This window comes from Globicephala melas, chromosome 3, assembly GCF_963455315.2.
Source record: "Globicephala melas chromosome 3, mGloMel1.2, whole genome shotgun sequence".
Taxonomy (NCBI): Eukaryota; Metazoa; Chordata; class Mammalia; order Artiodactyla; family Delphinidae; genus Globicephala; species Globicephala melas.
The window spans coordinates 47,254,475-47,398,653 of record NC_083316.1 but is presented as its reverse complement, the minus strand read 5'-3'; the positions used below and the strand labels follow the sequence as shown (position 1 = coordinate 47,398,653).

Below are 144,179 nucleotides of genomic sequence, written 5' to 3'. Positions count from 1 at the left end.
TTATTTATATTATTTATTGACTGTCTTTCTCATTAGAAAATAACCTCCTTGTGGGTAGACATTTTTGTCCGTTTTATTCACTGCAAGTGCCTAAAACAACGGCTGGCATATTCCAGGAACTCAAAAAATTGGTATTGAATGAATGCACGAAACACCAAATAGGTGTTTGCTATTGTTACAGGTTCTCTTCCTCTGCTCACTTTTTACTGACTTATTCATTCATTCAACAACAGGTTTTTTTTAAAATAAATTTATTTATTTAATTTTGACTGTGTTTGGTCTTCGTTGCCGCGTGCGGGCTTTCTCTAGCTGTGGCGAGCGGGGGCTACTCTTCGTTGTGGTGTGCGGGCTTCTCGTTGTGGTGGCGTCTCGTTGCAGAGCACGGGCTCTAGGCGTGAGGTTTTCAGTAGTTGTGGCATGTAGGCTCAGTAGTTGTGGCTCACGGGCTCTAGAGCACAGGCTCAGTAGTTGCGGCGCATGGGCTTAGTTGCTCCGCGGCATGTGGGATCTTCCCGGACCAGGGCTTGAACCCGTGTCCCCTGCATTGGCAGGCAGATTCTTAACCACCGCGCCACCAGGGAAGTCCCAACAGTTTGTTAAATACCTAGTATGTAACAGGTTTTGTGCTGGACACTGAACATAAAAAACAAGTCAAATAATAGCAATCCCCACAGAGGTTTACACTTGGCTAGAGGGAGACAAACATGTAAACAAGTCAAGTGATCCAGCTGCAAAAGTGGTGGTTTTTAATCTGCATAATGTAGGGACACAAAGGAGAGAGAGTTCTCCCTGGCTGACGGCAGGACTTCAGAAAAGGCTTGAAAGAAGTGGTAGTATCGTATGACTCATGAAAGGTGAAGGCCTGTTTGTTAGACAGAAAATGAAGACAAGAGTGTGCCCAAAAGATAATTCCAGGCAAGAAAGGGAAAGAAATGGCCTGCATGAACTCGGACGAAATGTGTAAGGTGAACCCAGTGTTTCAGCTTCAAGAGTGCAGGCCCAGGACCAGGATTGACTGGGATTCAGGAAGAAGGAACACATGGTGAGTTGTTTTGGCCATGTTGAGTTTGAGGGATATCCCTCCATCAAGTCTTCTCCTTTTCCTCAGGCGGTAGTGTGATGACTGTTCTTTCAAGGAGCTAGGATGAGGAGAGGATAAAGGGTAGTAGGTAAAGAAATGAGGGATTGAGGGAAATTTTCTTTAAAGAAGAAGATGCATAAACATGTTTATTTCCTCTAGGGATGGCTTGAGGAGAAGAGTGAAAAGTTGCATAAATACAGTGGGGAATGGATGTGCCTAGCCACAGCCAGAGATGTCAAATATTTCCCAGCCTCCAGTAGAGCCCTGCTGAGTCTGGAGACCATACATCTGTAGTGGTCTCAATGTGCATAACCGTGTTAGCCCACAATCGTGTGGGCACTGAGAAGACTTGCACTGACCAAGGTGGGGATTTGCAAGAAAGATGCAGCAGGACAAGGAAGGGAGGATGTTGAGAATGCCAGTAAGAGCAGACAAAGTGATGCATTATGGGAGCTGAAATCAAGATTCTCAAAGGACAGTGGTGCTTACGAAGCTCCTTATGTGTCTCATGCGGTGAAATCCTCACAATATCCCTATAAGATAGGTACAATAAGCAAGATACAGGTAAGGAAATTGATGCTGATAGCATTTAAGTAACTTGCCCAAGATCATGCAGTTATGAAGTGGTAGAGCTGGTGTGAAACCAAATCTGTTTGATTTCAGAGCTCTTACTCTGAACCATTGTGCTGTAGGGCAAGGAGGGGTTGATGGAATAAGGGAGTGAACTGATTTGTAAGTTCAACTAGGAACGATGAAAACCCAAAATAACAGTTACTTAAACAAGATAGAAATTCTTTCTCATGTAAAGTTCCAGAGATGTGCAGTCAGAGCTGAGCTGGTTACACTATCGTATCAAAGACCCAGGAACATCCTATCTGATGACTCTGCTGTATGTGGCTTCCACTCCATAGTTATCTCATGATCCAAAATGGGTGTTGGAACTCCAGCCGTTATATACACATTTCAGCCAGCATGAGAGAGGAAGAGGATAAGAGAAGAACTTGATCTCTCCATTTAAGGACAAATAACAAAAGTGGTAACTCGTTGGCCAGAATTTAGTCACATGGGTCACATGTAGCAGAAAGTAATCCGGGAAGTGTAGTTTTTATTTTAGGTGACTCTATGTCAAGCTAAAACCAGAGATTATAACTATGACTATGGAAGAAGAAGGTGAATGGGCGAGGGATGTAGGCTGTGGTCAGAAATTCAAAGTGTGGAGGGAACACTGTATGGCTCTGGAAGTGAGAGACTGACATAGAAACTGTATGCTGGTTATTGGAATTGAACAGATGAGGAAGTGGTAGGCATGGGCTGGATGGGTTGTCCATGTGAATGTTGAAGAGCCTCACGATGATGAAGAATCTTGGGAAACTTCCCTGGTAGACCAGTGGTGAAGAACCCGCCTTCCAATACAGGGGACGCAGGTTTGATCCCCCATCAGGGAACTAAGGTCCCACATGCCATGGGGCAATTAAGCCCGCGCCACAACTACTGAGCTTGTGCACCTCAACGAGAGAGCCCGAGTGCTGCAAACTACAGAGCTCATGCGCTCTGGACCCCGCACACCACAACTAGAGAGAAGGCCGTGTGCCACAATGAAAGATCCCGTGCGCCTCAAGGAAGACCCTGTGTGCCATGACTAAGACCTGATGCAGCCAAAAAAATAAAAGAAAAATAAATAAATTTTCAAAAAAAGATGATGAAGAATCTTGGAATAAAGATTAGCCAGGTGACAAAGTGCTCTGAATAGGGAGGGGTATATGGCCAAGAAGACAATAGATGACGGTAATGAGAAAAGCAAAGTGATAAAAGCCTCAAAATCTGGGATGTGCAGGACTTAGGTTCTTTTTTAAAATAAACTTCACAATAGTTTTAGATTTACAGAAAAATTACATGGTACAGAGAATCCCATAAATGCTTACCCAGTTTTCCCTATTATTAACATCCTATAGGGACTTCCCTGGCGGTCCAGTAGTTAAGACTTCGCCTTCCAATGCAGGGGGTGTTGGTGTGATCCCTGGTCAGGGAGCTAAGATCCCACATACCTTGCGGCCAAAAAACCAAAACATAAAATGAAGCAATATTGTAACAAATTCATTAAAGATTTTTAAAATGATCCACATCAAAAAAAAATCTTATGTAAGTACGGTACATTTGTTACAATTAATGAGCCGATACTGATACATTACTATTAACTAAAGTCCATACTTTATTTAGACAGATTTCTTTAGTTTTTAACCTAATGCTCTTTTCTGTTCCAGGATCCCATCCAAGATACCACTGCATTCAGTTGTCATGTCTCCTTAGGCTCCTCTTAGCTGTCATAGTTTCTCAGGCTTTCCTTGTTTTTGATGACATTGACAGTTTTGAGGAGTACTGGTCAGGTATTTTGTAGAATGTGCCTCTTTTGGAATTTGTCTAATGTTTTTCTCATGATTACATGTGTTGTTAGGTTTTAGGAGGAAGACAATAGAGGTAAAGTATCATTCTTATATCATATCAAGGGTACATACTATCACCATGACTTTTCACTGTTGATGTTAACCCTGATCACCTGGGTGAGGTAATGTTACTCTTTTTTTCTCCTTTTATACTTTATTCTTTGGAAGGGAGTGACTATGTAGTCATACATACATAAATTCCAAATAATTCATGCAGATACTTTGCCCTCCCCTTGAGGGCAAAGTATCTGCATGAATTATTTGGAATTCTTCTGCCTGAGTCATTTACCTATTCTGTCCCACTTATTCATTCTCTCATTTATTTACAGTAGTATGGACTCATGAATATCTACTTTATACTCTTGGTTATAATTCTAATACTGCCTCATTTATTTTGTTGCTCAAATTCTTCCAGCTTTCACCACTGGGAGCTCTTCCAGGTGGCTCCTGTATCACTTTGACATATCTCTACTTCCTTACTTTCTGGCACTACAAGATGCTCCAGACTTATCTTGCATATTTCCTGCCCCAGTCCTGGAATCAGCCAATTCTCCAAGGGGCCCTGGTTCCTTTGACTGGAGAATGGTATTAGAAACCAAGAGCTGGCACCGGGTGTACTCACTGCTACTGGGATGTCATTGCTTCTAGACCCTATCACCTGACAGAGCAAGGACGTATATGTGTGTATACTAACCAGTGCATATGCATATATCTATAAATGTTTCTATAGGTAACCATCTGTATCTACATTAAGATAAGCATAAGTTCATATTAATATCTTCAATTCTTTTTTTTTTTTTTTTTTTTTTTTGCGGTACGCAGGCCTCTCACTGTTGTGGCCTCTCCCGTTGCGGAGCACAGGCTCCGGACGCGCAGGCTCAGCGGCCATGGCTCACGGGCCCAGCCGCTCCGCGGCATGTGGGATCTTCCCGGACCGGGGCATGAACCCGTGTCCCCTGCTTCGGCAGGCAGACTCTCAACCACTGCGCCACCAGGGAAGCCCTAATATCTTCAATTCTAATCCATTACTAAATGGATCACTCTAGCCTTTGCTCCTTGCTTATCTGTAACTGCTTCTGAGAAACCTTGCCCCAACGTCTGCCATGTGTTTACTTAATAGTTCAATCCTAGTATACATGGATAGTGGTTTCAGAACTGTTAACCCATACCCCACTTGATCAACTAAAGTTTCTTTTGCCTTTCATTTACAGACTCCACTCATTTCCACAATGACTTACGTCAGCACCTTCCCCCCCATCCTCTTCAATGAGGTTGTTTCATATATTTGTAATAGATTATTTTGTCACGTTCTACCTTCTATCCTGGGAACCTCTCACCTTCTAAACAATTAAAAAAATTTTTTTGCCTCCTTTAAGGTTGACTCTTTGTGCTTTAAAGCTCTTTGAGTTTTGATAAATATGTGGTACCATGTATCCACCATCACAGTGTCACACAGGATAGTTTCACTGTCCTAAAAAATCCCTGTGTTTCGCCGGTTCAACCCTTCCCCACCCTGAACCCCTGACATCCACTAATCTATTTACCATCTCTCTAGTTTTGCCTTTTCCATAATGTCATATGAATGGAATCATGCAGTATGTAGCCTTTTTGGATTAGATAGCTTCACTCAGAAATATTCATTTAAGATACCTCCATGTCTTTGTGTAGTTTGATAGCTCATTCCTTTCTGTTGCTCAGTAATGATCCATTGTCCGGATGTACCACAGTTCTTTATGCATTCACCTGTTGAAGGACATCTTGGTTGCTTCCAGTGTGGGAGGATTATGACTAAAGCTGCTATAAACATTCACATGTGGTTTTTTGTGAGCACATAGGCTTTCAAATCGAATGGATAAATGCCTAGGAGCACAATTGTATGGTAAGACCATGTGTAGCTTTGTAAAAAAACTGCCAAAATGTCTTCCAAAGTGGCTGTACCATTTTACATTCCCACCAGCAATGAATGAGAGTTCCTGTTGCTCCACATTCTCATCGGAATTTGATATTTTCAGATTTTTGGATTTTAGACATTCTAGTAGGTATATAGTGTTATCTCAGTATTGTTTTAGTTTGCACTTTCCTCATGACAGATGATATTTAGTATAATCAAGTTCTTTCTATTCCTCACATGGGATGCTTTTTATTTTCTGATCTTTGCAAATTCCACACGTTATCCAGACTTTGTTCAAGTGCTTTCTCCTCCGTGATGTCTTTACAAACCTTATGAGCCCTTAACATCACCTTCCTTTTTTGACTTTCTATTGCACTGTAGCGGAGTTACATCAGACTCATATCTAACTTGCTCAAATTCAGTTACAGATCCACAATCTTTGTCTGTGATTATGAAACCCAAAGTTTTAAGTTTGCAGCACATGTATTTGGTGGCCAAATCTGACTTGGGCAAGGAGAGACCATCTTTTTATTCATCCACACAGAGTGAATATTCACATATTTTACTGCAGAAATATGGATGTGTTTGATTATGTAATGCTGCCCAAAGCTCTACTGTGATGTTAAATAATATACTGTACACGTACCACATATTCTTCTCAAAAACATCCTAGGTTACATTTAGTAATCCTCAAGGGAGTAATGGTATTTTAATTTTCTAGGAACGGGGAGGAAATGGATCTGAAGAGGCTGAGAGATACCCTTGGCTTCTGAGAGCAGAGGGGACCTTCACCTTCCTTTGATAGTATCTCTGGGGAGAAATGGCTGCAGGGGGCATCTGGTCAGACAGGTCCAGAAAGAGCCTAGTAAAGATTTCTGGACCTTGTGGCTGTAGAAAGGGGATGTTGAATCCATGGGGAGAGGGAGGGAAGGTCAGTGGGCATCGCGAGGGCCATGTCTAAGGTCAGATGACAAAAGTCATGCTCCCTCACCCCACCTTCCCATACCTTCAGAAAACCGTGGAAAGAACTGAGGGTAAATTTTTATCTGTTAAATAGGATCAAGCAAATAAGGATAAAGGTCAGGGTTAGAAATTAAGTTCGACTTATAAAAAACAGAAGCAGTTCTATTTCTTGGAGTCATGAGTTTTGGGGCTAAGAATCATACCTGACATATAGAGGTAAAATTACATCTAGTCCTCACAGAGAGGTTGATGCATGTCATTGGAATAAACTGCTCAGGGCCTCACATCTTGGATGTCTTTGAATCAGCCTTCCAGCCTGACTACTGATTCACAGATCAATGCAGTTTCCGATTTTCATTAGTAGATAGCCCTGCGGTGTCTTGTGAACTGATTGCTTACATTATGGTACTTTTCCATATATTTTCCTCACCTGTGTACTGTGTAACTCTCCAGCTTTCTTTGTACCATTTTGCAAAGTGAATCAAGATAAATGCTTTCTGAAATTGCCCTACCCATTGTAAGAATAATCACAGTTGCCAAGAGAGAAGCTTTAAGACTGCGATTTTTAACAATGTAAATCAATTTCATACCTACAGGCAAAGTAGCCTAGTAAGGCAATTCCTCATTTAAAGTACATTTCGTTTACCATTATTTCTTTCACTAGAGAGCACTTTTGCATAAAAGTGCAATGTATTTTGTCCTAGTTGAATCAGAGTTACTTCAAAGGAGTAGTATCTAATTTTGTGTCCCTGGCTATAGGAGGGAAGGGAGCACCTGTTGCTGCTGGCTGGTGGTGATGCTGATGATGATGATGGTGATGGTGCTGGTGGTGTGGTGTGTGATTTGTTTCCGTATCTAGTGGCCTCCTTCGGCACTTCAATAACTGTTCCAATTTTTTTCTTCTGGACTACTGTTGACCACTATGGACTAATTATGCAGATTCTTCTTGGTCTTTCCTCCTAGGGTCAAACACATGAATCCCCAAGCTGAATATCACAATTACTTTTTGAATATCTTATCTGTGATTCACAGTCACATTGTCATTTTTTTTTTTTTTTGCGGTACGCAGCCCTCTCACTGTTGTGGCCTCTCCCGTTGCAGAGCACAGGCTCCGGACGCCCAGGCTCAGTGGTCATGGCTCACGGGCACAGCCGCTCCGCGGCATGTGGGATCTTCCCAGACCGGGGCACGAACCCGTGTGCCCTGCGTCGGCAGGCGGACTCTCAACCACTGCGCCACCAGGGAAGCCCTCTTGTCATTTCTTAATAGGCTCTAACACTTAAGGAACGTGTGAGACCTGTACTACAATGAGTTTATCTTTGCCTAATTCATTGTTGTATGCATGCATATTTTTCTTTTCTTTTTTCCAGCTTTACTGAGGTATTATTGACAAATAGGAATTGTATATATTTAAGGTATGCAACTTGATGTTTTAAATACATTGTGAAATGATCACCACAATCAATCTAATTAACAAATTCATCACTTCACATAGTTACCATTTCCTTCCTTCCTTCCTTTCTTCCTTCTTTCCTTTCTTCTTGTTTTCTTGCTTTTTTTGTTGTAAGAACACTTAAGATCTACTCTTTTAGCAAATATCAGGTATATAACACAGTATTGTTAACTACAGTTACCACCCCGTACATTAGATATCCAGAACTTATTCATCTTGCATAACTGAAACTTTGTGCCCTTTGACCAATATCTCCCCATTTTCCCCTCCCACCCAGCCCCAGGCAACCACCGTTCTACTCTCTGCTTCTATGAGTTTGACTACTTTAGGTACCTCATATCTGCGAATCGTGCAGTATTTGTCTAAGTCTGGCTTATTTCACTTAGTGTGATGTCTTCCAGGCTCATTCATGTTGTCACTAATTTTTTCAAACGTGTCCTTGTAGGGGATATGTTTTTATGGCTGTACGTAACCAGCTGGCAAACATATGTATGACACAATTTTTAATAATCGAAGATAATGTGGGATAATATGGAAAAAGACATGGGCTGTATTGATAAATAACTTTCTACTCTGATACATGAGGTAAGAAAATGGGGCAGAGTATTACCGTGGCTTATAAGTAGCCAGATGGTGGGATTCTTCAATACTGTAAGAGCTACATTTCAAATCTTTACCCCTAATTATTTGGTAATTGAATAACATATTGATCCTTCAGTTTCTCCTTTCCTTGTTTTACAAATGGAAAAGGTTGTTAGAACAAGGCAGAAATGTGCGGTTTATGGGTTTAGAGGCAGTGGAGGAAAGACGGGCCAGTGCATCTGTCTAATTAGGGAAGCCTTCAAGAAGAAGGGCACCAAGACAAGCCCGTAATGATTTGGTTGTTAAGACATAACATTTTTTTTTTTTTTACAGCGTTTACAATGTGAAACTTTCAATGCTTAGTTGATTGTACCTTGCATGTACTGTGGAAAGTAAACAAGTTTATTCTAGTTTAAGTACAGAATTGGGAAGGAGAAACGACGTCATTATTTTCATTGTTTTTTTTTCCTTCTAATTCTTCTTTTCAAATATATTATTTTTCCAAGTCTAATTTAAAAGATAGTATAAGCTAAAAGTAGAAAATGTAGAAAATACAAAAAGTACAATTGGAAAATGAAAAATCTACTTATATCCCCTCCACCCAAAGAAGACCACTGTTAACATTTTGTTATAAATTTCAGGTAACTATCGACAAATAATACTACTTAACAAAACAACCTCAAAATCTCAGTGGTTTGCAACAACAAGTATTTATTTTTCCACTCATGGGTCTGTGGGTTGGTTGGGTTGATTTTGGCTGAACTCAGATTTGGCTCTAAGCAACAGGTCTGGGGTAAGTCCACGTCACGTGAGTTATTTGGGGCACCAGCTTAAGAAACAGTACTACAATTTTCCAGTGAAATGGTAATGAAGCAGGTATAAGCTGGGCTGGGAAAGAGTGGGTGGGGCTATAGATGAAGCAGCATTGGCCATAAGTTGCTAATTATTGAAATTGTGGGTTTGCTATACTATTCTCTCCACTCATTCATATGTTTAAAATTTTACATAATAAAGAGTTAAATTTGTATCCAAATACTGCTTTTACTATTAGAAAATTCTTTTGATAACAATCCCTTAATATTTGTATATATATTATTATTATTATTTTATTTGTCAGCAAATACTGTGGATTCAGTGTCTAACCTATGATCCTGTAATGGTCATGAGCTCGTCTTAAGATCCTTCCAAAGGCCCATCAATTTTTATTGAAGCTCCTGACTTGTTATATTTGTTTGATTCACTGTGTGTTCAATAATAGATGCAGACAAAACTGGAAACTGTTTTAATAATGGGTATACCAGGATCACCACTCCCTCCTCTGCCACTGCCCACACCCCCGCCCTAGCCAGAAATAATCACATCCAAAGTAATTCTACAGTTTGTTCATAGACCATCTGTCATCCTATGTATGTACTATAGATTCCCAGGGTTTATCAGCACTATAACCAGCCATTCCATTTTTCTGTTAAACCCCAAGAGGACTCCAAGGGACTGAACAGAAAGGCTCTCTACCTCGACCCCAGCCAGCTCTGTCCACCACTGCATTTAAGAAAGTAAGTCCTCAATGAGGGGCTAGCTCATCAGAGTCTCCTCTAGACTGAGGTCTAGGAAGCTCACAGCACCTAGGACAACATCTTTTTCCCACATGGGGAATCTTACAGGACATCCTCTTTGTCATCAAACATTATTGCAAAATCCCTACAGACATAGGGAATTTCCACTGATGCGAGACTCAGCCGTAAGATCAAGAGTGATCCATCTCCACAGCCCTAACAGGATTTTCACCCGTAAGAATAATCTATCTGTGGAATGAGGACAGCATTCCTAGAAAGTGACTGCTAGCTGAACAGTCCAAGTTCTTTGATTTTTAAGTACCTGTAACACCACTAACTCTTCTACTAGACACAGGTGAATTAATAGTCTTAACCAGTAGTTGAAATTTCTTTCTTTGTAGTGCTAGTAATTTAACTATTTGGTTTGGTTATCTACTGTTGCACAACAAATGATCCCAAAGACGTTGAAAGATAAACTACCACAGGTTCTGTGGATCAGGAACTCAGACAGGACCTAGTCATCTCTCTTCCATAACTGAGGCCTCTTGTTCTGAAGATTCAAAAGCCTGGGAATGCCTTGAAAGGCTGAGGGCTGCAATCATCTGGAGGCTTCTTTATTCACATGTGAGGCACCTGGGCTGAGATGACGCCAAGGCTGGGCTCAGCTGGGCTGTCAGCTGGTGCCAACACTTGGCCTCTCCCAAGCTTGGCTTTTCCCAGCATGGCGGCTGGGTTTCTAGAGTGAGGACCCAGTAAAGAAACTTCTGTAGAGTGAGTGGTCCAAGAAAACTGGGGGGAATCTGCATAGCCTTTCAGGACCCAACTCCAGAAATCACATGGCATCATTTCTGTCATACTCTATCAGCTGAAACAGTCATAAGCCCACTGGATTCATTCGGGAGACAGAGCGGCCGCCTCTTGACAGGAGGTGTTTCCAAGCATTTTGGGGCCTGTTTTAAAACCACCACATAGCTTCAGATTCCAGTGGGAGCTGCTGCGCCTCCAGAGTTCCCCAGGTGAGCTGCTTCGCTATCGGCATGATAACTGAATGAGTGCAGGGTAAACTATTGTCTGGCATTGCAGTCTGGACAAAGTGCTTTAATATTCTTGCTTTTCCAAAATTCTTTCCCAGCATTCTTTTTTTTTGTTTTTTTGTTTTTGTTTTTGTTTTTGTTTTTGCAGTACGCGGGCCTCTCACTGTTGTGGCCTCTTCTGTTGCGGAGCACAGGCTCCGGACGCGCAGGCTCAACGGCCATGGCTCACGGGCCCAGCCACTCTGCGGCATGTGGGATCTTCCCAGACCGGGGCACGAACCTGTGTCCCCTGCATCGGCAGGCGGACTCTCAACCACTTGAGCCATCAGGGAAGCCCCCAGCATTCTTATCTCTAAAACAAAATGTGTAGTTTGACCACCTCATTTGTGTTTTTAGAGCTTTTAAAGGGCTCGATTCTCTTCTGTATTTTCTGCGGAGCATTCCAAATATATCATTTGTTTTGGTGTTAGGGAAGGAAATGTTTCCTCTGGCTGTCTAGCCTCCGTTTTTTTGTATTCAGTGGATAAACCGGTTGGGGTTATAGTCTGTGCAGGGCAGAGCAGAGTGTTTTTGACACCCCTCCAGCTGTAGTAGCTGCAGGAGGCCCCTTCAACAGTGTCCTCACCAGGTGGAAGTAGCCAGTGAACTAGGCAGGTTCCTACCCTCGTCTCCCCAGTACCAGATACCAACCCTTTTACATAATATTGGCTACTTCTGTTTCATCCCTGGCAACCTTCCCGTGCCTGTCCTTTGCTCACTCTTCTATTAATTAATCTCTTTGCATTTCTTTAAACAAAGGTTCTTTTTATGTTTACATAGCAACCCTATGCTTTCTCGTTTTAAAATGGAACATTTAAAAACAGTTTTGTTTTTACTTTTTTCTTTCATTTATATTTTTCTGTATCTCTAATTTCCACAATAAACATGTGTACTTTAAAAATAAATGCACACTCATTAGGATGGCCAGTATGTAAAAAAAAACCCAAACAGGAACCAATAAAGATTGGTAAATTGGAGAAATTGAAATCCTTTTGCAGTTGCAATGGAGAAAAGTTTGGTATAATAGTTCCTCAAAAAATTAAAAATAGAATTACCATGTAATCCAGCAATTCCACCTTTGGGTATATATACAAAAGAACTGAAAGCAGGGACTCAAAGAGGTATTTGTACACCCATGCTCATAGCATTCTTTACATTAGCCAAAAGGTGGGAGCCACTCAAGTGTCCATCAATGGATAAATGGGTACAGAGTTTCAGTTTCACAAGATGAAAATAGTTCTGGAGGGCTTCCCTGGTGGCGCAGTGGTTGAGAGTCCGCCTGCCGATGCAGGGGACGCGGGTTCGTGCCCTGGTCCGGGAGGATCCCGCGTGCCGCGGAGCGGCTGGGCCCGTGAGCCATGGCCGCTGAGCCTGCGTGTCCGGAGCCTGTGCTCCGCAACGGGAGAGGCCGCAACGGTGAGAGGCCCGCTTACCGCAAAAAAAAAAAAAGAAAAAAAAGAAAAGAAAATAGTTCTGGAGATTGGTTCCACAACAACGTGAATGTACTTAACACTACTTGAACTGTACACTTGAAAATGGTTAAGATGGTAACTTTTATGTTACTCCTTTCTCTTTGCATTTACTATGTCAATCAGATTTGGTGTCAGTTCTGCTAGCATTGTAAAAGGAGTTGGAAAACTTAAAAAAAAATTTTTTTTAGAGCACTCCCACATGCCTCACAGATTGTATGTAGCTTTAAGGAATCATTCAGATTATTCTCTGGACTCCCTTCCTCCCAGCTATCACTGCTAAAATTTTCCACCTCTACAGGGCTGAGACAGACCAGGTTTTTTTTTTTTTTTTTTTGTGTGTGTGTGTGTGTGGTACGCGGGCCTCTCACTGTCGTGGCCTCTCCCATCGCGGGGCACAGGCTCCGGACGCGCAGGCCCAGTGGCCATGGCTCACGGGCCCAGCCACTCCGCGGCATGTGGGATCCTCCCGGACCAGGGCATGAACCCGTGTCCCCTGAATTGGAAGGCGTACTCTCAACCACTGCGCCACCAGGGAAGCCCGGGACCAGGTTTTCAGTGGTGCCACATCTTAGGAGAGCACAAGGGCAGATCCTTCAGAGTAAGGGAAGGGTGAAGGTCAGCCCTGTGCTCAGACTGTTCCCTCCCGTAACCTCTCACCTATCCCTTCCTCCTCCCTGCAGAAGATCCACACAAAATTCCAGCTCTTATCCATCTCTTTCTCTTCCTCCAGAGACCTCCACACTGCCTTTGAAGGCTCTTGGAGCATGCTTGTTTATTGGCTTTGTGTACCTATGTGTTCCTAAACTCTCAGCATTATCAACTCCAATCTCACTTCTGTGCCCTCAGGGTCCTATGGAGTGAGCATCTGCCCAGCCTGCCAGCTACCCCATAGTCCCTTACCCTAGCTTATGACAGTAAAGACCTCAGCATTTTTCTTGTTTCTCAGATATTCCAATTTCCTCTCTTTACCTCAGAACCTGCTAGACTCACTACTCCCATACCCTCTGCCACCAGCACCACTACCCCCAACACACACACACACACACACACACACACACGCCTTTTTCCCTTGAACTGAGTAACTCCTATCCACTTTTCAGATCCTAGATCTCAGTTCCTATTTATTTATTTATTTATCGGCCATGCCACGCAGCATGCGGGATCTTAGTTCCCCGACCAGGGATCGAACCTGTGTCCTCTGCAGTGGAAGTGCAGAGTCTTAACCACTGGACCGCCAGGGAAGTCCTTCTAAGTTCCTATTTTAAGGGAACCCTTCCCAACCCAGAATATGCCAGACTCCTTGATGTATGCCTAGAACTCAGTGTGCCTAGTTTTAGAGATTTACAGTGTTTGTAGTTAAATATTTATATGATCATTTGATTCATATTTGCCTTCTCCACTAGACTGTAAGCACAGGAAGGCCATGACTGTGTGTGTCTTGTTTCAAATTTTATCCCGGGTGCTTAGCACAGTGTAAGCATTCAAAAAATATTTGTTGAATCAATATAGTACTGTAAAGATAAGTTGTGAGCCTATTCTATATTACACTGGGTCAGGTATTGAAGGGTAAAGGGTTTAATACATAACACCTTATTTTTCACCTGCCCGAGTTTGGAACAAACTTGGAGATAGATGTAGGAGTCAGGCAGATAAAGATAAAAACAAAACAAAACAAAACTTTGTATCAAAGAGAAATGGCATAATAAATACCATTTCCAGTCAAAAGGAATGGGAACTTCTTGGAGAAACGGCTGCTTCCAGGTCTGGAGAAGGAAATATATTATATGAGCTTAAAATATCTTGTAGCAGAAATAAAGACACTATTTAAAAACTAACGGGGATATATGGAAACAACACAAGAGCTGGTTTCAAAAAGACAAATGACAGAAATGGATCATAATTTGATAAATAAACAAGGAATCCCTGAGTCCATAGTCATACTCAAAAAAGCAGGCAGTGAGGGGAAGGGAGGAAAGCTCTTTTTTATAAAAGAACTCCAGTTAAAAATGTGGAAGGAGGCCCGCCTCCCGCAGCGGAAGATGCGGCCGAGGAGGAGGTGGCGGCGGCGGCGGCGCGCTCCCACGGTTTGAAGCGGCGGCAGGCTGCCAGAGGCCGGCGGCGCGATGAGCTGGGCGGCCGCCTCCGGCTCGGGGCTGTGAGGGGCTCGGGGCCGGGGGTGGGCGGCGGCGGCGCGGCGGGCGGCCCACGCTTCTCCTCGGCGGCGGCGGCGGAGGCCATGCGCAGGACGGCGCGGCCGCTGGGCTGGGGCCGCCTCCCGTGGACCCACGGCCTGAGGGCCCTGCCGTCGCCCCTGCCCCGAGGCCGCCGGCGCTGCCTCCCGCGTACGCGGGGCCTGGCGTGAGCGTCTACCTGAGAGAGGACGAGGTGCGCCGGCTCATCGGTCTTGTTGCAGAACTTTATTATGTGAGAAATGATCTTATTAGTCACTACGCCCTATCCTTTAACCTGTTAGTACCCAGAGAGGCAAATTTCCTGCACTTCACTTGGCATGCAAAGTCCAAGGTTGAATATAAGCTGGGATTCCAAGTAGACAATTTCCTGGCTATGGACGTGCCCCAGGTCAACATTTCTGCTCAGGGGGAAGCTCCACGCACTTTATCAGTGCTTCGGGTCGAGCTTTCCTGTACTGGCAAAGTAGATTCTGAGGTTCTGATACTAATGCAGCTCAACTTGACAGTAAATTCTTCAAAAAACTTTACAGTCTTAAATTTTAAACGAAGGAAAATGTGCTACAAAAAACTTGAAGAAGTAAAAACGTCATCCTTGGACAAAAACACTAGCAGAACTATTTATGGTCCTGTACATGCAGCTCCAACCACTTCTACGCGTGTGTTTTATATCAGCGTAGGGGTTTGCTGTGCAGTAATATTTCTCGTAGCAATAATATTAGCTGTTTTGCACCTTCTTAGTATGAAAAGGATTGAACTGGATGACAGCATCAGTGCCAGCAGTAGTTCCCAAGGGCTGTCTCAGCCATCTAACCAGACGACTCAGTATCTGAGAACCGACACACCCAACAATGCAACTCCTATCACCAGCTCCTCAGGTTATCCCACCTTGCGGATAGAGAAGAATGACCTGAGAAGTGTCACTCTTTGGAAAGCCAAAGCTAGGGTGAAGGATATCGCAATATCCAGGGAGAGGATAACTCTAAAAGATGTACTCCAAGAAGGTACTTTTGGGCGTGTTTTCCATGGGATTTTAGTAGATGAAAAAGATCCAAATAAGGAAAAACAAGCATTTGTAAAAACAGTTAAAGATCAAGCTTCTGAAATTCAGGTGACAATGATGCTTACTGAAAGTTGTAAGCTACGAGGTCTTCATCACAGGAATCTTCTTCCTATTACTCATGTCTGTATAGAAGAAGGAGAAAAGCCCATGGTGATATTGCCTTACATGAATTGGGGGAATCTTAACTTGTTTTTACGGCAGTGCAGATTAGTAGAGGCTGAAAATCCACAAGCAATTTCTCAACGAGACCTGTCCGCATGGCTATTCAGATTGCTTGTGGAATGAGCTATCTGGCCAGAAGGGAAGTCATCCACCAAGACCTGGCTGCTAGGAACTGTGTCATGGATGACACACTTCAAGTTAAGATCACAGACAATACCTTCTCCAGAGACTTGTTCCCTATGGACTCTCATTGTCTGGGGGACAACGAAAACAGGCCAGTTCGGTGGATGGCTCTTGAAAGTCTGGTGAATAATGAGTTCTCCAGTGCTAGTGATGTGTGGGCCTTTGGAGTGACGCTGTGGGAGCTCATGACTCTGGGCCAAACGCCCTACGTGGACATCGACCCGTTGGAGATGGCCGCGTACCTGAAAGATGGTTACCGAATAGCCCAGCCGATCAACTGTCCTGCTGAACTATTTGATGTGATGGCTTGTTGCTGGGCCTTAGGTCCGGAGGCGAGGCCCAAGTTCCAGCAGCTGGTCCAGTGTCTCACAGAGTTCCATGCAGCCCTGGAGGCCTACGTCTGACTCCTCTCACAGTCCCCCAGCGTCAGGAGGAAGGAGCCTGCCAGGGCTCACTTGTAGCCAGTCACGGCTGCTGCATACGCCACGCAGCACCACAGAAGCACATTTGTCTTCCAGAACACCGTGCCTTGGGAATGCTTTAGAATCGGCACTATCTAAGGCAGACTTAATGATGTCAAATATTTTCTAGACATCACTTTCATTAGGTTGAACTGAAAATGTTTTTGTAAATTTTTTGGCCAAAAATTTTTTTAAACATAGTTAACTTTGGACTAGGGGTACATTCTTACAAAATAAATAAACAGTTTTTTTAAAAAAAAATGTAGAAGGAATGATAGAATTAGAAAATCACTATTTGCAAACACCACTACTGCAAATCACTATTTGCAATCAGTAATAACTGATTATCCATGGTTGCTAAAACCATGGGTATAAGTTTGTTGGGGAACAGGATATTCGTATGGGCTCACAGTATCACCCAACAGGTTACTTATTAAGTATAAAGGGAAAAGATACCTTTAAAATGAAGAGATCTGGTGGGCACCACGTTAACCAAAGTGATTAAATCCAGCATCGGAGATACTGGAACAAACTGACATTGTGTTCTTACTGATGTGATGCAATTGGAAGCATACGACATCACAAACCTGGTATTCATGCTAAATATTTAACATGAATTAATCATAAGGAAGCATCATTATGGTGTATTTTATGACACAGTCTGGCCTTTTCAAACTTGTCAGTGTCTTCTGAAAAGGAGGGAGATTATTCTATAGATTATAGATAGTAAAGAGACAAGACCAGTAAATGCAGTGTACGGTCTTTAAAACAGGTATAAAGGAACTTTTGAGGTAAACTAGGGTAATATAAATATGGAATGTATAATAGATAATAATGTATCAATGTTAAACTTCCTGAGGGTAAAAATTGTATCATGATTAAGTAGAAAAATGCCTTTGTTCTTAAGAGATACCTATTGAACTACCTACATTCAGCCAAAAAAGAAAAAAGGAAAAAAATAAGAGAGAGAAAGATGACAAATGGAACACAGTATTAACAACTGATGAATGTACTGAATGTATGTGGTGAGTATATATGCTTTGAACTTTTTCCAAATAAATGTTGGGGAGGTAAGGTTTTAGGAATAGATGGCTTTAAGTCTGATGACTAAGTGGACTTCCTTATATCTGAACTAGCTAGATTTACCTTGTCATAGTCAGTCACTCCTGGACAGCCATAGTCTTCTCCCACCTCCTGTTCCCTCTGCCCCTTGCCGTACAATTTACGGCTCAGAGTAGCAGAACAGAATCACTAAACTTTAAAGGCAGGCAGATCCCACATAAAATCCAGTAGAGCCTGAGCCATGCTTGCCCAGTTTCACCTCCTAAACTCACTGTTCACAGAGGTTACCAGGCCAGAAATATTCCTGTAGGGCAGTGGTTCTCAAGGTACATTGTACATCAGAATTGGGGATCCTACATCCAGGCCACACCTCAGTATAATTAAATCACAATCCGTGGAGGTGGAACCTGGGCAGCAGGAGTTTTCGAAGTTCCCCAAGTGATTCCAGTGTGCAGACAAGTTTGAGAGCCATGGCTCTCAGGAATTTCTCCTTGGAGAAATACGATTAAGTAAGGAATAAGTCTTCACTCTCAATATCAGTCAGGGAAGGCCCCCAGGTTGTGATAGGATGCAAGCTCAGGAGGAAAAAAAGCTCCTAGGGGCTTTAGAAAAATAAAGATAGAAAACCCTTCCCCACAGCCATCCAGCTCCTACCCAGCCTGTCTGTCTGTCCTTGCCACAGTATTGCAAAACCTTCTTCTTAGTTCTAGCAGCTGTTTTGTAGACCTCAAAGGATTTTCTGCATAGGCTATCATGCTGTCTGCAGATAAAGACGGTTTTACTTATTCTTTCCGATTTGGATGCTTTTTCTTTCTTTTTCTTGCCTCATTGTACTAGCTAACCAGTACAATGTTGAATAGAAATGATGAGAGCAGATATCCTTGTCTCGTTGCTGATCTTAGGGAGAAAGTATTCAGTCTTTTATCAGATACAATGTTACCTGAGGACTTTCATAGATTCTTTTCTTAAAAAAATTAATTAATATTTTTGGCTGCGTTGGGTCTTTGTTGCTGCGCATGGGCTTTCTCTAGTTGTGGCGAGCGGGGGCTACTCTTCGTTGTGGTGCGCGGGCTTCTCATTGCGGTGGCTGCTCTTGTTGCAGAGCATGGGTCCTAGGCGCACGGACTTCAGTAGTTGTGGCATGTGGGCTCAGTAGTTGTGGCTCGTGGGCTCTAGAGCGCAGGTTCAGTAGTTGTGGCACACGGGCTTAGTTGCTCCGTGGCATGTGGGATCTTCCCAGACCAGGGCTCGAATCTGTGTCCCCTGCATTGGCAGGCGGATTCTTAACCACTGCACCACCAGGGAAGCCCTTCATAGATTCTTATTAGGTTGAGGAAGCTCCCTTGTATTCTCTAGTTTGTTGAGAGATTTATTTAAAAAATCAGGAATTGGATATTGTCAAATGCTTTTTCTATTTTTTTCTCTTCCCTTATCTTAAAAAAACGTTTAAAATAGAAATTTCAAACATAACAAGAGTAGACAGAATAGGAATAAATAACCCGCATGTACCCATCATCCAGCTTGTTAAAAATGGAAATTTTCGGGCTCCAACAAAGTTCTACAGAATTAGAAAATCTTGGGGATGAGACACAGTAATCTGCATTTTAACAAGTTCTCCAGGTGATTCTGATGCATGTTAAAGTTCTAAAACCACAGCCCTTAAAGACTGAGTCTTTTAAAAGATAACTGCAATACAATTTTAAACTATAGTTCTTGATTATCTTCAAATACCTATTCAGTATTCCATCTTCCAATTGTCTCCCAATTGCTTTTTAAAATTTTTAGTTTTTATCATTTTTACAGTAGGTTGAATTATGATCTAAATAATTCCACATGCTGTGAATGGTTGATTTGTCTCAAACCTCTATGGGCTCTCCCTCCACCCCCCACACCCCACTTCCTTGTAGTTGCAAATACCCGGTCACTTATAGAATTCCCCACATTCCAGACGTTGCCAATTGCAATTCCCCGTATTTTTCCATCCTCTGCATTTCCTGTAAATCGGTAGTTGCCTCATAAAAATGAGGTATGGTCAGGTTTAGTTTCAGTTTTTTGGGCAAGAATCCTTAGTAGATGAAGCTGTGATCCTTGTCTCTTTAAAAGCTCCTGGCTAAAAGTTGATTCTAGCTATTTGCACTGCAGCTCTGTAGTTACTCTAGGTTCTGCCTCAAACCTCCTGTTCCCATCTCCTTGGGCTCTGTATTATTCCTGGCCTCGCTGGGAGGCCTGACTTGACTCTCCTCAAGGCCTTTATCTAACATTCCTTTAGGATGTTACTTCTGGAACTTCATCGTCATGCAAAGAGGAACAGGTAAGAGGCACTTTCTCCTAGAATGCTGCCCAGGTCCTCAGGACACTCCTGGCAGGGCCTGCAGAACCCCACCTCCAGCCCTCAGCTACTCTGAGGGAGAGGATCAGATAATAATGGCATATCTGTGGTCACGCCTCTGGTGCCCCTATGCCCTGAGGGAGCTACTTTCAGGAGACCTGGAGTCAGGCCTGGCATCTGTGTTTTAAATAAGAGTCTCCAGGGTTCTGGTATGTAGACAGGCTGGAGGTTACTTCATAGCTCTGAGGAGCTGCTCTCCCTCCTAATCCCACACTGGAGGTGGGATCAAAGCTCTGCCCTGTTAATTCCAGGAGCAACCCAATCACTGACTTTTTAAAATTTATTTATTTTTTGGCCGCGTTGAGTCTTCGTTGCTGCGCGCAGGCTTTCTCTAGTTGTGGTGAGCAGAGGCTACTCTTCGTTGTGGTGCGCAGGCTTCTCATTGCGGTGGCTTCTCTTGTTGCGGAGCGTGGCCTCTAGGCGCACAGGCTTCAGTAGTTGTGGCTCGTGGGCTCTAGAGCGCAGGCTCAGTAGTTGTGGTGCACGGGCTTGGTTGCTCCGCGGCACGTGGGATCTTCTCGGACCAGGGCTCGAACCGTGTCCCCTGCAATGGCAGGCGGATTCTCAACCACTGCGCCACCAGGGAAGTCCCCTATCATTGACTTTTCAGAGACAGCTGAATAAGGAAATGTAGTCAAGCCGGTTTGAATGTCTAGAAAGTCTCTCTTTAATTAAAAAAAATTTTTTTTATTTTGCCATATTACATACAGTAAGATGCATTTTTTTCAATCCTTTTCTTTTTTAAAAAAATTATTTTATCTATTTATTTTTGGTGGCACTGGGTCTTTGTTGCTGTGCACGGGCTTTCTGTAGTTGAGAGCGGGGGCTACTCTTCATTGCAGTGAGCAGGCTTCTCATTGCGGTGGCTTCTCTTGTTGCGGAGCACGGGCTCTAGAGCACAGGCTCAGTAGTTGTGGCGCTCAGGCTTAGTTGCTCTGCGGCATGTGGGATCTTCCTGGACCAGGGCTCAAATCCGTGTCCCCTGCATTGGCAGGTGGATTCTTAACCACTGTGCCACCAGGGAAGCCCCCGTCCACTTTTTATAGTTGGCTTTTGGGTTACAACTAGATGGACTAAATTCCTGGTAATTTGTGAGGTGGCTCTTGTTCCCTCTTTAGTCTGGGGTAAACTCTTTCTTGTTTCTTTTTTTCTCACATAGTAGAAGAGCCATACCAGTTATCTTTAGGCAGGTAGAGACTGGAGGTCTGCTCAGGTCCTGGTCATGTTTTGTTTCTTGATTGGGGTGCTGGTTACAAGGATGTGTTCAGTTAGTGAAAATTTCTCAAACCCTATACAGATAATGAGTGCTTTTCTCCATATGTTATAACCCAATAAAAAGTCGAAAGAAAGAAAAGAAAAGTATCTGTGTCAGAAATAAACAAAGAAAAATATAAAGTAATCATCAGTAAGGACAAAATGCTTAAAATAACTTTGTTTTTTATATCCAAGCCAGTTTCAGTTACTTGCCTCTGAAAGAAAATAAGAGTGGCAGTGTCGTAGGCGAACACAATAACCACTGTTGCCTTTGTTAGCCCTTCAAGATAGCCCAACACATAACAGACACCCTGCCCCAGCTCACAGACCTTCCTTGTTCCCCAACTGCTTTTACCTCACAATCGCATTTTCATCCTGCTCTGGCTTGGTGCTGCCACCCACTGTCCTACTTCTGACTCTCTGGGCTCTTGTGTTTGTTTGTGGTCCATGGGCCTTGGCTCCCAGGGTCCTCTGCTGCTGCTGCCAGGAGTAGGAGATTCCCTGTTAAGTATCTTACCTCTGCCCTGGGCACCTTACTACTTACAAGCACCTGGCTGGGAGACCAGGCAGCAGTGTTTTCTAAAAGTTCTGCACATTCTTCTCCTCCTCCACTTTTTTTTTTTTTGTAAATTGAATTCTTTGGGGGCTATCCTAAGTATATTTGCTATTTCAGGGACCACTTGTGATGAATCTTTTAAAAGTGCAGATAATTTTATCTTACCTTTAGATTTTTCTTAAAACTGAGCTTAGGGGCTATGGGTCAGACAGCTGATGTACTGATACCAGAATATATCATTTAACTATTGGTTTGCTACCCGAAGGTTCAATAACGTGTAATGATTTGTAATTCTGCTGAGGTGAAAACTTGAATCTTGAGCCTTTGACAGTGAAATAGAGGAGAAAGTCTTTGATGAATGCCCAGAGTTGAAGCCTCTAGGGAGGGAACCAAGAGAGTGGGATAATCTCCTAACTGAGCTATCCCTGGCCCAGGACAGGCTGAGGAATCACAAAGATGAAGTGCCCGGAGCGGGCAGATAAGCCTAGACTCAGAGGTGAAGCAGCAGGTTTTTTTTTTTTTTTTAAGAGCTAGAACAAACAGTTAATTCTCACTACTATCTTATTCTATTTAACTTTACACACATTTCTTTGTATGGAAACAAGAACTACACATCTAAGAAATATTCTAAACCCCGAAACAAAGTGGATATTGTGGAAGTTTATCAAAAAGTTAATGTTAATTTTAAGGTGACTTTAAAGATGTTTGGTGACAACAGGAGGATAGTTCAAAAATAAGTTAATTTGTTATACAACAAATGGCTTCTCTGTTAAAGTGTTTGGTCTTTATGAAGATAAATGAGACATATAATTTTTTAGGCTGTCATGGGGCAAGGCAAATTTAAATTTACCTGATAAGAACCAACAGAAGTTTTCTATTGAAGCAGCAGGTTTGAGGGCCAGAGAAACTTGTCAGTCAGGGTAGTAAGCTAAAGGGCTGAAATGGGACAGTGAAGGCCTCTGTTCTTCTCTCTATATTCTTCCTTCCTCAAAGTCCTCATTTATCTGTAGGTCTTCAACTTCCCCAACTCTACCCTGCCCTTTTCATCTAATATTTTCAACCATGAGTCACCTCTATTTGGATGTTTCACTGTCAGTCAAAGGCTGCATATCCAAATTCCAACTTCTTTTGGCTTTTAGCATTTATGAGGAATAAGTCCATTGACTTGGATAATTCTGAAATACAACTATAGCATAATATTGTCCCCATAAGATACATAAACACAAACAGTAGAGAATATCAAAGTCACATTGGACATGAGATCCTAGGGGTTGGCTAGGCTCATGTACAAGCTGGATGACATTCTCTTGCATACCAGCCTCCAAGGTGGGAGTTTTAAAATTTTGCCTCATCAAAATTAGAAACATGTACATGGATCTTTGGAGTTGCTGGTAAGGAGTCAAAACCATAAATCACCCATGGAATCTATGTACCTAGGATTTTAAACCAGCTACCTTGGTGATTCTTGTCTCTAGGATCTTCCTCTTCGAATCCTATGTTCCTTGGCCAGACAGATGTTCGTTTAAAAAATATTGTTTTTCTATCATATCACTTTCTTAGATCTAGAGAATTATACTTAGCCATAGCAAGACAGAGGCATGGCTGTGATATGCCAGAAACTGAACTTGTGTCCAAATATGAGAAACCATTCAGTTAGGTCCTTGCTAAAGATTTTCTTAATCTAACTTCAAACTATAATGGTGTGATTGTGAGGTGGCAGGAAGTCTGTGTGCGTGTGTGTGTGTGCACGTGTGTGTGTATGCGTGTGCACGATTATAACACAAGGCATGGGGTATGGATTGTATTGGGTTGGCCAAAAAGTTCGTTCGGCTTTTTCTGTAACATCTTATGGAAAAAACCCGAACAAACTTTTTGGCCAACCCAATATCTTCCCAGACTCAAAAGGGAGAAGCAAGAATGGATAATCCTTTAACAATAAGACCTACCAGAATAGTAGGTTCAACAGCAAATTGTATAGGTTAAATTGAAAATATAAAAGTTAGCTATTATATCGAAGAGTACATACCTATAAGAAATACACATAGATAAAATGAATTGAATCCATCTTTAGGAGATGAATAACTTTTTTTTTTGTTTTTGGTTGATCTGGGTCTTAGTTGCGGCAGGTGGGCTCCTTAGTTGTAGCATGAGGTCTCCCAGTTGTGACATGTGAACTCTTAGTTGAAGCATGCATGTGGGAGCTAGTTCCCGGACCAGGGATTGAACCCAGACCCCCTGCAGTGGGAGCATGGAGTCTTATCCACTGCACTGCTTAGTTTCACTTGCTCATTCATTTATTCATTCAACAAATATCTGTGGAATGTCACTATGTGCCAAGCACTGTACCAACCAAATTTATTTATTTTTCCTGCAAGTGTATTGCAACAGTATCCCTAACTGGTTTTCCTGCTTCCACTCCATACCGACACCCATTCCAATCCATTATCCACACAATGGCAAGAGTGCTGCTTAAAAAAACCTATTTAAGATCTTGACACACTCAAAACTTTTTAATACATTTGCAACAAATTCAGAGTAAAATCCAAATCCTGTGGCTCATAATGTGGCCTCAGAAGCCCCTTTCCACTCTGTATTCAACCCCATCTCCTCTTCTCTCCCTTTCATGCACCCCATTCCAGTAACGCTGGCCCCCTTCCCGTATTCCCTGGACGTGGCAAGTATGTGTCCACCTCAGGCTTTCACATGGGCTGTTGCTCCACTGGCGTGGAAGGTCCTGCCTTAGACAGCTATCCCTCTATTCCACTCAGATTGTCTCCCCAATGTCACTTCGTCAGACAGAACTTTCCCGACCACCTGAGCCAAAACAGCATCCACTCCCTCCACCCTCCTCTCTTTCTTCTTCTACTTTTCTTCCCAGCACCCAATTACCACCTGATATATTATATGTATTTTTATGTATTTTAGTTAGCTTGTCATCCCTTTCCCCACTAGGATGTCAGCTTCTGGAAATGAGAACTTTGTTTTATTTACTTCAGTATTTCAGTGATTGGAACAGTGCCTGCCACATAGTTGGTACTCATACATACTTGTTGAATAAATTAATGAATGAATATAAATTCTCTATTTCTTTGGCACATTTATTTTTTAAATACTGAAATAAAAATATTTTTCAACAGTTTCAATGAAATAGTATGGTTTTATGTTTTCCATCTATTTTTATCATTTCTTCTTCACCCATACCCCAAAGAATATGATGTCCCTATTAGTGAATAGGGTTAATACAATCTCTGGGGGAACATTTCCTAATAGAACAGTGACAGTACAGACCAAGAGCCATGGAAATCAAGTCACAGATATTACAACTTTTAAGAACCTTGGCAAATAGACAGTCTTGATGGCTTAAATGCCAACAAACACAACTGAATGTAGTTGTAGTACAATCTGAAAGGCTCAAGTTGAATGTAGGAACTGAGTGACTTGGGTTTCAGCAGAGGAGTTCTTTCAAAATGACCCATCCAACTGGCTGGGAGACCTTTCAGGCAGCAGCAGAACTGCATGTAGCAGTCAGGAGTCCCCTGGGGAGCGAGGGCACCACTCCCAACTCTTCCCTACTGGGCATGATTGAGAAACACAGCTTCCAACCCCACAATATACTTGAGGCCTATGTTGCTTTCTTGCACCATAGCTTGGAACTTCCTAATATCAGTGACAAGTCAGGTGGTGATGGTGAAACTGCCCATTCTCAATGTGCTAATACTCACTTTATAAAGATGTTCTGAGGCTGAGGCAAAGCTTCTACAGGATCTTGATGGCCTTACACTTATATATGCCAAGAAGAGTATGAACAGCACTTTATTAAAATTGCTTCCACTGTGAATGTGGAAATAATTTTTTTTTCTTTTTTTTGTGGTATGCGGGCCTCTCACTGTTGTGGCCTCTCTGGTTGCGGAGCACAGGCTCGGGACGCGCAGGCTCAGCGGCCATGGCTCACGGGCCTAGCCACTCCGCGGCATGTGGGATCTTCCCGGACTGGGGCATGAACCCGTGTCCCCTGCATCGGCAGGCAGACTCTCAACCACTGCGCCACCAGGGAAGCCCTTTCCTCAGGTTTTTATGAAACTCATTCCTAGGAATGATCATTTGGATAAACTTATGAAAGGTTTCTATCCTTCTCCCCCCTCCTGAAATGTGTCTTTGCATAAATATAAATGTGAAACTCTACTTTACATTTGGAAAGTATCCTTTTTGATTTGTGAAGGCATTAGTAAAAACCGACCAACTAAGCAATCAAACCAAAGCAAACCAAACTCCACAGGCTTTGGCAGCAGAAGGTATAGGTTCAGTTCCAAGTTCCGTCAATTACTGGCTGTGGGACACTAAACCTCTCTAGTTAAGCAAGTCACTTAGTCTCTGAAGTTTAGCTTCCTCAGCAGTAGGATGGGATTATCCATATTTGCATATCCATATGGTTCTGAGGATCAAATGAGATAATGTGACAAAGCTTTGCAAGCAGCTTTACAATGGTAAGGACTGTAATTTATTTCTTAGAAGTAGTGGGTAACTCTTTCCAAAAAGGAACTGAGTCAACTTACGATGTATTTATATAATACCATAGAATACATAGAAAATAAACGTAGAAAAATGAAATAATGCACCATTATATTCTTTATAGTTGTTAATCTATCAAACAAAAAAATAAACTAGCATTTTTTTGTGCTTATTCAACTGGGGTGCCCATGGATTTGGAAGGAAGATTGTGGTATGCTCAGGCATGGAGCTGTAGAATCCGCGTAGAATTGGAACTGTAGAATCCAACTGTAGAATCTCCCTCCTGCTTCAATTTTATTTGAGCAAGTTAAAACATTTTTACATTAAAACAAAGTTATATATTAATTTTGTTAATTGAGTGTTTACTATGTATCAGATACTGTTTTTGGAACTGGAGTACAGTGGGAAACAAGAGGTCCTTGATCTCATGGAGTTTATAGTCTAGACAGAGCAATCATTCACAACTGGATCAGGGTCAATACTCTTTATTCTGCTGAAATGCAATTCACAGGTAACCAACCTACACATAATTAAAATTAACATTTTTTTATATAATGATGAAATAAAAAGGAAGTAATTCATAATAAAGCAATATTCATTTCAAAATTTAAATAAATACCTAAGCATGATTATATCAGAAAGATATAATGAGATAGGCAAGTACTTGCATCTACTTATAAAAATTAATTTGGGGGACTTCCCTGGTGGCACAGTGGTTAAGAATCTGCCTGCCAATGCAGGGGACACGGGTTCGAGCCCTGGTCCAGGAAGATCCCACATGGCGCGGAGCAACTAAGCCCGTGCGCCACAACTACTGAGCCTGTGCTCTAGAGCCTGCGTGCCACAACTACTGAAGCCTGCGTGCCTGAAGCCCGTGTGCCTAGAGCCTGTGCTCCGCAACAAAAACCACCGCAATGAGAAGCCCGCACAATGCAACGAAGAGTAGCCCCCGCTTGCCACAACTAGAGAAAGACTGCATGCAGCAACGAAGCCCCAATGCAGCCAAAAATAAATAAATAAAAATTAATTTGGATTGAAGAGAAGTAAAGGTAAAGTCAACTGAATATTCTTGTCATTCTTCCTTTATATTTGACATTTGAAATAAGGACTAAATAAGTATACAGCACCTTTATGCATAATTCCCATGAATTCAAGAGTTGCAGATACAGGATGACACAGATACATGTCTCAAATACCATTAGCTGCATTGCCATTACTGATGCTCTTGTGACATGGTGAGCAAGTTTTGGTACAATCCCAAATGGGACCGGGTATGATATTCCTGGAAACTTCAGTGTGTACTCTAGCCGGCCAAAACTACTTTTTATTTTACATGTAAAACAGAGTTAGGTTCTAGGCTCAGATAATAACAAACAGGTTATTCACTTACCTGAATGTCCAGTGGACAATAAAAAGGCATGTAGAACATGGGCCAATTGTAGATTGTGTGGCCTGACTTAAGCACCAGAAGACATCTAGCTCCCCTGACCCCTGCCCACAAAAATACCAGTACTGGCCTTCCTACCTTTTAGAAGATCAGAAAACAACCTCAATGCCTAAATGCCCCAAATGCTCCCAGAAGCTGGAACCCCTTCATTTGACAACCATCATTGTAGAAGTAGAAAAGAAGAAAATAAGTAATTCTAGTTACAGGTAAGTGCTCAGAAGGAAATAAAACAGTACAAGAGTAGGGTGGGCGTGTCAGGCTTCTCTATACAGGAAGGTCAAGGAAGGCTTTTCTAAGGTTGGCAGCATTATGAACTGAGACCTGAATGGTGAGATGGAGACGGCCTTGCAAAGAGCTGAGGAAAGAACATTCCCAGCAGGGGAACCAAGCGGACTGTGAGGTTTGAATGGAAAGAGGACCACTGTGGCTGAAACATAGGTCAGAAAGGTAGAAAGCACTGGCATTTTAGGGCAGAGAGAAGGTGAGCAATTTCCCAGTTGATTTATGTGATGCTGAAAGACTGGTAGATGATCAGCTGTCTAATTTAAACTACATTTACAAAGACTGTCTTTGTGGCCTCTGATATGTAGATCATTGGGAGATACGCCTTTCCAGAAAAAGGAACTATCTTGTCTTTGGCTCATGACCAACTCTTGGGAAAATGCTCAGGAAGCAGGGCATGATGTCTTGTACCAGATCACAGTTCCACCACTGTGGCAGGCGCTGACAATCCCCAGATGGACAAGGCTCTGAAATTTCTCCTTCTGTCACTTGTGCCCCATGGGTGTCCCTTGCCAAGGACAAGCAATATTTCTTCCATGGAGTTTAGAGGTCCAAAAAAAAGAAAAAGTTCTGATAAGGATTGGAAGTAAAAAAATATCTTCATTGCTTTTTTCTGATGACAAAAGTAATACATATGTATCATCTCAGGAATTTTTGGGGCTTTCTAAAATGCAGCTAAATACATTTCTAAGGCAGCAAATGCAGCAAGAGTATTAACAAAGGGTGGGAATCTGATCCTTTCCTTATCTCTTACTTATGATATCTCATCCTGAATGGTTGCTGAGGTGATGACATATGAACTTTGAACTTGTAGGCATAGAGTGGTGACCTCATTTATCCCTTTGAATAATTGCAAATCACACCGTCAATTCCTAGGGGGAAAATTCTGAGCAGCAAAATGAACTCAGAGCCCTGTGGCATAGGACTGAAAATTTCAGTCAGATCCAAAAAACAAAGAACTCAAATTCCAGGGAAAGACCACTCTACCAGAAGAACAACACAGGAAGCTGAATGGGGCTCTTTTCCAGCTCTTTGTTGTTCTTACACGCTGTCGACACTCCCTGTGGCCAAGAGCTCTTATCTAGTTTTTACATGTCCCTCCACTTGAAGAGGCTGTCCCCTCGCTTCCTTTCACTACCCACTTCTCCCAATCTTCGCCGCACCACCAGGTTCACGGTGCACTTGGAAGGACGGACAGGGATTTGCCTCTCCAGTCCAACCGGCTTTCGGTCACTAATTACACACGTTCATCGACCCTTTTGCGGAGACTGCTTGCGTGTGCGCGGGGTGGGCGAGGGTGGGCCGCAGACTCCACCCCTGGCGGTTGTGAACCTACTGCCGCTCCGCAGCAGGTCTCGGAGGAGACGCCCACCGCCCCCTCCGTGGGGCCCCGGCGGCCCCGCCCCGCAGTTCCCGTCACGTGCCGCCGCACCGCCCAATCAGCGCCTGCAGTGCGTGGGCTCGGGATTCAAACTGCGGCGCCTAGGACTCTCCGGGATCTGCGTTGGTGTGGCCGCGGCCGCCGCTGCGTGCGGGCCATGGAGCACCGCATCGTGGGGCCCGGGCCATACCGGGCCACCAGGCTGGTGAGTGTGCATACCGGGATCTGGGCGAAGCGAGGCCCCGGCCTGAGTGCCGACTGCGTACTCGTCAGTCCTCGCTTCTCCAGGGCAGGCCGGGCCCGGGTCTGGAGGCGGGACATGTTTCGGGTCGGGCGGCGGTATTCTGGACGACGCTCAAAGAAAGGCTAACCGGGCCTGGGGTCCAGCCCGTCCAGGGTGGGCGCAGCTTCGACCCCGAGACGTTGGCTGGGTTCTCGCCAATCAACGGCGCCTCCCTGTTTAAAGCGTCCGGAAGACCAGGGTGACACCCCTCTCCCCTCTCCTGTCCTCCGGAATCCAACGCCCCAGTCCGTAACTTTAGGACCACCCGCCGCCTGGAGCGTGTCTCCGTCCCGAGTGTCACTTGTGGTGACACTTGAGGTTCTTTCTAACGGTGCCCAGAACAGAGGTGGATCTCCCTGGCCACGTTTCCGGCTCCTGACGTTTCTTTTTCTGTGAGCACCGACCTAAATGAGGAGGGTGGGCCCGGACTTAGGGTTTGAAAGAGCCTTTGCAGACCCTGGTCCAGGGTGCTGACTGTTTTCCTGGGAGAAGAGCTTTGGTAATCAGAGTTCTGAGGCGTACTTGATTTCTTTGTGACCTGGAGCAAGTGATTTTAGCGATTTCATAATGGAGTAAGTGGCGATAATTTGGTAATGTCTAGAGTAAGTTTTAGACAACTTTCTATGAAAGCTTAAAGGTGATTTGGGAGGAAAGGACTGCTCTCCTTGGTCTGTCAACACTTCTCTGGCCCCAGCTAACTTGGGAATTAGGCTCCTTGTTCTATGCACCCTAAGGGATATCCAGGAAAAGGTGAGAACAGGATGGAAGGAGTTATCGTAGTCATCTTTGCAAACAATGTACTACAGACACCCATAATGATTCATTCATTGAAAAAAAATTCAACACATATAAATTTAGGTTTTCCTTTGGACCTGCCTCTAAGAGGTATGGATGCTGGTAGCAGGGAACAAATAGGATTTTATAAAACCTCTTTTCATATCTGCTTCCACTTCACAGTTGCCTCTACCACTTGAAACCATCTGGGGTCAAGGCTATTGGTAGGTCCATCTTTTTTTTTTTTTTTTTTTAACATCTTTATTGGAGTATAATTGCTTTACAATGGTGTGTTGGTAGGTCCATCTTTAAGGATGAGATACAGGTTGTGCCTTATCAGGGACTTTCAAAACTTTACTATTCTTTGTGGAGGGAAAATAACACTCCCCTACTGCCAATTTATTCACAGCACTAATGCAGGGGAAATAGAGAGAGACTCTGGATCTTGGGGTAACCAGTTCTCATTCTTCCAGCTTTAGACTAAAAAAATAAATTACATGATAATTGGAACTGTTTTTTAATCTCATTCACAGAATTGTTTGAAGTACCACATTTTATAATGCAGAGTGCCTATGTGAAAGTCATTCTTGATTCTGAGTCACATTAAAATATTATCAAAGGAATTTACAAAGAAAAGTACCCTGTTCTTCAGAAGTCTTCAGTCCCCAAGAAGTGATATTTGAGTCAGATTTAGCCAAGACTGATCAAGTTAAGTAGGAAATTAAATATGTGAATAATTAATGAAAATACCTAAATATCACCAGAATTTCCTAGGTAGTCAATTCAGTTCTCAACTTTATTCTATTTGAGAATCTTGATCGTAAACTAAGATTTTTGAAAACACAGAAAACAATAGCCATTTTTTTAAGTGAATATTACAGATTTATCAGTGATCTCTGTAGTCATTACAGGTACTTTCCCCTCATTGTAAAATCTCTGTTTCCCTGAACATAATTCAGTTGTGCTTTACAGCTTTAATCAGTTAAATCATAAAGTTTGTGATTAGTCCTCTGTACTTATCTGCCCCAGCTTGCCTTTCCTCCCTGGCTCCCAGCTTAGCATTTCCATCTTCTCCCAACATCATCCTCAACCTAATCTTCAGGAAAAGCTTGGGAAAAACCTATTGGTACACAAAGAGCAGGCGTTTACTTCCTCCTTTCATGGCTCACTATACTTTCTCAAACCATGTACAGCTCCATTTTCTAAGACACCAAAGTCTTATCTGAAAATAGCATTTTATGAACTAGGTAAATTTCTATGCCCAAAATAAAATGACAGACACTGTAAGTCAATTCATGGTGAATATGGAAGCTAATTAGCAACTTATTCATCTTCACTGAAATAGCTTTCATTTTAACCCACATATGAAATAGTTCATTAGTTAAAAAGAAATAATGAGAGGGCTTCCCTGGTGGCAGAGTGGTTAAGAATCCACCTGCCAATGCAGGGGACACGGGTTCAAGCCCTGGTCCGGGAAGGTCCAACATGCCACGGAGCAACTAAGCCTGTGCGCCACAACTACTGAGCCTACGCTGTAGAGCCCACGAGCCACAACTACTGAGCCCACATGACACAACTACTGAAGCCTGTGCGCCTAGAACCCGTGCTCTGCAACAAGAGAAACCACGACAATGAGAAGCCCTTGCACCGCAACGAAGAGTAGCCCCCGCTCACCACAACTAGAGAAAGCCCGTGCGCAGCGATGAAGACCCAACACAGCCAAAAATAAATTTAAAAAAAAGAAAAGGAAAAAGAAATAATGAGAAAGACAATTGCTTTTTCTGAAACTGCTTAAATCTACTGATCCTTTCTTTGAACTTAGTTCTGAGTTGTCTGTATCTTCTGATGCAACTAGTAAACTTTAAAAGACTTACAGCCATCATTGAATCTGAGAGTTTGAATGGACTCTAAAGATTATGTAGTCCAATTCCCTCATTTTATTGAGGTGTAAAGGGGTGAACTGACTTGACCAAGTTCACACTGCCAGTATGTGGCAAGTACATCTAGATCTAGCGTTCGTTTGCCTCTGAAGTCCCTGGCCAGGTGCTATATCATAATACTTTTGATATTAAGAAGTAAAGAAATGGAATAAATATTCAAGAGAAAAGAATAGGAAGCACATTTCAACACTCAGTATTTGTCATGTTAAGCAAAAATAGTTGTATGATTTTTTTAATATAAATTTATTTATTTTTATTTTTATCTTTGGCTGTGTTTGGTCTTTGTTGCTGCATGCTGGCTTTCTCTAGTTGCGGCGAGTGGGGTCTCCTCTTCCTTGTGGTGCGTGGGCTTCTCATTCTCTTGTTGCGGAGCACTGACTCTAGGCGCATGGCCTTCAGTAGTTGTGGCACGGGGGCTCGGCAGTTGTGGCTTGCGGGCTTTAGAGCGCAGGCTCAGTAGTTGTGGAGCATGGGCTTAGTTGCTCCGCGGTATGTGGGATCTTCCTGGACCAGGGCTCGAACACCGTGTCCCCTGCATTGGCAGGTGGCTTCTTAACCACTGCGCCACCAGGGAAGCCCCAGTTGTATGATTCTTTATGCCTTAAACTAGGGGTTTGAAATAAACAAAAAATGTTTTTTAATCACAAAACAAATCTGTTTTGTCCCCTTTGCTATAAAGATTGTCTCGTAATACGTCGTTGAAACAATCACATTCTCAAGCTCTATCTAGTTCTTTGTTGACGTAGGATATTTTCTTTCTAAATGTTACTGAGGATAGTGAGTTATTTTAAAGGTAACTTTTTCTTTCTTGGCAGAGTAGCCAAATAATGACTGAATTATTTTTGGAAATACGTGGGAGCAGAGATCACGGTCCTTGCTAGGTTTTGAAAATCTAAAGTGTCTCATGGATTGAGTAAATATCCTAATGTTAAATGCTATTAAAAATCAAAATAAATAAATTAAAAATTCTTTTTATGAGTTTTTCTAAAAAAGAGATATGAGGCTTTGATAAGGATGTCTTCTTAGAAAATTTCTAGTGTAAAATGAAAACTAGCTATCACCAGAATAGCTAAAAAACCAATCAGAATCCTAATAGATTTTTTCCTCCCTGTGTGGGGATGCATTGAGTAGAAAGCTCATACAGAAGAGTAAAAGTGGAGGAATTAAAAGGTTTTAAAAAAGATGACTATAGGTGACTTTGACCTACCAGAAATTTAAATTTAGTATTAATAGACTGTAATCACACCAGTGTAGTATTGTTTAGGAATAGACAAACAGCTCAGTGGGATTAAAAAAAAAAGAGTTCAGAAACAGAATCAAGGACTTCCCTGGTGGTGCAGTGGTTAAGAATTTGCCTGCCAGTGCAGGCGAGCCCGGGTTCGAGCCCTGGTCCAGGAAGATACCACATGCCACAGAGCAGCTAAGCCCGTGCACCACAACTACTGAAGCCCGCGCACCTAGAGCCTGTGCTCCTCAACAAGAGAAGCCACCGCAATGAGAAGCCCACGCACTGCAACAAAGAGTAGCCCCCGCTCGCCACAACTAGAGAAAGCCTGTGTGCAACAATGAAGGCCCAATGCAGCCAAAATAAATAAATAAATAAAATTAATTAAAAAACAAACAAAAAACCAAAATAAAAAGTTAAAAAAAAATAATAAAGTAAAACATTAACAGTTTCAAAGTTCGTTCATAGCTAGCTATTAAAAAAAAAGAAAGAAACAGAATCAAGAAAGGTAGTATGTAAGGTAGCTTACTATTTCAGTTTAGTGAGAGAAGGGTAGCATAATTGACTCTCCATTTGGGAGAAAATAGAGTTGGAGATCTCCTCCCCACAACATAAAAAATTTCAGTTGAAGATTCAGATACTAAAATCCCTGTAAAATATTAAAAGAAAAATTTGATAAGTATTTTTAATATCTCAGGATAGGGAAACTTTCCCAATTGAGGGAGTAAACCCTGAAGCTATAAAGATAAGAAGATATATTTGTTTTCTTAAAACAATATAATCATCAGTGAAACCTTTATATAGCTAGAGACCAAATAAACAAATTGATAAGTCAGGGGAAAACATTTCTAATATATTTGAAAAAGGATTAATATTCCCTATTTATATTCATTCAATACGTATTTATTAAACACATGTACTGTATGTCAGGCACTGTCCTCAGTTGTGGGGATACTGAACTGAGCAAAATAGAGTAACTTTCCTGACTTCTGTGCACTTAGATTCAAATTCTAGATTTAAACAGTTCTTAAAATTAAGTAAAAGATAGAGAAAGACAACCCAGAAGAAAAATGGCAAGTCTCAAATGAAGAAATAAAAATGACTGAAGATAAAGGCAGGAAAATACAAACAAAATATAAAGATACCATTTCTTGTGTGTAGATTGGCAGACAAAAGAATGATAATATCTAGGAATGGCCAGAGGTAAGGCAGCAGGCTCATACAGCATTGCTGGGAGTGTGAATTGCTACAACTGGTTTAAATAAGCTGATACCCTTTAGAAATCTGTTCTCAAAAATAAATAAATAAAAGGATTGATACATTAGGTTATGTAAACAAGGATATACTTGTGAAACAACAAACTGGAAACAGCTGCATGCCCATTAGTTGGAAAATGGTTGAATAAATTATGGAACTCATTCATTCATAAAATGGGCTATATCTATAGGTACTGACACAAAAATATCCTGGTATGTTTAATGCAAAAGCAAGTTGTAGGATAATATGTACAATATGGTTGATCTCATTTCTTCAAAAAGGAAGCAAACAGGGACAGTGATAATAAACAAAATACATACATACAAAGGGAAGGATTCTATATATGTGTATGTATGATTAATAGATATGTGGGATTGGAGAGAGACAGGGCAGAGTCTTTTGTATATATTTCTGCATTTAATTTGTTACAGTGTGCATTATTCTGTAATTAAAGTGACAGTAGAGGAACTGCTAACCAGCTTGAGTCAAATAACAGGCATATTTACTTATATTTTGAAATATTGGGCCCCAGAGAGCCATATCTTCATTCTTTTATTAAGTAATGCATAAAGTACTATGCATTAAATTTATCAATCAACCTAAAATAAATAAAACTCTTTTTTTTATTAACTCTTCTTTCCTCCCCATCTCCCAACATATATTAATCAGGACTGAAATGCAAGGTTGGTGTCAGCAGAGAATTGAAAAAAAGACCCAAACAGCTAATGTTTAAAAATATGTGGAAATTGTTTAAAGCTATGTTGAAGTTTGTAGGTTCTTGTTATAATGAAATGACCACTCGAGAAGGAGAGCATAGAGTAGGTTTCCAGATCTTATTATGAGACTAAATACCTGAGTGACATGTGCCAACTTGCCTGTCCTCTTTGGATCTTAATTTTGCCCCAAAGTTTCCTTCTAGCTCCAGAATAGATTGAACCTGTAATTTGTTTCAAGAGATTATCCTGGGAATTTTATATATTCTCCTTATGCTTGAGGAATGCCTTATCTTTTACAGAGGGCTTTCGTAAGCATGATCTCACGAGAGATATCACAGTAACTTGGTGAGGGAGGTGGGTAGAGAGTGAACTTAAATCAACATTCATGGACTCTTCCTGGGCTCTCTTTCTGCTGTTCATTATTTCATTCTAGCCAGTTTGCCCTGCTTCTCCTCTGTTTACATTCAAGTCCCTCTTTCATCCACTCACTTTGTTTCTTCTTCGGCTACCCTCCTTAATCTCTTCCACATTCAGTTTACCAGCACAATCAGCTAGTTCATATTTATCAACTTTCAGGTTGGTAATTTAAAATTGTGGATTGCTCTCAAGGAAGATTTTAATATATGAGTGTGTGTGTGTGTGTGTATGTGTATGTGTGTTTTGTTTTTAGCCCTTTATTCTGCATAACATGTACAGAAAAGCACACAAATTATAGGCGTACAACTCAGTGCATTTTTACAATGTGAGCTTCCCATTTAACCAATGCCCACATCAAGAAATATGACATTACCAGCAGCCCAGATGTCCCTCCGCCCCTCCCAGTCTCTACCACTACTTTGATTTCTAATACCATGGATTAGCTTTTGTCTGCTTTTAAACTTTATGTAAATACAATCATATAGTACTTTTCACATCTGGCCTTCTTATATCAATTATATTTTATCTATGTTATTCATCTATGTTATTGCATGTAGCAATAGTTCATTCTCATTGCTGTGCAGCATTCCATTGCATGAATCAATTTATCTGTTCTTATGTTGGTGGATATTTGGGTTGTTTTTGTCTATTAAGATAGTGCTATTATGAGCAGGGTGGCTTTTGGTGAACATATTTCTGTGGCATATATACTTAAGAATGGAATTGCTGGGTTATACAGTGTGCATATAATTTCCAGTTGTTCCACGTTCCCTTGGTAACACTTAGTATATTGCCTTTTTCATTTTAGCCATTCTGTAGGCATGTAGTGGTATTGCATTATAGATTTCTTTTGCATTTCACTGCTAATTAATGAGATTGAATATCTGCATATGTTATGGTAAATTTGGAGGTTCTTTTATGTGAAGTGCCTGTTTGTTTTCCCATTTTTGTATGGAGTGTCTGTCCTTTCTTGATCTGAATTTTTTGTTTTGTTTTAGAAATTCTGGTTATAGGTTATCTTACTCTACAGCTTGTATTGTTTTTGTGTGTGTATGGTTTTTTTTTTTTTTTGCGGTACGCGGGCCTCTCACTGTTGTGGCCTCTCCCGTTGCGGAGCACAGTCTCCGGACGCGCAGGCTCAGCGGCCATGGCTCACGGGCTCAGCCTCTCCGTGGCATGTGGGATCTTCCCGGACCGGGGCACAAACCCATGTCCCCTGCATTGGCAGGCGGACTCTCAACCACTGCATCACCAGGGAAGCCCTGTGTGTGGTTTTAAGAAAGTTAAAAAGAAAAAGTTTAAATCTGGACCAACTTAATTTGGAGCATGGCTTATAGTAGTGTCAAATGAAGTAGAAAGATTGATATGCATAGGACAAAAAGATGTTTGAGTTTGGCCAGGAGAAAGACATGACTGGGAGTCAAAGTAGAATTAAGTTGAATAAGGTTAGGGGGTAGTTAAAAAAAAAAAAATAAGGAAAGTGAAAGACCAGTTAGGCGTTTGCTTGTTGAGTACCAACTGTGTGTTTGTTGTGTCTGGTGCTGTACATCCAGGGTGCCTGCTTGCACAGACCCTACCTGGGCCCTTGAAGCACCTGGTGTTGTATACTCAGGAATGATTACTGTGGCTGAGAAAGTTAGCCATCAAAGGGAGAAGAGAAATGGGACAACAGGTGCAGAGGTGATTGGGCAGTAGAGCATATGAAGAGAAACCTGGAAGAAGAGGCCTGGTTGGAAGAGAAGATAAGGAACCAGTGTTGGGCAAAATAAAAAGAATATGCTGAGGTCAGAACTATCACTGAAAGAAAAAGGTGAAATCAGAAGAGCTGATTTCAGTAGGAAGGTAGGTGAAAAATAAGGCTCAGAGTCTGTTAAGTGATAGACTTGCAAGAGGAGCATAAGAGGAGAGAGAATGGTTATGAGAGTAAGACTCTGAGTTTTCGGGACTTTTAGAAGGAATGGTGGGAAGACGAGGGTCCTAAGAAAATGTTGGAGTAATTATGCAGGAAGAACACCATATGTGAACATTTCATTTAATTTAGGGATGGCTGATGATGGCTTGGATGTCTAGATTTTATTTTTTTAATTAATTAATTTACTTATCTTTGGCTGTGTTGGGTCTTCGTTGCTGCACGCGGGCTTTCTCTGGTTGCGGCGAGCGGGGGCTACTCTTCTATTGTGGTGCGTGGGCTTCTCATTGCGGTGGCTTCTCTTGTTGTGGAGCATGGGCTCTAGGCACGCGGGCTTCAGTAGTTGTGGATCATGGGCTCTAGAGTGCAGGCTGAGTAGTTGTGGTGCACGGGCTTAGTTGCTCCACAGCATGTGGGATCTTCCCCGACCAGAGCTCGAACCTGTGTCCCCTGCATTGGCAGGCGGATTCTTAACCATTTGCACTACCAGGGAAGTCCCCTTAAGGCAGTCTTTTAAATGGAAAAACTGCATTCATTGTCTTAAATATTTGGGATGTAATAACCTTGTAAAAAACTCAATCGATCACTAAATACATTCCTCTCTTTTTGCCCCTAGTGGAATGAAACAGTTGAGCTTTTTCGCACCAAGATGCCGTTACGGAAACATCGGTGTCGTTTCAAAAGTTATGAACGTTGCTTCACAGCGGCCGAAGCTGTGGATTGGCTACACGAGCTGTTGAGGCGCAGCCAAAACTTTGGCCCCGAAGTGACCCGCAAACAAACGGTCCAGCTGCTAAAAAAATTCCTGAAGAATCACGTTATTGAAGACATCAAGGGAAAATGGGGCCAGGAAGACTTTGAAGACAACCGTCACTTGTACAGGTAATGGCAACAAGTCAGCCCCGAAGGGGAGGAGTTTGGGGAGGACCAGTGGGTCTGGTCAGTCTATTGAAACTTCCTCATGTGAAAGAGCTTACTTGTCCATGGGCGTGATGCTTCAACTTGTGATTTGTTGGGTGGAGAACTGAATCTGCTGCTACAGCAAAATTGATTACAGTTTTTCTTGGTGCTCTCTTCTTCATAGAGCACCCCTTAAGTAGTCTTTTGTTGCAGTGGCTTTTCAGTGAGGAAGACTTTTTGTGCCTTTTGCACACTGGGAGGATGGCTATAGTAGCTTAGTACCTCTCCTGGGGAACATGAAAGGGTGAAACAGTAGTTCTGTCTTGCACCTTTCTGAGCAGTGTGAAGGTGTGTATTCAGGGGGTTAGTGGCAGAGGCATCTGATCTTTAAGTGGAGCTCAGGTCTATAATGAAGAGTTGTACTAGAATTCCCCGATGTCTCAGATTAACCCTGCAGTGCATGTCTACTTTTCCCTAAACATTTTTGCTCGTGTTTTAGTGCTGTTTTATGATTGCTCACTTACTACCCAATAATCTGAGGGTAAGGATGTCTCTCTGCTGACACTTCTGTCCTCACTGCATGCTAGACTGTTTCATTGCTGGAGGTGGAGGAGACCTGCCTAGGATTCAGGGAATGGGAGAATACTAAAGAGGAATGAAGTCACACGAGTCCAGAAAAGAGGAATTGTTGAGCTATCTACAGAGAGGGCTACCAAAGTGCTAAGAACCTGAGAGGTATTAAATGAAGAAACGAAGATGATGGGCCCTTAATATTTGCTGCCTTTTACTCCAACAGAAGAATAAGGAATTCTCTTACAGCACATTCAGCGAGGCATTTTGGGGCCACGGGGCACCTGGGTTTGAGCAGAGAAAACGTGACTGTTTCCTATCTGAGTCATTTCTTTGGTTCCTTTGGGGACTAGAGGCTGAGAAAGGCTGCAGAGCAAGGGGAGGGTGGTCACCAGCACCAAGGCTAAGGCCAGACAACTTTGTATGTTTAGGATCTAACTTCGTCACGGAATTCCATCAGCAATCTCCCTCTTCTAGATGTCAAGGTTGTCAGCTGGACAATTAGTTGTCTCTCCATTTGGCAGTTATCTCTAGCTTGCTGATCCAACTTTTAATTAGAATCTTGGGTGACTTTAGCCTGTTCTGAGACCACAGTGCTTATTAGTATCAGGCAGTGGAAACTCTATCCTTGGTTCCAAATGCTGTACTTCACTGGGGATTCTTTTTTTTTTTTTTAATTGCCTGTGTTTTTTTAATTGAAGTATAAGTTAATTTACAATATTATATTAGTTTCAGATGTACAGCATCTTACTAAGTTCTTACTTAGAACTTTCTTAGACCTTAGTTCTAAGGTCTAAGAAAGGAACTGATACCAACAACACCTGTGATGTGCCAGACTCATTGCACAGTCGTCATTGAACTCAGCACCTGTAGATGTTGGTGGTATTATCTTGATCTTAAAGATCAGGAAATTAATGAGGCCAAAGTTACTGACTTGTCCAAAGTTACTCAGGTAGTAGTAAGAGTCAGGATTTAAACTGAGGTCTCTATCTCTGAAGCCTGTGTTCTTGTGGCGTGTCAGACTGCCTCCATTGCCATGGCATGAGGTTGACTAGCTTATTAAATAAACTAATGACCGAATGAGTAAACAGAATCATAAACCAGAAATATTCAGTGTAGTCAACACACGTTCATATATTCACAGAATTCCAGTAATGTATAAAGTACTATGTAATACATATTAAATGATCAGCTGTCTTCTCAAATAAAGGAGGTAAGGTAAACATAATCAGCTTAAACACTTACATAAATATAGCAGGGGATAGGTGGTTTCCTGGGTCTGTGAATTACAGAAAGGCATAGTTAGAGAAAGCAACATGAAATATAAAGACTCTTAGAGTATTTTTTAAAGACAGAAATTACACACACACCACAGGAGAATTTTATAACAGAAATGATGAGTGAAGCTTTTATTTTGGAATGTGTCAAATCTTATTTTTAGTTTAAAAACATGTCATATTTGCTGTGTGACTGCATTTACATTTGTTAACTATGATTTTATTTTTCAAGAATCCAAGAGTTAAGTATAGAAAGTAGGGGGAAATAGTGAATTTTTGTGTGTAAGAAAGGAAAGTGAGATCCTAATATCTGAATGTCCCTAACAGAGGAGATTTTGCAGAGAAGGGCCCAGAGCTATTTACTGAACCACTCTTTGCTGTTAGTAACATGGGTGACTAGAAAGAGAGCTGGACTGGCTGCCAGTGGAGACAATTTTCGATTTCACTAAAGGGTCCTCATAGTCGAGCCATATGCTGTCATCTGTGTCTAACAAAGCTTCGTGGCCCCAGACTTTGGATGAAGAGAACCAGTGATACTACCTTGTATTTTTATAAGAAATTTCAGTTTATGAAGCAATTCTTTATGATCTCATTTGATCTTCGTGACAACCCCGTATGGTAGACAGGGTGGATAGTTCATCCTCAGAGAACTAGACAGTTGTCTCTTTGAAACCTCTAAACAAAACATCAGTAAATTCCATGGGGATCATTGAATTGGCCCATTTATGTATGGGAACAGACAGTTACCTAGGATTATTTAAACCTAATGAAGTGGGTTATATAGAAATAGAGGTGTGTATTATGATCATTGCTTGTTTTGGACTATTAAATGAGGAAAGTGTTTGGCCGGCTTTAGATCTTTAGCAGGATGGGTCCTTGGTCTGGAGCCTCCACCGGGCCCTTGCCCTGTTCTTACTACTGATGCTAGCTCTGGTATGCAGTTGTAACCACGGTGTTCATGGCTTACGGATAGAAATTCACTGGCTCGGGTGTAGTGCTTGTGATCTAATGTGCAGGGAACCATTTTCTTTTTATTTTCCTTCTTCTTCCTGTGCCTTTTTTTCTTTCCTTCTCTATTTCTTTCTCTGTTTATACCACTTTATGTGTATGACTGGCATGTTCCCACTTCTTTCCCCTTTTCTTTTGCTTCTACTTCATTTCTCCTTTTCTTTCTGTCTTTTCCCTCATATTTGCTTTTTTTCTGGCTTATTTCCAAAATGTTTAATTTGAACCTAAAATTTGTTATGTAGATTTTGTCAGCTTTCTTGAACGTGACTTTCACTGTTCTTTATTTAAAAAGCAGGAGTCATGCTACCTAGTTTTAAGACTTACTCTATAAAATCACAGTAATGAAGACTGGTGTTGGTGAAGGGTTGGATGGACACTTGGGTCAGTGGAACAGAACAGAGTCCAGAAACACACACAAACATGGCCAGTTGATTTTTGACGAAGATGTAAAGGTAACTTAAAGGGAAAAGATCAGTCTTTTTGGCAAATGATGTTGGAACAATTAGAAGGCAGCTATGCTTACCACTATACCACCAATGCTCACAATGTTGGGACAGTTGGACATCTATTCATCTACATGCAAAAAAATGAACCTCAACCTAAACCTAATTTTTTAATACAGAAATTCATTCATAGAATTCAATGTAAAACTAAAAAAATTTTAGAAAAACAGAAAATCTTTATGCCCTGGGGTTAGGCAAGGAGATTTTAGACATGACACCAAAAGCATGATTTATAAAAGAAAAAACATGATAAATTGGACTTCATCAAAATTAAAAACTTTTGCTATGTGAAAGGCACTGTTAAGAGGATGAGAGGACAAGCGAATGTTGGGGAGAAAATACTGGTAAATCGCATATATGACAGTGAACTGGTATCAAGAATATATAAAGAATTCACAAAACTCAACTGTAAGAAAACAAACAACAAATAATAGATTTGAAAAGACACTTCATCAAAGATATAAAGATGCTTCATCAAAGATATACAGACAGCAAATAAGCACCTGAAAAGATGTTTAACATTATTAGCACTAGGGAAATGCAAATTAAAACCATGGTGAGATACCACTACATATCTAGTAGAATGGCTAAAATAAGAATACTAATAACGCCAAAATCAAGAGAGGATGCAGAGCAATTGGAAATCTCCTCCATTGATGGTGGGAAGCCTAGATTGGTAGTCACTTTGGAAAACAGTTTGGCAGTCTCTTTTAAAGTTAAACATGTACTTATATATGACTTCATATTCCTGCTCCTGGGCGTTTACCCTGGAGAAATGAAAGCTTATGTTCACACAAAAACTTGTATGTGAATATATATATTTTTAACATCTTTATTGGAGTATAATTGCTTTACAATGTTGTGTTAGTTTCTGCTGTATAACAAAGTGAATCATCTATACATATACATATATCCCCATATCCCCTCCCTCTTGAGCCTCCCTCCCACCCTCCCTATCCCACCCCTCTAGGTGGTCACAAAGCACTGAGCTGATCTCCCTGTGCTATGCGGCTGCTTCCCACTAGCTATCGATTTTACATTTGTTAGTGTATATATGTCAATGCTACCATCTCACTTCATCCCAGCTTACCGTTCCGTACCTAAATATTTATAGCATCTCTGTTAATTCAAATGTTCCTATGGGTGAATGGATAAACACTGAACATCTATGTGGAACGCTTCTGTGCATATCCAGTGCAGTGGCAGGTGTGACTAAGTCAGAGCAGGAGGGAGGTTTTTTGTGAATAATTGAATTGTTCTCTTTGTTGATTGTGATGGTGGTTTTACAAAGTGTATATGTGTGTTAAAATTGATAGAGCAGTACACACACACACACACACACACACACACACAAGAAAAAAAGAATAAATTTTACTTTATGCTAATAACATTTTTTTAATGCTGGAGATTTGAAAAATCTCTATTTTTACCTCTAGTGAAAGAAATCCTAATTTACATTGATTGAGGTATATGGCCCTTCAGTCATTTTCTGTGGCTCTGGGAAAAAGTCTTTATTATTACCCTATAGGTCTTTTGAAGGGACCAATAGGAACTTCTTCAAGTTAATGGACTATTGGCTCCCTCTAGTGGACACCTTTTGTTTTTATAGTAAAGCTTAAAATTGTGATTGTGAGTTTTGTTTTTCTTTTGTTTTTATTCATTTAAAGTCCTGAGTTTTTATCCTGTGATAGTTGGATAAATTTTGTACATTTCCTATGCATCAGTTTTTTTCATCTATAAGATGACAGCGCTGGACTAGATCTTTAAGGTCTTTTTCCATTCTAAACTTTTATGGTTCCAAATATTGAGTACATATCATAGATGTTTTCCAAGCCCTAGGCGATGAAGAAGATATGAAAGAAATGTAACATTCTTTTCCTCCCTAATTTTGCAATCTCTTTTGAGAGAGAGTATGCATATATAAAAAAGATATGTAGCAGAACCAAGGCAGCATTGAATTAATTAACCAAAATGAACCTGTAACAAAAGCTTAGAGGTACTACACTGGCAGTCCTTGGGTTGACACAGCTGTTTTGTTTAACTGGCATTGTGTTTTTAATCACTGAAATTTTTTTCTCATTTTTGTTTTTCGATTTTGTGTATTTTGTGAAGGTAATACATTCATGTGTTTCAAAATTTACAAAGTACAAAAGAGTATATACAATAAAAATTTCCCTTCTACTTTGCTCCCCCAGGTGGGGTTCAGGCCTTGAACTTGCATTGAAACTTTCTTATTTTTATTATTTATTCTCAAGTTGTGTTGTTCTTTTTAATACCTTAAATGCTAGTTTGTCCTGGATGAGAAGAAGCTGAATAACTTTCAAATGCACAATAGAAATAGAGTGGGGGGTAGAGGGGGAAGAGCACGATAGAAAATAGTTTATTCTTACTTTTTCCCATGTAAAGGCTTAAGCAAAAAAATATAGAAAAGTCACAATGTTAACAGTAGTTATTTCTGGATAGAGGGCTTAAAGACAGCATAAATTATTTTCTCTCTTCTTAATTTTACACATTGAGTACATATTGCTTTTATTTTCAATTTTTAAAATCATTCCAGTAAAAGAGTAATCAATAAATTGTATTGTTTGGAAGTTTACAATGATAGGATGACTTCTTCTGGGCACCTCTGCTCCATACCAGTACCCCACTTGCTTCTGGATACTGTGGACTAAGAATGCTGCCTGCCATTATCAGTAAACAAAGGATGTTGCAGCCATCGAGCAATCAGCCACTGCAGCCACCTTGTTGAGCCCTGAGGGGACTCAGGATGGGAGAGCACAGGATACTGGCCCCAGATAGCTAAGGTGCATGTCAAAGGGATGATTTCAGTGAGCCCAGACTCTTGCATCTTCCCATACATAGAAAAGCGCCAAGTTAATTAACTTGAGATATGTGGTTTTCTTTAATTAATCTTTTGATGTTCCCACTATCTGGACTTTGTTACAAAACTCCTATATATCTTGGCTCTCCCCTTACCTCTTCAGAGCAGTTTCTCAGAGCTATCTGAGAGGCTGCCTTCCAGGCTTGAACTCCTGAGAAAGTTCGCCAAATAATACATGATTCTGAAGTTTTAGGTCGTCCATTTTTTTCAGTCGACAGTAGTAAAAATTCATCTGGAAGAGAGAAGGCACAAAAGTAGCCAAAAAAATCTTGGGCAACAAGACCTCTGCTTTATCAGAAACTAAAATGCCATAGGGCTAAACAGTGTGATAGTAGACCTGGAATAAATAAATCTGGAACTGACTAGAGTAGAGAAAAAACAAACTCTCCACCCAGTTCCCTTCCCCACAGGCACCTAATGTTATTAGCTTATAACACAGCGTCTTAAAAAATTGTGAACAAATGGGAGCAAATTTAATTGGAGCAAATTCCTCCCAGTTGCCGCCCTTCCCACCACTTCACTACATCATACCAGACTGTATCATGGTAATGTTGTCTGTCTTGGTCAGTGCAGGAATTGTGTTTGTGACCCAGTCGGTGTGGACTGGAGTTTTGTGAGATCTCCTGGAGGAGGGAGGTGGAGGACGTCCATCTGGGTCCTGAGAATGGGATAGGGTCTGGATGATCAGACGGGATGGGAAGGGGGAGCATATTTCAGGTGACAGGACCACGGCTCTCAGTCAGATATACCTAAGTCAGCTTCACTGGGAGAAGAGGGAGGAGGCTAACCTGGCTGGAGAAGTTTTAGGTCAGGAAATCATAGGGCTAAATTTGGTGGTGTTTCTTAAATATCTGGCTATGGAGTTGACATTTATGTAAAAGGAAAAGGCAGCCAAGGTCCGTGTTTTGAGTAGGAATGAAGTCTGTTCTAGAATAGAGTTAATTGGACTTCCCTGGTGGTCCAGTGGTTAAGACTCTGTGCTTCCACTGCGGGGGGGCATGGGTTCGATCTCTGGTCAGGGATCCCACATGCCATGCCGTGTGCCCAAAAAAAAGGGAATAGAATAGAGTTAATTGAATAGTAGTAATAGAATAGATTTTTAAGGCAGTGAAACTGGTGAGGTTTTCAAGGTAACTGGCGGGGGTGATGTTGCCTGGATGAGAATGCCAGCCATGGGGCTGAAAAAGAAGGAAGGGCCCACATTTATAGCCAAATTCCAGGCTAGACCCTAACTGCTCCATAGGCCTTCGGGTTTGCCTGAAGTCTGACATTTTTTAAATGTATTATTCATTAGTCTGAAATTGCTATTTTCATTTAGAATCTTTGTTGACGTTTGGCATTTTCTTTTACTGAGGCCTGGAATGTAACTCAAGTACTTTTCAAGGCAACTGTCAATCCGTAATACCTTGCAGTTATTCAGACACATCTACAGTGTTTAGTGGGTGTTTAAATCTTTGGAATGGCTTTGTTCCTATTTAATGTCTCAAGGAGTTTGGAGCCTCCGGAGCTGGAGCTGGGTGAGTGTCTCAGAGTCTCTGTCCCCATACCTCCCACAAGGGTCAAGAATGAACGTCCAGTTCACAGTGTCATAGCTGTGGGATAATGATGGAAAAATATATAGTAGAGGGGACTTCCCTGGTGGCGTGGTGGTTAAGAATCCGCCTGCCAATGCAGGGGACACGGGTTTGATCTCTGGTCCGGGAAGATCCCACATGCCGCGGAGCAACTAAGCCCATGCGCCACAACTACTGAGCCCACGTGCTGCAGCTACTGAAGCCTGTGTGCTCTAGGGCCCGCTTGCCGTAACTACTGAGCCCGCGTGCTGCAACTACTGAAGCTCGCATGCCTAGAGCTCATGCTCCGCAACAAGAGAAACCATTGCAATGAGAAGCCCGTGCACCGCAATGAAGAGCAGCCCCCGCTCGCCACAACTAGAGAAAGGCCATGCGCAGCAATGAAGACCCAACGCAGCCAAAAGAAAAATATATAGTAGATGTTTGGCTTTTTTTTGCTGCCACGCCTTCTAGACTCCTTTTCTAGTTTGTGGGATCTCTTGTTTGTGTGAGCCTTGGTGGGAAGGGGAGCCCCGCCCCCAGTGGAAGCCTAGGCAGGTGAGACGCTCTCTCCCTGCCCCTGAGCAGTTACGGTGCAGGCACACATCCTACACGTGGCTGTTGGTATGTTCCTACCTAGGACTTTGGACAGCTTAGAGTTTGTTGCGATAGCAGTGGTGGCCTGCAGGAGCAAGGACAAGCAGCCCTGGTGCCAGCAGTGGCTTTCACACTAGACTGTCACTTGTGGTTCCTGCTGTGTGTGCTGTGGGGCTTCCTTTTGTCCAAACTTTTTTTTTTGACTTTCTGATCCTGGTTTTCCAGCTCTCCTATTGATCTTGTGACCTACTAGGATATCTTCAAACTCCTTTCTGGTTAAATTAGCCAGAATTGGTTTCTGCAACCGAGAACTCAGACTGAAATAACAAGCAATGCCTATAGAGGTAGCAAAACTGGGGCAGCTCTTTGGGCCTAGGAAATAGTGCCACAATTTCTGTGTGTATTGGGACCGCCTGAGAGCTAAGCACCAGGTCAGATTGGCCTGTAGCAATCAGAGAAAAGGAGATGGAGCTCAGAATCCCTGAAGCACAGGAATGGAGTCTACTAAGAATAATGGCTACACATGGCGGGGGTGGGGGGGCGGGGGGCTGAAAGTTCTGTACTGGGCTGTTTAGTCTAACTGATTCTAATGGAGGTTGCATTGTAACTGCCGTCTTTGGATGTAAAAGATGCCAGTATGGTGCGTTAAATAGAAGGTTGAAGTAGATTGCCCTCACTCACAAAAGACAACTCCTGGTAACTGATCAACTTTTGTTTTGTAACATCCTTTCTTAGGCTTTTTGGTGATTAACTTGTGAAAATTGCAAACTTGTGATTTATCTATCTTGGTCTTTCATTTGTGGTCATAGTTACACATTGCCTATCAGGTTACTTTATCCTTCTCTTTATATTTGTTTGTTTTATCCACTTGGTCTTCACCAACTTGCTCTTGGAATTCTTTTTTTCTTTAACCCTTACCCAGCTTTCTTTTCTATGAATTTATGATACCTGGTTATTATCATTAATAGAGAATGATGCATCATTAGTAGGGAATGGGACAATGGAATTCAGAAAAATCAAAGGCTTACTGAATGCCTTTGGCTTACTGAATGCTCCAATTTCAGATGGAGACAAAGCTCTTTAGGCCAGAGAAGGTAGATTGAACAGGGATAGTTCTCAAATACTGTTGACCTTGAAACAAAATATAGTTGACCCTTGAAAAATGCAGGGGTTAGGAGCGCCGACCCCCTGCACAGTCAAAAATCCGAGTATAAATTTTTTTTTTGCTCTCCGTATCTCCACATTTGCATATTCAACCAACTGCAGATTGTGTTGTGCTTTGCTTTGTTTTTTTTTGTTTTAGTGTGTATTTTTTTTTTTTTTTTTGTGGTATGTGGGCTTCTCACTGTTGTGGCCTCTCCCGTTGCGGAGCACAGGCTCTGGACGCGCAGGCTTAACGGCCATGGCTCAAGGGCCTAGCCACTCCGTGGCATGTGGGATCTTCCCAGACCGGGGCACGAACCCGTGTCTCCTGCATCGGCAGGCGGACTCTCAATCACTGCGCCACCAGGGAAGCCCTTTAGTGTGTATTTTATTTTATTTTTTTGAAGTTTAGAATTTTATTTATTTTTTTATACAGCAGGTTCTTATTAGTTATCCATTTTATACATATTAGTGTATACATGTCAATCCCAATCTCCCAATTCATCACCACCCCCCCCACTTTCCCCCCTTGGTGTCCATACGTTTGTTCTCTACATCTGTGTCTCAATTTCTGCCCTGCAAACCGGTTCATCTGTACCATTTTTCTAGGTTCCACATATATGCATTAATATACGATATTTGTTTTTCTCTTTCTGACTTAGTTAACTCTGTATGACAGTCTCTAGATTCATCCATGTCTCTAAAAATGACCCAGTTTCTTTCATTTTTATGGCTGAGTAATATTCCATTGTATATATGTACCACATCTTCTTTATCCATTTTTATGTCGATGGGCATTTAGGTTGCTTCTAGGACTTGGCTATTGTAAATAGTGCTTCAATGAACATTGGGGTGCATGTGTCTTTTTTTTTAAACATGGGCTGGATCCCTGCCCTGCTTTCTCTCTCCTGGAAGCAGCCATGCTTTTTTTTTTTTTTAATTAATTAATTGTTTATTTATTTATTTTATTTTTGGCTGTGTTGGGTCTTCATTTCTGTGCGTGGGCTTTCTCTAGTTGCGGCGAGCGGGGACCACTCTTCATCGCGGTGTGCGGGCTGCATGTGTCTTTTTGAATTATGGTTTTCTCTGGGTATATGCCCGGTAGTGGGATTGCTGGGTCATATGGTAATTCTATTTTTGGTTTTTTAAGGAACCTCCATACTGTTCTCCGTAGTGACTGTATCACTTTACATTCCCACCAACAGTGCAAGAGGGTTCCCTTTTCTCCACACCCTCTCCAGCATTTGTTGTTTGTAGATTTTCTGATGATGCCCATTCCAACTGGTGTGAGGTGACACCTCCTTGTAGTTTTGATTTGCATTTCTCTAATAATTAGTGACGTTGAGCAGCTTTTCATGTGCTTTTTGGCCATCTGTATGTCTTCTTTGGAGAAATCTCTATTTAGGTCTTCTGCCCATTTTTGGTTTGGGTTGTTTGTTTTTTTTAATATCGAGCTGCATGTGCTGTTTGTATATTTAGGAGATTAATCCTTTATCTGTTGATTTGTTTGCAAATATTTTCTCCCATTCTGAGGTTTGTCTTTTCGTCTTGTTTGTAGTTTCCTTTGCTTTGCAGAAGGTTTTAAGTTTCATTAGGTCCCATTTGTTTATTTTTGTTTTTGTTTCCATTACTCTAGGAGGTGGATCAAAAAAGATCTTGCTGTGATTTATGTCAAAGAGTGTTCTTCCTATGTTTTCCTCTAAGAGTTTTATAGTGTCTGGTCTTAAATTTAGGTCTCGAATCCATTTTGAGCTTATTTTTGTGTATGGAGTTAGGGAGTGTTCTAATTTCATTCTTTTACATGTAGCTGTCCAGTTTTCCCAGCACCACTTATTGAAGAGGCTGTCTTTTCTCCATTGTATATCCTTGCCTCCTTTGTCATAGATTAGTTGACCATTGATGCGTGGGTTTATCTCTGGGCTTTCTATCCTGTTCCATTGATCTGTATTTCTGTTTTTGTGCCAGTACCACATTGTCTTGATTACTGTAGCTTTGTAGTATAGTCCAAAGTCAGGGAGTCTGATTCCTCCAGCTCCGTTTTTTTTCCTCAAGACTGCTTTGGCTATTCAGGATCTTTTGTGTCTCCATATAAATTTTAAGATTTTTTTGTACTAGTTCTGTAAAAAATGCCATTGGTAATTTGATAGGGATTGCATTGAATCTGTAGATTGCTTTGGGTAGTATAGTCACTTTCACAATATTGATTCTTCCAATCCAAAAACATGGTATATCTCTCCATCTGTTTGTATCATCTTTAATTTCTTTCATCAGTGTCTTATAGTTTTCTGCATACAGGTCTTTTGTCTCCCTAGGTAGCTTTATTCCTAGGTATTTTATTCTTTTTGTTGCAGTGGTAAATGGGAGTGTTTTGTTAATTTCTCTTTCATATTTTTCATCATTAGTGTATAGGAATGCAAGAGATTGCTCTGCATTAAATTTGTATCCTGCAACTTTACCAAATTCATTGATTAGCTCTAGTAGTTTTCTGGTGGCACCTTTAGGATTCTCTATGTATACTGTCATGTCATCTTCAAACAGTGACAGTTTTACTTCTTCTTTTCCAAGTTGTATTCCTTTTATTTCTTTTTCCTCTCTGATTGCCATGGCTAGGACTTCCAAAACTATGTTGAATAATAGTGGTGAGAGTGGACATCCTTGTCTTGTTCCTGATCTTAGAGGAAATGCTTTCAGTTTTTCACCATTGAGAATGATGTTTGCTGTGGGTTTGTCGTATATTGCCTTTATTTTGTTGAGGTAGTTTCCCTCTATGCCCACTTTCTGGAGAGTATTTATCATAAATGGGTGTTGAATATTGTCAAAAGCTCTTTCTGCATCTATTGAGATGATCATATGGTTCTTATTCTTCAGTTTGTTAATATGGTGTATCACATTGATTGATTTGTGTATATTGAAGATCCTTGCATTCCTGGGATAAATCCCACTTGATCATGGTGTATGATCCTTTTAATGTGTAGTTGGATTCTGTTTGCTAGTATTTTGTTGAGGATTTTTGCATCTATGTTCATCAGTGATAATGGTATATAATTTTCTTTTTTTGTAGTATCTTTGTCTGGTTTTGGTATCAGGGTGATGGTGGCCTCGAGAATGAGTTTGGGAGTGTTCCTTCCTCTGCAATTTTTTGGAAGAGTTTGAGAAGGCTTGGTGTTAGCCCTTCTCTAAATGTTTGATAGAATTCACCTGTGAAGCCATGTGGTCCTGGACTTTTGTTTGTTGGAAGATTTTTAATCACAGTTTCAATTTCATTGCTTGTGATTGGTCTGTTCATATTTTCTCTTTCTTCCTGGTTCAGTCTTGGAAGGTTATACATTTCTAAGAATTTGTCCATTTCTTCCAGGTTGTCCATTTTATCGGCATAGAGTTGCTTGTAGTAGTCTCTTAGGATGCTTTGTATTTCTGTGGTGTCTGTTGTAACTTCTCCTTTTTCATTTCTAATTCTATTGATTTGAGTCTTCTCCCTGTTTTTCTTGATGAGTCTGGCTAATGGTTTATCAATTTTGTTTATCTCCTCGAAGAACCAACTTTTAGTTTTATTGATCTTCACTATTGTTTTCTTTGTTTCTATTTCATTTATTTCTGCTCTGATCTTTATGATTTCTTTCCTTCTTCTGACTTTGGGTTCTTTCTCTAGTTCCTTTAAATGCAAGGTTAGATTGTTTATTTGACATTTTTCTTCTTTCTTGAGGTAGGCTTGTATTGCTATAAACTTCCCTCTTAGAACTGCTTTTGCTGCATCCCATAGGTTTTGGATCGTCGTGTTTTCATTGTCATTTGTCTCTAGGTATTTTTTGATTTCCTCTTTGTTTTCTTCAGTGATCTCTTGGTTATTTAGTAATGTATTGTTCAGCCTCCGTATGTTTGTGTTTTTAACGTTTTTTTCCCTGTAATTGATTTCTAATCTCATAGTGTTGTGGTCAGAAAAGATGCTTGATATGAGTTTAATTTTCTTTTTCTTTTCTTTTTTTTTTAAAACATCTTTATTGGGGTATAATTGCCTTACAATGGTGTGTTAGTTTCTGCTTTATAACAAAGTGAATCAGTCATACATACACACATGTTCCCATATCTCTTCCCTCTTGCATCTCCCTCCCTCCCACCCTCCCCATCCTACCCTTCCAGGCTGTCACAAAGCACCGAGCCAATATCCCTGTGCCATGCGGCTGCTTCCCACCATCCATCTACCTTACTACGTTTGTTAGTGCGTATATGTCCATGACTCTCTCCCGCCCCATCACAGCTCACCCCTCCCCCTCCCCATATACTCAAGTCTGTTCTCTAGGAGGTCTGCGTCTTTATTCCTGCCTTACCCCTAGGCTCTTCATGACATTTTTTTTCCTTAAATTCCATATATATGTGTTAGCATACGGTATTTGTCTTTTTCTTTCTGACTTACTTCACTGTGTATGACAGACTCTAGGTCTATCCACCTCATTACAAATAGCTCAATTTCGTTTCTTTTTATGGCTGAGTAATATTCCATTGTATATATGTGCCACATCTTCTTTATCCATTCATCCGATGATGGGCACTTAGGTTGTTTCCATCTCCGGGCTATTGTAAATAGAGCTGCAATGAACATTTTGGTACATGACTCTTTTTGAATTTCGGTTTTCTCAGGGTATATGCCCAGTAGTGGGATTGCTGGGTCATATGGTAGTTCTATTTGTAGTTTTTTAAGGAACCTCCATACTGTTCTCCATAGTGGCTGTACCAATTCACATTCCCACCAGCAGTGCAAGAGTGTTCCCTTTTCTCCACACCCTCTCCAGCATTTATTGTTTCTAGATTTTTTGATGATGGCCATTCTGACTGGTGTGAGATGATATCTCATTGTAGTTTTGATTTGCATTTCTCTAATGATTAATGATGTTGAGCATTCTTTCATGTGTTTGTTGGCAGTCTGTATATCTTCTTTGGAGAAATGTCTGTTTAGGTCTTCTGCCCATTTTTGGATTGGGTTGTTTGTTTTTTTGTTATTGAGCTGCATGAGCTGCTTGTAAATTTTGGAGATTAATCCATTGTCGGTTGCTTCATTTGCAAATATTTTCTCCCATTCTGACGGTTGTCTTTTGGTCTTGTTTATGGTTTCCTTTGCTGTGCAAAAGCTTTGAAGTTTCATTAGGTCCCATTTGTTTATTTTTGTTTTTATTTCCATTTCTCTAGGAGGTGGGTCAGAAAGAATCTTGCTGTGATTTATGTCATAGAGTGTTCTGCCTATGTTTTCCTCTAAGAGTTTGATAGTTTCTGGCCTTACATTTAGGTCTTTAATCCATTTTGAGCTTATTTTTGTGTATGGTGTTAGGGAGTGATCTAATCTCATACTTTTACATGTACCTGTCCAGTTTTCCCAGCACCACTTATTGAAGAGGCTGTCCTTTCTCCACTGTACATTCCTGCCACCTTTATCAAAGATAAGGTGTCCATATGTGCATGGGTTTATCTCTGGGCTTTCTATCCTGTTCCATTGATCTATCTTTCTGTTTTTGTGCCAGTACCATACCGTCTTGATAACTGTAGCTTTGTAGTATAGTCTGAAGTCAGGGAGCCTGATTCCTCCAGTTCCTTTTTTTGTTCTCAAGATTGCTTTGGCTATTCGGGGTCTTTTGTGTTTCCATACAAATTGCGAAATTTTTTGTTCTAGTTCTGTGAAAAATGCCAGTGGTAGTTTGATAGGGATTGCATTGAATCTATAGATTGCTTTGGGTAGTAGAGTCATTTTCACAATGTTGATTCTTCCAATCCAAGAACATGGTATATGTCTCCATCTATTTGTATCATCTTTAATTTCTTTCATCAGTGTCTTATAATTTTCTGCATACAGGTCTTTTGTCTCCTTAGGTAGATTTATTCCTAGATATTTTATTCTTTTTGTTGCAATGGTAAATGGGAGTGTTTTCTTGATTTCACTTTCAGATTTTTCATCATTAGTGTATAGGAATGCCAGAGATTTCTGTGCATTAATTTTGTATCCTGCCACTTTACCAAATTCATTGATTAGCTCTAGTAGTTTTCTGGTAGCATCTTTAGGATTCTCTATGTATAGGATCATGTCATCTGCAAACAGTGACAGCTTTACTTCTTCTTTTCCGATTTGGATTCCTTTTATTTCCTTTTCTTCTCTGATTGCTGTGGCTAAAACTTCCAAAACTATGTTGAATAAGAGTGGTGAGAGTGGGCACCCTTGTCTTGTTCCTGATCTTAGTGGAAATGCTTTCAGTTTTTCACCATTGAGGATGATGTTTGCTGTGGGCTTGTCGTATATGGCCTTTATTATGTTGAGGAAAGTTCCCTCTATGCCTACTTTCTGCAGGGTTTTTATCATAAATGGGTGTTGAATTTTGTCAAAAGCTTTCTCTGCATCTATTGAGATGATCATATGGTTTTTCTCCTTCAGTTTGTTAATATGGTTTATCACATTGATAGATTTGCGTATATTGAAGAATCCTTGCATTCCTGGAATAAACCCCACTTGATCATGGTGTATGATCCTTTTAATGTGCTGTTGGATTCTGTTTGCTAGTATTTTGTTGAGGATTTTTGCATCTATGTTCATCAGTGATATTGGCCTGTAGTTTTCTTTCTTTGTCACATCCTTGTCTGGTTTTGGTATCAAGGTGATGGTGGCCTCGTAGAAGGAGTTTGGGAGTGTTCCTCCCTCTGCTATATTTTGGAAGAGTTTGAGAAGGATAGGTGTTAGCTCTTCTCTAAATGTTTGATGGAATTTGCCTGTGAAGCCATCTGGTCCTGGGCTTTTCTTTGTTGGAAGATTTTTAATCACAGTTTCAATTTCAGTGCTTGTGATTGGTCTGTTCATATTTTCTATTTCTTCCTGATTCACTCTTGGCAGGTTGTGCATTTCTAAGAATTTGTCCATTTCTTCCAGATTGTCCATTTTATTGGCATAGAGTTGCTTGTAGTAATCTCTCATGATCTCTTTTATTTCTGCAGTGTCAGTTGTTACCTCTCCTTTTTCATTTCTAATTCTATTGATTTGAGTCTTCTCCCTTTTTTTCTTGATGAGTCTGGCTAGTGGTTTATCTATTTTGTTTATCTTCTCAAAGAACCAGCTTTTAGTTTTATTGATCTTTGCTATTGTTTCCTTCATTTCTTTTTCATTTATTTCTGATCTGATTTTTATGATTTTTTTCCTTCTGCTAGCTTTGGGGTTTTTTTGTTCTTCTTTCTCTAATTGCTTGAGGTGCAAGGTTAGGTTGTTTATTCGAGATGTTTCCTGCTTCTTAAGGTGGGCTTGTATTGCTATAAACTTCCCCCTTAGAACTGCTTTTGCTGCATCCCACAGGTTTGGGTCGTTGTGTCTCCATTGTCATTTGTTTCTAGGTATTTTTTGATTTCCTCTTTGATTTCTTCAGTGATCTCTTGGTTATTTAGTAATGTATTGTTCAGCCTCCGTATGTTTGTGTTTTTAACGTTTTTTTCCCTTTAATTGATTTCTAATCTCATAGTGTTGTGGTCAGAAAAGATGCTTGATATGAGTTTAATTTTCTTAAATTTACTGAGGCTTGAATTGTGACCCAAGGTGTGATTTATCCTGGAGAATGTTCCGTGCGCATTTGAGAAGAACATGTAATCTATTTTTGGATGGAATGTCCTGTAAATATCAATTAAATCTATCTGGTCTATTGTGTCTTTTTTTTTTTTCTTTGCGGTATGCAGGCCCCTCACTGTTGTGGCCTTTCCCGTTGCAGAGCACAGGCTCCAGACGCGCAGGCTCAGCGGTCATGGCTCACGGGCCTAGCTGCTCCACGGCATGTGGGATCTTCCCGGACCGGGGCATGAACCCATGTCCCCTGCATCGGCAGGCGGACTCTCAACCACTGCACCACCAGGGAAGCCCTATTGTGTCATTTAATACTTATGTTTCTTATTAATTTTCTGCTTGCATAATCTGTGCATTGGTGTAAGTGAGGTGTTAAAGTCCCCCACTATTATTGTGTTACTGTCGATTTCCTGTTTTATAGCTAAGAGTTATAGCTAAGATTTCTTCTTTTATAGTTAAAAGTTGCCTTATGTGTTGACGTGCTCCTATGTTGGGTGCATATATATTTATAATTGTTACGTCTTCTTTTTGGATTCATCCCTTGATCATTACGTAGTGTCCTTCCTTGTCTCTTGTAACATTCTTTATTTTAAAGTCTATTTTTTCTGATATGAGTATTGCTACTCCAGCTTTCTTTTGATTTCCATTTGCATGGAATATCTTTTTCCATCGCCTCACTTTCAGTCTGTATGTGTCCCTAGGTCTGAAGTGGGTCTCATGTAGACAGCATATATATGGGTCTTGCTTTTGTATAGATTCAGCGAGCCTGTGTCTTTTGGTTGCGGCATTTAATCCATTCATGTTTAAGGTAATTATCAATATGTATGTTCCTATTACCTTTTTCTTAATTGTTATGGGTTTGCTTTTGTAGGCCCTTTTCTTCTCTTGTGTTTCCCACTTAGAGAAATTCCTTTAGCATTTGTTGTAGAGCTGGTTCGGTGGTGCTGATTTCTCTTAGCTTTTGCTTGTCTAGCTTTTGATTTATTTCTCCATCAAATCTGAATGAGATCCGTGCTGGGTAGAGTAATCTTGGTTGTAGGTTCTTCCCTTTCATCACTTTAAGTATATCATGCCACTCCCTTCTGGCTTGTAGAGTTTCTGCTGAGAAATCAGCTGTGGGAGTTCCCTTGTATGTTATGGGAGTTCCCTTGTATGTTATTTGTCATTTTTTCCTTGCTGCTTTCAATAGTTTTTCTTTGTCTTTAGTTTTTGCCAATTTGATTACTATGTGTCTTGGCGTGTTTCTTCTTGAGTTTATCCTGTATGGGATTCGCTGCACTTCCTGGACTTGGGTGGCTATTTCCTTTCCCATGTTAGGGAAGTTTTCGACTATAATCTCTTCAAATATTTTCTCGGGTACTTTCTCTCTCTCTTTTCCTTCTGGGACCCCTATAATGCGAATGTTGTTGCATTTAATGTTGTCCCTGAGGTCTCTTAGGCTGTCTTCATTTCTTTTCATTCTTTTTTCTTTATTCTGCTCTGTGGCAGTGAATTCCACTGTTCTGTCTTCCAGGTCACTTATCCTTTCCTTCTGCCTCAGTTATTCTGCTGTTGATTCCTTCTAGTGTATTTTTCATTTCAGTTATTGTATTGTTCATCTCTGTTTGTTCTTTAATTCTTCTAGGTCTTTTTAAAACGTTTCTTGCATCTTCTCTATCTTTGCCTCCATTCTTTTTCTGAGGTCCTGGATCATCTTCACTATCATTATTCTGAATTCTTTTTCTGGAAGGTTGCCTATCTTGCTTATCTCCACTTCATTTAGTTGTTTTTCTGGGGTTTTATCTTGTTCCTTCATCTGGTACATAGCCTTCTGCCTTTTCATCTTGTCTGTCTTTCTGTGAATGTGATTTTTGTTCCACAGGCTGCAGGACTCTAGTTCTTCCTGCTTCTGCTGTCTGCCTCCTGGTGGATGAGGCTATCTAAGAGGATTGTGCGAGTTTCCTGATGGGAGGGACTGGTGGTGGATAGAGCTGGCTGTTGTTCTGGTGGGGAGAGCTCAGTAAAACTTTAATCTGCTTGTCTGCTTATGGATGGGGCTGTTTTCCCTCCCTGTTGGTTGTTTGGCCTGAGGTGACCCAACACAATCCTACCTGGGCCCTTTGGTGGGGTAATGGCGGACTCTGGGAGGGCTCAAGCCAAGGAGTACTTCCCAGAACTTCTGCTGCCAGTGTCCTTTGTCCTTGTCCTCATGGTGAGACACAACCACCCCCCGCCTCTGCAGGAGACCCTCCCAACACCAGCAGGTAGGTCTTGTTCAGTCTCCTATGGGGTCACTGCTCCTTCCCATGGGTCCCAGTGCACACACTGCTTTGTGTGTGTGCCCTCCGAGAGTGGAGTCTCTGTTTCCTCCAGTACTGTCAAAGTTCTGCAATCAAATCCCGCTAGTCTTCAAAGTCTGATTCTCTTGGAATTCCTCCTCCCATTGCTGGACTCTCAGGTTGGGAAGCCTGACGTGGGGCTCAGAACCTTCACTCCAGAGGGTAGACTTCTGTGATATAAGTGTTCTCCAGTTTGTGGGTCACCCACCCAGCATTTATGGGATTTGATTTTGTTGTGATTGTGCCCCTCATCCTGTCTCATTGTGGCTTCTCCTTTGTCTTTGGATGTGGGGTATCTTTTTTGGTGAGTTCCAGTGTCTTCCTGTCGATGATTGTTTAGCAGTTAGTTGTGATTCAGGTGCTCTCGCAAGAGGGAGTCCTAGTATAACTTTTGATTCCCCCCCCCAGATTTAAGTACTAAGAGCCTACTGTTTTCTGGAAGCCTTACCGATAATAATTAACTGTCAGTTAACACATACTTTTATGTTACATGTATCATATACTGTATTCTTACAATGAAATAAGTTAGAGAAAAGAAAATGGTAAGGAAATCATAAGGAAGAGAAAATACATTTATAGTACTATACTGTATTTGTTATATTCATGCATTCTTTTTTTTTTAAGATTCCACATGCAAGTGAAAATAAACAGTATTTGTCTTTCTCTGTCTGACTTATTTTGCTAAGCATAATACCCTTCAGGTCCATCTATGCTGTTGCAGATGGCAAAATTTCATTTTATGGCTGGGTAATATTCCATTGTATATATTTACCACATCTTATTTATCCACTCATCTGTTGATGGACACTTAGGTTGCTTCCATATCTTGGCTGTTGTAAATAATGCTGCTGTGAACATTGGGGTGCACGTAAATCTTGAATTGGTGTTTTCATTTTCTTTAGAGATATACCCAGGAGTGCAATTGCTGGTCATATGGTCATTCTATTTTTAGATTTTTGAGGAAACTCCATACTGTTTTCCATAGTGGCTACACCAATTTACCTTCCCACCAACAGTGTACTAGGGTTCCCTTTTCTCCACATCCTCACTAACACTTATATTTGTTGCCTTTTTGACAATAGCCATTTTGACAGGTTTGAAATGGTATCTCATTGTTTTTTTAAAAAAAATTATTTATTTTAATTAATTTTTTTTTGGCTGTATTGGGTCTTCGTTGCTGTGTGCTGGCTTCTCATTGCAGTGGCCTCTCTTGTTGCGGTGCGGGCTTCTCATTGCAGTGGCTTCTCATTGCAGAGCGTGGGCTCTAGGTGCGCAGGCTTCAGTACTTGTGGTGTGCGGGCTCAGTAGTTGTGGCTCTCGGGCTTAGTTGCTCCACAGCATGTGGAATCTTCCCAGACCAGGGCTTGAACCCGTGTCCCCTGCATTGGTAGGTGGATTCTTAACCACTGAGCCACCAGGCAAGTCCTTCTCATTGTGGTTTGGATTTGCATTTTCCTGATGATTAGCGATGTTGAACATCTTTTTATGTGCCGATTGGCCATAAAACTCCTAGAAGAAAACATAGACAGTACACTCTGACATAAGTCTTAGCAGTATTGTTTTTTGCATCTGTCTTCTCAGGCAAGGGAAAGAAAATAAAAAATAAACAAATGGGACCTAATTAAACTTAAGAGCTTTTTTGCCCAGCACAGGAAACCACTGACAAAATGAAGACATCCTACTGAATGGGAGAAAATATTTGGAAAGCATATGTATGATAAAGGGTTAATACCCAAAATATATAAACAGCTCATACAACTCAATATCAAAAAAACAAACAACCTGATTAAAAAATGGGCAGAAGACCCGAATAGCCATTTTTCCAAAAAAGACATACAGATAGTATTTATCGATACTGTAAGTTTACATCATCTGTTTACAAGATGAATTGTCTGTCAGTTTGTAACATCAGTATTGTCTTATATGGTACAAAACACTGTAGATGTTATATGTATCACTAACACTAGACATCACAAATGAAAAGATAATGTGATAACTCTTAAACTCTCCCTTCAAGTGTTTCATAAATTTAGGATTTAAAAGAATATCTTAAAAAAAAGATAATGTGAAAAAGAAATTCATATTTATTTACAGGTATAACGATCCATGCATTGATAACAAAGAAGCAACAATATGATTGCTCCATAGTAGACTACCCTATACACTAGTGAATAAATTCTCACAAAATTTTTATGACATACGGTATTACAGTCATATAATACTGTTACATGTAAGAAAAAAAAGCCGCTTACCTGTGATGATAGGCTGATATATGGTTTCTCCAAATACAAGAGAGAGAGGCATACGGTATGGTAATATAATTCTTTGAAAGCAAAGTTATGAAATAGTAAAAAAAGTAACACAGTAGTAGTTTTATATTAAATATCACTCATCTTATGCCTATGTAAGGATAGGCTATTCACTTGGAGTCTTGCACAGGATGTTCTATACAGTGAATACTTAGATGATGATGATGACACAAAAATGTCTCATACAGTTCTTGCTGTACAGTTATGTGATTTTCACATGAAGACACACACAACAGATAAGCTTATTAACTGGGTGATGATTATTTACTATTCATTAGGTATAAGTGGATCATCATAAAGGCTGAGTAGGCTGAGGGGGAGGAGGGAGAGGAAGGGTTGGTCTTGCTGTCTCAGGGGTGACAAGAGGTGGAAGGGGAGGAGGAGGTGGAAGGGGAGGGAGGAGAGGCAGGCACACTTGGTGAACTTTACAGAATACATCATAATTTCTGACTTTTTTGCTATTTCATTTGTCTACAAATGTTTCTATGATACATGGTACCAATCATTCTTCCACCATTTGCTTTAGTTTCAGTGTCTGTATCATAGAAGGGTGCATGCCGTAAAAGAAGTCAAAAGCAGTCTTGAAGAATTGGAACCCTCTGCCAGATTGTCTAATGTCAATTTGTTTTCTGACACTGCTTCTTCCTGTATCTTCTTCCTCTTGTCTGGCACTGGTTAGGAATACCCATCTCCATCAAGTTGTGTTCTGTTATTTCTTCTGGTGTGGTGTCTGTTAGCTTTTGAAGTTCTCCTAGATCCATGTCTTGAACCCTTCAGCCTCCCCCTTTTGTGTCATATCCACAGTATCTTTCATGATTTCCTTGATTGGCTCTTCAGTAATTCCTATGAAGTCATGTACAGCATCTGGACATATTTGTGTCTGGCAGGAATTGATTGTTTCAGTCTTGACAGCTTTCACAGCTTTTTCTGTAACAACGATGGCATATTCAATGGTGTAATCCTTCCAGACTTTCATGACATTCTCTCGATTAGGGTTCTCTTGCATAATGTGACAGTCCTTTCCATAAGGTACTGTGTGTAATTAGCCTTAAAGGTCCTTGTGATCTCCTGATGTAGAGGCTGAATTAGAGACGTCGTGTTTGGGGGCAAGTAAACCACTTTGATGCCTTCAGTGTTGAACTCATAGAGTTCTGGGTGGCCAGGGGCGTTGTCCAATATCAAAAGAACTTTAAAAGGCAGTCCCTTACTGGCAAGATATTTTCAGGGACAAAGCATCGATGGAACTGGTCCAGAAAAGGGGTTCTCGTCCAGACCTTCTTCTTGTACAACCAGAAGACTGGCAGCTGGTGTTTAGCTCTCCCTTCAAGGCTCATTCATGGGTTAGCAGCTTTTTATAAATAAGGGCAGTCCTGATGGTAAACCCGACTGCGTTTCCACACAACAATAGAGTTAGCCTGTCCCTTCCTGCCTTAAATCCTGGTGCTCACTTTTCTTCCTTACTAATAAGTGTTCTTTGTGGCATTTTGCCTCCAGAATAGGGTACTTTCATCTGTGTTAAAAACCTGTTAAGGCAGATATCTGATTTTCTCCTCACTGATTTTCTTAATGGTGTCGGGGAATTCATGTGCTGCATCTTGGTCAGCAGAAGCTGCTTGTCCTGTTATCTTGACATTTTTTAAGCCAAACCTTTTTCTGAAATTACTAAACCATCCCTTGCTGGTATTAAATTCTCCAGTTTTAGATCCTTTACCTTCCTTTTGCTTTAAGTTTTCATATAATGATTTTGCTTTTCCTCGAATCATATTAGAGTCTATATGCCTTTCTTATAGTAATCCTGTACCTACCTAAAAACTGCATTTTCAGTGTGAGATAAAAAGGTGTATCTAAAAAAGTGCAAGGTTTTTGCACCTGCTGGATTATTAGTGGCAGCAACAGCTTCACGAATTTTTCTTTCTTTCTTTCTTTTTTTTTTTTTTACAATGTTCCTTACACTGAATTCATTTGTCTTGAACTGGTGGACAACCACAGCATCCGACCTCAATCTATGGAACATATTAAGGAATTCGACTTTTTCTTGTCATGTCATGACTTTTCTCTGCTTCTTGGGAGCACTTCCAGCATCACTAGTGGCACTTTGTATGGGTCCCGTGGTGTTATGCAAGGTTTACGACCCTAAACATGATGAAAAATACATGAGAACAGTGAGAGATCACTTTCTACTTCAAAACGCAATTTACTGGAGATATGAACTGCTCCCGTGGAGATGATTAGCGTCACAGGGCATTTTAAGCAGGTATTGGCAACACTTGAGCTCACTGTAATGGCAACAGGAAGTGGCTACCAAATTACTACAGTAGTACATTGTATACACAGTTAATTCTATGCAGTTTTTTTTTTTTTTTTTTTTTGGCGGTACGCAGGCCTCTCACTGTTGTGGCCTCTCCCTTTGCGGAGCACAGGCTCCGGACGCGCAGGCTCAGTGGCCATGGCTCACGGGCCCAGCCGCTCCGCGGCATGTGGGATTCTCCCGGACCAGGGCACAAACCCGTGTCCCCTGCATCGGCAGGCTGACTGTCAACCACTGCACCATCAGGGAAGCCCTAAGCAGTTTTAATACTGCATTTTTATGTTTGTTTACCTTTTTCTCAACTGCAACTGGTCCCATGTACAGTCTGTAAGAGTTTGTGTGTAAGTTTTGACCAATTTTAACTTTTTATAATAGATTTGTATATATTTTATGGTAGTGAATGATAAAATAGACTAGTCTCTACATATAGTTTATGCATTCAGGACATGCGTAACTTTTTCTTAATTTTTTTTGATAGTTCTAGGCTACATTGTTTGTCTGCTAGTTTTTTTTCAAATTGTTGCAAATCTCCAAAAAAATTTCCACTATGTTTATTGAAAAAAATCCGTGTGTAAGTGGACCCACGCAGTTCAAACCTATGTTGTTCAAGGGTCAACTGTGATATAGATCATGTGGGCATCAATCAGTTCTTCTCAGTTAATCCTAAAACTGTAACTTTCTGAGAAGAGTGGGAACTTGCCTTGAGTTGCAGTTTATAAGACTAGACTTATAAAAGTCGTTGAAAGATGCCTGTTACATAGCATGCACTTACATTGTTTGAATTGATTTGAAGTCGTCACACAGAAAGGAGTACAAATTAATAGAAGATTCCGTTAGTTCAGGTTCTCTGAGAAGAGAAGGAGATGCCAGGAAGGGACTAGATGTGCAGGCATTATAATGCCAGGGTTGATGAGGGGGGTGGGGCACCTGGAAAGGATAAAGGGAAGGCAAGAGGAGTTGAGGTGAGCCTTCAGACTGTGATGCAGATCTGACCTCTGTGGAAAGCAGAGAAGGAAAGAGGAATCGGGAAGGAAGAGCCTAAGCCCACAGGGTGCAATTCTGAGAAGGTCTCGGCCGGGCCCATGTGATGGGGAGGCCTTGGGCAAAGGTTGCCAGCTGGAGGAGTTCTGTGTCTTCTCGTGGGATTGGCCTGGCTCCGTACCCCCACTGTGCTCACTGATGTGCTGGAAGCATCCTGGGGGAAGTGTGAAATGTGCAGCAGCTAGAGGCTGGAGGCTGTCCTGGACGCTGCTGCTCTTGAAGATATGAGATATGAGATATGAGCTGTGCACCTCCATGGCTGGCACTGTCCATTTCTGGTGCTGCACAGATCTGCTTCTCCACATGTGTTTATAGGCCTTTCTTCCTGGGGCAAAATCTAGGAGATGGAAATTTCTAGGAAGAATACGTTCTCTGTTGCTGTAGCTGATCTCATGGATGCAACTGGTGCTGATTCTTTCCCTTCTCCACTCTCCATTGTAGATTCTCCCACCCTCAGCTGTCACGTTGGCACACTTTGGGTGTATTACCTAGAAGTGTGACCCAAAAGTTCATTTTGAGAATCTGGACCCTTGATAACCGTGCGTTTCTCAGGTGTGATGTTTGTGCACATGCCCATTCACGGTACAGTGGGGCAAGGGAGTACAAGAGGTGTGTGGGTATTCATTCCTTCCTGCCCCCGGGGGCTGAGAGCAGCCCTGCCTCGTCCTGCTGGTCAGGATCAGTTACCCCTGCTATGACAGGGGTTCCTGTTCTTGCCTGTCGGTCCCTGCTATGACTCCTGGCAAGAGTACTTACTTCTCTTTGGGGGACAGAACTTCTAACTGCAGAGCCCAGGGTTGTAGGGATGGGAAGCACAAAGTCCCCCAGTGGGTTACTGGGAGGGATGGTAAGAAGGGCTACTCCTACTTCCACCCCTTGGTCCCAGGACGTGTATTCATGTGTGTATTGGACCCAGCACTGTATAAAGCCCTCTGATTTAATTCATACACTATTCCATTGTCCTGTATGTCTACCTTGTCTCCAGTACCATTTCGATTACAGTAGGTTTATAATAAATCTTGAATTCAGATAATGACCCCTAACTTCTTTTTTTTTCCAAAATTGTTTTGGCTATTCTAGTTCTTTTGCCTTTTCATATAAATTTTAGAATCAACTTGTTTATTTCTATAAAAATTTCTTTTGAGATTTGGAATGAAATTGTGTAGAATCCATAGATCAGCTTGAGGAGATTTGATAACAAAATTGAGCCTTCCAAATCATCATGGTGTATCTCTCAGTTAATTTAGGTTTTAAATCTCTCAGCAGTGTTTGTAGCTTTAAGTATAAAGATTCTGCACAAGTTTTGGAGATTTAGATCTAAGTAGTTCATGTTTTTGGTGCTATTGTAAATGGTGGTAGTTTTCCCTATAGATCTTGTGCATTTCTTTTATTTTTTTGTCATAGGTATTTAATATATTTTGTTGTAAATGGAATTTATTTTCTAAATAGTTATTGCTGATCTGAAGTAGGAATGTCTTTCAGATCAGATCATATCTCTCCCCTTCTTAAAAATACTCATTTGATTCTTTACTCATAGAGGAATCTTTATTCATACAGAATACGGAATGATTCTGAGCTTGTAGTTCAAAGAGTTCCTTAGTTTATCAAGTAACTTTTTCCAGCTTCGTCTATCATTGTCCTTCCCTCAAATACTTTTAGTTCCTGATACACCTTTAAGCAGTATCGTGAGATGTAATCATTGGCAGTTTTTCAGCACTTAAGTGATACAGTACTATATACCACTATTGGGCTCGAAAAATATGTTGAATGGGTTTACAGAGCATAGCGAAACCCAGAAAAATACTATAAATTTGCCTAACCCATGGGTTTCTGGGAAACAGTGGTCTCAGAGAGATTGGCTCCTATAATAATCACTACTGAATTGCTTTTTTTAATACAAAGGCTTTAGGCTACTAAGGCAAAGAGGCAGGGTGGTAAAAGCTGTAGATGCTGCAAATTTCTACAGATGCTAAAGGAACAATTTTAGTATATATTGTGAAAAGGACTTTAAGTCATTCCGTCCTCTGTCATTAATGAGTGAAATTTATTAAGATTTATAAACTTGTTTTCCTTGGGGTTTAGAGGCCCTAGAATATTTTTATTGATTGATTAGGTAATGAATTCTGGTTTGTTTCAAGTACATTCATCAAAGGATAGTAGCTTTGGTATGGATTATTATTATTTTTTACATTTTTTTGTGGTACGCGGGCCTCTCACCGCCGCGGCCTCTCCTGTTGCGGAGCACAGGCTCCGGACTCCCAGGCCCAGCGGCCATGTCCCACGGGCCCAGCTGCCCTCCCGGACCGGGGCACGAACCTGTGTCCCCTGCATCGGCAGGTGGACTCCCAACCACTGCGCCACCAGGGAAGCCGGGTATGGATTATTTTTTAATTGCTTTTTTCCAACCAGTATTTGGCAACAGAGGTGGCAGTAGGAGACCTGGGTTGTTTTATTGAATGATTAGCTGTGGCCAGTTCCTTTTCTACCCTCAGATTTTTCAGTGTGCAAATGTGGAGTTTGTGCTAGATCATTCTAAGGGAACTTTATAATTTTGGAATTCATGACCATGTTGGGATTAAATTTATAGTTGGTGTTTATTTATTTATTTTTTGGCCATGCCTTGCAGCCTGCAGGATCCCAGCTGCCCAGTTAGGGGAGCGAACCCGGGCCCTTGGCAACGAAAGCAAGAAGTTCCAACCACTGGACCGCTGGGGAATTCCCTATATATATATATATTTTTTAACATCTTTATTGGAGTATAATTGCTTTACAATGGTATGTTAGTTTCAGCTTCACAACAAAATGAATCAGTTATATATATACATATATTCCCATATCTCTTCCCGCTTGCGTCTCCCTCCCTCCCACCCTCCCTATCCCACCCCTCCAGGCGGTCACAAAGCACCGAGCTGATCTCCCTGTGCTATGCGGCTACTTCCCACTAGCTATCTACCTTACGTTTGGTAGTGTATATATGTCCATGCCTCTTTATCGCTTTGTCACCGTTTACCCTTCCCCCTCCCCATAGTCTCAAATCCATTCTCTAGTAAGTCTGTGTCTTTATTCCTGTTTCACCCCTAGGTTTTTCATGACATTTTTTTTTCTTAAATTCCATATATATGTGTTAGCATACGGTATTTGTCTCTCTCTTTCTGACTTACTTCACTCTGTATGACAGACTCTAGGTCTATCCACCTCATTACAAATAGCTCAATTTCGTCTCTTTTTATGGCTGAGTAATATTCCATTGTATATATGTGCCACATCTTCTTTATCCATTCATCCAATGATGGACACTTAGGTTGTTTCCATCTCTGGGCTATTGTAAATAGAGCTGCAATGAACATTTTGGTACATGACTCTTTTTGAATTATGGTTTTCTCAGGGTATATGCCCAGGAGTGGGATTGCTGGGTCATATGGTAGTTCTATTTGTAGCTTTTTAAGGAACCTCCATACTGTTCTCCACAGTGGCTGTATCAATTTACATTCCCACCAACAGTGTAAGAGGGTTCACTTTTCTCCACACCCTCTCCAGCATTTATTGTTTCTAGATTTTTTGATGATGGCCATTCTGACTGGTGTGAGATGATATCTCATTGTAGTTTTGATTTGCATTTCTCTAATGATTAGTGATGTTGAGCATTCTTTCATGTGTTTGTTGGCACTCTGTATATCTTCTTTGGAGAAATGTCTATTTAGGTCTTCTGCCCATTTTTGGATTGGGTTGTTTGTTTTTCTGTTATTAAGCTGCATGAGCTGCTTATAAATTTTGGAGATTAATCCTTTGTCAGTTGCTTCATTTGCAAATATTTTCTCCCATTCTGAGGGTTGTCTTTTGGTCTTCTTTATGGTTTCCTTTGCTGCGCAAAAGCTTTTAAGTTTCATTAGGTCCCATTTGTTTACTTTTGTTTTTATTTCCATTTCTCTAGGAGGTGGGTCAAAAAGGACCTTGCTGTGATTTATGTCATAGAGTGTTCTGCCTATGTTTTCCTCTAAGAGTTTGATAATTTCTGGCCTTACATTTAGATCTTTAATCCATTTTGAGCTTATTTTTGTGTATGGTGTTAGGGAGTGATCTAATATCATACTTTTACATGTAGCTGTCCAGTTTTCCCAGCACCACTTATTGAATAGGCTCTCCTTTCTCCACTGTACATTTCTGCCTCCTTTGTCAAAGATAAGGTGACCATATGTGCGTGGGTTTATCTCTGGGCTTTCTATCCTGTTCCATTGATCTATCTTTCTGTTTTTGTGCCAGTACCATACCGTCTTGATAACTGTAGCTTTGTAGTATAGTCTGAAGTCAGGGAGCCTGATTCCTCCAGTTCCTTCTTTCGTTCTCAAGATTGCTTTGGCTATTCGGGGTCTTTTGTGTTTCCATACAAATTGCGAAATTTTTTGTTCTAGTTCTGTGAAAAATGCCAGTGGTAGTTTGATAGGGATTGCATTGAATCTATAGATTGCTTTGGGTAGTAGAGTCATTTTCACAATGTTGATTCTTCCAATCCAAGAACATGGTATATCTCTCCATCTATTTGTATCATCTTTAATTTCTTTCATCAGTGTCTTATAATTTTCTGCATACAGATCTTTTGTCTCCTTAGGTAGGTTTATTCCTAGATATTTTACTCTTTTTGTTGCAATGGTAAATGGGAGTGTTTTCTTGATTTCACTTTCAGATTTTTCATCATTAGTATATAGGAATGCCAGAGATTTCTGTGCATTAATTTTGTATCCTGCCACTTTACCAAATTCATTGATTAGCTCTAGTAGTTTTCTGGTAGCATCTTTAGGGTTCTCTATGTATAGGATCATGTCATCTGCAAACAGTGACAGCTTTACTTCTTCTTTTCCGATTTGGATTCCTTTTATTTCCTTTTCTTCTCTGATTGCTGTGGCTAAAACTTCCAAAACTATGTTGAATAAGAGTGGTGAGAGTGGGCAACCTTGTCTTGTTCCTGATCTTAGTGGAAATGCTTTCAGTTTTTCACCATTGAGGATGATGTTTGCTGTGGGCTTGTCATATATGGCCTTTATTATGTTGAGGAAAGTTCCCTCTATGCCTACTTTCTGCAGGGTTTTTATCATAAATGGGTGTTGAATTTTGTCAAAAGCTTTCTCTGCATCTATTGAGATGATCATATGGTTTTTCTCCTTCAGTTTGTTAATATGGTTTATCACATTGATAGATTTGCGTATATTGAAGAATCCTTGCATTCCTGGAATAAACCCCACTTGATCATGGTGTATGATCCTTTTAATGTGCTGTTGGATTCTGTTTGCTAGTATTTTGTTGAGGATTTTTGCATCTATGTTCATCAGTGATATTGGCCTGTAGTTTTCTTTCTTTGTCACATCCTTGTCTGGTTTTGGTATCAAGGTGATGGTGGCCTCGTAGAAGGAGTTTGGGAGTGTTCCTCCCTCTGCTATATTTTGGAAGAGTTTGAGAAGGATAGGTGTTAGCTCTTCTCTAAATGTTTCATAGAATTCGCCTGTGAAGCCCTCTGGTCCTGGGCTTTTCTTTGTTGGAAGATTTTTAATCACAGTTTCAATTTCAGTGCTTGTGATTGGTCTGTTCATATTTTCTATTTCTTCCTGATTCAGTCTTGGTAGGTTGTGCATTTCTAAGAATTTGTCCATTTCTTCCAGATTGTCCATTTTATTGGCATAGAGTTGCTTGTAGTAATCTCTCATGATCTCTTTTATTTCTGCAGTGTCAGTTGTTACCTCTCCTTTTTCATTTCTAATTCTATTGATTTGAGTCTTCTCCCTTTTTTTCTTGATGAGTCTGGCTAGTGGTTTATCTATTTTGTTTATCTTCTCAAAGAACCAGCTTTTAGTTTTATTGATCTTTGCTATTGTTTCCTTCATTTCTTTTTCATTTATTTCTGATCTGATTTTTATGATTTTTTTCCTTCTGCTAGCTTTGGGGTTTTTTTGTTCTTCTTTCTCTAATTGCTTGAGGTGCAAGGTTAGGTTGTTTATTCGAGATGCTTCCTGCTTCTTAAGGTGGGCTTGTATTGCTATAAACTTCCCCCTCAGAACTGCTTTTGCTGCATCCCACAGGTTTTGGGTCGTTGTGTCTCCATTGTCAGTTGTTTCTAGGTATTTTTTGATTTCCTCTTCGATTTCTTCAGTGATCACTTCATTATTAAGTAGTGTATTGTTTAGCCTCCATGTGTTTGTATTTTTTACAGATCTTTTCCTGTAATTGATATCTAGTCTCATGGCGTTGTGGTCAGAAAAGATACTTGATACAATTTCAATTTTCTTAAATTTACCAAGGCTTGATTTGTGACCCAAGATATGATCTATCCTGGAGAATGTTCCATGAGCACTTGAGAAAAATGTGTATTCTGTTGTTTTTGGATGGAATGCCCTATAAATATCAATTAACTCCATCTCGTTTAATGTATCATTTAAAGCTTGTGTTTCCTTATTTATTTTGATTTTGGATGATCTGTCCATTGGTGAAAGTGGGGTGTTAAAGTCCCTTACTATGAATGTGTTACTGTCGATTTCCCCTTTTATGGTTGTCAGTATTTGCCTTATGTATTGAGGTGCACCTATGTTGGGTGCATAAATATTTACAATTGTTATATCTTCCTCTTGGATCGATCCCTTGATCATTATGTAGTGTCCTTCTTTGTCTCTTCTAATAGTCTTTGTTTTAAAGTCTATTTTGTCTGATATGAGAATTGCTACTCCAGCTTTCTTTTGGTTTCCATTTGCATGAAATACCTTTTTCCATCCCCTTACTTTCAGTCTGTATGTGTCTCTAGGTCTGAAGTGGGTCTCTTGTAGACAGCAAATATATGGGTCTTGTTTTTGTATCCATTCAGCCAATCTGTGTCTTTTGGTGGGAGCATTTAGTCCATTTACATTTAAGGTAATTATCGATATGTGTGTTCCTATTCCCATTTTCTTAATTGTTTTGGGTTCGTTATTGTAGGTGCTTTCCTTCTTTTGTGTTTCTTGCCTAGAGAAGTTCCTTTAGCAGTTGTTGTAGAGCTGGTTTGGTGGTGCTGAACTCTCTCAGCTTTTGCTTGTCTGTAAAGGTTTTAATTTCTCCATCAAATATGAATGAGATCCTTGCTGGGTAGAGTAATCTTGGTTGCAGGTTTTTCTCCTTCAACACTTTCAATATGTCCTGCCACTCCCTTCTCGCTTGCAGAGTTTCTGCTGAAAGATCAGCTGTTAACCTTATGGGGATTCCCTTGTGTGTTATTTATTGTTTTTCCCTTGCTGCTTTTAATATGTTTTCTTTGTATTTAATTTTTGACAGTTTGATTAATATGTGTCTTGGCGTGTTCCTCCTTGGATTTATCCTGTATGGGACTCTCTGTGCTTCCTGGACTTGATTAACTATTTCCTTTCCCATATTAGGGAAGTTTTCAACTATAATCTCTTCAAATATTTTCTCAGTCCCTTTCTTTTTCTCTTCTTCTTCTGGAACCCCTATAATTCGAATGTTGGTGCGTTTAATGTTGTCCCAGAGGTCTCTGAGACTGTCCTCAGTTCTTTTCATTCTTTTTTCTTTATTCTGCTCTGCAGTAGTTATTTCCACTGTTTTATCTTCCAGGTCACTTATCCGTTCTTCTGCCTCAGTTATTCTGCTATTGATCCCATCTAGAGTACTTTTAATTTCATTTATTGTGTTGTTCATCGTTGCTTGTTTCATCTTTAGTTCTTCCAGGTCCTTGTTAACTGATTCTTGCAATTTGTCCATTCTATTGTCCATTCTATCTCCAAGATTTTGGATCAACCTTACTATCATTATTCTGAATTCTTTTTCAGGTAGACTGCCTATTTCCTCTTCATTTGTTAGGTCTGGTGGGTTTTTATCTTGCTCCTTCATCTGCTGTGTGTTTTTCTGTCTTTTCATTTTGCTTATCTTACTGTGTTTGGGGTCTCCTTTTTTGCAGGCTGAAGGTTCGTAGTTCCTGTTGTTTTTTGTGTCTGTCCCCAGTGGCTAAGGTTGGTTCAGTGGGTTGTGTAGGCTTCCTGGTGGAGGGTACTAGTGCCTGTGTTCTGGTGGATGAGGCTGGATCTTGTCTTTCTGGTGGGCAGGTCCACGTCTGGTGGTGTGTTTTGGGGTGTCTATAGACTTATTATGATTTTGGGCAGCCTCTCTGCTAATGGGTGGGGTTGTGTTCCTGTCTTGCTAGTTGTTTGGCATAGGATGTCCAGCACTGTAGCTTGCTGGTCGTTGAGTGAAGCTGGGTGCTGGCGTTGAGATGGAGATCTCTCGGAGATTTTTGCTGTTTGATATTATGTGCAGCTGGGAGGCCTCTTGTGGACCAGTGTCCTTAAGTTGGCTCTCCCACCTCAGAGGCACAGCACTGACTCCTGGCTGCAGCACCAAGAGCCTTTCATCCACAGGGCTCCTTAATTTGGGATGATTAGTTGTCTATTCAGGTATTCCACAGATGCAGGGTATATCAAGTTGATTGTGGAGCTTTAATCCGCTGCTTCTGAGGCTGCTGGGAGAGATTTCCCTTTCTCTTCTTTGTTCTCACAGTTCCCAGGGGCTCAGCTTTGGATTTGGCCCCGCCTGTGCGTGTAGGTCGCCGGAGGGCGTCTGTTCTTTGCTCAGACAGGACGGGGTTAAAGGAGCCGCTGATTCGGAGGCTCTGGCTCACCCAGGCCGGGGGGGTAGGGAGGGTCACGGAGTGCGGGGCGGGCCTGCAGCGGCAGAGGCCGGCGTGACGTTGCAGCCTGAGGCGCGCCGTGCGTTCTCCCGGGGAAGTTGTCCCTGGATCCCGGGACCCTGGCAGTGGCGGGCTGCACAGGCTCCCCGGAAGGGCGTGTGGCTAGTGACCTGTGTTCGCACACAGGCCTCCCGGCGGCGGCAGCAGCGGCCTTAGCGTCCCATGTCCGTCTCTGGGCTCCGCACTCCCAGCCGCGGCTCGCGCCCGTCCCCGGAGCTCTCTCAAGCAGCGTTCTTAATCCCCTCTCCTCGTGCACCAGGAAACAAAGAGGGACGTAAAAGTCTCTTGCCTCTTCGGCAGGTCCAGACCCCTCCCCGGACTCTCTCCCGGCCAGCCGCGGCGCACCAACGCCCTGCAGGCTGTGTTTACGCCGCCAACCTCAGTCCTCTCCCGGCGCTCCGACAAAAGCCGGAGCCTCAGCTCCCAGTCCCGCCCGCCCCAGCGGGCGAGCAGACAAGCCTCTCGGCTGGTGAGTGCCGGTCGGCCCGATCCTCTGTGCTGGAATCTGTCCGCTTTGCCCTCCGCACCCCTGTTGCTGTGCTCTCCTCCGCGGCTCCCAAGCTCCCCCACTCCGCCTCCCGAAGTCTCCACCCGCGAAGGGGCTTCCTAGTGTGTGGACACTTTTCCTCCTTCACAGCTCTCTCCCGCTGGTGCAGGACCCGTCCCTATCCTTTTGTCTCTGTTTAGTTTTTTCTTTTGCCCTAACCAGGTACGTGGGGGGTTCCTTGCCTTTTGGGAGGTCTGAGGTCTTCTGCCAGCGTTCAGTAGGTGCTCCGTAGGAGTTGTTCCACGCGTAGATGTATTTCTGGTGTATCTGTGGAGAGGAAGGTGATCTCCGCGTCTTACTCTTCCGCCATCTTCCCGGAAACTCCCTATAGTTTTTAAAGACAAATGTTGCCCAGTAGAGAGAGCTCTGCTCTATTTGAATGTCCTCAATCTTGAGAAATACATTTTTCATGCAAGAGTGTATAAACTATATTTGAACAATTTATATAGGAATAATAAAGCAAACACTTAACTACCCACAATTTATTTCTTCTCTAGAGAGATCATCAATGTCCTGACCTCATTTGTTAATGTGTTAATCATTTCCTTGCTTTTCTTTATTGTTTTTAACACTTAGATTTGTATCCTTAAACAATATACTATTTTTATTTGAAACATTTTTCTTTGTTTTGAAATTTATATTAAAGATATCAAAGAGTGTCTGTTCTCTGACTTATTCTTTTGTTGCTCATGATTTTTTGAGATCTCATCCATGTTGATGTGTTTAATTATAGTCGTGGAATTTCCTCAGCTATATTATGTTCTATTATATTGATATAATCTCTGTAATCTGTCTCTTCTCCTGACAGTAGAGATTTGGGTTGCTTTGAGTTTTTTTCTATTATAAACAATGCTGCCATCAACATTTATGAACATGTATCCTTTGCACATGTGTGTTTCTTTAGGTTACCCAGAGTTACCGAGGAATGGAATTAGTATACAGGATATGGGTATGTTCATACATGCATGTTCAACTTTACTAGGTCATGCCAGCTGTTTTCTGTAGTGAATATGCAAATTTTTATTTCAGTAGTAGAAAATATTTGATATTGACTGACTCTACCTTTTGCCGATCTGTGAAATGATCTTTTATTGTGATGTTATTTTGAATTTCCTTGATTGCTAATGAGATTAAGTATCTTTTTTTTTAATTGAAGTATAGTTGATTTACAATATTGTGTTAGTATCAGGTGTACAACAAAATGGCTTGGTTTCATATATTCTTTATTTTTTGATTCTTTTCCATTATAGGTTATTTCAAGGTATTGAATGTAGTTCCCTGTCCTATACAGTAAATCCCTGTTGTTTATTTTGTACATGATCGTGTGTATCTGTTAATCCCACACTCCTAATTTATCCTCCCCCACCCCGAGATTAAGTATCTTGTTATATGTTTATTCATCATTCCTGATTCCACACCTGGAAGTGCCTGCCTCATGTCTTTGTCTTCTCCATAGGATTTTTATTTCTTATAAATCCTTAGCAGTTTTTAAAAATATTCTGGATATTAATCCTTTGTCAATTATATAGATTACAAAATCTCACTTTTTTTTCACCTTATGGTGTCTTGATGAACAGAAAAGTTTTTAATTGTGATGTAAGTGAATGTATCAGGCTTTTTTTTTATACTGTGTGGTTTTTATGTCTTGCTTAAAAAAATTCCTTTATTGCCCAAGGTCAGAGAGATATTTTCTTATATTGTGCCCTGAGTTTTATGGTTTCGCCCATGATTCTTATTCATAGTGTGATTTTGGGTTTGTTCTGGTTTTCTACTGCTGAAAAACAATTTACCCCAAACTTTAGTGGCTGAAAGCAGCCATTTTATTTAGCTCATGGTTTTTGTGTCAAGAATTTAGAAAAAGCTCAGCTGGCAGTTTGCCGCTTACCCACAAGGCATTAGTTGGGCTAGAAAATTCACTTCCAAGATGGCTTCTTTCTCTGCTCACAATAGTGGTGTCTTTGTGCTTCCTGGCTCCCTTCTCTTTCTACATGAGCTTTTATCCTCTAGGGCATCTCCCATGGCTTGTGCTCCTTGCAGCATGATGGGCTTAGGGTAGTTGCTATTCTTATGGGGTTGTTGGCTTCTAAGAGGTATGTTCCAAGAATGAACATCCCAAGAGCAAGTATTTACAATAGGCAAGAAGAGGAAACTGCCAGGCAGCTAAGATCTATGCCTGAGTTGGCAAAGTGTCACTTCTGCTTATTCTATTTATTCAGAAGAATCACAGAGCTCACTCACGTTCAAAGGAGTAGAGAAATAATCTCCTCCTGTTGATAGGAAATGTTAAAGTCACATTGTGGAAGAGGCATAAAGAATGGGAGATATTGTCGTGGCCATCCTTGAAAAATACAATCTGACCACAATAACATTCGTTTGCAAACTATATTCACCCCCTTCCTCAAGACTCCCAGAATTCATCATGTTATGGCATCACATACCGGAATCAGTAGCCCATACATTGCACTTCTAAAATGCAGTTGAGGGACTTCCCTGGTGGTTCAGTGGTTAAGAATCCTCCTGCCAATGCAGGGGACACAGGTTCGAGCCCTGGTCCGGGAAGATCCCACATGCCGTGGAGCAACTAAGCCCATGCACCACAACTACTGAGCCTGCACTCTAGAGCCTGCAAGCTACAACTACTGAGCCCACACCCCACAACTACTGAAGCCCGCGCACCTAGAGCCTGTGCTCCGCAACAAAGAGAAGCCACTACAATGAGAAGCCTGCGCACTGCAATGAAGAGTAGCCCCCACTTGCTGCAACTAGAGAAAGCCCGCATGCAGCAACGAAGACCCAATGCAGCCAAAAATGAATAAATAAATAAGTTTAATAAATTAGGAGGAAGCCATTTGATACCTAAAAAAAAAAAAAGTAAATTAAAAAAAAATGCAGTTGAACATACGTCTGCCATTCCTCGATTAGGTCACAGTTCTGCTTCCTGGGAGTGATTCTGTGTGGTTCCTGCCTACACCCTTGTGCTCTTAGCTCTAATTTCTGAGCATTCTGGCCCATGACTGCAGTGGAAAGCTTTCTCAGATGCTTCCTGCTTATAGAAGCTTGAGATTCTTGATTGTTCTTTTAATTTTGAATTGTTTCTTTTTTAGTCCAAGTGGCTGGTGATTCTGTTAGTACTATTATCTTTAAAATGCTGTGGCTTTTCTATGAATTTCATTGTGCTTTAATCCATTAGACAAAAGTCACACTCATAAATCTCTTTGAGATAGACTCTCCCCTGCCTTGGGCTGTTATAAGTCTGCTGTGGTACAACGCTCTTAAGATTCTTAAAGTACTGCTTTTATAAGGTATTACCTTAAATCTTCCTGAAGTTATAGCAAAAGTTTTATAGCCACACACTTGTGACTCCTCTGAGACAGTAGTTTACTAGAAACATCTTGAATTTGATATTTGTTGTAAGACCATTTTTACTTTGAGAACCTTTTGCTGGGAGAGATTAAGGATGAGAAATAGCTTTGTTTTCTAATCATTCAAGTCATGATTCCTTGATATTGCCTCTAAATTCTGCTTAAAAACTAAAAAGTTCCTTCTTCAGTTTCTTTCTCTCTGTCTATATCTTTTTATCAAGGCTAAAAGAAACAAGTCGGCATTTTGAACATTCATCCTGGGAAACTCCTTAGATCCACCTTTTGTATCTTCCTTGTAACCGAAGGTGCCAGTTTTAACCGAACTTTATGCCACTACGTAACATGGGTCTTTCTCTGTCTTCCAATAACAGCTTCCTTGCTGTTCTTCCAGCCTCCGCTAACAAGTCTCTCTGAGCTCCTTCAGACCTCCACTCACTGCCTGGCCCTGATGCCACACACTTCTGTTCTGGTTATCTGTTGTTGTGTAACAAAGCTATGCCCAAACCTAGTGGCTTAAAACAATCATTGTAACTTTTACGTAATTTTGTGGGTTGGGAATTAGGAAGGACTTAGCTGGACATCAGCTGAGGCTGAGGAGTCCACCTCCATGGTAACTTCTTCATCCACAAGTCTGGAACTTTGGTGCTCCTTGACCTCAATTTCTTTCCACACAGGGTCTCATCTTCTAGGGCCTCTTCCTGTTGCTTAGGCATCTCACAGCATGCTGGGCTCAGGGTAGTCGCACTTCTTACATGATGACTGGTTTCCAAGAGGGAGCTTTGCAAGAATGAATGATACAAGGGCAAGAGTTCCAAGAGGCAGGAAGAAAGTTTCAGGCTAGTTAAAGCCTAGTGCCCAGAACTGCCACACTGTCACTTCTGCCATCTTCTATTTATCAAATCAGTTAGAGAGGGCTCACCCTAACTCGGATACACTCTACCTCTTGTTGGGGTAGTGGCAAGATCACATTGCAGAAGCACGTGTAGGTGGGAGGTAATGTTGCAAAACATCTTTGGAAGTGCACTCTGCCACAGGGATGCAGACTGTTCCCAAATGGATAACCAATTGGATCAGAATTCTTTATTGAACAGTCTGTACTTTTTCATTGATCTGTAATGTCTGTTCTGTCATAAATCAGGTTTGTAAACGTGTGTATTTGTTTTAGATTGCCTGTTTTTACTCGTGGTTTACAACTGGGGGCCATTCTGCAGGGGACAATATTTGGAGACATTTTTGGTTGTTACGCTTGGGAGAACATGCTGCTAGCATCTAGTGGATCTGCACAATGTGCAGAACTGCCTCCCACGACAAAGAATTATACAGCCCAAATGTCAATAATTCTGAGTTGAGGGCTTCCCTGGTGGCGCAGTGGTTGAGAATCTGCCTGCCAATGCAGGGGACACGGGTTCGAGCCCTGGTCCGGGAAGATCCCACATGCCACGAAGCAACTAGGCCCGTGAGCCACAACTACTGAGCCTGCGCGTCTGGATCCTGTGCTCCGCAACAAGAGAGGCCACGATAGTGAGAGGCCTGTGCACCGCGATGAAGAGTGGCCCCCGCTTGCCGCAACTAGAGAAAGCCCTTGCACAGAAACGAAGACCCAACACAGCCAAAAATAAATAAATAAAAATAAATAAAGGAATTGCCTTAAAAAAAAGAAAAAAAAATTATGAGTTGAGAAATCATGGTCCGTGCCACCAGTATCATCCTACCGTATTATCTTAGTTAGCTTAATAGCTGGTACAGTAAGTCACCTCATTTTGCTTTTCTTCTTTAAGAATGTCTTGATTATATTTGGTCCCTTGCATTTCCGTATAAATTTTAGAATCAGTTTATCATGTGTCATGGAAAACTTTATATTTTGACTGGAATTTCGTTGTAACTATATATCTTCATGATGGAAATTGACATTTTATGATATTGAATCTTCTTATTCACTAACATGATATCTCTATCAATTTAGTTCTTTGATGCCTTTTAATAAAACTTTATAATTTTCTTATTAAAGGGCTTGCAAATCTTTTGTGCAAGATTTGCTCTCTTGGCCAGGTAGCTGCTGGGCTTTTAATAAGTTGTGTTCCTCTTTTGGGCCTTAATTCCCCTAAGTGAAAAATGTGACATTTGGAATAGAGATGACATGATTAAAATGTTAGAAATTGAAAACTGTCAATGTACAAAATACAGGTGGTCCTCTAGAGGGAGCTCTTCTGCATTTCATCTCAGATCGGGTTGACAGTCGGCTGTGAAGATACCACCTCAGTACTGACAGCTGCAGATGTTATAGCACAGACCTCATCTTATCAGGGCAGAGGAAGAAAGTGACTCCCTAGTATCTCATCAATCACAGTTCTCCACATAAGAAATTCTGCTTTGGTCTTTGGAAGATATTACTTGTTTCTGGGTATGGGAATACAAGAAATATATTTTGAACCTAGGAGGAAATTTATAGATCATCCAATTTAATCCCTTCATTTAACAAGTAAAAAAGCTATGATTTACATAGAGATGCTTTCTCTTTCCAAAGGATAAACAGCTTGTGAGAGAGCCAAGGCTGGAACTCAGGTCCATACTTTTCACACTATAGTTGAAGGAATGGGGAAAAGAAGTAAGCAGTGGGTATTAGTGATGGGGTGGGGGTAGGGATTATGTTTAATTTTTAAAGAATTGAGAGGTGGGTTGTCTGTGAATTCCTGAAATTATATGCAATATTGTATATGTGAATGTGAGAGTGTATGTGTGTATGCGAGTGAGAGTGTATGTGTGTGCATACACATGCTATACTTTGGCTAGAAATAGGACTTTTGCTGTGATTGTTGGCTTCTAAGAAATAGGATTGGACTTGGGTAAGCCAGCCTTTATTTACAAAGTAGAATAACTTTCACTGACTTTAGAGATGCATTTAATTTATAGTTTGGAATCATTTGGAAATAACTGCGTTGGTAACTTGAATACCAGAAATTTAAGCTGTCTTTCAGTTTATTTATCCTTAAGTTGATTTAATGATTTCAAGACCTCTTTTTTTTCTTACTGACTCAAAACTGACTTTTCAAGTAAAGTGCAGTTATTGGATGTTCTTTTCAGAGAAGATAAAGCTGAACTTCTCTCTGTTAGTCATCCTTTTTGAAGTCTATTGTGACTGTTTTTGAAAGGTTTCTCCATAGTTCTCTGATTTATGATTTATTATTCTTATTTATGATTCTTCTGATTCAGCTCAATACAAACTTGTGAACAGTAGACATTTTAAAATTCTTTATTTCTGCAGTTGCCTTATGAATAAGATCTTTATAGTTTATTTGGATTATTTTTTTGTGAATATCATGGACAAGATTTTAAGCCTTTATTTCGGCTTAAATAAATAAAAAATGAAGATAAAAAGTCATTACCTACTAACTTCTATGTCTACTTTTTAATTGATTTTATTTTATTTTTGGCTGCGTTGGGTCTTAGTTGCGGCACTCAGGATCTTTGCTGTGGCATGTGAGATCTTTCATTGCGGTGCGTGGGCTCTCAGCTGCGGTGTGCGGGCATCTCTCTAGTTGTGGTGTGTGGGGTCAGTAGTTGTGGTGTGTGGGGTCAGTAGTTGCAGTGCAGGGCTCTCTAGTTGTGGTGTGAGGGTTCTGTAGTTGCAGCATGCAGACTCTCTAGTTGTGACTTGTGTGCCTCAGTAGTTGTGGTGTGCGGGCTTAGTTGCCCCGCAGCATGTGGAATCTTAGTTCCCCGACCAGGGATCGAACTCACATCCCCTGCATTGGAAGGCAGATTCTTAACCACTGGACCACCAGGGAAGTCCCTATGTCAGCTTTAAGAACTAGAGTTCTTGGGCTTCCCTGGTGGCGCAGTGGTTGAGAGTCTGCCTGCCGATGCAGGGGACACGGCTTTGTGTCCCCGTCTGGGAAGGTCCCACATGCCGCGGAGCGGCTGGGCCCATGAGCCATGGCCGCTGAGCCTGCGCGTCCGGAGCCTGTGCTCCGCGACGGGAGAGGCCCCAATAGTGAGAGCCCTGTGTACCGCAAAAAAAAAAAAAAAAGAACTAGAGTTCTTGCATTGCTTTTTCAGTGCAATGCAATATATCCTTCTCTAGCAAGCTAACAGAAAAAGATGCTCTGAGAAAAATATGTATTTAATTGCCTCTATTGTTCTTTAGACTTCCATGTATTCATCCAAGGAGTGATGATGTTGATTCCCAGGGGGAATGAAAACAGAAAGGAGTATAAAAGGGCAGGGTAAGGATATTGGGAAGCTTTATATCTCCTCCAAGATGGATTTTTAGACTGAAGCTTCAGTCTCATTGCGAGGTGTTGGATATTCAAGGAAAGGAGGATTAATCTTTATTAGAAATAGTTATGAAAATGAATTTTAGGCCAAATGATTTTTGTGCTAATGTTACTTTCCTCAACAAGTGTTACTGAAGATTTATCTGTCAATAATTTCCATTTGCGTACTTACCACCTAAAAATTTCAGCAGGAGTTATGAGGCAGTAAGGGTTTTGAGCTGGGTGAAAGAAATGGCTTACCCTAACATCCCATTAAGAGCATGTTTAATCATGAAAATCAAGTGACAGACCAAGGTTTATTTATTTAAAAATGCATCACATGTTTGACTCCTGTTTTTCTTCATAAATGTTATTTAATGGGCGTAATGAATGGATGTTTTTATTTAAAAAATTAAAAAAAAATTTTTTTCCTTCTTTAACATCTTTATTAGAGTATAATTGCTTTAAAATGGTGTGTTAGTTTCTGCTGTATAACAACGTGAATCAGCTATATATATACATATATCCCCATATTTCCTCCCTCTTTCATCTCCCTCCCTCCCTCCCTATCCCACCGTTCTAGGTGGACACAGAGCACTGAGCTGATCTCCCTGTGCTATGTGGCTGCTTCCAACTAGCTATCTATTTTACATTTGGTAGTGTATATATGTCATGTCACTCTCTCACTTCGTCCCAGCTTACCCTTCCCCCCACTGTGTCAAGTCCATTCTCTATGTCTGTGTCTTTATTCCTGTCCTGCCCTTAGGTTCTTCAGAACCCTGTTTTTTGTTTTTTTTTTTAGATTCCATATATATGTGTTAGCATATGGTACTTGTTTTTCTCTTTCTGACCTACTTCACTCTGCATGACAGTCTCTAGGTCCATCCACCTCACTACAAATAACTCAATTTCGTTTCTTTTTATGTCTGAGTAATATTCCATTGTATATACATACCACATCTTCTTTATCCATTCATCTGTCGATGGACACTTAGGTTGCTTCCATGTCCTGGCTATTGTAAATAGAGCTGCAATGAACATTGTGGTACATGACTCTGTGAATTATGGTTTTCTCAGGGTATATGCCCAGTAGTGGGATTGCTGGGTCATATGGTAGTTCTATTTGTAGTTTTTTAAGGAACCTCCATAGTGGCTGTATCAATTTACATTCCCACCAACAGTGCAAGAGGGTTCCCCTTTCTCCACACCCTCTCCAGCATTTATTGTTTGTAGATTTTTTCATGATGGCCATTTTGACCGGTGTGAGATGATACCTCATTGTAGTTTTGATTTGCATTTCTCTAATGATTAGTGATGTTGAGCATCCTTTCATGTGTTTGTTGGCAATCTGTATATCTTCTTTGGAGAAATCTCTATTTAGGTCTTCTGCCCATTTTTGGATTGGGTTGTTTGTTTTTTTGATATTGAGCTGCAGGAGCTGCTTGTATATTTTGGAGATTAATCCTTTGTTGCTTCATTTGCAAATATTTTTTCCCATTCTGAGGGTTGTCTTTTGGTCTTGTTTATGGTTTCCTTTGCTGTGCAAAAAGCTTTGAAGTTTCATTAGGTCCCATTTGTTTATTTTTGTTTTTATTTCCATTTCTCTAGGAGGTGGGTCAAAAAGGATCTTGCTGTGATTTATGTCATAAAGTATTCTGCCTATGTTTTCCTCTAAGAGTTTGATAGTTTCTGGCCTTACATTTAGGTCTTTAATCCATTTTGAATTTATTTTTGTGTATGGTGTTAGGGAGTGTTCTAGTTTCATTCTTTTGCATGTAGCTATCCAGTTTTCCCAGCACCTCTTATAGAGGAGGCTGTCTTTTCCATTGTATATTCTTGCCTCCTTATCAAAGATAAGGTGACCATATGTGTGTGGGTTTATCTCTGGGCTTTCTATCCTGTTCCATTGATCTATATTTCTGTTTTTCTCCCAATACCATATATCTTGATTACTATAGCTTTGTAGTATAGTCTGAAGTCAGGGAGCCTGATTCCTCCAGCTCTGTTTTTCTTTCTCAAGATTGCTTTGGCTCTTCGGGGTCTTTAGTGTTTCCATACAAACTGTGAAATATTTTGTTCTACTTCTGTGAAAAATGCCATTGGTAATTTGATAGGGATTGCATTGAATCTGTAGATTGCTTTGGATAGTATAGTTATTTTCACAGTGTTGATTCTTCCAACCCAAGGACATGGTACATCTCTCCATCTGTTTGTATCATCTTTAATTTCTTTCATCAGTGTCTTACAGTTTTCTGCAGACAGATCTTTTGTCTCCTTAGGTAGGTTTATTCCTAGGTATTTTATTCTTTTTGTTGCAGTGGTAAATGGGAGTGTTTGCTAAATTTCTCTTTCAAAAATTTTATCATTAATGTATAGGAATGCAAGAGATTTCTGTGCATTTATTTTGTATCCTGCTACCCTACCAAATTCATTGATTAGCTTTAGTAGATTTCTGGTAGCATCTTTAGGATTCTCTATGTGTAATATCATGTCATCTGCAAAGAGTGACAGTTTTAATTCTTCTTTTCTGATTTGGATTCCTTTTCTTTCTTTTTCCTCTCTGATTGCTGTGGCTAAAACTTCCAAAACTATGTTGAATAATAGTGGTGAGAGTGGGCAACCTTGTCTTGTTCTTGATCTTAGTGGAAATGGTTTCAGTTTTTCACCATTGAGAACGATGTTGGCTGTGGGTTTGTCATATATGGCCTTTATTGTATTGAAGTAACTTCCCTCTATGCCTACTTTCTGAAGGGTTTTTATCATAACTAGGTGTTGGCTTTGTCAAAAGCTTTCTCTGCATCTATTGAGATGACCAGATGGTTTTTCTCCTTCAGTTTGTTAATATGGTGTATCACATTGATAGATTTGCGTATATTGAAGAATCCTTGCATTCCTGGGATAAACCCCACTTGATCATGGTATATGATCCTTTTAATGTGCTGTTTGATTCTGTTGGCTAGTATTCTGTTGAGGATTTTTGCATCTATGTTCATCAGTGATATTGGCCTGTAGTTTTCTTTTTTTGTGACATCTTTGCTTGGTTCTGGTATCAGGGTGATGGTGGCCTCGAAGAATCAGTTTGGGAGTGTTCCTCCCTCTGCCATATTTAGGAAGACTTTGAGAAGGATAGGTGTTAGCTCTTCTCTAAATGTTTGATATTATTCTCCAGTGAAGCCATCTGGTCCTGGGCTTTTGTTTGTTGCAAGATTTTTAATCACAGTTTCAATTTTAGTGGTTCTGATTGGTCTGTATATATTTTCTATTTCTTCCTGGTTCAGTCTCAGAAGGTTGTGCTCTTCTAAGAATTTGTCCATTTCTTCCAGGTTGTGCATTTTATCGGCATATAGTAATTTATTGGCTTGTAATAATCTCTCATGGTCCTTTGTATTTCTGCAGTGTCAGTTGTTACTTCTCCTTTTTTATTTCTAATTCTATTGATTTGAGTCTTCTCTCTTTTTCATGATGGCTAATGGTTTATCAATTTTTTTAATGTGCTTAAAGAACCAGCTTTTAGTTTTATTGATCTTTACTATTGTTTCCTTCATTTCTTTTTCATTTGTTTCTGATCTGACCTTTATGCTTTCTTTCCTTCTGCTAACTTTGGAGTTTTTTTGTTCTTTCTCTAATTGCTTTAGGCATAAGGTTAGGTTGTTTATTTGAGTTGTTTCTTGCTTCTTGAGGTAAGAGTGTATTGCTATCAACTTCCCTCTTAGAACTGCTTTTGCTCCATCCCATAGGTTTTGGGTCGTCGTGTTTTTATTGTCATTTGTTTCTAGGTATTTTTTGATTTCCTCTTTGATTTCTTCAGTGATCTCTTGGTTATTAAGTAGTGTATTGTTTAGCCTCCATGTGTTTGTGTTTTTTACAGAATTTTTCCTGTAATTGATATCTAGTCTCATAGCATTGTCATCAGAAAAGATACTTGATATGATTTCAATTTCCTTAAATTTACCAAGGCTTTTTTGTGACCCAAGATATGATCTCTCCTGGAGAATGTTCCATGAGCACTTGATAAGAAAGTGTAATCCGCTGTTTTTGGATGGAATGTCCTATAAATATCGGTTAAGTCCATCTGTTTAATGTATGATTTAAAGCTTGTGTTTTTTATTTTTTTTCATTTTGGATGATCTGTCCATTGGTGAAAGTGGGGTGTTAAAGTCCCCTCTTCCTATTGTGTTATTGTCGATTTCCCCTTTTATGGCTGTTAGCATTTGCCTTATGTATTGAGATGCTCCTATGTTGGGTGCATAAATATTTACAATTGTTATATCTTCTTCTTGGATTGATCCCTTGATCATTTGTCTCTTGTACTTCTTTGTCTCTTGTACTAGTCTTTATTTTAAAGTCTGTTTTGTCTGGTATGAGAATTGCTATCCAGCTTTCTTTTGATTTACATTTGCATGGAATATCTTTCCATCCCCTCACTTTCAGTCTGTATGTGTCCCTAGGTCTGAAGTGGGTCTCTTGTAGACAACATATTTATGAGTCTTGTTTTTGTGTCTATTCAGGCAGTCTGTGTCTTTTGGTTGGAGCATTTAATCCATTTACATTTAAGGTAATTACAATATGTATGTTCCTATTACCATTTTCTTAATTGTTTTTGGTTTGTTATTGTAGGTCTTTTCCTTCTCTTGTGTTTCCTGCCTAGAGAAGTTCCTTTAGCATTTGTTGTAAAGCTGGTTTGGTGTTGCTGAATTCTCTTAGCTTCTGATTGTCTGTAAAGGTTTTAATTTCTCCATCGAACCTGAATGAGATCCTTGCTGAGTAGAGTAATCTTAGTTGTAGGTTTTTCCCTTTCATCACTTTAATTATGTCCTGCTACTCCCTTCTGGCTTGCAGAGTTTCTGCTGAAGGATCAGCTGTTAGCCTTATGGGGATTCCCTTGTATGTTATTTGTTACTTTTCCCTTGCTGCCTTTTTTTTTTTTCTTGCGATACGTGGGCCTTTCACTGTTGTGGCCTCTCCCATTGCGGAGCACAGGCTCCAGACACGCAGGCTCAGTGGCCATGGCTCACGGGCCCAGCCACTCCACAGCATGTGGGATCCTCCTGGACCAGGGCACGAACCTGTGTCCCCTGCATCGGCAGGCAGACTCTCAACCACTGCACCACCAGGGAAGCCCCCTCCCTTGCTGCTTTAATATATATTTTTTGTATTTAATTTTTGATAGCTTGATTAATATGTGTCTTGGCTTATTTCTCCTTGGATTTATCCTGTATGGGACTGTCTGTGCTTCCTGGACTTGATTGACTATTTCCTTTCCCATATTAGGGACGTTTTCAACTATAATCTCTTCATATATTTTCTCAGTCCCTTTCTTTTTCTCTTCTTCTTCTGGAACCCCTAAAATTCGAATGTTGGTGCGTTTAATGTTGTCCCAGAGGTCTCTGAGATGGTCCTGAATTCTTTTCATTCTTTTTTCTTTATTCTGCTCTGCGGTAGTTATTTCCACTATTTTATCTTCCAGGTCACTTATCCATTCTTCTGCCTCAGTTATTCTGCTATTGATTCCTTCCAGAGGATTTTTAATTTCATTTATTGTGTTGTTCATCATTGTTAGTTTGCTCTTTAGTTCTTCTAGGTCCTTGTTAAACGTTTCTTGTATTTTCTCCATTATATTTCCAAGATTTTGGATCATCTTTACTCTCATTACTCTGAATTCTTTTTCGGGTAGACTGCCTATTTCCTCTTCATTTGTTTAGTCTGGTGGGTTTTTACCTTGCTCCTTCATCTGGAGCATCTGTGTATTTCTCTGTCTTCTTATTTTGCTTATCTTACTGTGTTTGGGGTCTCCTTTTTGCAGGCTGCAGGTTCGTAGTTCCCGTTGTTTTTGGTGTCTGCTCCCATTGGGTAAGGTTGGTTCAGTGGGTTGTGTAGGCTTCCTGGTGGAGGAGACTGGTACCTGTGTTTTTGTGGACACAGCTGGATCTTGTCTTTCTGGTGGGCAGGACCACGTCCAGTGGTGTGTTTTGGGGTGCCTGTGAATTTATTATGATTTTAGGCAGCCTCTCTGCTCATGGGTGGGGTTGTGTTCCTGTCTTGCTAGTTGTTTGGCAGAGGGTGTCCTGCACTGTAGCTTGCTGGTTGTTGATTGGAGCTGGGTCTTAGCGTTGTGATGGAGATCTCTGGGAGAGCTTTCGCTGTTTGATACTACGTGGGGCCAGGAGGTCTCTGGTGGACCAATGTACTGAGCTTGGCTCTCCTACCTCAGAGGCTCAGGCCTGACACCTGGCTAGAGCACCAAGACCCTGTCAGCCACACGGCTCCAGGAGTCATCGTCATGACAGCCCTTCACTCCCCCACAGCAGACTCAGCAGCCGTACAGACAGTGCACTTCAAATTGCCAATCTGGCAGACTGCCTGCAGAATCATTCCTCCTCCTCCTCGTCTGCCTTGGGGGGAGCTGGCGCAGCCAACTTGGCCAAGAAGACGAGGAAAAGGTGTGGGGTCTGTGTGCCCTGCAAGAGGCTCATCAGCTGTGGCCGAATGAATGCTTTTAAAAAATCATACATTGTTGGGTACTATTAGCCGTGTGTAATGATTTAAGTACGAATTCATTACCTGAAGTTTGGAATTATATAAACTATCATGGATAAAAGAAGTGGGGACTATTGTTAAAATATCTGTGTTTCCCACTGACTGCAATAATATTTTCTTCTTGGTTTTTAGATTTCCTCCTTCCTCACCCCTGAGACCATATCCAAAGAGGCCCCCATATCAAAAGGATGTTATTAAATTTCCAGAATGGGATGATCCCCTACCAGGCACTTCACAAGAGAATATCCCAGTGAGGCCAGTTGTGATGGTAAGTGCCATTATAGAAGCAGGAGGACTAGCAGAGGGAAAGATAAGAAATAGTCTGTGAACCATCAGGCTTAGTCCAGTTTTTCTTTCGATCCCTTGGAAACAATGGTCTGAAAGCACTTTAAAACAATATCATATCCGTTGATAGCTGAGAGACTAGTAACACGGGAAGTGGCTTTTGCAGTTTTTCACTCTTGCCTATGGGCACTGTGACTGAATACATGGTAGCTGTTTTCATATGTTTCGACTGAGCAGTTTTCTCTTAAAACTCCCTTCTAATTTCCTTTTCCTTTCTATTCTATAATTTTCCTCTTCTCCCTCTTTGTCTTCTCTTCCTGAACTTTTTTGTAATTATTACCAGTTGAAAGTGAGAAGTTTGGGACATGGAAGATTGTGGAGTGAGCCCTGACACAATATGAACAAAGATAGGTTCTGCTAGTTTTGGGAAACCTAAGCACATTGTAGAATAAACTACCTTTTTTGGGGTGTACTTCTTCCTTGAAATACCTCAGTAGAAAACTATTAAGATTGCCATAATGCTAAAAAATAAAATGCAGACAAATATTTTATACTGCAGTTTTTAAAAATTGTACCAACACCAACGTTTTAGGTTAATCTAGTCTTATAGGACTGGATGTCCAGTTCATACATTTGCAAAGATATGTTGTAAACATTTTTAGGCAATGTGATTGAAAGAAAAAAAATTTTTTTAACAGAGGTTGTATTGTATCTCAGTTTGGGGAGAATAATTAAGCAACTTAGGCTTTATCAAAAATAATTCAAGAAAAAGAGTGGCACCAGTGACAGAAGTGGGGACTCCGTATGAACTTGCAGATTAGTCAGGGACAGTGATGAATGTAGTTTTAAATATGTTTGATGAGAAAGGTGGGTTGTATTAAATGGAAGTATCTAACAGGCAGATGGAGATAAAAGCTCTGGAACTTAGATGAGAGGTCGTATTTGAAAGTCATTAACATTCATTCAGCAAAGATTTGCTGATTGTCTACTGTGTGCCATGCATCCTGCCAGGTTCTACAGATGCAGCTGTATGTAATACGGTTTTTCCTCCAGAAGGGCTCATAGTCTAGTGAAGTATTCAATACGATGATAGATTATTAGAAAACAAAGTGGAACTACTCTGAAAGAGTGAGCACAAAGGGTATTTGAGGACTATTTAATTCATTACTAATGAGGAGAACTTAATTAAGGTCTAGCTGATAGTTCCTGTACTTAAGAAAGTTAAAATACCAGCTCCATGAAATCAGGTTCATTTTTTTTAACATTTGTGTTTAAACACCTAATATGACCCCATCAGTAGAGTGGTTATTCAACAGATGTTTTTTCATTATAATGTCATCCAGTATTGTTTATACAAAAGAGGTAAAAATCCCATATTAAACTAATGTGTATTTATGTCATCGATATAATAACCTCCCTTTTTTGTTCTTTTTGGTTCTGTGAACCTTTAGGAAGACCAGCTGGTCATTAGCACACTTTTCATGCACCAATGAAGAAGACAGTGTCATCTCTCTTCTCTCTTCTGTTTTCAGTTTCTAATTTTTCATCAGCCCTGAAGTGGTGGTATACCAGTCTCAGATTCATCAAACATTTCCCCCACAGCTTGTCATGTCGCTGGTCGTCTGTATGTATATTTCTGATAATGTTGCTCTTGCCTTTTCTTGTACTTCCCTCTAAATCAAGTGGTGGAGGTTTGAGCTCCTCACTTGCTACAGTTCTCTAAAGCTTGGGCTGTCCGGAGGAAGAGGACTGTCCAGAGGAAGAATGGCAGAGCAGGATCTGTTTCCCCACTTGGGCCTTATGCAGGTTTTAGGTTGATGAGGTTAGTAGTCAATAGAGAAACAGTCCACCTTTCTTATAGGACCTGAGCTCGTATTCATTTCTTCTATCTTACTTGTCCTCTTTGTATCTCTGCCTCCACTTTGCTTGTTCGTTTTTGTTTTTGTTCTGTCCTATCCTCTCTCTTGCCTAGCCATTTTATAAAATAAAATGAAGTGAGGCAAATAGAATGATTTGTTGTGTTTGCTGAGGGGCAGTGTAATGTGGAGAGGACAAGTGTGAGCTCTGGAGACAGACTGCTGGATTTGAATCTTGACTCCTTCATTTACTAGCTGTGTGATTTTGTTTCTCTGTTTTATTCACCGTGTCTGTGTCTCAGTTTTCTTTTTGGTGAAAGTGAGATGAAAACACCCCCCTGGGGTAAGGTCATTATGAGAATCAAGTGACTTCCTATCTATAAAGTGTATAGAAGGTGCCTGACACACAGGTTTTCAGAAACTGTTAACTGCTATTGCTGTTATTAACAGAATTGTTCATAGGTAGAGACAAAAGAAAAAAAAAGTACTCATAATATCATCCAGAGAGAATTAATATTAACATTTTTGTTGTGTTTTATTTTTTCCACGCATGTTTTTAAAAACAAAATGAGATTGTGCTGTGCTGTTTTGGTAGCCTATGTTCTTCACTTAGAACAGTGTATTGTGTCCATTTTTTCATGTTATTCAACATCATTTTTAATATCTGCATCATGTCTATAAAGGATTATGGTTTACTTATCCAGTTCTTTACTGTTAGATGTGTACCATGTTTTCAGCTTTTTCAGTATGTGTGTAAACAATGCAATGAACAGTATCTTTACAGATAAATAGTTGAGTATTTCTTTAAGATAACTTTTAGAAGTGAATTTGCTAGGCAAATGCAACAACTGATATTCCTGCCTTTAAAAGAGAACACCTAATTTGGATACTTTAAAAAAAAAAAGTCACAAATCCATGTGACCTTCAAGTTTCTTTTGTAGTTCAGTAATTCTCCAAAAACGAAACTAAAAACCACATCAAAAAACAACTGTCCAGTTCACTTTTTCTAATTAATAAGATTTTTCTATAATGACACTTCTGCAAAAAACTATTATAAAAGTCCTTTGTAGGTGATTTCTTACATGTTTTGCCTTTAAAAGTTCATAGTTCCTCACTGTCATTACCAAAAGGAAGTTTTAAGATTTCTGTCTAGTAGCCTAAATGTGAGAAGGGAGGTGCTAAGAATGTTGAAGCGCTAAAGCTATGTGACTTTGAGCAAATTACTTAACCTCTCTGGGCTTTAGTTTTTCTTCCTGGCCATCTCCAGCTGTCCTTGTGGAGCTCTTTTTTTCCTGCCTTCTTCAGATGCCTAAGATCTGGGGCCTGCTATCTAACATTGTACTTAGTTGATCTTTCCTTATAAAAAACAGAGAATTCTTGAAAGTAATAGACTTTAATGTTATTTTAAACAATCACTTAATTTGGACAGTGTGTGAATTTGGATAGATACTCCTCAATGTTAATTAATTTGAATTAATGAAATTTTATTTTACTGCTACTTCACTGATTAGTTAGAACTCCCACAGGGAAAAATAGCTAATGTCATGCTTATTGCCATAGCTGTTTTGCAATTCTTGAATATTCATTTATGATATGACCTGATCTTTGAGTCATACTTTATTACTCTGCAGTCCATGCAAAGAAAGTTAATGTTTCAAATTATTATTTTAAAACAAGTTAAAAATAACCAAATCAAAGAAATTTCTCATAAACTCATACCTCTGTCTATTGAAATACTTATTCTCTCTCTTTCTTACCCTCCTCCCCCACCCCAATTAGAATTCTGAGATATGGTACAAGCGTCACAGCATTGCTATTGGAGAGGTGCCGGCTTGCCGTCTTGTCCACCGCAGACAGCTGACAGAGGCCAATGTAGAAGAGTTATGGAAGACTATGACATTATCATAGTATGTGCATTTGCTATTAATGAGAACTTTAAGTATTTTTCTTTTTTTTTTCTGTTTTGCTTCACTACTACTCTCTGCATATTTAATTTTCTGAAACTGTGTATAAAACTCTCAAATTTGATTGCATTATTTGCAGCTGTGCTGCTTAGCAAACATAATTTAACTGAATTCTGGGAATTTTCTATTGTCATTTATATGCTAGTTAAGAATAGAACATTAAAAGTTCTTTTTTTTTTTTTTTTGCCACTGGTCCAAAATTACCTAATGTTTAATTATTTTTATTTATTTTTTATTATTATTATTTTTTTTGGTACACGGGCCTCTCACTGTTGTGGCCTCTCCCATTGCGGAGCACAGGCTCCGGACGCCCAGGCTCAGCGGCCATGGCTCACGGGCCCAGCCGCTCCGCGGCATGTAGGATCCTCCCGGGCCGGGGCATGAACCCGCGCCCCCTGCATCGTCAGGCGGACTCTCAACCACTGCGCCACCAGGGAAGCCCAATTATTTTTATTTTTGTTTTTTTAAATTTAACTATAGTTGATTTACAATATTGTGTTAGTTTCAGGTGTACAGCTTCAGATTCTTTTCCATTATAGGTTATTACAAGATATTGAATATAGTTCCATGTGCTATGCAGTAAATCCTTGATGTTTATCTGTTTTATATATAGTGGTGTGTATCTCTTAATCCCATACTCCTAATTTATCCCTCCTCCTCCCCTTTACCCTTTGGTAACCATAAATTTGTTTCTATGTCTGTGAATCTATTTCTGTTCTGTAAATAAGTTGATTTGTATTATTTTTTTAGATTGCACAGATAAGTGATATCATATAATATTTGTGTTTTTCTGTCTCACTCACTTCACTTAGTATGATAATCTGTAGGTCCATCATCCATGTTGCTGCAGATGGCAATATTTCATTCTTTCTTATGGCTGAGTAATATTCTATTGTGTATATGTGCCATATCTTTATCCATTCATCTGTTGATGGACACTTAGGTTGCTTGCATGTCTGGGCTATTGTAAATAGTGCTGCAGTGAACCTTGGGATGCATATATCTTTTTGAATTAGAGTTTTCATCTTTTCCGGATATATGCCCAGGAGTAGGATTGCTGGATCATATATGGTAGCTCTATTTTCAGTTTTTTAAGGAACTTCCACTATGTTTTCCATAGTGGCTGCACCAATTTATATTCCCACTAACAGTGTAGGAGGGTTCCCTTTTCTCCACACCCTCTCCAGCATTTATTATTTGCAGACTTTCTGATGATAGCCATTCTGACCAGTGTGAGGTGGTAACTCATAGTTTTGATTTGTATTTCTCTAATAATTAGTGATGTAAAAGTCTTTAAACTTTCTAGTTACACTGAAATCTTAAGCTTAATGAAACATGTAGTGGAAAATTTGGTCTCCTAGATATTTGATGTACAATAGGTAATTAAAGTTAACAATGTCGTAGCAAGTTTTTTTTTTTTTACTTCTTATAAAGATGTACTCACAGCGGTTTCTCATTATTGGATAAGCTAGTTTTTGTTCTTATAATATTTTACTTAGAAAGTCATTTTCTTGACATTCAGTGTGTTGTGTTTTTAAATTAGTGAAGTACTATGTTAATAACAAAATGATCTAAGTTTGTTTTATATATGCAATGTCTAACCTTTTTGCCCCACAAAGGTGAAATGTGTGAAAACAGCACATTCTAAAGATTGATCTTTTACAGTGCCAGTTCTTGGTCAGATAATGATTTTTAAAAAGTAACTAATTAATTTAATCATTATTTATCTTTTTTAGTTTACAGAAAATCCTTGGCCTGGATTCCTTAGAAGAAGTTTTAGACGTTAATCTTGTCAACTCCAAGTTCATCATCCATAATGTATATAGTGTGAGCAACCAGGGAGTTGTTATCCTTGATGACAAGTCAAGTAAGTGCATAAAAGCCGTTTTGTTCCCGGTTGACCCAGTACATTGGCTGTACAGGTCCATCAGCTTCTCTTTGACCCTTCCCTAAACCTTACATATGTTTACCCCCTCATTACATATAGCCTTAGCTCACTTCCAGAGACCTTTAAACTAATTGTTTGGAGTCAGGAAATGTCATAGAAAGATGACTACCCAGGAGTGAAAGCCTCAGCAAGATCCATCCAGATGCTAGTTCAGTGTTAGCCACACAGGGCATTAAGTGGTTCTTTATCATCCCCAGAAAATCCCTGAGAAGTGAGTAAGTTTAATGCCTAACAGAAAGCTTGAGTCAGTTTTTACATGGGTCCTGGGGTCTGACTGATTTTTTTAGAGCTCTCACTGACCTTTTCATTATGGTGTCTCTGTGTCAGATTTTCTGGGATAGTCTTGGTTTATGTCATTTTTTTTTCCTTTTTAATAAAGGTAGCTTTCCGGGCTTCCCTGGCGGCGCAGTGGTTGAGGGTCCGCCTGCCGATGCAGGGGACGCGGGTTCGTGCCCCCGTTGGGGAGGATCCCACATGCCGCAGAGCGGCTGGGCCCGTGAGCCGTGGCCGCTGAGCCTGCGCGTCCGGAGCCTGTGCTCCGCAACGGGAGAGGTTGCAGCAGTGAGAGGCCCGCGTACCGCAAAAAAAAATAATAAAAAATAAAATAAAATAAAGGTATCTTTCCAGATGTTGAAGGTGCTTTAATTTTTTTATACTTTTTCCTCCAAGCCAGTTTATAAATTGGGAAAAAAGACATTTAGCAGCCACCTATCCTGGTTTTTGATTAGGAAAAATAAGGTCCTGGTAACTGTAGTGAGCCAGAATCCCCAAACTGATTTAAAAATTTTCTTCCTCTGGATAAGGGATAGACCAGAATTGGATGGACGCTTCTTTTACTTCAAACACTTGATCCTAGGAATTAGCTGGAGCTAGAATGACGTTTGGATGTGGGAAGATGGTATAGTACTTTTGGGCTTTTGTAAATTATTATTAAATGTAGGGCTGGAGGCTCCTGGGCAGCAAACAAACCTGGCCTAGAAGGAGCCTGAGCAGTGAGAAAGGAAGAGGTTTTTCTAGGCCATGTTTCCTGACATGAGCAGAATGTGTCTTTGAAACCTGAAACACTTCCCCTTTAAAGCCCCTCTATCAGGAATGAAGAACATTAGGAAACAGAAATAAACAGATTTGTGACTTCATGAGTTGTCAGGTTAACATCAACATATAAAATTACATAGAATGAGGGGGGTATTGTTGTCTTTGAAGTACATCTAAAATCCTTCCACATTCTCTGAGTACAGCAAACATGAATACTTCCAGCTACCAGTTGGATGATCAGTTGTCTTTTTTTTTTAAATTTATTTAATTAATTTTTAATTTTTGGCTGTGTTGGGTCTTTGTTGCTGCGTGCCGGCTTTCTCTAGTTTCGGTGAGCAGGGGCTACTCTTTGTTGCGGTGTGCAGGCTTCTCATTGCGGTGGCTTCTCTTGTTGCAGAGCATGGGCTCCAGGTGCGTGGGCTTCAGTAGTTGTGGCATGTGGACTCAGTAGTTGTGGCTTGCGGGCTCTAGAGCGCAAGCTCAGTAGTTGTGATGCACGGGCTTAGTTGCTCTGCGGCATGTGGGATCTTCCCGGACCAGGGCTCGAACCTGTGTCCCCTGCATTGGCAGGTGGATTCTTAACCACTGCACCACCAGGGAAGCCCCGATCAGTTGTCTTTTATTTTATTTTATCTATTTATTTACTTATTTTTTGCGGTACGCGGGCCTCTCACTGCTGTGGCCTCTCTCCTGCTGCGGAGCACAGTCTCCAGATGCGCAGGCTCAGCGGCCATGGCTCACGGGCCCAGCCGCTCCGCGGCATGCGGGATCTTTCCAGACCGGGGCACGAACCCGTGTCCCCTGCATCAGCAGGTGGACTCTCAACCACTGCGCCACCAGGGAAGCCCAGTTGTCTATTATTTTATTAAGTACATTCTTCAGAAAGAAGAGAGCACTTTACAAGCCTCAGGTTCATTAGCTCTAATGCAAGTCAACCAACCAGTGTCTCTGCAGTTTCACAGACAGTGGAGAAGGTGAGAAGTGGAAGCATGAGTGCTGGCCCCGCTCATCAGATGTCTGTGGCAGGGCCAGGGGAAGAGACCCTGTACCAAATGGTTCAGCTGGGTTTTTTTGTAGCAATGCTAGTGATTATTATTTTAAGGCTGTCCTAATACTAATAACCTATATTGATATGTCAGTGGAACTTTCTTGCCTTAAAACATTTTGAAAATTGAAACATGTAAAATGATACTTATATTGGACATCAGACATAAGAGTTTAACTTTTTTTTTTTTAAGGTATCTGATGAACTGGTTTCATAAATGCATTTGATGACTCATACTTTTGCTTTTTATGTTTTTTTCTTCTCTTTCTAAAATTCTTAGGATAATTGATTTGTTTGTTAGTGTGTTTATTTGGAACAAACTATCAGATTTCTTCTTTTCCCTAGAACTTATACAAGTACATCTTGTCTTTAGAGAAATTTATAGTTATGGTTTATATAATCACATGCTGTAACATCCCTGCTAAGGAAAAATTATCTTTTAAATGTTCTGATACATAAGCAGGTGATTTGTGATTAGCAGGTATATTTCATATTACTTGGGCAAGTATCATTCTTATGATACCAAGTGTGTATATAATCCCTTGCATTATATGTAATTGAATAAAACATCTTTTTATTTTCCTTTTTCTGCAGAAGAACTTCCTCACTGGGTACTGTCAGCTATGAAGTGTTTGGCAAATTGTAAGTACTAAGTACCTGCCATTTTTATGAAATTAACAGAAATTCGTCCCCTAAATTAGAAAATTTTTTTGCTCAATGCCCTGAACATTGATTTGAGACCTTTGAGACTGGCAGTTAATTGTTTGGGGATTACTGTGCTTTTAATGATAAATTTGTGACATAGTGAAAGGGCTGAGTTACAGAGCATTTTTAAAGGGGTTTTGTGCTTCCATTTTCTTGTGGATATAATCACACTACAGATAAGGTCCATACTGCTTCTTCTGAATGCTTCATCACAGGAAAGAATAATTAGTAATATTGAATGCAATATTGTAATAGATAAATGCCTGTTAACAGTTTATAGGTTTTTATTCCTAAAACCTAAATCTTTATTCCTAAAACATGTATTCCTAAGTATGCCTTATATTTACCTCATCAGTTTACTCAGCAGATCCTGTTTCCCTTGGCTTTTTATAGGGCATTGGTTTAAGTTGGAGAGAAATGTTTTAGAAAACTAATCTAATTGGTATTCAGCATGGTTTGGAAGGGGAAGAACATGCATGCAGAGAAACAGAAAAGCCCGTTTCAGCAATTTGGCTGTAAAATGAGGGGTCTGGACCTGGGCGGCTCCTCTGAAGTTTTTCATAGGCATATGAAATCTCCTTCACTGGATATCATAGGCACTGAAGAAATGAGTTATCATGGTATCTCATTAACACTACTATTTTTCTGGGATTTTCAGAAGGCTTAACCCAAAGAAGGGATTCTAATGGTTAATGGCTTAACCCAAACAAGTGATTTTAATGAGAAAAATTCTAGTTATTTTAGCTGACTGATAATGGTGATATTTGTTCTATAGGGTCTTTTGAGTCTCAAAGATCACCTCAGAGAGGTGGTTTCTTTCTTCCCTTTTGGATAAGACTAGCATGTACAGAGATACGTGTATAAATTCTTGAGTTAGTAGGCTCTGAATTATTAATTTCACTGAAGTTAGTTTTGTTTGATTATAGAATGAAACTAAAATAACTGTTCAGCTCACTGCGGGTGATCTCAGTGGTAATATGTAGAAAATGATTATATACTATCATCCTAAATATAAATAGCAACGTTAGTTTGTGAGAAGCCCAAAGTTTTCTGTGTTTAACTATTAAGCTTTTCATAGGTTTTTGGTTCATGTTTTGGAACGCCTCTGAGATGTAGAGTCCTTTGGTTTTTAGTTTGGGGGAGTGCTTTTTATTCTTGCTCAGTCATTTGAAGTAAAGTAATCTAAATTATATCTTTGGCCGGAATGACAAAATAGAAGGTATAAATGGGTTAAATGACCCATTTATGAATTTTTGGAAAACCAAGGATTTTGGAAGTTGATCAACTGGGAATGAACAGAGGAAGCCAGTATAACAAGTCTAGGCTATAATACGTTGTAAAGTGTATATTAAGGTGTGGTTATGATGTTGAATTCTCAATGGTGATCAAAATGTAATGAAGAGTATAATTTTCTCTCAAGCAAGATTTATACGTAATGCCACAAAACTTCTGCAGAAAGGTTAGAATAACTGGAATTACCAATGGAGAGGAAAGATGTGAGGATCGACTTAGTAATGTTCTCCACATTAATGTTATGTTAGGTAGAAATTCTCGGGAACAGGGACACCTCTCACACGTATCAAGTGCAGTGCTTTACAGATGGTTGGCACATCCATAAACGTGCTTGTTTACATGTCAAAGAAAAAAAGGTGGCCAAAGGGTGAGGTCAGCCTTTTGAATAGTTTTATAAAATTATTAATTTTTCCAAATTCTCATTGGCCTCCCCAAATTTACTTTGAGTCTCATCAAAGTCATGGTCTGTTCCTTATCCTTCTTATCTTTAATGAGTCTAGGTTCCCATTATAGTCCTCTAATAGGGAACAGAAAGGATAGGCTGATTATATGAGATTTTGAAGGACCTTTGCCTCTTTTTCTGTAGTTTTACTGCTCATCTCTTCCCTTTGGGCCCATCTGCATTTATTGCAGACCATTGGCCTGGGTGCTTTCGTTGTTGGCCAGCCTCATGGTGGGCCACAGAATGAGGGACTGATGCTAAATAAATACAAAACCAGGTTAACTGTTTTTCTTCCTTGTGCACGTAGATTGCAAGAATCCAATAAAAAGTGGATGTAAGCAACTGACAAAGGATTAATCTCCAAAATTTATAAGCAGCTCATGCAGCTCAATAACAAAAAAACAAACAACCCAATCCAAAACTGGGCAGAAGACCTAAATAGACATTTCTCCAAAGAAGATATACAGACTGCCAACAAACACATGAAAGAATGCTCAACATCATTAATCATTAGAGAATGCAAATCAAAACTACAATGAGATATTACCTCACACCAGTCAGAATGGCCATCATCAAAAAGTCTAGAAACAGTAGATGCTGGAGAGGGTGTGGAGAAAAGGGAACACTTTTGCACTGCTGGTGGGAATGTGAATTGGTACAGCCACTATGGAGAACAGTATGGAGGTTCCTTAAAAAACTACAAATAGAACTACCATATGACCCAGCAATCCCACTACTGGGCATATACCCTGAGAAAACCATAATTCAAAAAGAGTCATGTACCAAAATGTTCATTGCAGCTCTATTTACAATAGCCCGGAGTGTCCATCATCAGATGAATGGATAAAGAAGATGTGGCACATACATACAATGGAATATTACTCAGCCATAAAAAGAAACGAAATCGAGCTATTTGTAATGAGGTGGATAGACCTAGAGTCTGTCATACAGAGTGAAGTAAGTCAGAAAGAGAAAGACAAATACCATATGCTAACACATATATATGGAATTTAAGAAAAAAAATGTCATGAAGAACCTAGGGGTAAGACAGGAATAAAGACACAGACCTACTAGAGAACGGACTTGAGGATATGGGGAGGGGGAAGGGTGAGCTGTGACAAAGCGAGAGAGAGGCATGGACATATATACACTACCAAACGTAAGGTAGATAGCTAGTGGGAAGCAGCCACATAGCACAGGGAGATCAGCTCTGTGCTTTGTGACCTCCTGGAGGGGTGGGATAGGGAGAGTGGGAGGGAGGGAGACGCAAGAGGGAAGAGATATGGGAACATATGTATATGTATAACTGATTCACTTTGTTATAAAGCAGAAACTAACACACCATTGTAAAGGAATTATACCCCAATAAAGATGTTTAAAAAAAAAAAGGCAAATACCGTATGGTAACACATATATGTGGAATTTAAGAAAAAAAATGTCATGAACAACCTAGGGGTAAGACAGGAATAAAGACACAGACCTACTAGAGAATGGACTTGAGGATATGGGGAGGGGGAAGCGTAAGCTGGGACAAAGTGAGAGAGAGGCATGGACATATATACACTACCAAACATAAGGTAGATAGCTAGTGGGAAGCAGCTGCATAGCACAGGGAGATCAGCTCACCGCCTGGAGGAGTGGGATAGGGAGGGTGGGAGGGAGGGAGACGCAAGAGGGAAGAGATATGGGAACATATGTATATGTATGGCTGATTCGCTTTGTTATGGAGCAGAAACTAACACACCATTGTAAAGCAATTATACCCCAATAAAGATGTAAAAAAAAAAAAAGTGGGTGTAAACAGTTCTTTTCCAAAGTCTTTCAGGAATAACATTTATAAAAACTAGATTAAAAAATATTCTGAAATTCAACATGATAGAGAAACAAAAGATCTTAGAACTATGGCCTCCTCTCATAGGGCTTGCCATGCATTGGCATTTTTAGGGAAACCTTTTTTTGGCTTGTTTTTGCATATTTTTATCAAGAATGATGAAGTGTTCAAAAAGGGGTACAACTGCTTAGAATGAACTGCATATTATCCTGGGAGGGAGTAATTCAAGGCAATGTGTATTGCTTGCTGAGACATATCCCACTATTTCAACTGACTAAGCTTGGGATATTATACAGGAGGAAGCAAGTAAAAATGGCTATGTTTGCTGCTAGGTTAGTGAGGTACCACACATATAGATATTTAATAATTTTCATTATTTTAGTCAATTTTAGAACATTAAAAGATAAGATAATTTTAAAGGAGACCAACAAAAAGCTGTTTCCACAATGTCCCAATGGCCTTGAAATGTGAAGGCCCACAATACTTAACTGTTCTTTTTTGTTTGATACTTTCTCTTTAGTTACAGTGATTCTGTAGGAAGAATTTCCTATCAATTTTTACTGGCTTCTCCTGCTGTCCTGAGAGTAGAGATCGGTTCCGGTACAGTTGTTAGTCTTGTGTTCTGCTGGCCCAGAATTGGCCAATCCATTTGCATCCCTTTCTTCCACACTGTGATGGAAATAGACAAGGCTGGCCAAGCAGCTCCTCGTGGACCACTTACCATTTCCCTCAGGCATGGGCAGATCCAGTTCTTCGCTCCACTTGGCGATGTACATCTTGCCATCTGTGTATGGATTGTTGGGGGCATTTGCTGCCAGCTCTGTAGAGAGCTAAGAGTTTCTTGTTCCTCTTTGGTCCCTGATACAAGGGGATCTCTGCCTCACTTGTTCCAGGCTTCTTGGTTCCTAGGTTGTTCCAGGTTTCTTAGAGTTACTTTGCAATATGACCCTGCTTGATAAACTATCTTTTTTATTTTTAAACTTGTTTTTAGCAGAAACATCAGTTTGTTTCTGCTTTGGTGTTATTTTCTATTATAATTTTGTTTAATAAAAATTCATTCAATGCCACTAATCACTCAAAAGCATTGTTGGGTAAATAACACCTAGACTCTTAGATCAAAGAATTCAATAGTTTAGAGGTCATTTTATCCTGTCTCCCATAGTCTTTGTTTGAGCAGCTTTAAAATTTTTTTTTAAATTTTTTATAAACTATCTTTTGATGGTTGGTGATCAAATGGAGAGTTTTATAATCAGAATGAATTTAAGACACAATGTAAAATCTCCTTTTCAGAATATCTTTAGGAAAAGGAGTATACATTCTTATTAGTCTAAAAGAGTTTAGAGGCAGAAATTATTTCACTCAACTCTGATTCTTGAATTTTATTATATAGCAATGATGAAATAATGAAAAGCTTTAAAAAATTGCTTTATAGCTTATCTATTACATATATGAGGTAATTACTATGTTGGTTAACTGTGTCAAGACTAGGAAAATATCTGGACTTCCCTGGCGGTCCAGTGGTTAGGACTGCGCACTTCCGCTGCAGGGATCATGGGTTCCACCCCTGGTTGGGGAACTAAAATCCCATATTCCGCAGGGCAAAAAAAGACTAGGAGAAATATTGACTATTTCGAAGAGAATTATCACTGTTCACATTTAATAAAAATGCCTTTCAGAAGGTCATAAAAGAGTCGGTTTCTTTGAAAATGGAAGTAAGCCAGTGATTTTCCTCATTGTTTTGTAGTAGATTTCAATTTAGACATAAAATATATTTATATAAGCAAAATGTATAGTATTAGTCTTCTCCTTGAAAACTTTTCTGATCTTAATTATCTGTACACACCACACCTATGCACAGAGACTAATACTTAGAGATGATTGCCCCATTAATGTTTCTCTTTCTTTCTCTTTCCCTTTTTTAACAGGGCCTAATTGTTCGGATTTGAAGCAGCCTATGTATTTAGGATTTGAAAAAGATGTCTTTAAAACTATAGCTGATTACTATGGTCACTTGAAAGAGCCTTTGCTTACGTTTCACCTTTTTGATGCCTTTGTCAGTGTATTAGGTAAGTTGGAATATAATGACCATATATCTTCACTACTGATATGGAATCATTTCATTTTTCACTATCTTGAGACTTCCATTAGCCCAATTTCCATAGCTTTTTTGAAATAAAAACAGATGGGATGCTTGCCTAGTTGGAGTCCTGCTCTATAAAGGAGGAAAAGAAAATAGTTAAGCTCTGTTATGAAACCTAAACAAGGACCAGTAGTTTTTATTTCTTAGGGAGGAATAATATGTTCTATGTCATATCTGTACAAAAAAGTATGACTTTATTGGTAAAGAATGTAAATTTGACATTTACTCTTCATGAGTAAATCTACTACTCTGGATATGACTTCATGAATATTCAAGTGTGAGAGAGATATTTTCATATAGAAATCTTATTTCTTTTTATAGAAGGAACAGGTTTTTGTAGGACTATTTGTTATCTGTGACATGTAAAATATAGTAACTGTTCTCTAAAACTTGTTGCTACTTCTCACATAGATTTATATTTCAGAATTTAAACTGTCAAAGAAACATGGTAAAAAGGAAAAAGGAATAAATATTATTGGTATAGGCTTTTCTGATATTGTTCCTTTCTTCTTGGAAATCAGATTTTTCTGTTGATGTTGTGATTGTTCAATAAGTATTATTGTTTTCTTGTCCAAAAGTTTGCTTTAGTGACCAAATCACTGTGTGGGTATCATACTCTGTTATGTAAATTTGTAGGAATTAGCATCCTCTTGGTTTTGAGTGTTGTGGGCTTAGCAGTCTTCGCCTTCCCATTCCTCCTTCTCCGTCTCTTCCCTTTCTACTGTCTTATTTTCTTGTTGGAAAGTAGGGATGCAGCCATAGTATCCTAACAAAATAACATATCAGCAATATGTGAATAATGTACCTGATCTCTTAGCACAATATGTCGATTTTAAGATTTCATAGGATTTCTCATAATAAGAAGAAAAATGGAGCAATTATAAATCACATACATAAGAGTGAGTTTGTTCTCAGAGAGACCAATATTGAGAACAGATGAAGGGATTAGACCTAGTACTGTGCTTTGAGACCACTGGGTCTTCTTGGTATTTTGTTTTCCACCAAGGAGAATTGGGGGGCTTATGTCCTTGTGAATATCATGCCTAATGATGACTACTTGCTGTTATTTAAGATGAATAAAGACTAATTGAGTAGATTCTCATTATAGCCACTTAATGCTGTTATGCGACTGGTAAAAGACAAATTCTAAAGACAGGATTAAAAACCACTTCTTAGATTTTCTTCTCATTTTCCATTTTCGTAATGTTTTATGGTAGAATTTAGAAACAAAAGAACTTGGAACTTAAAAAAAACGAATTCCAATTTTTAAAAATTTTAATTTTTTATTGGAGTATAGTTGATTAACAATGTTGTGTTAGTTTCAGGTGAACAGCAAAGTGATTCAGTTATACATGTATCTATTCTTTTTCCCATTTAGGTTACTACAGAGTACTGAGCAGAGTTCCCTGTGCTGTACAGTAGATCCTTGTTGGTTATCTATTTTAAATATAGCAGTGTGTACATGTCAATCCCAAACTCTGTATCTATCCCTCCCTCCCAACCTTCCCCTCTGGTAACCATAAGTTCATTCTCTAAGTCTGTGAGTCTGTTTCGGTTTTGTAATAAGTTCATTTGTATCAATTTTTTTAGATTCCACATATAAGCGATATCATTTGTTATTTGTCTTTCTCTGACTTTACTTAGTATGATAATCTCCAGGTCCATCCATGTTGGTGCAAATGACATTATTTCATTTACTTTGATGGCTGAGTAATATTCTTTTGTACATATGTACCACTTCTTTATCCATTCATCTGTTGGTTGGTGGACATTTAGGTTGCTTCCATGTCTTGGCTATTGTAAACAGCACTGCAGTGAACATTGGGGCACATGTATCCTTTTGATCCATGTTTTGTTCTGGATATATGCCCAGGAGTGGAATTGTTGAATCGTGAGGTAGGTCTATTTTTACTTTCTTAAGGAACCTCCATACTGTTCTCCACAGTGGCTGTATCAATTTACATTCCCACCAACAGTGTAGGAGGGTTCCCTTTTCTCCACACCCTCTCCAGCATTTATTGTTTGTAGATTTTTTGATGATGGCCATTCTGACTGGTGTGAGGTGATATCTCATTGTAGTTTTGATTTGCATTTCTAATAATTAGTGATGTTGATTATCTGTTTGTATGCCTCTTGGCCACCTGTATCTTCTTTGGAGAAATGTTCATTTAGGTCTTCTGCCCATTTTTTGATTGTGTGTGTGTGTGTTTTTTTTTTTTTTAATATTGAGCCACATGAGCTGTTTGTAAATTTTGGAGATTAATTGTTTGTTGGTCGTATCATTTGCAAATATTTTCTCTCATTCTGTGGGTTGTCTTTTCATCTTTTTTATGGTTTCCTTTGCTGTGCAAAAGCTTTTAAGTTTAATTAGGTCCCATTTGTTTTTGTTTTCATTTCCATTACTCTAGGAGATGGATCAAAAAAGATCTTTCTGTGATTTATGTCAAAGAGTGTTTTCCTCTAAGAGTTTAGTAGTATCTGGCCTTACATTTAGGTCTTTAATTCATTTTAAGTTTATTTTTGTGTTTGGTGTTAAAGAATGTTCTAATTTCATTTTTTTTACATGTTGCTGTCCAGTTTTCCCAGTACCATTTATTGAAGAGACTGTCTTTTCTCCAGTGTATAGTCTTGCCTCCTTTGTCATAGATTAATTAACCATAGGTACGTGAGTTTATTTCTTGGCTTTCTATCCTGTTTCATTGATCTATATTTCTGTTTTTCTGCCAGTACCATACTGTCTTGGTTACTGTAGCTTTGTAGTATAGTTTTGAAGTCAGGGAGTCTGATTCCTCCAGCTCCGTTTTCCATTCTCAAGATTCCTTTGGCTATTGGGGGTCTTTTGTGTTTCCATACAAATTGTGAAAGTTTTTGTTCTAGTTCTGTGAAAAATGCCACTTGTAATTAGATAGGGATTGCACTGAATCTGTAGGTTACCTTGGACAGTATAGTCATTTTGACAATATTGATTCTTCCAGTCCAGGAACATGGTATATCTTTCCATCTGTTTGTGTCATCTTCGATTTCTTTCATCAGTGTCTTACAGTTTCCAGAGTACAGGTCTTTTGTCTCCTTAGGTAGGTTTATTCCTAGGTATTATAATCTTTTTGATATGATGGTAAATGGGATTGTTTCTTTAATTTCTCTTTCTGATCATTGGTAGTTAGTGTATAGAAATGCAACAGATTTCTGTGTATTAATTTTGTATCCTGTAACTTTACCAGATTCATTGATGAGCTCTAGTAGTTTTCTGGTAGCACCTTTAGGATTTTCTATGTATAGTATTATGTCATCTGCAAACAGTGACAGTTTTACTTCTTCTTTTCTGATTTGGATTCCTTTTATTTCTTTTTCTTCTCTGATTGCTTTTACTAGGACTTCCAAAACTATGTTGAATAAAAGTGGCAAGAGTGGACATCTTTGTCTTGTACATGATCTTAGAGGAAGTGCTTTCAGCTTTTCACTGTTGAGTATGATGTTAGCTGTAAGTTTGTCATATATGGCCTTTATTATGTTGAGGTATGTTCCCTCTATGCCCACTTTCTGGAGCGTTGTTTTTTTTTTTTATCATAAATGGGCGTTGAATTTTGTCAAAAGCTTCTTCTGGATCTATTGATATGATCATATGGTTTTTATTCTTCAATTTGTTGATGTGGTGTATAACACTGATTGATTTGCAGATATTGAAAAATCTTTACATCCCTGGGATAAATCTGACTTGATCATAGTGTATGATCATTGTAATTCAGTGTTGGATTTGGTTTGCTAGTATTTTGCTGAGGATTTTTGCATCTATGTTCATCAGTGATATTGGCCTGTGGTTTTCTTTTTGTGTGGTATCTTTGTCTGGTTTTGGTATCAGGGTGAGGGTGGCCTCATAGAATGATTTTGGGGGTTTTCTTTCCTCAGCAATATTCTGGAATAGTTCAGAAGGGTAGGTGTTAACTCTTCTCTAAATGTTCGATGGAATTTTCCTGTGAAGCCAACTGGTCCTGGACTCTTGTTCATTGGGAGTTTTTTTTTTAACATCTTTATTGGAGTTTAATTGCTTTACAATGGTGTGTTAGTTTCTGCTGTATAACAAAGTGAATCAGCTATACATATACATACATCCCCATATCTCCTCCCTCTTGCGTCTCCCTCCCACCCTCCCTATCCCACCCTTTTAGGTGGACACAAAGCACTGAGCTGACCTCTCTGTGCTATGCGGCTGCTTCCCACTAGTTATCTGTTTTACATTTGCTAGTGTATATTATGTCCATGCTACTCTGTCTTTTTGTCCCAGCTTACCCTTCCCCCTCCCCATGTCCTCAAGTCCATTCTCTATGTCTGTGTCTTTATTCCTGTCCTGCTGTTGAGAGGTTTTTTTTTTTATCACAGTTTCAGTTTCAGTACTTGTGATAGGTCTGTTTCATATTTTCTGTTTCTTCCTGGCTCACTCTTGGGATATTGTACCTTTCTAAGAATTTGTCCATTTCTTCTTGGTTGTCCTTTTTATTGGCATATAGTTGCTTGTAGTATTTTTGCTTGAGGATTTTCCAAATGATCCTTTGTATTTCTTGTATATCCTTTGTATTTCTGTGGTGTCCATTGTAACTTCTCCTTTTTCATTTCTAATTTTATTGGTTTGAGCCTTCTCCCTCTTTTTCTTAATCTGTCTGGATAAAGGTTTGTTAATTTTGTTTATCTTTACAAGAACCAGCTTTTAGTTTCATTGATCTTTTCTATTTTCTTCATTTGTACTTCATTTATTTCTGCTCTGATCTTTATGATTTCTTTCCTTCTACTAACTGTGGGTTTTGTTTGTTCTTTCTCTAGTTGCTTTAGGTGCAAGTTTAGGTTGTTTATTTGTGATTTTTCTTGTTTCCTGATGTAAGATTGTATTACTATGAACTTCCCCCTTAGAACTGCTTTTGCTGCATCCCATAGGTTTTGGATTTTCGTGTTTTCATTTTTATATGTCTCTAGGTATTTTTTGATTTCCCCTTTTGATTTCTTCAGTGATGTGTTGGGTGTTTAGTAGCATATTGTTTAGCCTCCATGTGTTTGCGTTTTTCACCGTTTTTTTTTTTTTTTTTTGTGGTTGATTTCTAATCTCGTAGTGTTGTGGTTGGAAAAGTTGCTTGATATGATTTCAGTTTTCTTAAATTTACTGAGGCTTGCTTTGTGGCCCAGCATGTGATCAATCCTGGAGAATGTTCCATGTGCACTTGAGAAGAATGTGTATTCTGCTGCTTTTGGATGGAATGCTTTATAAATATCAATTAAGTTCATCTGGTCTAATATGTCATTTAAGGCCTGTGTTTCCTTATTGATTTTCTATCTGAATGATCTGATAGAAATGGATGGACCATCTTGATGGTCCATTGATGAAAGTTTGGTGTTAAAGTCCCCCACTATTATTGTGTTACTGTTGATTTCTCCTTTTACGGCTGTTAGTATTTGCCTTATATATTGAGGTGCTCCTATGTTGGGTGCATATATATTTACAATTGTTATACCTTCTTCTTGGATTGATTCCTTGATCATTATGTAGTGTCCTTCTTTGTCTGTTACAACAGTCTGATATGAGTATTGCTACTCCAGCTTTCTTTTGATTTCCATTTGCATGGAATACCTTTTTCCATCCTCTCACTTTCAGTGTGTATGTCTCTAGATCTGAAGTGGTTCTCCTGTAGACGTGATATATACGGGTCTTGTTTTTATATCCATTCAGCCAGTCTATGTCTTTTGGTTGGAGCATTTAATCCATTTACATTTATGATAATTATTGATATGCATGTTCTTACTGCCATTTTGTTAATTGTTTTGGATTTGTTTTTGTAGGTGTTTTTTCTTCCCTTCCTCTTTTATTCTCTTGTGATTTGATAACTAACTTTAGTGTTGTGTTTGGATTCCTTTTTCTTTCTCATGTGTATCTATTGTAGATTTTCAGTTTGTCGTTACCCTGAGGTTTTGATATAGCAGTCTATATATATAAACAAGATTGTTTTAAGTTGCTGCTCTTTTAATTTCAAGTGCATTTCCAATATCCTGCATTTGTGTTCTCTTCTTCTTGCAGTTGCTGGTTTTGATATCATATTTGTGTGCAGATGATTTCCAACCTTTACTGTATGTTTTCCTTTACCAGTGAGCTTTTCCGTTTGCTATTTTCTTGTTTCTAGTTGTGGCCTTTCCTTTTCCACTTAGAGAAGTTCCTTTAGCATTTGTTGCAAAGCTGGTCTGGTGGTGCTGAATCCTCTTAGCTTTTGCTTGTCTGTAAAGCTTTTGATTTCTCTGTGGAATCTGAATGAGAGCCTTTCTGGGTAGAATCAGTTGGAAGCTCAGTGGAAGCTGACTGAAGAAATTCTCATTTGAGCACTGGCCTCTAGGAAATCAAATGGAAGGTGTTTAAAAATGTATGAGTTCCAATTTGCATTAGTTACATTTGTGATATCATTGGTCTGTTCTACCCCTAATTGTTCATTTTGATCTCATCTAGGAATTAAAGCTGGTTGTTTCCAAATTGATGTCAGAGTCAGCCATCGGCTAAAATATTTTCAGTAGAGGCTTTGAGGTGGAAAAGGATGGATAGAATGGAGAATTTATTATTCTTAGGTGTCAGCAATAATAGACTAGTGTGTATAGATGGTGACATATATTAACCTTCCCTGATCAGTCCTACTCAAGTGAATATATTTCAGACACCCTGCATTGAAAACCATAGTTTTTAGAACTTTACATAGTGAAAGAAAAAAGTCTTCTAGGTTATGACGACCATAATTTGTTTATATGAATAACAAAGATTATCTAATATAGCAGTCCTGTTAGAATCTGTGGGAAAGTGTATCATATCTAGGTCTGTGCAAACTCGATACATAGGTTGAATCCCAGGAGGAATTAGTCATTCCTTAAACCTTTTGACTTACTTTGATTGGAATAGGATCCCCTTAGATAAAATGCTTTAAAGTAGGTAATCAGTCTACTTTGTTGTAGAAGCTAATTCTGCAGCAATTTCAATGGAAATGGTTTTTAGTTTAGTTAATGAATTTCTTTTGAGGGTTATTCCTTTGCTTCTTGCATGAAATAATTCTGGCTTTATGCCATAACTGTGACCCTGAGAACAGTCATTGATAGGTGAAACAGGATATCGAAGTGTTCTTAAAGAAAAAAATGAAAAAAAAAAGAGACATTTTTGGAGGTTTAAGACTTACCCTTTACTTATACTATACTTCATCTCAGCAGTCTGACCTAACAACATAACTGTGACTAGTAATAAATCTTCATTTCCAAAATGGCAGTTCCTTATATTAAGATCAGAGTTCGGCTGACTCTTGAATAGGGTGAGTGAGATAGTATAGCAGCCTTTACACACACTTCACATGCACCCTAGAATCCACTGAGCTGTGTAGCTTGCAATAAGTTGGCATACTGAGGAAAAGAGAAGGCAGAAAGGAAGCACAAAGAGGCATGGGAGCAGGGAAGAGTGTTTTGGAAAATTGGCTGGCTTGTGTGTTATATGATGTTAATATCTGAGATCCTAGACTGGTGATCTATGGGCCAAATCTGGCTCATGGATACATCTGGTTTAACTTGTGTGTTTTAAAAAGAAAGTTTAATTAATTGTCAAACTTTAAGAAATAGGAAATTCACATAAGAGTTTATATTTTTGGCTTCTGCTCCTATAGGCAGGTGAGTTTGTGGCTGGCTCCTGGTTTATGTGCTAATAGGCTCGAAGGCTGACACAGTAGGTCTTTGCTGTTTGCTTTCTCCTAGATGCAAAGTTTAGAAAATGCCATTGAAATTCACTAGACCGGTTATACATTGGATCATGTAACTCAAAGGCTGAGATCTCCTTTGTTTTTTAACCTAGAAATATCCATAAGGTTAGGTTTTCCATTCTTTGGTTCTTTTGTATAGTGATTTCTAGGAGATCCTCTGGAGCTGTGTGCCATCTTGCTTTGTAACCTCTTTGCCCTCATGCGCTTCAGGTTATCTCAGGGTCCTTATCCCATAGTGGAAAACAATTCCTTTTTTCAGAGAGTGCCTACTTGGTGCACTTGACCAGACAGAGAGCTCTTGCCCATGTTAGTCTGAAGTTCTTGCTGGTGGTGCTCTCTGCTCTCAGGGCCCAGGGCTTATGGCCCAAGCTTTTGAAATTGCAGATGGGCCAAGGTAAAGATACTGAATCACCTCCAAATGTAATGACTACTGTTATGTCAAGATTATTGGAATAAAGTGAGTTAGGTAGTTCTTAAAGATGGAAATTTAGGCAAATGCCTAGGTATTCACTGGCTGTAACTAAACACATAAATTACACACTACTATATATAAAATAGATAAGCAACAAAAACCTTCTGTATAGCACAGGGAACTATATTCAATATCTTATAATAACCTATAATGGAAAAGAATCTGAAAAAGAATTTTATGTATATATATATGCACATATAAATAAATCTATATGATATAGGAAATATATATATAACTGAATCACTTTGCTGTACACCTGAAACTAACACAACATTGTAAATTAATTCTTCAATAAAAATGGTTAGGTGGTGCAGTGGTTGCGAGTCCGCCTGCCGATGCAGGGGACACGGGTTTGTGCCCCGGTCTGGGAAGATCCCACATGCCGTGGAGCGGCTGGGCCCGTGAGCCATGGCCGCTGAGCCTGCGTGTCCGGAGTCTGTGCTCCGCAACAGGAGAGGCCCGCATACCAAAAAAAAAAAAAAAAAAAATTATTGGTATGTTCTGCATGTAAATCCTTTGTTAAATATATTTATTGCAAATATTTTCTCCTGGAGTGTGGTTCTTTTCCCCCCTTTTCTTAACAATGTCTTTCAAAAAGCAGAAGTTTTCAGTTTTGAAGTCTATTTTATTATTTTCTTTTATGGTTCATGCTTTTTGTATCTCAAGAAAATTTTGCCTACCTTTAAATATTGTACTATTTCATTTATAATGTTACTGCCTTACAACAACATTCTTTCATTTTTTTCCACTGCCCTTTGTGCTATTGTTATCATACATTTTAGTGCTACATATATTTTTAATAATGTGTTATAACCCTACTATATATTGTTGTTATTTTTTCTTTAAACAGATGATTTTCTTTCTTTCTTTTGTTTCTGTTTGCTTTCTTTTTTAATATTTTTTCTTCCAGTTTTATTGAGATATTATTGACATACAACACCTTATAAGTTTAACATAAACAGCATAATGATTTGACTTGCATACATCCTGAAATGATTACCAGAATAAGTTTAGTGAACATCCATCATGTCGTTATAGATGCAGAATTAAAGAAATAGAAAAAAATGGGTTTTTTTCCCTTGTGATGAGAACTCTTAGGATATACTCTGTTAACAATTTTCATATATAACATACAGCAGTGTTGATTATATTTATTTTGTTGTATATCACATTCCTAGTACTTATTTACCTTATAGCTGGATGTTTGTACCTTTGATTGCCTTCATCCAATCCCCCCACCCCTGCCTCTGGCAACCAGAAATCTGGTCTCTTTTTCTATGAGTTTGTCTATTTGTTTGTTTTCGATGTATTGACCTGCAACACTACGTTAATTCCTGTTCTACAACATAGTGATTTGATATTTCTGTACATTTTAAACTGATCACCAAGATGAGTCTTTTTACAGTATGTCACCATACAAGATATTACATAGTTATTGACTATATTCCCCTAATGTACTAAATGTATATATATGTAATTTCATACCTGTGATGCATTTATTTTGCAACTGGAACTTTGTACCTCTTAGTCTCCCTCACTTTTTCTTTCCTCTCCCCACACATCTCCCCTCTGGCAACCACCTGTTCATTCTACGTATCTATAGCTCTGTTTTTGTTTTGTTATGTTTGTTCACTCCTTTGTTTTTTAGATTGCACGTATAAGTGAAATCATACAGTATTTGTCTTTCTTTGACTTATTTTACTTAGCATAATACCCTCTAGGTCCATCCATGTTGTTGGCAGTGGCAAGATTTCATTCTTTTTAATGGCTGAGTAGTATTCCATTGTGTGTGTGTGATATATATATACATACACACACACACAAACACACACACCTTCTTTATCCATTCATCTATTGGTGGTCATTTTGGTTGCTTCCATATCTTGGCTATTGTAAATAATGCTGGAATGAAATAGGGGTGCATGTATCTTTTATAATTACTGTTTTTGTTTTCTTCAGATATATACCCAAGAGTGGAATTGCTAGATCATATGGTAGTTATATTTTTTAATTTTTGAAGAATCTCTATAATGTTTTCCATAATGGCTGCACCAACTTGCATTCCCATTAACAGTGCACAAGAGTTCCCTTTTCTCCACATCTTTGCCAACCCTTACTTGTTGTCTTTTTGATAACTGCCATTCTGACAGGTGTGAGGTGGTATCTCACTGTGGTTTTGATTTGCATTTCCCTGATGATGAGTGATGTTGAACATCTTTCCATGTGCCTGTGGGCCATTTGTATGTTTTCTTTGGAAAAATGTCTGTTCAGATCCTCTGTCCCCTTTTTAATCAGGTGGTTTGGTTTTCTGATGTTGAATTGTATGAGTTCTGTTTTTTTGGGGGGGGGTATTAACCCCTTATTGGATACATTGTTTGTAAATCTTCTCCCATTCAGTAATTGGCCTTTTCCTTTTGTTCATAGTTTCCTTCACCATGCAAAAAGCTTTTTAGTTTGATGTTGTCCCATTTGTTTATTTTTGCTTTTGTTTTTCTGGATACATATCCAAAAAATATTATAAGACCAGTGTCAAAGAGCACACTGCCTGTTTTCTTCTAGAAGTTTTATGTTTTCAGGTCTTACATTTAAGTCTTTAATCCATTTGGAATTTATTTTTGTGCATAGTGTGAGAGAGTACTCCAGTTTGATTCTCTTGCATGTAGTTTTCCGGTTTTCCCAGCACCAATTATTGAAGTGGCTGTCTTATCCTTATTGTATATTCTTTCCTCCTTTATTGAAGGTTAATTGCTCATATTAGTGTGGTTCACTTCTGGGCTGTCTATTCTGTTCCATTGATCTGTGTGTCTGTTTTTGTACCAGTACCATACTGTTTTGATGATTGAAGCTTTGTAGTATAGTTTTAAATCAGGGCGTATGCTACCTTCAGCATTGTTTTTCCTCCTCAAGATTGTTTTGGCTATTCAGGGTCTTTTGTGTTTCCATAAAAATTATTTAGAATTATTTATTCTTGTTCTGTAGAAAATGCCAGTGGTGTTTTGCTAGGGATTACATTGAATTTGTAGATTGCCTTGGGTAGTATGGCCATTTTAACAATGAGCACGAATGCACGAGCACTGCACATCTGTCCAGTTGTTTTTGTCATCTTTGAATTCTTTCATTAATGTCTCATTGTTTTCAGAGTACAAGTTTTTTATCTCCTTCATTAGATTTATTCCTAGGTATTTTATTCTTTCTGATGAAATTGTAAATGGGATTTTCTTAATTTCTTTTTCTGATAGTTCATTATTAGTGTATAATAATGCAACAGATTTTTGTATATTGATTTTGTATCCTGCAACTTTACCGAATTTGTTTATTAGTTCTAACAGTTTTCTGGTCCTGGACTTTTGTTTGTTTGGGGTTTTTTCATTACTGATTCAATTTCATTATTGGTAATTGGTCTGTTCAAGTTTTCTGTTTCTTTCAGATTTAGTCTTGGGAGACTGTACATTTCTAGGAAGTTATCCATTTCTTTTAGGTTGTCCAATTTATTGGCATATAATTTTTGTTTGTGGTAATCTCTTATGATCCTTGTATTTTTGTGGTATCTGTTTAACTACTCCTCTTTCATTTCTGATTTTATTGATTTGGGCCTTCTCTCTTTTTTCTTGATGAATCTAATGATTTATCAATTTTATTTATCTTTTCAAAGAACCAGCCTTTAGTGTAATTGGTGGTTTTTATTTTTCGTTTTTTTTTTTGTTTTTAGTCTTTTTTTCATTTGTTTCTTCTCTGATATTTATTTCTTTCCCTCTACTAACTTTGGGCTTTGTTTGTTCTTCTTTTTCTAGTTCCTTTAGTTGTAAGTTTAGGTTGTTTGAGATTTTCTTGTTTCCTGAAGTAGCTTGTGTCACTTCCCTCTCAGAACTGCTTTTACTTCATCCCATCAATTTTGGATCATTGTATTTCCACTCTCATTTGCCTCCAGGTATTTTTTGATTTCTTCCTCTTTTTGTTTTGTGTATCCTTTGACTACTTATTGTAGACATAGGTGAATTTTACTACTTTTGCCTTTTAAACTTCCTATTAGCTTTATAACTGGTTGATCCACTACATTTACTGTATGTTTGCCTTTACCAGTGAGATTTTTCCTTTCATAATTTTTACATTTCTAGTTGTGGCCTTTTCTTTTTTGCTTTGAGAAGTCCCTTAACATTTTTTGTAAGGCCAGTTTGGTGGTGATGAAGTCTTTCTAGCTTTTGCTTATCTGTAAAACTCTTTATCTCTCCTTCAACTCTGAATGATAACCTTGTTGGGTAGAGTATTCTTGGTTGTAGGTATTTTTCCTTTCATCTCTTTGGGTGTATTGTTCTACTCCCTTCCAGCCCACAAAGTTTCTGCTGAAAAATCAGCTTGTGGTTTTATGGGACTTCCCTCGTACCTAACTAGTTGATTTTCTCTTGCTGCTTTTAGAATTCTCTCTTTACATTTAATTTTTGCCATTTTAATTATAATGTGTCTTGTTGTGGACCTTTTGGGGTTAATCTTGTTTGGGACTCTCTTTACTTCCTGGGCCTGGATGTCTTTTTCCTTTGCCAGGTTAGGGATATTTTCAGCTCTGATTTCTTCAAATAAGTTCTCTTCCCCCTTCTTTCTCTGTTCTCCTTCTGGGACCCCTATAATTCAAATGTTAGTATACTTAATGGTGTTCCAGAGGTCTCTTAAACTATCCTCATTTTAAAAAGTTCTTTTTCTGTTTTTTTTTGTTCAGCTGGGTGAATTACCACTGCTCTGTCTTCCAGACTGCTGATTTGTTCCTCTGGGTCTACTATATCTAGTCTACTATTGATTCCTTCTAGTGTATTTCAATTATTGTATTCTTCCACTTTGTTTGGTTCTTTATGTTTTCTAAATCTTTGTTGAAATTCTCACTGTGTTCGTCCATTCCTCTCCTGAGTTCAGTGAGTATCTTTATTGTCATTACCCAGAACTCTTTATTGGGTAGATTGCTTATCTCCACTTTAAGTTTTTTCCCTGAGGTTTTGTATTGTTCCTTCTTTTGGAATATATTGCTTCTTATCCTAATTTTGCATAATTCTCTGTTTTTATGTCTATGTATTTAGTAGGTTGGTTACATTTCCTGATCTTGGAGAAGTAGCTTTATATAGGAGATGTATTGTGGGACCCAGTGGCACATCACCCCCTTCTGGTCACCAGAGCTATATGCCCTGCGGGTGCTCCCTACGTAGGCTGCGTTTGCCCTTTTGTTGTGGTGAGGCCACCTACTGTGGGTGCACTGGGAGGTGGGGCTGCTCCCCTTCACCCCCAGCCCAATTGACTGCAAGGCCCTGAGTCGTGTGGTGGATGTGGGCTTGCTGGAGGGTGGGGTAGGCTTCACACATGGCTGGCTCTGTGACCTGGTGGTCCATGTGGCTGCTGTGGACCCGCTGGTGGGGGGGGCAGGCCCCCTAGCACTAGTAGATTAGAGGGAGGATTCCAAAATGGTGCTTGCCAGCACTGGCTCATCACGGTAGAATGAGCTCCCCAAAATGGCTGCTGCCAGTGTCTCCACCCCCAGGAAGAATCCCAGTCTCCTCCTCCCTCTCTGGGAGACTCTCCAAGATGAGCAAGTTGGTTTGACCCAGGCTCCTCTCAAACTACTGCTTCTGTGCTGGGACTCAGAGTACATGAGATTTTGCACATGCCCTTTAAGAGTGGAGTCTCTGTTTCCTCCAGCCCTCCAGCCCTCCTGAATGTAAGCCCCACTTGGTTTCAAAGCCAAATGTCCTGGGTGCTTGTCCTTCTGGTGCAGGAACCCCAAGCTGGGGAGCCCCATGTAGGATCTGACCCCTCACTTTCTGGGGAGGACCTCTGCAGTTGTGATATTCCTACCATTTGTGGGTTGCCCACTCATTTATGTGGGTCCTTTAATATTGAATCTCTGCTCCTCCTACATGTTTCATTGTGACTCTTTCTTTATATCTTTAGTTGTGGAAAATCTTTTCTACTAGTCTTTGGGTCATTTTCATAGCTCTGTAAGTAGTTGCAACTTTGGAGTGCCCATGGGAGAAGGTGAGTTCAGGGTCTTTCTACTCTACCATTTTGTCCCTCCCCCTACCCTTGAGTGTTTACTTTTATGCTTTGTACCATATACTAGGAAATAGGGCTTGCCAAAAGAAATGCATTATGATTTCAATTATCTTGAAGTCTTATTTATAAAACTGTGTGTGTGTGTGTGTATATATATATATATATATATATATATATGAAACATATAAAGTTAAGGTGAAATTTGACTCTCCACAGGTGTTTATAATTTGGTAAAAGAAGGGATTTGTGGCCTAATGTGATAGAAGTCTTTGTGGCAAAAGTGAAAGACTTCATGGAGAAATAGATCTAGAATGTAATTGGTCTTTACCAGATCCAGCTGCTACCAGTTCCAACCTCATGCAGACTGTAATCATGCCTTGAATCTTCCTTCCTCCCTCCCTGTTACTCCTTTACAGTCTATTCTCTATACAGCTGCCAGAGTAAAAATAATTCAAACCAAATGGCTCTCCTGCCCAGAATCCTTCAATGGCTTCTTGGGTCACTTACAGTGAAACCCAGAGTCCTTAATGATAGTCTACAAGGTTCTACATGATCTGGCTCTTGGCTTCCTCTCTAACCTCATTTCTGACTTGAATATTCCTTGCATACCCCTCTCTCTTCACACTGCCCTCATTGCTGTTCCTCAGACATTCCAGACATACTCCCTTGTCACAATCTTTGTCATTGCTATTTCCTTTACCGTGAAGATTTGTCTCTGTGATATCTGCCAGGCATACTCTCATTTTCTTCAGATTTCTGCTCAAATGTCCCCCTTAGCGAGTAACTTTCCCCAAAACTCTAGGAGTATTTTCTCATCATTCCCCAGCTCCTTTCCTTTTTTTCCTTCAAACCCAAAGTCCTTAGTCTGGCATTCAAAGCCTTCTAAGGTCTCATCTCTGCTAACCTTTTTCGTTTCATTTCTATTGGGCACTCACAGCCTATGCTATAGTCTTATTGAGTGACTTACAGGTTCCCTAATATGCCTGTTGCACATGTCTCTTGCAGCACCTCTCACATTTTGCTACTTACTTTTTTATGGGCCTCTCCTTCTCACAGTGCATAAGCTCTTTAAAGGAAGGGGCCTGGCATATTTTTATATTTCTGAGACCTAGCATTGTTACTGGCATATCGTACATGGCCAGTAAATATTTACTGAATATAAAAGATGGTTTTGTCTCCAAGCAGAGACTAGTTGGAACTTGAAAAAGTTGGATATGAACCAATAAATGGGTGAAAGCAGTTTCATCTCTTCAGAAGGCTTGGAGGTGTGTGTGTCCAGAGACAAATATGGTTGAAGAGAGCACAATATTAGAATACCCTAATTTTTAGCAAAATCATATTGGGTGAGGAGGGATGACATGTAACATGATTGAGTCATCACACTTAGCTAGAAAAAATAGCTTAAGTGGGAGGAAGGTGTTATTTAGAAAGAAGCAGAGCCATTAGGCACCGGAATGACTCTAACAGCATTAATCCTATTATTTAGTCTGTGAGAGTCATGCAGGATGGTGACCATGTGAGGAAATAGTACACAAGGGGAAACTTCAGGGCAGTGATGGCACATTCATGTTCTTGCTCATGCTGTCTTGGACCTCTTGCAGAGTGTTGAGAGTTAAGTTAGGCTTAACCTGACTGCTCTTGGCTCAGAGGGAAGGAATGCTATGAAAATTTAGTTTTATCTGTCAAGGGTGTGGGAGGGGGAAATGGCTGTATTTGTTTTATATATTTGCCAACGCTGGTTGGTGGTTCGTGTTTTCTATGCAGATTTGTGACAGTGGATCTATGTCAGTTAGCCCAGTATAATTGCACATGCAAACATGCTTTATATAATTTTAGTAATACATGTTTTGTAAAAATGTGAACATAATAGAGTCAGGTAGGCTATAGGTTTTTAAAGGATTAAAACCTTTTTTTTTTTCTAAATCAGGTTTGTTACAAAAAGAGAAAATGGCCATTGAAGCATTTCAAGTTTGCTGCCTCCTCCTGCCTCCTGAAAATAGAAGAAAGTTACAGCTGTTGATGAGGATGATGGCAAGGATCTGCTTAAATAAGGAGATGCCACCACTGTGTGATGGCTTTGGCACCCGAACACTGGTACGTTGATTTCTAACATCTACGAGGACTGGAGTTTCGGGGTTAAAATTCACTTGAGTAAAGTTTACTAGCTTGGCAACCAGAGGAAGGTACAAGGCAGGCCGACTTAAAGAGCCATGGCTTGGAATCCACCCAGACTGGTATTGTGCTTTTGGTCTTAGTGACTTAAAGAACATAATGAAAAGTAAAGAGTGAGTAGGGGTAGAGTGAGTGTAGAGATAGCTGCTGCATCCTGCCTGCTGTCAACACAAGAGAAGGAAGCGTGGACAGAAAGGATTACTGGCGTGTCAAGAAACAGCATTCTCTCCTCCAGGACAAAAAGAGTCGCAAAACCTTTGTTACTATAACCAGTAGGAGAAGATGCAGCATATATCATGGATTAAAGAGGGAAGAAGTGAACTATAGAGTTAGACCAGACAACTTGGAAGGAAAGAATGTGTGTCTTTCAGGGTATGATCTAAGGGTCCATGAGTGAGGATATTTCTTAATATATTCTGTTTTGCTTAAAAACAGGCTAATTTTGAATTCTACTTTGTCATGTCAGCATGTGTTTTAAAATAGGGTCTAGGTTTAGGATTATTTACTAGCAAAATTTATTAATTTTCCTCAAAAAATATCTTAGAGCAAAATTGATGTTTCACTGGGATGTACATCCTTTCTATATGTTGGTGAACCATTGTGTATGCCTGAGGGTCCACTGTTCGACTTTTAGAGGTGTGGTATAAGATCAGAGGACAAATCAGCACCCAGTAGAGTGATTCTTGACCTTTTTTGGGGGGTGGGTGGATGGGTAGGTGGGCTAATGGACCTTTTTGTAAAGCTGAAGAAAACTTTGCACCTATTCCCCAGAAGAATGCATGTGTAAAATTTTCTATACAATTTCAAGGCACTCACAGATCCCCTGGGGTCCCTAGTCTCCAGATAAAGTCTCTGTGTGTGTCTCTCCCTCTGTACATATATGTGAGTGAAGATAAAGTATCATCTGCAGTATGTTGATGAAATGAAGTCTTATTAAACAGAATTACATGACATCATGCTTATAGGTTTTTAAAATTATAGTTGATGTACAATATTATATAAGTTGCAGGCGTATAATATAGTGATTTACAATTTTTAAATGTTCCATTTATAGTTTTTATAAAATATTGGCTATATTTCTTGTGCTGTATAATATATCCTTGTAGCTTATTTTGTACATAATAATTTGTAATTCTTTTTTTTTAATTGGAGTATAGTTGATTTACAATGTTGTGTTAGTTTCTGCTGTACAGAAAAGTGAGTCAGTTATGCCTGTACATATACCTACTCTTTTTTAGGTTCTATTTCCATATAGGTCATTACAGAGTGTTGAATAGATACAGTAGGTGCTATACAGTAGGTTCTTATTAGCTATCTATTTTATATATAGTAGTGTGTATATGTCAATCCCAATCTCCCAATTTATCCTTCTGCCCCTTTCCCTTTTGGTAACTGTAAGTTTGTTTTCTACATCTGTGACTCAATTTCTGTTTTGTAAATAGGTTCATTTGTACCATTTTTTTAGATTCCACATATTGCGCCTCCCCTCTTCCCTCTCCCCACTGGTAACCACTTGTTTGTTCACTATATCTGTGAATCTGTTTCTTTTTTGTTATATTCACTAGTTTCTTGTATTTTTTAGTTTCCATATATAAGTGATATCATATAGTATTTGTCTTTCTGTGCCTGACTTGTTTCATTTACATGCTTATAGATTTTGAAATAAGATTGTCAACAATAAAATTAGTAGGAAAAGGAAAAAATAGTCCGTCCAAAGGATTGCATTAAGAATGGATTAGTTAAAATGAATTCTATGAAAACAGCTGCTATAATATTTTTTGTATTTCATAACCTAATGCACTTCTGATGGTTTTGTTCAAAGGTGATTGTCAAATGTACATACAAAATCCTGAAGAAAATAACAATTAACTAGGAAAAACTAATTGTTGAGGCACATAGATTGTGCTCGCAATTTTTTTTTAAAACAACGAAATAAGACAATAATGAAATTAGGATATTATTAGACTAAATGGCTATAAAGTACTTTTAACTTAAAAGTGCTACATGATCCAAGTTGTGATGGTGATAATAATTTTCAGAATTTGTTTAAATATATATATTTAAAACCATCTATAAAAGGGAGTGCCTTTAAAAACTGCTCAGACAAGCATCTCTGCTAAGTCTCTGTGAGATGTGACGCACATTCTGTTCATGCTGGTTGATGAGAAGATCAGCCCACCTGAGATGACAAGGTGTGGCCAGGTGCCAGGTGAGATGTGCACCCTGTGCTGTGGGCCATTTCTCACTGACTAGGCACATTTGGTTTTTGCAAATTAGATGGCACTCAGTTCAGAGTAGTGAAAAAACCTCATCTGTGTTTATTTAAAAATTCACCCTCCCTCCCCTCTATTTTTTTTTTTTTTTAGATGGTTCAGACGTTTTCCCATTGCATCTTGTGTTCCAAAGATGAAGTGGACTTGGATGACTTATTAGCTGCTAGGTTGGTGACGTTTCTGATGGACAATTACCAAGAGATTCTGAAAGTCCCTTTGGCCTTGCAGACCTCCATAGAGGAGCGTGTGGCCCATCTACGAAGAGTCCAGGTAAAGGAAGGGATGTTACCAGTACTATAAAATTGCCAGCGGAAAGTTATGTAAGTTTGCTAGGCTTCTTGGCATTTTTTGTTTTGAAGATTGAGTGAGTTAATTTGTACAAGGTGCTTACAACCGGGCGTGGCACATAGTAGGCACTGCACATGTTTGTTATTATCTTTGAAAATTTGTGGAATGCCCACTAGGTTTTGTTGTGTTGATCAATGCTGCATACTTTTGGTTGCAAATTCCTAAAATGGGTTTGTTCAGAATCTGCATATACTTCCTGATGGAAGTGATTTATGTGCAATAAAGTCTTGATTCATAATAGCCCTGCCACCTAGGTACTATTTTTTGAATGAGAAAGCTGAGGCACAGAGAGCGTAAGTAATTTGTCCAAGGTCACAGAGCTAGGATTCAAACTGATAAAATCGTTTTCCAGAATCAGTGCTCTTAACTACTATGCCATACTGCCTCACTGTAAAGCATGGTATGGTAGAAGAACCCGGCTTCAGAGCCATAAGGACCTGGGCTAAACTCCTGGCTCCCCACTTGCCTGGTTATGTGGCTTTGGGAAAGTCCCTTAAGCCCTCTGGATTTTAGTTTCTGCAAGTGTTGAAATGGTCAATACCTACTCGATGAAGTTGTTGTAAAGAGTAGACACTACATTGTAAAACGTGTGGCACAAATGTCATATGGCAGATACTTTTTGAAAGGTATTTATTGTTTTTGTCGTTGCAGTCGTTATATTAAAATGATGCAAAAGAAATGTAATGTATTACTATCACGTGGGCCCCCCAGAGGGGTTTGTATGTCAGCCTGCAGGAGCAGAAACGTTGGGTAAAGGCAGGCAGGTCTGCTTGTCTCCTTCTGAATGACTGGCCCTCTTTCCCCTTAAGCATGTTTTGAGGCTCCACATAAGGACCAGTGAGCTGCTACCTCCCAAAGTATCATTAAAGTAAATAACCATCTGTTTTCAGTGTGCAGTTTAAAAATTAAAATAAAAAATTTTCCTATTGAAGGAATTTGGAAAATAGAGAAAACACACTAAAAAATATCAGAATAACTCTAAATGTTCAGTGTTAAGAGTCTTTTCTATTTCCCCCTCTCCCTCCCTTCCTTCCTTCTTTCCCTCCTTTGTTCCTCTTTTATAACTTACTTTCTCTTAACAATACAACAAGAAGAAGTTTCCACATCATTAAATATTCTTGATTGACCCAGAATGGCCAGGAGGACAGACTAAATGGTGTTTGAATTTCTGATGTGCCCTTTATTAGCCATGTGACCTTGGCATGTTGTATAACGACTCTCTGCTTTAACATCTGCCCCAACATCTCTTTTTTTCATCAGTAAAATGCGATAACAATAGTTAATAGCTACCTCCTAAGGCTATTTTGGGGATTGAAAGGCTTAAGACATGTAAAGTGCTTAGAATAATGTTTATCACATAGTAAGTACCTCATTTGGTACTGCTGCTGTTATTATTATCAACATTATTGTTATATATTCCACAATATCATTATGATTGGTAACATAATATTCCATAATATGAATATACCATAATTTATTTAAATGATTTTCTTTGGTTGATATTTATATTGTTTCCATTTTTTTTCCATTTTACAATCATTATGATAGTAAATATTTTTATAGTTAGATTTTTTTTTGGTCAATCTGTGATTACTTTCTAAGAATAAATTCCTAGGAGTGGCATTTCACGGTCAAAGACCATGAATGTGTGTTAAACATTGATTGCATATTGTCAAATTTCCATTTAGAGTGATTGTTCCAAGTTGCATTCCCATTGTTGGTATAAGAAAGTGTTCATTTCTTTACACCCTTGCCTACTTTGGGTAACATACATACCTTTGCCATTTAAATGGGTGAAAAAAACAAATTACTGTTGTTTTAATCTCCCACCTCCCCTTGATATTTTATGAGCCAAACTTAAAAAAAAACCCATAAAAATGAAAAGAAATACTTTCACTGAATTTCTGTAAGGAAAAGTGATAGCAGTGACTCCGTTGCTTTGCATCCTTGCTGGGCTTGTGTATTCACATGGCACAGGCTTGTATTGCAGAAACGTAACCCTGTGAGCCTTTCACTGTCAGCTGAAGATCAGATGGCTGAGTGATGATTAACTTAACTGCAGAGTAGCATGACCTGTGAAGGGGGGCTGTGATGGCCCTGAATAAAATCAGTAACTACGCAATTGTCCAGTTACATTTTCTCTCTTAGAAGTACACACTCATTAGAATTGCCAAACAATTGTTTGTTTTAGTGCTCAAAGCCTATAGATCTCTCTTCTCTTGCACAGGGTACTCAGCCACTCCGTCATAACACATTTAGGGTGGTACCTTTCTGAAAATGCAGTGTTACTTGGACTATTCTGGTGAATTGTTTTGGAGCAGTTTCAGGGCTGACCCTGGGATAGATAAACAGTGAGGTCAGCGTTGTTTTTGACACCAACCTTCTGTTGACCTTCTGTTGACCTTGTCTGTAACCCTCTTCTTCCTCTTATACCCTTTACTCATAGATATCTTGTGTTTTTCTCATGTCCTAGGCTTTGGCGGTCACACTTTACCTGGGCCTCACCTTTTTATTCTGGCCCTTTTCTACTTTTTCCAGAATTCTTGGTTCAAATACAAATTAAGTGTTGTGTGTGTCCTCCTTTCCTTATGGTTCTGGTCTGTTTTTCTTGGGTTGTCCCTAAATGACCTGGTAAACTGATGCTGAGGCATGGAATGTTCTTCATGGATAACCCTCCCTGGCAACACAATTATTTATTTATTAAAAAAATTTTTTTTTGAATTTTGTTTATTTTTTTATACAGCAGGTTCTTATTAGTCATCCATTTTATACACATCAGTATATACATGTCAATCCCAATTGCCCAATTCATCACACCCCACCCCCACCCCCCGCCGCTTCACCCCCTTGGTGTCCATACATTTGTTCTCTACATCTGTGTCTCAGCTTCTGTCCTGCAAACAGTTTCATCTGTACCATTTTTCTAGGTGCCACATACATGCGTTAATATACGATATTTGTTTTTCTCTTTCTGACTTACTTCACTCTGTATGACAGTCTCTAGATCCATCCACGACTCAACAAATGACCCCATTTCGTTCCTTTTTATGGCTGAGTAATATTCCATTGTATATATGTACCACAACTTCTTTATCCATTCGTCTGTCGATGGACATTTAGGTTGCTTCCATGACCTGGCTATTGTAAATAGTGCTGCAGTGTACATTGGGGTGCATGTGTCTCTTTGAATTATGGTTTTCTCAGGGTATATGCCCAGTCGTGGGATTGCTGGATCATATGGTAATTCTATTTTTAGTTTTTTAAGGAACCCCCATACTGTTCTCCATAGTGGCTGTATCAATTTACATTCCCACCAACAGTACAAGAGGGTTCCCTTTTCTCCACACCCTCTCCAGCATTTGTTGTTTGTAGATTTTCTGATGATGCCCATTCTAACTGGTGTGAGGTGATACCTCATTGTAGTTTTGATTTGCATTTCTCTAATAATTAGTGATGTTGAGCAGCTTTTCATGTGCTTCTTGGCCATCTGTATGTTTTCTTTGGAGAGATGTCTATTTAGGTCTTCTGCCCATTATTGGATTTTTTAAAATATTGAGCTGCATGAACTGTTTATATATTTTGGATATTAATCCTTTGTCCGTTGATTTGTTTGCAAATATTTTCTCCCATTCTGAGGGTTGTCATTGTGTCTTGTTTATGGTTTCCTTTGCTCTGCAAAAGCTTTGAAGTCTCATTAGGTCCCATTTGTTTATTTCTGTTTTTATTTCCATTACTCTAAGAGGTGGATCAAAAAAGATCTTGCTGTGATTTATGTCAAAGAGTGTTCTTCCTATGTTTTCCTCTAAGAGTTTTATAGTGTCTGGTCTTAAATTTAGGTCTCGATCCATTTTGACTTTATTGTTGTGTATGGTGTTAAGGAGTGCTCTAATTTCATTCTTTTATATGTAGCTGTCCAGTTTTCCCAGCACCACTTATTGAACAGACTGTCTTTTGTCCATTGTATATCCTTGCCTCCTTTGTCATAGATTAGGTGACCATAGGTGCGTGGGTTTATCTCTGGGCTTTCTATCTTGTTCCATTGATCTGTGTTTCTGTTTTTGTGCCAGTACCATATTGTCTTGATTACTGTAGCTTTGTAGTATAGTCTGAAGTCAGGGAGTCTGATTCCTCCAGCTCTGTTTTTTTCCCTCAAGACTGCTTTGGCTATTCGGGGTCTTTTGTGTCTCCTTACAAATTTTAAGTTTTTTTGTTCTAGTTCTGTAAAAAATGCCATTGGTAATTTGATAGGGATTGCATTGAATCTGTAGATTGCTTTGGGTAGCATAGTCATTTTCACAATATTGATTCTTCCAATCTGAGAACATGGTATATCTCTCCATCTGTTGGTATCATCTTTAATTTCTTTCATCAGTGTCTTATAGTTTTCTGCATACAGGTCTTTTGTCTCCCTAAGTAGTTTTATTCCTAGGTATTTTATTCATTTTCTTGCAGTGGGAAATGGGAGTGTTTCCTTAATTTCTCTTTCAAATTTTCATCATTAGTCTATAGGAATGCAAGAGATTTCGGTGCATTAATTTTGTATCCTGCAACTTTACCCAATTCATTGATTAGCTCTAGTACTTTTCTGGTGGAATCTTTAGGATTCTCTATGTAGAGTATCATGTCATCTGCAAACAGTGATGGTTTTTCTTCTTTTTTTCCAATCTGTATTCCTTTTATTTCTTTTTCTTCTCTGATTGCTGTTGCTAGGACTTCCAAAAGTATGTTGAATAATAGTGGTGAGAGTGGACATCCTTGCCTTCTTCCTGATCTTAGAGGAAATGCTTTCAGTTTTTCACCATTGAGAATGATGTTTGCTGTGGGTTTGTCGTATATTGCCTTTATTTTGTTGAGGTAGGTTCCCTCTATGCCCACTTTATGGAGAGTTTTTATCATAAATGGGTGTTGAATTTTGTCAAAAGCTTTTTCTACATCTATTGAGATGATCATATGGTTTTTTACTTCAATTTGTTAATATGGTGTATCACACTGATTGATTTGCGTATATTGAAGAACACTTGCATCCCTGGGATAAATCCCACTCGATCATGGTGTATAATCCTTTTAATGTGTTGTTGGATTCTGTTTACTAGTATTTTGTTGAGGATTTTTGCATCTATACTCATGAGTGATATTGATCTGTAATTTTCTTTTTTTGTAGTATCTTTGTCTGGTTTTGGTATCCGGGTGATGGTGGCCATGAGAATGAGTTTGGGAGTGTTCCTTCCTCTGCAATTTTTTGGAAGAGTTTGAGAAGGATGGGTGGTGTCTCTTCTCTAAATGTTTGATAGAATTCACCTGTGAAGCCATGTGGTCTTGGAGTTTTGTTTGTTGGAAGATTTTTAATCACAGTTTCAATTTCATTACTTGTGATTGGTCTGTTCATATTTTCTCTTTCTTCCTGGTTCAGTCTTGGAAGGTTATACGTTTCTAAGAATTTGTCCATTTCTTCCAGGTTGTCCATTTTATTGGCATAGAGTTGCTTGTCGTAGTCTCTTAGGATGCTTTGTATTTCTGCGTTGTCTGTTGTAACTTCTCCTTTTTCATTTCTAATTTTATTGATTTGAGTCCTCTCCCTGTTTTTCTTGATGAGTCTGGCTAATGGTTTATCAATTTTGTTTATCTCCTCAAAGAACCAACTTTTAGTTTTATTGATCTTCACTATTGTTTTCTTTATTTCTATTTCATTTATTTCTGCTCTGATCTTTATGATTTCTTTCCTTCTGCTAACTTTGGGTTTTCTTTGTTCTTCTTTCTCTATTTCCCTCAGGTGTAAGGTTAGATTGTTTATTTGAGATTTTTCTTTTTTCTTGAGGTAGGCTTGTATTGCTATAAACTTCCCTCTTAGAACTGCTTTTGCTGCATCCCATAGGTTTTGAATTGTCGTGTTTTCATTGTCATTTGTCTGTAGGTATTTTTTGATTTCCTCTTTGATTTCTTCAGTGATCTTTTGGTTATTTAGTAACGTATTGTTTAGCCTCCATCTGTTTGTGTTTTATACGTTTTTTCCCCTGTAATTCATTTCTAATCTCATAGTGTTGTGTTCAGAAAAGATGACTGATATGACTTCAGTTTTCTTAAATTTACTGAGGCTTGGTTTGTGACCCAAGATGTGATCTATCCTGGAGAATGTACCGTGCGCATTTGAGGAGAAAGTGTAATCTGCTGTTTTTGGATGGAATGTCCTATAAATATCAATTAAATCTATCTGGTCTGTTGTATCATTTAAAGCTTCTGTTTCCTTATTTATTTTCATTTTGGATGATCTGTCCATTGGTGTAAGTGAGGTGTTAAAGTTCCCCACTATTATTGTGTTACTGTCAATTTCCTCTGTTAGAGCTGTTAGCAGTTGCCTTATGTATTGAGGTGCTCCTATGTTGGGTGCATATATATTTATAATTGTTATGTCTTCTTCTTGGATTGATCCCTTGATCATTATGTAGTGTCCGTCCTTGTCTCTTGTAACATTCTTTATTTTAAAGTCTATTTTATCTGACATGAGTATTGCTACCCCAGGTTTCTTTTGATTTCCATTTTCATGGAATATCTTTTTCCATCCCTTCACTTTCAGTCTGTATGTGTCCCTAGGACTGAAGTGGGTCTCTTGTAGGCAGCATATATATGGGTCTTGTTTTTGTATCCATTCAGCAAGCCTGTGTCTTTTGGTTGGAGCACCAAATCCGTTCACGTTTAAGGTAATTATCGATACATATGTTCCTCTTACTATTTTCTTAATTGTTTTGGGTTTGTTCTTGTAGGTTCTTTTCTTCTCTTGTGTTTCCGACTTAGAGAAGTTCCTTTTGGATTTGTTGTAGAGCTGGTTTGTTGGTGCTGAATTCTCTTAGCTTTTGCTTGTCTGTAAAGCTTTTGATTTCTCCATTGAATCTGAATGAGATCCTTGCAGGGTAGAGTAATCTTGGTTGTAGGTTCTTCCCTTTCATCGCTTTAAGGATATCATCCCACTCCCTTCTGGCTTGTAGAGTTTCTGCTGAGAAATCAGCTGTTAATCTTATGGGAGTTCCCTTGTATGTTATTTGTCACTTTTCCCTTGCTGCTTTCAATAATTTTTCTTTGTCGTTAGGTTTTGCCAGTTTGATTACTATGTGTTTCGCTGTGTTTCTCTTTGGGTTTATACTGTATGGGACTCTGCACTTCCTGGACTTGGGTGGCTCTTTCCTTTCCCATGTTAGGGAAGCTTTCGACTATAATCTCTTCAAATATTTTCTCTGGTCCTTCTCTCTCTCTTCTCCTTCTGGGACCCCTATAATGCGAACGTTGTTGCGTTTAATGTTGTCCCAGAGGTCTCTTAGGCTCTCTTCATTTATTTTCATTCTTTTTTTTTTTATTCTGTTCCGTGGCAGTGAATTCCACCATTCTGTCTTCCAGGTCACTTATCCGTTCTTCTGCCTCAGTTATTCTGCTATTGATTCCTTCTAGTGTAGTTTTCATTTCAGTTACTGTATTGTTCATCTCTGTTTGTTCTTTAATTCTTCTAGGTCTTTTTTAAACATTTCTTGCATCTTCTTGTTCTTTGCCTCCATTGTTTTTCCGAGGTCCTGGATCATCTTCACTATCATTATTCTGAATTCTTTTTCTGGCAGGCTGCCTATCTCCACTTCATTAAGTTGTTTTCCTGGGGCTTTATCTGGTTGCTTTATCTGGTACATAGCCCTCTGCCTTTTCATCTTGTCTATCTCTCTGTGAACGTGTTTTTTGTTCCACAGACTGCAGGATTGTAGTTCTTCTTGCTTCTGCTGTCTGTCCTCTGGTGGATGAGGCTGTCTAAGAGGCTTGTGCAAGTTTCCTGATCAGAGGGACTGGTGGTGGGTAGAGCTGACTGTTGCTCTGGTGAGCAGAGCTCAGTAAAACTTTAATCTGCTTGACTGCTGATGGGTGGTGCTGGGTTACCTCCCTGTTGGTTGTTTGGCCTGAGGCAACCCAACACTGGTGCCTTCCCCGGCTCTTTGGTGGGGCTAATGGCAGACTCTGGGAGGGCTCACGCCAAGGAGCATGTCCCAGAGCTTCTGCTGCCAGTTTCCTCGTCCCCACGGTGAGCCACAGCCACCCCCGCCTCTGCAGGAGACCCTCCAACACTAGCAGGTAGGTCTGGTTCAGTCTTCCCTGGGGTTACTGCTCCTTCCCCTGGGTTGCGATGCGCACACTACTTTGTGTGCGGCCTCCGAGAGTGGAGTCTCTGTTTCTCCCAGTCCTGTCGAAGGCCTGCAATCAAATCCCACTAGGCTTCAAAGTCTGATTCTCTAGCAATTCCTCCTCCCATTTCCGGACCCCCAGGTTGGGAAGCCTGATGTGGGACTCAGAACCTTCACTCCGTTGGGTGGACTTCTGTGTTGTAAGTGTTCTCCAGTCTGTGATTCACCCACCCAGCAGTTATGGGATTTGATTTTACTGTGATTGCGCCCCTCCTACCGTCTCATTGTGGCTTCTCCTTTGTCTTTGGATGTGGGGTATCTTTTTTGGTGAGTTCCAGTGTCTTCCTGTCGTTGATTGTCCAGCAGCTAGTTGTGATTCTGGTGTCCTCAGAAGAGGGAGTGAGAGCACGTCCTTCTACTCCGCCATCTTGGTTCCGCTTCTGTATTCTTTTAACACATTTATTTTTAACTGTGGCTTCTGGGAAAAAAAAGTCTTAAACCAAAGACATGAATATAATGGTAGTAATTTTATCCAGTGCAGAAGAACAGTAGGTGCTATATTTTTGAGGAGATGAACCTCTTGGACTCTGAAAAATTTTTTTAACTTTTTAATTTATATTGGAATATAGCAATTAACAATGTTGTGACAGTTTTCAGGTACACAGCAAAGCGACTCAGCCATACATATGCATGTATCCATTCTCCCCCAAACTTCCCTCCCATCCAGGCTGCACATAACATTGAGCAGAGTTTCCTGTGCTATACGGTGGGGTCCTTGTTGGTTATCCATTTTAACTATGGCTGTGTGTATACATGAATCCCAAACTCCCTAACTATCCCTTCCCCCCACACTTGCCCCTTGGTAACCATAAGTTCATTCTTTAAGTCTGTGAGTCTGTTTCTGTTTTGTAAATAAGTTCATTTGTATCATTTCTTTTTAGATTGCACATATAAGCCATATCATATGATATTTCTTTCTCTGTCTGACTTACTTCACTCAGTATGACAATCTCTAGGTCCAACCATGTTGCTGCAGATGGCATTATTTCATTCTTTTTAATGGCTGATTAATACTTCATTGTATATATGTACCATATCTTCTTTATCCATTCCTCTGTCGATGGACATTTAGGTTGTTTCCATGTCTTGCCTATTGTAAACAGTACTGCAATGAACATTGGTGTGCATGTATCCTGTCAGACCATGTTTTTCTCCGGATATATGCCCAGGAGTGGGATTGCGTGGTCATGTGGTAGCTCTATTTTTAGTTTTTTCAGGAACCTTCATGCTGTGAAGGTGGCTGTACTAATTTACATTCCCACCAAGAGTGTAGGAGGGTTCCCTTCTTTCCACACCCTCTCCAGCATTTATTGTTTGTGGATTTTTTTGATGATGGCCATTCTGACTGGTGTGAGGTGATATCTCATTGTAGTTTTGATTTGGATGAAATTAAGTATTTTTAATGGATGCTTTTATTTATAGATCTTGGTACCTTTTTCCCTCTTATTTCATCCTTCTGCCTTTTGCCCTGTAGTGTCTGCACATTTGTTTTCACTAGTTTCATGCTATGAACATGTTTGGAGATGGGTGCAGTACTTCCCTCTACACAGCAGCTGAGCTAAACTTGTACTTTTGTCAGTGCCCAAGGGAGGGAGGAACAGACTCTCCAGATGTGGAAAGAACCTACATAGTTCATCATGTGTGTTTGGAATCATTCTAGGCAATATGTTCAGTTTGTGTGTAAATTTCAGATCTTATTAGAAGAGAGCACAAGGTTTTTTGTTTATGAAAATGGCTTTGGGGTTTAAAAAGGCAAAAACTTATATGCTATACTGTGGCTTTACGTGATTTTTTTTTGAAGTTATGGAAACACTTTTTACTTTTCATTATAGTTTTTCCCAGTCAAATTGAATGTCATATCATTCCTACTAGGAGATCTACGGTCTGAATTAATTCTTGAAATTTATTTGAAAATGCGCTTTCACTAATAATCCCTTTGCCCCAGATAAAATACCCAGGAGCTGATATGGATATCACTTTGTCTGCTCCATCATTTTGCCGTCAAATTAGCCCAGAGGAATTTGAATACCAAAGAGTATACGGCTCTCAGGAACCTGTGGCAGCATTGTTGGAGGAAGTCATCACAGATGCCAAACTCTCCAGTAAAGAAAAGAAGAAAAAATTGAAGCAGGTAAAAAGGATATTCTTCATAAGTCATTTCTTCTCCCTACCGTTCTTATGTTGTTTTGTTTCCTTTTTATTCTCTATTTTAATAGGTTTCATACGAATCTCATCTTCTGAGACAGAGCAGTTTTGAAAGTAAATATTTTATTTCATATATTAATTTACACAAATATGGTCAGTTTTCCAGGTCTTTATTCTCCAATGTAAATCTTTCACCATTATTGAGCTCTTCATTTATGAAGCTATTCTCTAATATTTGTCCTTGGTTTTGATATGTGGTATGATGTGAGTTAGTGGAGCAATTACTTTAAATTCAGAGAGGCTGTCAAATGAGAACAGTTTCTTTGGATTTTTTTGAAAGGCAAATCAGACTGAATTCACAAGTGTAAAATGTCCAGAATTTAAGAGTCTTTGGTTTTACATAGCCCCTATCAAATTGGTTTCTTGCTGCGGGCATCACTAAAAGTTTTTAGTTCTTGTTAAACAACACAGCTTAGGGTTTCAGAGAAGAGTTTTCAACTCAGCATAGGTTTAACTTGATCTTTTTTAAAACTTGAAGTGTAATTGATTTACAATGTTGTGTTAGTTTCAGGTATACATACCTTGATCTTTTTTTTTTTGTTTGCTTTTGTTTTTGTTTTTGTCTCATAAGTCTCTTTTATTCAACACACTCCCCAACTTTCTTTCTTTTTTTAAAATCGTTTTTAACATCTTTTTTTTTGGTAACATCTTTATTGGAGTGTAATTGCTTTACAATGGTGTGTTGGTTTCTGCTGTATAACAAAGTGAATCAGGTATACATATACATATATCCCCATATCCCCTCCCTCTTGCGTCTCCCTCCCACCCTCCCAATCCCACCCCTCTAGGTGGTCACAAAGCACCGAGCTGATCTCCCTGTGCTATGCGGCTGCTTCCCACTAGCTATCGATTTTACATTTGGTAGTGTATATATGTCCATGCTACTCTCTCACTTCATCCCAGCTTACCCTTCCCCCTCCTCATGTCCTCAAGTCCATGCTCTACATCTGCGCCTTTATTCCTGTCGCCTCTAGGTTCTTCAGAACCAGTTTTTTTTTTTTTTTTTAGATTCCATGTGTATGTATTGGCATACGGTATTTGTTTTTCTCTTTCTGAGTTACCACTCTGTATGACAGAGTCTGGGTCCACCCACTTCACTACAGATAACTCAATTTCCTTTCTTTTTATGGCTGAGTGATATTCCATTGTATATATGTGCCACATCTTCTTTATCCATTCATCTGTCGATGGACACTTAGGTTGCGTCCATGTCCTGGAAGTTGTAAATAGAGATGCAGTGAACATTGTGGTACATGACTCTTTTTGAACTATGGTTTTCTCAGGGTATATGCCCAGTAGTGGGATTGCTGGGTCATATGGTAGTTTTATTTTCAGTTTTTTAAGGAACCTCCATACTGCTCTCCATAGTGGCTGTGTCAATTTACATTCCTACCAACAATGCAAGAAAGAGGGTTGCATTTTCTCCACACCCTCTCCAGCATTTATTGTTTGTAGATTTTTTGATGATAGCCATTCTGACTGGTGTGAGGTGATACTCATTGTAATCTGATTTGTGGTTCTCTAATGATCAGTGACGTTGAGCATCCTTTCATGTGTTTGTTGGCAATCTGTATATCTTAGAAGAAAGTGTATTCTGTTGTTTTTGGATGGAATGTCCTATAAATATCAATTGAGTCCATCTTGTTTAATGTATCATTTAAAGCTTGTGTTTCCTTATTTATTTTCATTTTGGATGATCTGTCCATTGGTGAAAGTGGGGTGTTAAAGTCCCCACTATGAATGTGTTACTGTCGATTTCCCCTTATATGGCTGTTAGCATTTGCCTTATGTATTGAGGTGCTCCTATGTTGGGTGCATAAATATTTACAATTGTTATATCTTCTTCTTGGATCGATCCCTTGATCATTATGTAGTGTCCTTCTTTGTCTCTTCTAATAGTCTTTATTTTAAAATCTGTTTTGTCTGATATGAGAATTACTACTCCAGCTTTCTTCTGATTTCCAATTGCATGGAATATCTTTTTCCATCCCCTCACTTTCAGTCTGTATGTGTCCCTAGGTCTGAAGTGGATCTCTTGTAGACAGCCTATATATGGGTCTTGTTTTTGTATCCATTCAGCCAATCTGTGTCTTTTGGTTGAAGCATTTAATCCATTTACATTTAAGGTAATTATTGATATGTATGTTCCTATTACCATTTTCTTAATTGTTTTGGGTTTGTTATCGTAGGTCTTTTCCTTTTCTTGTGTTTCCTTCCTAGAGAAGTTCCTTTAGCATTTGTTGTAAAGCTGGCTTGGTGGTGCTGAATTCTCTTAGCTTTGGCCAGTCTGTAAAGGTTTTAATTTCTCCATCGAATCTGAATGAGATCCTTGCTGAGTAGAGTAATCTTGGTTGTAGGTTTTTCCCTTTCATCACTTTAAATATGTCCTGCCACTCCCTTCTGGCTTGCAGAGTTTCTGCTGAAAGATCAGCTGTTAACCTTATTGGGATTCCCTTGTATGTTAATTGTTGCTTTTCCCTTGCTGCTTTTGATATTTTTTCTTTGTATTTAATTTTTGATAGTTTGATTAATATGTGTCTTGGCATGTTTCTCCTTGGATTTATCCTTTATGGTACTCTCTGCGATTCCTGGACTTGATTATTTCCTTTCCCGTATTAGGATAGTTTTCAACTATTATCTCTTCAAATATTTTCTCAGTCCTTTTTTTTTTTCTCTTCTTCTTCTGGGACCCCTATATTCAAATGTTGTTGTGTTTAATGTTGTCCCAGGGGTCTCTGAGACTGTCCTCAATTCTTTTCATTCTTTTTTCTTTTCTTTTTTTTTTTTTTAAATAGATTGGATTTAGCATAGGTAGTAGTGCTGAGCAGGGACAACAGGAGGAAAGTTTCCTAATCGGGCTGGTTGGTGTTGTCGTCTTTTTTATTTATTTATTTATTTATTTATTATTTATGGCTGTGTTGGGTCTTCGTTTCTGTGCGAGGGCTTTCTCCAGTTGCGGCAAGCGGGGGCCACTCTTCATCGCGGTGCGTGGGCCTCTCACTATCGCAGCCTCCGTTGTTGCGGAGCACATACTCCAGATGCGCAGGCTCGGTAATTGTGGCTCACGGGCCCAGATGCTCTGTGGCATGTGGGATCTTCCCAGACCAGGGCTCGAACCCACGTCCCTGCATTGGCAAGCGGATTCTCAACCACTGCGCCACCAGGGAAGCCCCTCATTCTTTTGTCTTTATTCTGCTCTGCAGTAGTTATTTCCACTATTTTATCTTCCAGGTCACTTATCTGTTCTTCTGCCTCAGTTATTCTGCTATTGATTCCTTCTAGACAATTTTAAATTTTATTTATTGTGTTGTGCATCATTGTTTGTGTGCTCTTTAGTTCTTCTAGGTCCTTGTTAAATGTTTCTTGTATTTTCTCCATTATATTTCCAAGATTTTGGATCATCTTTACTCTCATTACTCTGAATTCTTTTTCAGGTAGACTGCCTATTTCCTCTTCATTTGTTTAGTCTGGTGGGTTTTTACCTTGCTCCTTCATCTGGAGCATCTGTGTATTTCTCTGTCTTCTCATTTTGTGTAACTTACTATGTTTGGGGTCTTCTTTTCGCAGGCTGCACGTTCTTAGTTCCCATTGTTTTTGGTGTCTGCTCCCATTGGGTAAGGTTGGTTCAGTGGGTTGTGTAGGCTTCCTGGTGGAGGGGACTGGTGCCTGTGTTCTGGTGGATGAGGCTGAATCTTGTTTTTCTGGTGGACAGGACTGTGTCCGGTTGTTGTTTTGCAGTGTCTGTGACCTTATTATGATTTTAGGCAGCCTCTCTGCTAATGAGTGGGGTTGTGTTCCTGTCTTGCTAGTTGTTTGGAATAGGGTGTCCAGCACTGTAGCTTGCTGGTCATTGAGTGGAGTTGGGTCTTGACATTGAGATGGAGATCTCTGGGAGAGCTTTTGCCATTTGATATTATGTGGGGCTGGGAGGTCTCTGGTGGACCAATGTCCTGAACTTGGCTCTTCTACCTCAGAGGCTCAGGCCTGACACCCGACCAGAGCACCAAGACCCTGTCACCCACGCGGCTCTGAACTCTGGAACTCCACGCTCCAGAGGCCCTCCTTTAGAGGTGCTGCCTCTCCCCTTCCACACAGGTCCTACCTTGATCATTTTTAAAGTATTGATTCAAGAGCAAGTGAATGGTGTTTATTTTTAAAGACTGAATCCTGCATAGTTGATTTCTGATCACACCACCTAAGATTACACACAAAGCACAAAGGTTCTAGATTCCCGTCCTGTTCTTCTCAGAGTAATTTTGGAGAAGAGTTCAGTGGTGACAATCAAAGGAAAAGCATATTGCTTCTCTGTATGCTTTTTGTAAAGTAATGTATACCAGCACGTTTTCTCTTCCATTTGGGTAGAAGCAGGTGGAGCTAAGCTGGAGAAGCAGGGAGATGGGGAAATGTTGTTGGGCCCAGATTTTCTTTGACTGTGTAGAACATAAGTCAGAATTACTTGTGAATATTTTAGAAGGGAAGTGTGTTTATAGTTGGCAGGGGAGAAATTTAAAGAAGTATGACTAAAGTGAGTTTATTGGAAGATTAGATCAAATTAAAGATGAATCCGATCTATTGAAAGTGCAATCCAATGATTTAACAAAAAGAAATGGATTTGTGTTGAAGTGAACTTGTGATCTGTTTTCTTCTTATTTTCTTTTCTGATGGAAAGCAGTAAACATTAAAACAAAACAAAAATAGGGAAGTATTGCATCAGAAACTTATTTTAAAATTACAGTGCCCAGGGCTTCCCTGGTGGCGCAGTGGTTGAGAGTCCGCCTGCTGATGCAGGGGACACGGGTTCGTGCCCTGGTCGGGGAATATCCCACATGCTGCGGAGCGGCTGGGCCTGTGAGCCATGGCCGATGAGCCTGCATGTCTGGAGTCTGTGCTCCGCACCGGGAGAGGCCCGCGTACCGCCAAAAAAAACCCAAAAACAAACAAACAATAATTACAGTGTCCAATTTTATTGACTTTCATTTGTTTTTTTGACACTTCTTGGATCCTTTTTTTTTTATTTTTAGTTTCAAAAGTCCTATCCTGAAGTCTACCAAGAACGATTTCCTACACCAGAAAGTGAAGCACTTCTGTTTCCTGAAAAACCTAAAGCAAAACCACAGCTGCTGATGTGGACACTAAAAAACCCCTTCCAACCATTTCAAAGAACTAGAAGTTTTCGGATGTAATACTTGGATAGCTGTTAAAGACCTCTGTTGTTGCTGTTGCTTTTGAGTAAATAGGTGGTTAGAGGACTATGGTGGTGGAAGAAAGAAGCACATAAACCACAGACTACTGAATTATAAAGATTTCCTGACTTCAAAAAATGTTGAGCCATTATCAGTATTTTTATAAAATTCAATGCTGTTTTTAAAGTGTACAAACCAATTAAAAATAATGAGACAAATATATAGTGGTAAAGTTAACGTTTTTAATTTGTTACAAAAGGTAAGGGTATTTTCATTTTTTTATTTGTTGTTTCCTATGGTGTTTATAAAATATTTGTGTGTACATCCTAGTTACTGATGTCTTTGTGATAACCAAGACTGAAAAATAGTGTATATGTTTGAATAAGAACGACACTGAGTACTGTTACTGTGATGCTATTGACCTAATAGCCAATTGTGATTTCTGCTGTATAAATTGTTTTTCACTGTTGCACAAAGATTCTTAATGTTCTTTATTACAATGGCTGTGTCTTTTATTGCAGATCTGTTGGGTGCTATGACAGATTTTATGAAAGCTAGTTCTTTTATGATGTATGTATTAGTTGGTGTTTACTTGTAAGTGAAGTAGATTTTCATCTGCCTGCAGTGGTATAATTTCAGTCTTGGCTAAAGATGGAAAATTGAACTGGATAAATTCTTTTGGTCTCATTAGCCCTGTGATTCTAAGTCAAATCTTTGTTGTTTCATGAAAAACACAAATGGGTTAAGTAAAATGAGACTACTTCCTTTATAAGTATCAATATATTTTCCCCAGCTTCCTCATCCTTTTGAAAGTAAATGGAATGTAAATAAATACTGTTCTTTTTAATACTGTACATGGTGTTTCTTTTTTGGCATTTATTTAGGTCAGGGAGTTCCCTGGTGGTCCATTGGTAAAGAATCCACCTTACAATGCAGGGGACGTGAGTTCAATCCCTGGTCAGGGAACTAAGATCCCACATGCCGCAGGGAAACTAAGCCCGCGTGCCACAACTACAGAGACCACGCACTCTGGAGCCTGTGAGCCACAACTAGAGAGAAGCCCGTGTACCACAATGAAGAGACCACACACTGCAATGAAAGATCCCACATGCCTCAACGAAGATCCTGCGTGTGGCAACTCAGACCCAACGCGGCCAAAAATAAATAAAATAAATAGATAAAATTAAAAAAAAAAGAATATATATATTTAGGTCAGTCAGAGAGCATCTTCAGATGCTAAACATCATCACCTTAGCTAATGTTCTCACATCAATCATTTATTTCTATGATAAAATAAGTGAGTTTTGGGCTTTAGTACTAGACTTTAGGAGGTGCTTTGTCCATTTCTTTTGCTTTGCTCTGCCCTCTTGCAAATAGTGGTACACTTAAATTATGGAGCAGCTGGAATGCTTCTTTTGAGACTGATTACCCAAAACGCTAAGAGCGGCACTCATTAATTGGCTTGCTCTGCTCTTTGGACTGAATTTTACTTGCACTTGAGACCCCCACTCTGTTCTTTCGTAGCAGAATGCCTCCTGCAGTGGACTTCCTCTTCAAAGATGGAAATAAGTATTCGTATTGGTTTGAGTACCCCTTATCATGCAAGTGTGGAAAGTAATGGGAGATTTCTAGTGTTACAGGATTTTATTCTTAGACCTTGGAATTCTGTTTAGAGCAAATAATAAATCTACTTTCTGCTCTATTTGTTCCCTGAGGTAGAATTTACTTTCCAGAGTCTCCTCTTCTGTTGCTCATCTTTGGGAATCTATGTTACTGTTTTCTTTTTTTACCCTTAAGTTTACTTTTTTTGCTGTTAAATATCACATACTTATGGAGAGATCATAAAACGTAACCACCACCTACATGTGAACTTGAGGAGTAGATAAAACCAGTTTTTCAAAGTGGGTGTGCCAATTAACAGCCCATCAGCAGTGTATAAGAGTTCCTGTTACTTACCATCCTCACCAAAACTTGCTATTGGCAGTTTGAATTGTCAGTGTGGTGGATGTATAATGGCATCTCATTATGGTTTTACTTTGTGTTATTAATATGGCTGAAGACTTTTCCCACAGTTTTTTCACTTTTGTTCAAATTTTAATATCAGCTTGTTGGGCTATACACACACACACACACACACACACACACAGTTGAGATTTTGATTTTGATTGCATTGAACTTATAACTCTATGTGTAGAGAACTGCCGTCTTTATGATATTGAGTCTTCTAGTCCATGAACATGCTTTATCCCTCCATTTGTTTAGAATAAATGAGAAAAAAATTTAAATTTCTCTGTAAACGTTTGCAAATCTTTTGTTAGATTTGTTTCCAGATATTTGATACTTTAAAAAAAAGTTAATAGCAAATATTTCTTTTTTTTTTGGCTGCGCTGCGTGGCATGCGGAACTTCCCTGACCAGGGATTGAACCTGTGCCCCTTGCAGTGGAGGCACGGAGTCTTAACCACTGGACCACCAGGAAAGTCCCAAAATTTTCAAATATATGAAAAGGTAAAGATAATAGTACCCAACCCTAGCTTCAACAGTTATTATTTAACTGTTTGCTCCTATGGTAAATGGGGTTATTTATTTTTTTCTCTCTCTATATATTTTTAAAAATTTTTATTTATTTAAGTTTTGGCTGCATTGGGTCTTCATTGCGGCGCGCGGGCTTCTCATTGCGGTGGCTTCTCTTGTTGCAGAGCATGGGCTCTAGGCACACAGGCTTCAGTAGTTGTGGCATGCGGGCTCAGTAGTTGTGGCTCATGGGCTCTAGAGCGCAGGCTCAGTAGTTGTGGCACACGGGCTTAGTTGCTCCATGGCATGTGGGATCTTCCTGGACCAGGGCTCGAACCCTTGTCCCCTGCACTGGCAGGCAGATTCTTAACCACTGTGCCACCAGGGAAGTCCAATGGGGTTATTTTTAAATTTCCATTTTCTGTTTGTTGCTTATATATAGCATAAACTGATTTTTGTGTCTAGATTTTTGTACCCAACGAGCTTGCTAGACTTCCCCATTCACTCTAGTGTGATTCTTCTGGATTTTCTGCATTCACCACATCATAAGCAAACAATGACACTTTTTGTTTTTCATTTCTGTGGTTGACAGCATGTAAAATGTCCCCAGTGATCCCTACCTTTTGGTGTTTATGCCCTTGTGTAATCTCCTCTCCTTGAGTGTGTGACCTTGGATCTCATGACACAGTTTTAACAAGTAGAATATGACAAAAGGGATGGGATATCACTTTTGAGATTAGATCACAAAGACTCTGGCTTCCATCTTGCTGGCCCTCTCTGTTGTTCTCTCCCGGGCTTCCTCTGAGGGAAGCCAGCTTCCCTCTTGTGAGCTGCCCTATGGAGAGGCCCCTCAGGCAAGGAACTGACATCTCTGCTGAATAGCCAGTGAGGACAGAAGGCCTGCCAACAGCGGTATGAGTGATCTTGGAAGTGGATCTACTGACGCCTGCCAACAGCCATGTGAGTGATGTTGCTTTGGTTTTGATTTTTTTGGGCTGCACCCCTGACCAGGGATCCACCCCGCGCCCCCTGGAGTGGAAGTGTGGAGTCTTGACCACTGGACTAGCAGGGAAGTCCTGATGTGAGTGATGTTGGAAGTGGATTCTCCCTTAGTTGAGCCTTGAGATAAAGGCAGCCTTAGCTGACACCTTGATTGCAGCCTGTGAGAGATTCAGCTAAACTGTTTCTGGATTCTGGACCCACAGAAAATAGGAGATAATGTTTGTTGCTTTAAGCCATTTAATCTAGGGTGATTTATTATGAAGCAATAGATACAGTACAGTTTATACTTCTTTCTTCCCTACATTCCTGCATCCTTCCCTCTTTTGCTTTTTTTTAAACCATTGTGAAAGGTCACTCCTTATCTTTAGTGATGCATTTGTTTGCAATCTTTGTGCATTCTTATATTTTAGTTTTGTACCTTATAAACAGTATACAGTTGGAATATTTTTTTTAAGAAGCCAACTTGATAATCTTTATTTTTAATTGTAACATTTAGACAAATTGTATTTAATATAATGACTTTATATTTTGGTATAAGTCTTTGTTGAATTTTCTAACACTTTGTTTCCACTTCCTTGCCTTTGTTTGGAGTTAAAAAATAATTTCATGTTTTCTTCTACTAATTTGAAACTTAGACACTCTGTTTCTAATCTTATTGGATACCTAGAAATTACATCTTGCATACTAATTTATCAAAGTTTAAAGTTAGTCATTACCTTTTAACCCTCCTCAGACTCTTCTGGGAGTTGAAAGCACTAAGAACACCCTCCCAAATTAGATATTATTGTTGTAATATATTTTAATTTTGTTGTTTTAAAGCCTCATAACGTGTTATTATGTACAGTCCTTGTTTAATAGGCTTATCTACATACTTTACCACTTTTTTTCCTTCTGAAAGTACATTCTTTAGAATTTATCTTTAGTAAGGGTTTGTTGGTTTTTGTTAGTCTGAAAACATTTTATTTTGCTATTATTCTTTTTTAAAACAGCTTTATTGTGATAGAATTCACACACCATACAATTAACCCCTTTAAAGTGTGGTTAGCACCATAATTAAATGGTTTTGGTATGTGACATTTAACGTTTTTTTAAGTTGTGGTAAAATATATATAACGTAAAACTGGCCATTTTAACCTTTTTTTTTTTTTTTTTTTTTTGCGGTACACGGGCCTCTCACTGTTGTGGTCTCTCCCGCTGCGGAGCACGGGCTCCGGACGCGCAGGCTCAGCGGCCATGGCTCACGGGCCCAGCCGCTCCACGGCATGTGGGATCTTCCTGGACAGGGGCACGAACCCGTGTCCCCTGCATTGGCAGGTGGACTCTCAACCACTGCGCCACCAGGGAAGCCCCATTTTAACCATTTTTAAGTGTACGTTCAGTATAAGGAATGCCCTCGTTCTTTAAAGCTATTTCTGCTGCATGTAGAATTCTAGGTTGATAGTTATTTTATTTCAGTACATTGTAGTTATCATTCCTTTGTTAGCTGGTTTCTGTTGTTACGTGAGAAGTCAACTGCCACTCTAATTGTCATTCCTCTGCAGATAATGTATCTTTTTTTGGCAGGCTGCTTTTTCAGATTTTCTCATTGTCTTGGGTGGTCTGCAGTTCATGATGCTGTATCTAATTTACATGATGTGCTTTTTAAACAATTATTCTACTTGGGATTTGTGGGGCCTCTTAAGAGGATTGAAGTCTTTTGTCACTTTAAATATTGCCTTTGTCACAATCTCAACTCTGCTTTTGAATCTCTAATTAAACTATTTTAGATCTTTTCCATCTTCTGTTTTAACCTCTAGCTTCCATAGTTTGTCTTTCTGTGCTGCATTATGGATAATTTCTTCAGTCTTTCTTCCTTTTCAGCACTTTTCCCTTTAGGTATGTCTAGTTTCCTATTAAATGCTTATATCCGCTATTATGGAATTTATATCCATTTACAGCTCAGGAAACAGAGAACTCAGTTAAGACTGGATAACTTCCCCAAGACTACCCATCTTGTGAGTAGTAACGTAATAGGCAGTCACAGCTGGCTCTTTCTGACTGCACAGCCCAGGCTCCTCGCTAAGATGTCTTATTGTCTCCTAATGAGCACTGTTTTATATTTTTATGTGCACTTTTTAGATCTTACTTATAAGCTCACATGTTATTTTTCAGCCTATACTTTCTAAAATTTAATATCTCAAATTTCTTTTTGATTTACAGTGTTTTTGTTGTCTTGACCTAGCATTTTGCCGAATTCACTTCCAGTTTCTTCTGGTCACTGTCTACAGATATCTGCTGAAGCTTTTTTCATTGCATTTCCGACAAATTCCCACAAAAAATTTGCAGCAGTGATGAAAACAAAGTATTTCTTTGAAGCTCTGAGGATGCAATCATGTATTTGCTTTACTTGTAGGTATGATTTTTTTTTTTTTTTTTTTTTTTTTGTTATGCGGGCCTCTCACTGCTGTGGCCTCTCCTGTTGCGGAGCACAGGCTCCGGACGCGCAGGCTCAGTGGCCATGGCTCATGGGCCCAGCCGCTCTGCAGCATGTGGGATCCTCCCGGACCGGGGCACGAACCCACGTCCCCTGCATCGGCAGGCGGACTCTCAACCACTGTGCCACCAGGGAAGCCCCTGTAGGTATGATTTTTAAGGTATTTTTAATTTTTATGTGTAATTGCTTTTATTTTTAGGTATGATGAGTAGAAAATATCCTATAGATTATCATTGCTCTGAGAGATTATGATAAGGAATTTATCAAATGAGTGTTCCGTATAGAAAATCTGAGAGCAATACAGCAATTTTTTAAGGTTGAATATACCACATGTATGAGCATGGTGATGAAATTCAGTCATTCATCACTCTGATTTCTCACACATCTTTGTGTTTCTGCATCTGCCTTTGGGGAAGTCATATCTGGGGTCTAGCAAATGTAATAGACATATGGGTCATGACTTAACATTTGTGTTGTCCATGAGCTTGATTCTGATTCCCACCTCTAGAAGAGGGTTTCTGTACCTTTTTATAGGAAATATAACTTAAAAAGAGCCAGTATTTGTGAACTGTTTATGTACAAGAAGAGGAAACTAAATATTCCCATATTTGGAATGTCACAAAAATCTTTTATCATGATTAAAAGAGGAATCAGTTAAAATGGCTCTTTACTAAATGGGCATGGCTGTATCAACTTATATGTTTATTTTTATTCTCAAGAACAAAACCCTGCAAACGTTAAAATCCTGGAGTAAAGTAAGAGTGTTATTACCTGCTAAAGTCAGTATTAAGAGGCAATTCAGCTGTGTGTCTAGCCATCATCATAGTATTTGCCTAAATTTGAAGTATTCACTTCAGAATGAGACATAGGATATTCTAATTTTACGGCATTTGGAAACATTCTTGCATTTCTTTTCTTCTTAACACTATATACCTCCAAAAAAGTATAATACCTTGACATCATTGCATATCGGGTCTTCCACACGAACAAATTACTGTAAAATATAAACTATGATTATCAAGCCTTAGAGAAATTATTTGCTCCTGGGTATTCAAGTAATTTGAAATTTGGGATCTGGTACCACATTCATAAACAGAGAATTTGCTTATTTGTACCAACTTGGGAATGCATTTATTATTGAATTTCGTAGAAAAAATACACGCCAGGAATAAGTGGAGGATATATTCACTAATTTAACGATGTAATGAGTAACTTCTGATGGACTTTTTTGTGTTTCAGTGTCTGTTTAACCTTAATGCTCAAACTTTCAATTTGAGGAAATAAAATGGGAAGAATAATGGTATAAAAGGGTACTAGCCTAATAAAATTGTCACTTTCAGTTGTTTAGTGCATGTTTCTGTTGCTACATAAGTTCCATCATTTCTAGTGAATTTAAGATTTAGTTAAAAATCTATTTACAGTTTTTATAAATTCCATCTTGGAGAACTGTTATGTGAATCGTTTGCTTCAAGGATCTAGAATATATTATATTTTCCACAAACTGTGCCTATTTCGAAATAAAAAATAATATATGTATTTGGCTAGGTCTCCTCACTTTATAATACCTCTTTTGGGGCCCCTGGCCAGAAATGAGAACGTTCATAGCATTCGGAGCCTCTTGTAGAGAATGTAA

General features: G+C 39.6%; 1 protein-coding gene and 1 pseudogene across 2 annotated transcripts; both read left to right on the top strand.

The window, feature by feature from the left end:
* The first annotated feature begins 14,745 nt into the window (after positions 1–14,745).
* Positions 14,746–16,561, top strand: LOC115848364 (tyrosine-protein kinase RYK pseudogene; annotated as a pseudogene).
* A 13,043-nt stretch (positions 16,562–29,604) lies between these two features.
* On the top strand, positions 29,605–136,558 carry DEPDC1B (DEP domain containing 1B). Of its 2 annotated transcripts, XM_030843824.2 has the most exons (11): positions 29,605–29,652; positions 38,585–38,850; positions 87,497–87,632; positions 91,285–91,412; positions 93,206–93,336; positions 96,092–96,139; positions 101,694–101,834; positions 118,095–118,261; positions 120,706–120,882; positions 131,116–131,301; positions 136,397–136,558. In XM_030843824.2, exons 1-11 carry the CDS (start codon positions 29,605–29,607, stop codon positions 136,556–136,558), a joined length of 1,590 nt encoding a protein of 529 aa, XP_030699684.1. The 2 variants fall into 2 exon arrangements, with proteins under 2 accessions (XP_030699684.1, XP_030699688.1); XM_030843828.2 differs by lacking the exon at positions 131,116–131,301.
* Positions 136,559–144,179: the final 7,621 nt, after the last annotated feature.

Coding starts and splice junctions, on each gene's coding strand:
- DEPDC1B (XM_030843824.2), top strand. CDS start 29,605: ATGGAGCACCGCATCGTGGGGCCCGGGCCATACCGGGCCACCAGGCTG. Junction 101,835..118,094: donor TGCCTTTGTCAGTGTATTAG/GTAAGTTGGAAT, acceptor TTTCTAAATCAG/GTTTGTTACAAAAAGAGAAA. Junction 120,883..131,115: donor CCCATCTACGAAGAGTCCAG/GTAAAGGAAGGG, acceptor CCTTTGCCCCAG/ATAAAATACCCAGGAGCTGA.